Raw genomic sequence first — 144,179 nt, forward strand, 5'->3', positions numbered from 1 at the left:
CTCTCTTGGTCCTTGTTGGGGAAGTGCTGAGCTGTTTTCTGAGGAAATAGATTATTCAGACCAAGCACTGTAGGAAGGGCTGTGATTTAGGATTGCTGAACTACAGCAGGAGCTCTGATCTATGATGTTTTATCCTAGTTCAGTCAGCAGAGTCCAGCCAAAGGAACGTGATAGTTCTTCTCTCCACTGGCATGTAGGAGCAGAGAAGAAATGTTCCTTCTTCTCCACCTGCAAGCAAAAGTGGGATCAGATTGGGGCAAAACTGGCTTCTTCTGTAGCTATCAACAGCACAGTACTTTTGCTGTGGTCCAGCCTGCTTTCATATTTGTGCAGATTAGAGGAAAAAAAGGTTTGAATTTGGTTTTGGATTATAGATGCAAAATTGCAGCAGTCCTATTATGGTGATAGAAGGTGTGTGGTTGTTGTGAGGAAAACTCTCATAAAAACCTCATGCTTAAAAAATGAGGTTTGAAAATCAAACCTCAATCCAGTGTGAGTGGCTGCGTATAATGTAGCTGTAACTTGTTATGAAGAAAAATTAGTACATCGGGTTATTAGCTGATACTAAAACATCTCATATAATTGGACATGTTTCTCTTACATTGCATTTGCTTTGTAATGCATATGAATGAATTCTGGTGTCATCAAAGACCTGACTCAAAATTTACACTGTAAATTGCTGTGCAGTGTAAACACTCTTCCAGCCTGTTTCCTTTGTCGGTAGTTGGTGATGGGTCACAAAATGATATAAAAAAAAAAATTTAGCCATTTGCCTGGCAGTATTAGGCTGCTTTCTGCTCCTTGAAGCTCACTCTTATGGCTGTGGTTTCAGTGGCATTAAATGTGGCTCCTGTGGCCAAAGTAAGGGAAGCAGGAGCAGCAGCAGTGCAGCGGGTTGGTATTGAGGGGCTGGAATGAGAAGAGTAGGAAAAGATGGCGGAGCTGGAAAGAGTCAGGCACAAAGAAGTCGCACTTTGCGATCAGCCTGAGGCAGGTGTCAGCGGTTGTGGTACGGTGGGCAGAAGTGATGGTTTTCTCAAAGAGGGCAGCTTCCAAAAGATGGTTGGAAAAATATTCAGAGGTAAATAGCAGAATCCTGGCCTGCCTTCAGCTACAGACTTACTTGGACCCAAACTTCACAACAGCTGCAGTTGTAATACGGTTTTGCAGATCTAACACTTCCAAGATGTGGAAAATAAAATTCAGGATGAATTTTAAGAACGTAGTAGAAATAACTAGTGTGGCAGATGTAGATTTAGGGTAGTCTGCACATTCTGAAGGATTTGTTTTTAATGTGAAGCATGTACCTTCACACCCCGTAACATGTGCTCTGATTCACTGACAGATTCGTTTTGCACGGTCCCACTGGAATATTGGCACTCATGCCGTCTGTAAACAGACAGTCAAGGTTTGTGTCTGTCGGGGCCATACTTCACGTTATTTACCGCACGGCCTTTGGGGTGGGAAGAAAGGGAATTAATCAAAAGGAGCACACAGTTCTCCCTCCCTCCTTCCCTTTACTTATTTATTTTTGAATTTGAAGGCTTTCTGAATTCTTTATTATTCCCAGAGTTCTTTTTTTTTTTTTTTTCCCCTCTTCCCCCCAAATCTGAAAGCAGCTGAGCTCAGCACTGTAGGGCCAGGGTAGGAGATGAGGAGCCCCTGTGGGCTTCCCCTGGCTGCTGGGCTATAAGGGTGCAGGGGAATCAAAAGGGTGAGGAGCATCTGGGGTCACCCATGGCATGGGGCAGGAGGAGGGAGGGAAGGTGGCACCACACTGGGCTGGTTGCTGACAGGAGAGGTCCATGGCATGGACTTGGGATGGCAGTGGTGATGCTTGCCCTCATGTGTGGGTGCCTTGCACCCATGTGGGGTGTGTGTATTGCTCTGCGGCTGCCTTGTGTCTGTCAGAGTCCCTGAGGACAGAGGCCACGACCCTACGTGAGCCAGTTTGGAAGTCAGAACAAGCCCAGGGAGCAGTGATCCCTCAGCACACGCAGCATGGCAGTCCCTCCTCCTCTCCCTACGTGCCATCCATGATCTCTCCCACGTTCAGTCAGCGGCTCCCCCTACCCCAGCGCCCCGTCCCACCGCCCAGCAGCAGCTCTCTTCCACACCAGGCCAGGCAGTGGCCCTCAGAGAGCCCTCACCTCCTAGCTTTTCCCCAAAAAACCCTGCCCCCCCCTCCCCCGCCGGCGGCGAGGCGAGGCGAGGCGGAGCAGTGCCGGCTTCGGGCGCCGAGCGGCGGTGTTGGCCCGCGGCCGGGCCGGGGAGCAGGCCCCGGCTCCTCGCTGCGTGTGGGGGGTTAATTGCAATTAACACACGGACCGATAAACCTGGGCCGCAATGCAATTACAGCCTCTGCCGCCGGTAGTTACGGATGAAACCGAATTGTGTTCCCTAAATAAGGGCAGGGAATGGAAATGGGCGTTTTAAATCCCCGTGTAAGGACAAGCGCTCCTAAAGCTGCCGCCGGCTGCGTTGCCTGACCCAGCCGTGGCACAAAGCAAGTGTGGGGTTGTGAGAAAAATCACAGTAATGTTCTTCAGAACGGATCTTCTGTGAAGCATCTCCTCCACCTGTCCCTGCCACAGAGCCCTTGGCCCAGTGCACCCCAGCCTCCCTGCTGTCTGTGGCACGGGTTAGGACGAGGTGGCAAGGTCCCAAATCCTGCTGATGGCACAAGTGTAGCGGCACCAATACCAGTCATTTCTAATATTTTTGCTGAAACCCTGGCTTTACGTGTTCTTTTGTGGCGTGAGGATGTTGGCAACTCACTCAGTCCCCTCAGGCCGGCTTTCCTTTCAGGCTCAATGACTGGCACAGAGAGGGGCGTCTACCCTTGGTCTGAGGAGTTAAAGCAAAACAAAGCAAGCAAGGAGCCCGGCTTCATCCTTCGGTGGTTCATTGCAGTGGGTAACTGTTTAAAGCGTGTACCTTGCTTCTTATTTTAAATCACCTGGATTTAGCTCACAGCCACTGCCTGTGATTACATCTTTCCCTGCTAGGCTGAGCCGCCCTTGGCTACCTGGCATTTCTGCCCCCTTGAAGGATCCTAACACACCACAGTGACATGTTTGAGGACTGTTGGCACTGGAGAGGAATGATTGCCTGAAGTTTCAGCCCTTTTTTTTTTTCTTTTGTCTCAAAGAAACAATGTTTGTGCTGTTGGCGCTCCGCATCCCACTGCAAAACCCCGGTCCTGCTCCTGCTGTGAAGATGACAAGCTTCAACCTGTGGCAAATCCATGGGAACGGCGGCTGTGGGGCAGAGCCTCGCACTTTCACACTGGAAAAGCAGCATTTGCGAGAGGAGCGAGGAGCTTTTACCTTGGCTCCGGCCCACAGGCTTTCTTCAGAATATTCCTTTCACATGGAAATTCTTGCCAAGTGAAGATTGCTAGCGCTGACTGGCATGTCAGCCGTGGCAAAAGACACAGGGGTTTTGTATCGTTGGATGTACGTGACACACAGAAAAGGAGAGAGGTTTCGTTTTGTGTTGGCTACCGTAATCGGCCAGCGGCACGCAGGGAGTCTTTGTGGAAGGGGTGGCAGAGAGGGAGTAAGTATAGGAAAAGAAAGCTAGATTTATTAACATTAATTCCAAATAATCAGTTTTCTGCTGAAGGCAGAACCACTAATCTCAAATTTCCCTGCCTCAGAGTCGCTACTTGAGTCCCATGCCTGCTCCACGTAAAGCCCTGGCCAAGAAAGCACACCTGCATTAACTCCACTGCACATAATTTATTGAGCCAGCTTCGCCACAATACTTTTTTTGTTTCCCAACAGAAGTCATTCCTAGCCTGACCATCCTATGCGCTGGTTTTCAGTCAGCCTTACCCAGTGTGGACAAAGCAGATGCTGCCCTGTGGTGTGGCCCTCACCTGTACCTCGGGCTCCTACAGAGATGTATTCCAGCAGAAGACCTGCGCAGAAGAGCAGGAGTGCCTCAGAAGGGCTTCTCCGATACCAGAAAGCTGCTGATTTCCTCTGGGCAGCCAGCATTTGTTTTTCCTATTCTGTCTGCATCTGCAGAACATCTTCTCCACAAACTCTGAGGTGTTCTCCCAGACATAACACATACAGAGCCTCATAGGAAGGGCCAATAGTTACAGCTGCTGTTTGACACAAGATGAGAGCAGAGGAGGGGGATGCCATCAGCCGATGTCGTAGGTCCCTGGGAAAATACAAGGTTTCCAATGCCAGATTCCCAGATGATCGCAGGAAACCAAATCCTTCTGTATCTCATGGAGGAAAGTTAAAAACAAAATGGGTCCCGTCAGTCTCATTGTTGGGGAAGATGCCTTACCTCAAACCCGACAATCAGGCCCTGAGTAGCAAGAGCGTGTAGTAAGAGCACAAGGAAATTCCCACTTAGGTTTCTGCTCTGCCTTCAACACCTCACAGGAGCCCTGAATCTTTTCTTGAAAAAGCCAAGTTATGTATCAAGGGAAGAAATACAATCCATGCTGGCCCTCGTATGTGACCACAGCACACCTGGATGCGTGGAGCTGCTGCAGCGTAATTAAGGGGGAAGCTAGGAGTGACCCACTTCCTTCTGGACCTCCTCAGAGACACTGGGGGTCTGGTATCACCAGCAGAGCTTTATTTCTCTGTGGATTCCTCTAGTCTGTTGTACAGTCACTTCCGTCAGGTTACTGAACTTGAGCTGGTGCAGCAGAGGTTCCTTGTCATTTTACTTGAAAGGCTTTTTGAGAACTTCACTTTTCTAGTTCTTATAAATTTTCAAATGCTTGTTTTAGAACTTATTCATAAGCAATTTATAAACCTCTGATTTTCTCTGATTTTGTGTATGTGTTACTTTCAGATTAATTGGTTCTTATGTTTCCTTGAAATTTCTTTTTTTTTTTTTTTTTAAACTCATACTGAATGCAAAATAAATGTAGCGTTTTTTTTTTTTTTTAATTGTTGGTACTTGTTTTAGAGTTTTTCTTTCTTTCTTGAACAAAAAGTGATTTTTAACCACATCTCTCAATTCTGTAAATATCTGGAAATTGATAGGGAATGAAACATGAACTATTAAATTTGATTGCATTTTAAATGTTTGTCAGGTTTTGGTCTTTGCGACAGGTTCTGTAGTCTCCGTGGGCACTGTGCAACAAGAGAGCTCACCACACCTGACACCACTGTGATAAGAAAAAGGAAACATTAAGGGCGCAGCTCTTTTCTTCTCTTCCCCTAATTCTTTCATTCCCATAGCTCTCTGCTGTCTTCACTTTCAGGCTAACATGCCTTATCCTATTTTCTGTCATTTGTATTTCCTTCCCTCTCTGTTGCTCACCTTGTCATAAGGGTGCAAATATCTCTTTTGCCGTATCTCACTGTTCATTGAGGTATTTAGGCCTCTTCCAGCTGCCTTTTTTTTATTATTATTATTATTATTTTTTAATTGGAACAAGGATGGCTGAGGGTGAAAAGAAGAAAAGAGAAGGTGAGGGAGCAAGCAGGGGGGAAGGTGTGGTATGAAAGGGCAGAATACACATTTTAAAGCTCAGGAGAAGAGGAAGGAAAGAAGCCAGGTGAGAGCCAGGTGAAAGAAGTTTAAGAAACACTAATTAGTTAACACTTGTAAAGGGTCTCTGAGAGTACAAAGCTATAGCTGTATGCTAATCTACTAATTATTATTTTGTGGAGTGTCTTGGTTTATGCAATCATGTATATTAATCGCAGCTGACTTGTCAATAGCAATGAATGATGGGAGCATAATACAAAAATTAAGCAGCAGTTAAGGTCAAGCTCTTTTGTTTTCCTGGAGTAGAAAGCAGTTTTCTCAAGGCTTATTTTGAATTTTTTGGAAGAAGTCCTGTTCAAACGGAGCGAGCTCTTCCCCTGAGTGGCCCCTGGCCCGGCACAGAGAAGGCTGGTGCTGGTGAGTGAGACCCCTGAGGAGGGGTGCTTGGGTTATTTCTGTAGTGTTTTACAGAAATATCTGATGAGAACAACAGAGTAAAGAACAACTGTTGCCTGAACTTCCCAACGACCCTGTCCCATGGTACATGGCTCAGTTTGAATGGTATCAAATCTCATCCCATGTGGTTTCAAGGAACTGAATCTAGATTGGGGGGGAAAGCTTTGTGTGGTAAGATTATTTCTGCAGGGCCTATGTAGCTACCATCACAGATCTTGTGAGCTGGTCCCTTTCCTCTTCTTTCTGCTCATTGGTTTTTCAGGTGTCTAGAGGCTCTAGTAATGGTCAGGGAGAGAGTTAATTATTAGAAAGAGCCTACTTGGTCATTTCAGAGATAGGAAGGCTGTGTAGAACTTGTTTGCAATGAGGAATTGGAGTAAAGGTTTTAAGTTTGGCTTTTTAAGCATGGCTTAGTGAGCTGGTGACACCATCGGATGGAGCTATGAACTTGTTCCTTGCAGAAGTGGTCTTCAGTATCTTGGTGAAAGTTCTTGCCAGGAGGAAGAGGCCTCATGATGAGCAGCTGTGGTGGCTTTGTTCTTCCTCATCTGCAGAAAAAAAGGGTCTGAATGTTGCCTAGTGAAGATGAGCTAAGGTATTCTGAAATTATTAAAAACTACAGAAAGGAAACTTGGTCTTGAAGTGTCACTCAACTCTGATGTGTTCTAAACAAAATAGTGTGTTTATAGTGGTTTGAAATTGAGAGCTCTGAGAGATACTACCTGCTTGTAATGACAGTAAAGGCTGCTCTGGTGCTCTTGAATGCAATAAAATTCTGGGCTTATTAGTTAGAGGCTGCTGAGTTTTCTGCTATTGTAATGATGTTGCTGGGTATGAGGCATTTTTGATTATGTGCTTTGTTTGGAAATAAATATAGCTTCTATTTATGTTAGGGCATTTATACAGCTGCTGACCTTTCTGAAACTTTAATGCCTTTTTATGTATGATCTATGAGAAGTCTATTTGTAGAATCTTGCCTCTTTCTCACTCTCCCTGCTTTCATCTCTTAGTTTTTCTACTTCTTTTGTAGCTTTAAATTATTAGTGGTATTACTCAAGATCAAAACAATCTGCCTTTTAAACAGAAAAAGAACTGGGAAGCACTTGTTGGTGCAAGAGGACAGTGAGAGGAATCAGAGTTGAACCTTGCATGCTAACAGCACAGTTACAAACGACCATGGTCTTCATCTAATGCTTTTCTGCTTAAGGCTGTGACAATAGTGACTGAAATAAACATATTTTTACAATAGATGGAACACAGCTCTTTTTATTTGTGGCTGAAATCCACTTCAGGGTTAGAAGTTGCTCATAAGAGCTTTGAGACCTTATCTCAGCCAGATTCTAGGTTCAATTTTTACTGATATAAATAATATCATGTTAGGAGCCTAGGAAGGTGAGCTTAGTAGTGTGAGGTAGAAATCAGGACAAGGGTGGCATACAAATGGTAACAGGAAAACTGTGTTCTGTTGGTAGCAAATACATATTTAAAGAAAGACATTTATGAGGTTCCCTTGTAGGAGTGCAGCGATATATCTGAGTCTGAAGATGTACTTGAAAGCTGAGTCAGCATAGGGGAAAGTGGTAATTACATGCAACTTCATCAGCACTTCATCAGTAATGTGTGTGCGTGTGTTGGGGGGAGACACCTCGCTACTGTCTGTAGCTTTCTATTAAGACTTTCATCGTACTTGTAAATGTGTGTGATGCTAGCAGCACTGTTTCCTTGTGCCTTTCCAAGGAGCAGTGAAAGGAGAAGTGTGTGTTTGGGATATTGTGGTGGCTGAGGTTCTCTCCCTGCCCCCAAAGAAAACTTACCTCTCTGAGGGAAAATCCTAAATGTGTCAAGGCAAAGCAATGAACCATGGATAACATAGTTTTCAGACTTGCAGTGCTGACGGAAACTTGCAGAGCACTCTCGCCTGTTGGGGGAAAGGGTGGATGATTGACACCATTTCCAGAGAGGAGAGATGGAGAATAAAATATTGCTCTTCGAAAATATCAGATATGGGACTCCTGAATGGCAAGCCTTCTCACTGGGGGAGAGGACTCTTCCCATAGCCTCTGTGAGTCTCCATGTTCACTGGCAAAGATGGGTGTGTGAGGAATAAAGCTGAAAGCCCAAGATAGCCTGACCCTGCTGCAATTCCTGCTCAGCAAATAAAGAGCATCTGTGGAGGAGCATTCACTGATGCCTTGCTAATCTGCCTAGTGAGGCACTGTGGAGATGAACCCCAGCTGTGAGTCTGTAAAAATAAACATAATCTGAACTAAGTGTCTTCATCTTCTTTGATTGTAAAATTTAATTGGTAAGTGTCCAGTGGCTTAGGTTTCTCTGACTGTGATGCAATGGAAATGGTCACTGATGCTATTGTCCTACTGGAGTGGCAATATGGTAAAATGCAAACACCACAGAACTGTGTAATTCTTCTATTATAGAGTGATACAGGGGGGTTAGTAGTAGTATTTCATGTGTTTTGTTCCAGGAGAAAGAATTTGTGATCTGTGTCTTAGCTGGTATTGATGGAAAGGCTCCAAAAGGTCACTAGGTCAGCACTTGTAGTTTTCTTGGCTGATATTTGAGCCCAAGACAGAAGAGGGCTCATTAATTGAAAAATCGCTACTACTGTATTTGTAAGACACTGTTTTCTTCTACCCGCATAGAAAGACAATGTAGGGGGCACTGAGAAAGGTGAGGAGGTGGGGCTGGTGGGAAATAGGGAGCCTTTCTATGCTGATGACCAAACAGGTATGTTAGTGGGAATTAGAGTACAGAGGTTTAACCTAACCAATCTGTTGGATAAACCTGTCAGATGGTCTCGCTGGTGTCACAATGATCTGGCTCATAAGTTACTTGCCCTACATAACATGACCTATATAATAAAAGCTAGACCAACTTAATTATACACACTTGTATATATAATGTGGGAGAACATTTTTTTTTTTTTCATGTTCTGTTTATGTGGAAAACCTGAAGTGTCTCTGTTCTATTAAGATTATTTGGGGGAAGGGAAGAGAGATTGCGATTCTTAGAAGAGCAACTTGAAAGAAAGGAAAAAAAAAAAAGAGTTCAACTTGTATCCACTGTTATAGTAAGTAGACTAGTTTAAGGTCAGATTTAAAGAAATTGCTCTTTGGATGTGTAAGGCTTCACCTTTTGCTTACTGCATCTTCTCTCTTCTTTTCCTAGCTCTTTCCTACAAAGCTGGCAGAATCCTTCCTTGGGTGGCTGGTGCCCAGAGTGGCATTCCTGTCAAGTCCCAAGGCAGGGCACAGTTCCTGGAGCTCAAGCTCCTGACCTTGAGCAGCACCGTCAGGCCCCTCCTAATGGGAGACTTAACTAGGATACCTTAAAGCTTACAAAGGTAGATGGCAGCTATGCACAGAAAAACGTGCAGCTCATTCCCTCTGAGCATCTTCCTACTCCTCTTCAACTGTTTCTTATGAGAGATAAATACAGAGCTAAGAGCAAAATCTGTAGAATTTGATTTTGGAGATATTTTGGATCCTATGCTTGGGAGTAACACCTTTACACTTAGGTTCTTTCTGTGGTCTTCTAAAAACAAACAAACAAACAAAACCCACCAAAAACCTTCTCATCTCCAGCTCAAAGGATACATTTATTAATAAAAATAACCATCCTGATTCATTTCTAAAATGGAAATATGTGTCATCAGAGTTTGTCCTTTTCAAAGTAAGTACTCGTGGTTTTACTGGCTGCTTTACTTCTGTATGATAGTGAAAATATTTAAATACAGTTTAAAAAAATAATTCCTTTTAACTATTTTTTTAATCAGCTCCTTAAAAAATGGGGGGAAGTAAAAAAAAAAAAAAAAAAGCAAAAGGGGAAAATCAATAGACTTCTTGAAATTGCACCATTGTCTTAGTTGGGCTTGATGTCTTAATTGAGGATTTCTTCTCAAGTAAGTATTGAGGTTTCTTTGTCTCATCTTCACAGATGATTCTTCTAAAAGTTTTAAAATTTGCTCTTTGGTGTATGGATTATTCCTCCAACTGTCTCTTTGCTATAAGTCACTGAGGAAAGAAAGCAGATTTATCTTTTTTTTTAATAGCCATTCAACAGCATTAGGACAAAAAAAAAATTAATGGATGCCACAGACAGTTGTATTTATTTTTTTGTTTTCATAGAAAACTGCATTCTGAGGGTATTTCCCCATGAAATACTGGGGGAGGGAGGGACACCCTAAACTAAGTCAGATTTCTGTTGTAGTGTCTGCAAGTGATCCAAGGAGTTGGTCATTTGTCTGTCTGTGCTGCCAACGTACTTGGTCGGCTCAGGCGTGCGCTTTCACTTACTTCAGGTGATCTGCGTGGTCTGCTTTATAACTCATTCTACTTCCTCCACATGGGACAGCAGAAAAGTTGATATCTCAGCACAATTTGGCTAGTGCAGAATAAATAAAATAGCATCAGGAGAGAGACAGAGCCAGCAACTGCTGCTCATGAAGCATTTAGTGGATTACTTGGATTCATTCTTTCAGCTTAACTTTTTTTGCTGAGGGTTTCATGGACTTGGACTTGTTCTACATCCAGCAATAGCAGGACCTATGTGTGGGCTTCCAATAAGGCTCTAAAGCAGCCTGGGCAATATAGCCTCAAGCCTCTTCTAAAAACTTATGGTAAGAGTTAAGGCTGTTTGATTTTATACTAGAATATATATATATTTTATTGGATGTATATTGTTAATACACATTTATGCAATAACTATGAGAATGGGGTTAGAACGACATCTAATTTTGTCCTGAAATTGTTCTCCCCAGATCAGGTGCGTATTTTGTGCTAAGACAACAATTATTACTGAATTTACATGTTGGCAGAACTTTATTTACAGCATGCCACCTGTCCCATGTTTGCCAAAAAAACAAATAGCGCTAGTCACATGTGTGAACCCAATGAATGCTCAGCCAAGACATTTCCAAGGATCAGAGATCTGCCTTAAGTCGACATGAATCCAAAAGATGATGAGATGCTCATAGAACCCAATGAAGGGACAAGATGCACCTTGGACACCTGAGTGTGATATTTAGGTATTATATAGTAGAAGAAAATGATCAAGGTCTAAGCCAGTCACAAGTCACTACTGAGAAGTTAACTGTAAAAATGAGAGTTTATATATGAGTAGGATAAATCTTTATCTTAAGAAACAGGCATCTGGGACTGACATATAGCAGCTAAGAGAAAAATGTCTAGGCAAACTTCAGGAACTGGGAAGTTATTTTAACAACTCATGGTTATGAATGTTCAGCTGCTCCTCAGTAATTTTGTATGATTTTTTACACATTTATTTCCAAATATTTGCTACTGTGTATTGGGTTTACATAGCAAGGTTTTTGTAGTGGGGGGGCTGCAGGGGTGGCATCTGTGACAAGAGCTCAGCAGCTGCCCCATGTTAGATAAGGGCCAGTTTCAGCTGGCTCCAAAGGGACCCATTGCTGGCCAGAGCCAAGGCAGTGAGTGACACTGGTTGGGCCTCTGGGAGAGCAGGCAGAAGGGTGATGGTGGGGAAACCTGCTGTGCAACAGCAGCTGGGAGAATGAGGAGTGAGAAGCAGCCTTGCAACCCCTAAGATCAATGCAGCAGGAGGGCAGGAGGTGCTCCAGGCACACAGCAGCAGTTCCCTGCGACGTGTGGAGAGGCCCCTGGTGGAGCAGGCTGTCCCCCTGCAGCCCATGGGTCCCCCATGGAGCAGATCTCCACGCTGCAGCCCCCCCGTGGGTGGAGGAGCCCCCGGTGGAGCAGGTGGATGTGGCCTGGAGGAGGCTGCGGCCCATGGAGAGCCCCCGCAGGAGCAGGCCCCGGACCGGAGCTGCAGCCCGTGGAGAGGAGCCTACACAGGAGCAGGGGGGGCCTGGGGGGAGCTGCCGCCCACCCGTGGGGGACCTGTGCTGGAGAAGTTTGCTGCTGGGGGATGGATGGATGGATGGACCCCGTGGGACGGAGCTGTGTGGGAGCAGTGCTTGAAGAGCTGCTGCCTGTGGGCAGCCCCCGCCGGCTCAGTTCGGGAAGGACGGCATCCCATGGGAGGGACTCTGCGGGGAGCAGGGGCAGAGAGGGACCATGAAGAAGCGGTGGAGACGAAGTGTCAGGGATGGTGTTTTCATTTTTTTTTTTTTTTTTGTTTCTCCATGCTCTAGCTTATTAGTAATGGGTAATAAATTTCATTCATCTCCCTATGCTGAGTCTGTGTTGATAACTGTTGAGCAATCTCCTTGTCCTTATCTCAGCCCTTGAGCCATTTTCCTTCTATTTTCTCACTCTTTCCGTTTGGGGGGGGAGGGGGGTGAAAGGGCAGCTGTGGCAAAGTTCAGCTGCCCAGCTCAGTAAAAACACCACATGCTGTATGCAACTTTCTTAAACTAATCCTGATATGCCATCTTGTATACTTGACTTTTTTTTTTTTTTTTCCTTGTGGCCATATTGCATAAATAGGCCCTGCATAATTTGCTATCTGCCTTATTCTTCAGACACTAGTCATGCAGTACAACACAAAAGAAAAATGTTAACTCATACTCAGTTTGACAATGAAACAACTTCTTGATCTTAGCACTTAATGCAGCTTCCTTTAAAGTCTTTTATGAAGCTTCCTTTAAAGTGAAAGATTTTTTTTTTTTTTTTTGGGGGGGGGGGGGAGGGGCAGAACAAGCTGGGAGAGAAGACCTTGGAAGTACGACAAAGAACCCCAAAGCCTGTGTGTATCAAATGATAAAAATTAATGAATTAGTAAAAGATACACGTTCTAAGTCAAAGACTTTTTATTGTGCACTGCTGAAGTCACCAGAGCATCATCTAGTGATGGTGGTGCTAGTTGATGTAAGCCAAGTCAGTGTGGACTTAATCATAAAATGGTCATGTTCTTAATGGTTGCAGAATGTTTATTACTGTTTTGCAGAATATGAAAAATAGCCAGGATGTCTTTGGCCATGAATGGTAGCTCATTAAGCGTTGATGTAACTAGCTTAAATTTGGTAGGTTTTGTATGGTACGTTTCAGTCTTTGTTGGCTACACAGGGTTGTGAATCTCTGAGCTTTGTACTTGGAGAACAATAATAGAATTATCGGTAATTCCTATTCAGGATTTGCACAGAGGACCCCAAGCAAACCAGGAATTACTTACAAACACCAGTAACTTAGAAAACACACGCATGAAATAACAATCTCTAAAGCCATAAGTTCCAGAGCATAATACTAAAATAGGGGGTTGCTTAATGGGAAGAAAAAATTAAAATAATAATAAAAAAGTCATTCTTTGCCACAGATTAGATCAGAGGCAAAAGCTGAAGAGGGATCATTATTCTCTCTTCTAAAAGAAGAGAAAATTGAGGGACAGCAGATTTGATCTTATTGAGAAGAAGATTGAAGTGAAAGACAAGGTTGGTTGTTCTCACTTCAGAAGGGTCTGAAAGCTGAAATTGCAAAATCAATTTACTATCGTTACTGTAACAATTAAATTGACATGATGAAAAGATGGAGGAGGAGGAGGATGGATCAGATAATCCACCCCCACAAAATATCTGTGTGTGCAGGTGGCAAGTGTTAGAGCTGCCAAGGGTAGAGCTGCCACGACTGTCTTTACCCTAACATGACAGACAGCTGCCTCCTCCTTTTTCTCCATCCCCTCCCCAGGTCCCTGTTGATAGCAACCACGCTGGCTTCTCTGAACACATACACTCAGCCCGGCAGTGTCTCCTCCTGGGGCAATCTGTGGGTTTTTTTAACCCACTGGTTCTGTTTCTTGGGTGTCCCTCAAACCAGAGTGTTTTCACTGGTTTAGTCTGCCATACTGCTTGTGTTTGTACAATATAATAAGACATCTGCTGCCCACCAGCACTCATCTGCGCCTCGGTGGAGCGCTGCAGTTGACTGCTATCCTATTTATATTAATTGAACATGCCGTATTCTGCATACGCCACTGATTACCCTCATTTATTTCGTCTCCTAAAGACCCAAGGATTTCTGCTGCTCGCCCTTACAGCATTGTTTTACTCATTTGGCTCCAATTAGCCTCAGCTAATGAAAATACATTATACTGAACCTCTTGTTACCCGTTGCTGTTTCTAATGACATAATTTGTGAGTTTTGAGCCTTTTCAAGTAGAGACATTAGGAATTATGTTACAGTTTTTTCAGTGGGGTGGAGAAATATTAATTGCAGGCATCTGGGCTCCTTCCTTTAAAGAAGACTGGTGATTTTTACTTACCTAATAAATGTTGACATAATCAGGGAGCTATCAGCACCATATGTTGGCCTTTTGTGAGATACAGATCTTATCCCTGCCCGGTTGGGTAGGGAAATGCTCCAGTGTTAGCACTGTGTCTTGGTATATTTTTAAAGCATCACTCAGCACGGGCATATTGCTGTGAGAAAGAGATGAAACCTATTTTTAAAAGCAGGTGGGCTGTTTCCCCAGCCATTCAGGTGAGGTTATCCTTAATGATAAACAGATGCCAAAAGCTGCATGTGCAACTGTGCTCATCTAGCAGGGATTTTGCAACCCCCTTTTTGCTGTTCGCTGAGCTCTGCCCTGGGGGCTCATTCAGTGGAAGTGAGGGGAGCTGCGGGGAGCAGCCGGCTGTCTTCTCACTGCGGGTGCTCTCGTCTCCTCTCCATCCCTTCCCCTTTCGGGGACATCATGTGCAAATGTTGGGCCCTATGGATGCTGCCACAATTAATGAGTTTTGAGGGTCAAAGCTGAAGGAGAGGCATGCTTCTGCCCTTTGTGGGGGGATTGACGTGACTCTCTTGCCCAACTGTGCCAAGGAATTACAAAAAGAGTTCTTGTTAATTCAGGGAAATGTATCAAGATTTAAAATAAATTTAATAGATGTGACATGTACTGCCAAAAGGCAACAGGCCATACTTAAGCGTATCTGGCCTGAGCTAGGTTTTGGCAAAATACCCTTTAGCATGGAAGGGTACACAGAGCCTCCTGCCTAGCTCCTTTGTTTACTGACTTCATCTAGGATGGTGAAGTTTCACAAGATATCCCTCCATCTCTCTCTCTTCTTTGGAGAAGATCCTTTGGTCTGCACTCCCTTGCCTCTTCTGAAAGTACTTTGTGGGTCTGCTTTTGACAGCAAGCGCAAGAGACCTGAGGGGAGCCAGGGGATAATGCTGCAGTACCTCAGGGATGTTTTCCTGCTGTCAGTCTTCAAAGCGTGGAGAAAAGAAGGTTGTCTAGGGCATAAGTAGCTGTTAAAGAGGAAGGGCGGATTTAAGTGGAGGCTGTATGGGGAGGAATTATAAACTGTGGCATGATCTGAGCGACTGCCTGGTAGAGTTACACATAGGCGTCTTTGTTTAAGGCAGCAGTTGGCCGCCTGACAAGGACTGGGAGGATCAATTCTTCTCCATTAACCACTCCACTTTGCTTAGCACCACTGCTGCTACAGGCAGGGCCTCTACTGCCACAGAGAAGGATCGGTTTCCCCCAACGTGTGGTGTCCCGTTTCCCCCATTAAATGTGATCAATCAGCCCTCCCGGGCTCTCCACACGTAAGGAAGCTGTGTGGGGTGGCAGTGGTCTGGCCAGCCGAGCACAGGCCCTGTGGCGACATCTTGTCCCTGCCCTGTGGGGCCTGCTGCTGGCATGGCTTGGCGAAAGGGGCTGTGCTCTTGTTGCTACATTTATTTTCAGATTTTCTCCATCTTCTCACTGGATTTGTTGGAATAGGTTTTATGGAACAGAGAGAAGGCTAATGTTTGGTGCTAGACTCCTTTTAAAATTTCAGGGGTGCTCAGAAACAGTAAGATGGGTTGCTTCTGCATGTATTTGGTTTCTGGTTTTGCACCAGCAACATCAAGAATTGTTTAGGAAGCTATTCTCTTCATGTACTCCAAAAGCATGCAAAAAACATATTTACTTAATTTTCTGGTTAATATTCTTTGTTTCTTGGCTGAATGCAACATAGTGGCTGACATGTCAAGAAGACCAGCTGCAGAGCTGGCTTAGAAGAGTTTCTGTACAAGGGTATTCCCTCCCCAGCGAACAGCTAAACCCATTTTTGCATTAACCCCTGGCATTTCCCCCACATGCATCAGAAACCCAGGGAGACATGAGTCTATAATGTCCCTGGAGGTAACAAAACAACAAAATTTCTCAGAGGATGGAGGTCTAGTTAGGAAACAGAATTTAATCCCTTGTATGTGGCATGTGTTGTCTTTTCAAAAAGAACTTCTGAAGAGAATTAGGTGGTGGAAACGTGCAGCATTTCTTCCTAAATAAGCTTTAAGAGGAAGAAGGCTAAACAACAGCTTCACAAAAAATCACGTAATACTATACAGCACTAAATACTATACAGCACTAAAATATTGAGCATAACAACAAACAGCTCATGTCTTCATAAGGTTTTCACTAGGCTGTAGTTACGTCCATTACTGTCCTACACCTGTATCTGGATTGTCAAGCAACTTGCCTTTTGTTAATATTCAGCCAATACACACTCAGTGGAAACTTTGCTTTGCCATTTGTACAGCCTTTCAGATGCTGCCTTGAGTAACCGTGACTTAATGCTTTCCCCAGAGGGGTTGTGCTAAGAAGGTGTCTCAACTGCCCGGCATATTTTCTCCCCAACCCTTGCTGCTGCCCTCAGCTGCTGAGCTTGGCAGGGCCCAAGGAGCTGCCCTGTGCGATCCATCTTGCCTCCTTCATTGGCTGGTGGGAAGCAGCGTACAGGGGATACTCCGACACGTGATGGTACCTGGTGGGCCTGGGTTTGCATTCTGTCACTGCACCTCCCTGGCTTTATTGCGTGTTTAAGCATGTGCTCAGCATGTGTTCCTACACGATGATGTGTGTGTTGTTCTGATGCTGGTCCCAAAGTACCTTTGGACCCCTTGCTCTGATATGTACACTTCTGTTTTCCTGAGAGCGAAGGGAAGAAGTGAAGATACTTATCTGTTCTGGGCAGCAAGATGGGCCACTGGCTTGAGGGGCAACAGAAAATTCCGTTTTCTCTTGTGGCTGGGGTTGTCTCCCAGCAGAGGTGGATTGGAGTCTCCTATCAGAGATCTTGGCAGATTTGAGGGTGGGGAGCTAAGGCAGGAGACCCAGAGCTGTGATGCAGGTTGGGGACAGAGCTGTGGTGGCCAACAGGAGACTCCCTCTCACCACCCTGCACATTGATCCTGCAGCCTCCAGCGTGGTGGAGGGCTCTTGGTGACAAGCCTGGCTTTGCAGCCCCCCACTTAAGGTACTTTTTTTGTTTTTCTGGGTTAGCAGAATACTAAATGATTGAAGAAATGGTAATGAGGGAAAGGAGAAGGTGGTTGAGGTGCCACCGGAGGATGTTTGGCATGTGGAGTGGGGCCAGGAGCCAGAAGGGATTGTTCTCCTCTGCTGGCACTGTGACTCTGAGCACTTGGAGAGAGAAAACCTACTTGAAAAATGACTTTTTAGATGAGAAGTGTCATTTGAGTAAGAAAGCTGTATGTGACTGCTCTCCTCTATGAGAATATGACACTGGCATTATCCTGCAAACACAATTTGGGATGTCCAGAGCTCCACAGCCTAGGTTTTCTTCCTCTTTAAGGAGGGAGACATAGTGCTAGAGTACAATAGAGCAGAAGTTATTGGGCAGCCCTCAGTTACTCTGCACCCTACTTTTAAATAAATCCACTCCACCACAGAGCAGAAGCTGAGTGGGGCAAGAGAGAAAGAGACAGTAGGAGGACAGGCTTACTCATCATTTAATGCATAGTGTTGCATTAATCTTGCAGAGGCATTATCTGAAGAGTTATGTTGTTTGGCTTGAAGTAAAAGAGGCGTGCATGTAAATTCATATTTTGGTGAATTGTCTTTGCTATATTTTGATGTGCTGTCTAAAATGTTACAGCTAGGTTAAATGTGAACTGACTTTGCTGAGAGATGGATCCAGCCTTCTCAAAGCCCACCACTTGTAGGTGTTCTGGGGGAAGACACAAGGTTTTTCTTGGGGAGGTTTGATAGCTCTTTTTGACAACAGAAGGGAATGTCTGAATATGGTGGCTGAAGAAACACTTTTAAAGTTGACATGAATAAAAGACCTAGCCTGCAGTAGCTGCCGTGTACCCAGGAGCCTACATTTTGATGACAGTGTGTCCATAAGTCTAGGCCATGACCTGATGCCTGGGCAATATCCCATACAGCAGCTGGTAATTCTGAGTGCAAATATGACTGTGGCCTCTCTCCTCTTTATTAAAATCCTTTCCATATTAATTAGCCAAACACACATCCAGTGTAACTGGATGGAAATCCAGGAATACAGTGGAGTTCATCTGCTTACTTCAGGCTAAAATATGGCCTAATAGCCTTTACTTGAATGGGGAATGAGTATTGCCAACAAGCTTTATAGCTATTGTCACACGTTTGCCTCCATGATTAGGTGTTGTTACCTCTCCCTGTTTTTAATTGAGGGTCACTCTGTCTGAGTGAACCTTATGTTCTTCAGCGTAAGAAGAAAAAGTTTTTAAGAGTTTATTTTTCAGATGTTTAGTGTCACTGTTCTCACTGGATTGATATTCTTAATGGGATACGCTTGGAATGCTTCCAAATTCTAATTTTGGAAATTGAATTGTTTTAGTGATTAAACAAAGTAACTGAGGGCATCACCCTATTAAATAAGATATTTCATGCATGTGATTAATTGTAATCTCAATATAAATCCTTTTGATTTAGAGATTAATGTTGATTCTTTGCTTTGAATTTACTGTCCATTTGTTTTGTTAATTAAAATTAAAGGTAGAAGACAGATAGCTGAGGAACCTCTTCAGGATGTTGATGTTCACTTTGTTAAATAGAACATTTTTCATTAAGAGACTCAGAAGTAATAGGCTTGGTATAACCATATTAACCCTCAGACAATAGAGGATAGATTGTATGGGTTTTCTATTGCTGGCTAAGCTTTTCATGCTTCAGATCACTCTAAAAATATTGGTAGCTGATATTCTAGCTTGAATGCAGTCTTTTCCAAAATTAAAAGACAGCATTTGAAAAATAGCTTCCTCTTTTTAGAAAGGAAATTTCTCCATCATGCTGCTTGGAGAAATTGTATTTTAAATTATATCATTTTCTCATGTCAAAAGAAAATAGTGTGTGTGTGGGGGGGGAGATAGAAGGAACATGTCCTCTTCCTCAGAACTTACATTTATGTGTCTATCTACACCTGGTCCTGTTCTACATGGATCCAGTATCATATCAAGTTTTATAAGTGCTTATCTTTTTGTTACTAAGCTGTTGACCTAAATCCACTGAAATATGTTAATGCACCCTGTGTGTGTTATCTCTGAGCTTGGATATGGAAGCCAGAAACAGTACACGGGTAATATTAATGGAATGTGTGTGCTTCCACTATACGTCAGGCAATCTGTTACCTCAGTGTACATGCAGTCCTTCATAATACACAAAGAAACCATAGAAAAGATTTGTCTTGCTTATGTGGAGAAAATATAGCGTAGGTATTTTAACGTTATAAGATTTTTAGTGTAAGGATAGTGGTTTTCTGTTTGTGTGAAAACTCGTATTACTGATAAAGATACAAAGCTACTTTGTATTAACGATGTGTGCTGTGATACAACGTGATGATCTTAATTCATCTTAATAAGAATGCAAATTATTGTGACAGCAAGGCATTATTGAAAATCATTTGAGATCAAATAACGACAAGCAATTCCCATATGTCACCACTCTTGTGCCTTATAGTGGCTTAAAGCCGGAACATCTCATGCTTGATTTCTAGAAGGTCTTGAGATAGATTGATAGAAGTGCAAAGATAGAACTTGAAAAAAATATGTAAGCCACCAGAGCGCAATCAAGTGTACTAAAATCGTCCTTGATGGATGTTTGATCTGTTTTTTAGCTGCTTCTTGGTATATTTTTGGTGTTCCCTCCCAATATCCAGTCTGTCTGTCTTATGTTGCAAGAGAAAGCTTGTTTGCCCTTGAGTACGTAGACCACATGCCTTGATAAATCTTTTGCACAAGGCAGCTCTTAGGAGCTCTCTATTCTGCTGTGTTCAGAAATGATGTGGTGTTAAGTTCATTATGAATTGTTGTAAATTGGGAATTGTACAAATCCTGTAGCATAGTAGAAATATGTAGAAATTACCTGGCTGACTTCTATAGCCTCTGGCACTCTCCCTGTGTACCTGCTAGTGACCAGACTGTGCCAAGCCAATTTGCCGTTGTGCGCTTTTGGAGCTGCCTTGCAGCAGCCTTGGTCTCATACCAATGAAGCTGGTGCTTACAGTGGTCAGATCAACGCAGTATTATTTGGGCCAAAATTTAGTCACAACAGCCTATCTTTCTTTTTTTCTTGGCTATTCATGTGAGCAAGTTGCTGCTTTGTGCATATGCCTATAACAAAAGCTAGCAGATCAACTTGAGAAAAAACCTTGACTCTGTTGCCTTTTATTTATTTTTTATTTATTTATTTTTTATTTTTTTGATATTTCTCTGAAGACTACTCATTGCTCTCTGCTCTTGTGTCATGGACCACTTCTATGCTGCCTAATATGACCATGCCCCTTCTCGCCTGCAAATAGAGGACTTGTAATGTTGGGTTGGCATGGGCTGAGCGCCAGTGCATGTCCTGCTGCAGCATCTCCAGCCCCTGGGGAAGGACATCCGCAACAACGAGCTTCTCTAAGCCTGGTCTTAAACATTGGAGCCCAAGGCAAAACCTTTCTGCCTTGGTCCCTAGCCCTGATTTGGCAGAGGAGGGATGTAGTGGGAAGCTGGCAGCAAGACAGGCCGAGGCTTGCCAAGTGTTCTCAGGCGATATCTGTGGCGCTGCTTGGTGCGCTTCCTTCAACAGCATAGTGGCTTCAGTCCTGGGTGACTTGCACTGCAGTTTTATTTGTACCTTTCTGTGTGACACAGGAACAAATGACATAGTTCCTTGAAGAGTATGAGAAGTGGATAATTTCATAATTCTTTATCTAGCATAAAAATAAGGCCCTAATAGTCAATGTATTCAGATCAAATGCACTTTTAAAACAATGAATTTATTCTAGAATGCTTTAATGAAGTAATTTTTCTTTAAAAACAAAAGGGGGAGGGGGGAAGGAAATTTGCTATAAGAATAAAGTGACTGTAGCTATCATTTCAATAACTAGAGTTTACAACTTATTAAATTGTGAATGGTTAAAAATTCTGTTCCATTTCACTTCAGACATTACTCATGCAATGAATATTGTTAAGCATACTTAAAGCATAAACTCAGTCCTTTGCCTTCTAACTACTGTCATGAAAGTATATTTCTCCTATGAAAACTTACTTTGTAGTTGAAAACATGAGTTTATGGGAAAACCCTCCATGAACACAGCTACACGTAACTGTGCCTTCAGTGAGACTCACGATTCAAAGCAACTTCTGCTGCCTCGAACCAGGCTTTCTCATGTGTCCCATATGAATGTAATTTTCTTAAAGATCTGTTCCTGGTTGTAGTTTACCTCCCAGCCCCGTTTTAAACTTTCTTCTTTGTTTTCCAGATGTGCACTATACTGCGTGTTTATGAGGCAAGCAGGGTTTGGGCCCCAGTCCTGAGCGCAGCCAGGAGACCGCCTTGTGTCCTTTTCGGTTGTGCAAACACAGCTGGATGGGAGATGGCAGTTAAACATTTCCTCTCTGTGATTTGGTTTCCCAGAGAAGTCGAAGATAATGATAGGGGAATGCTGTCCTAATTTAGGTTTTATTGGAGCAAACCTACCACATCCTCACCACTACAGAAAGAGATGTGCACTCTTACAGGTCCAAGCAGCATGTAATTTCCTAATTATCCCATATCAATGGAGATCAAGTAGACACTGAGGAACTGCAGAAAAGTACCTGCCTATTTATCCTCTCATATGCCTCATATAGCAGGAAAAGGAGAGAGAGACAGCAAAGATCAGAAGGGAGGCTTTTATCCTATTGTCACAATTAATTTAGGAATGTAACTTGTGCGAAGTGATCCAACTTATTAATGGTTGGACCAAATGAGTTAACCGTGCTGTGCTTCCCTGGCTGATGGGTGCCCCTTCAGCATCAAAAGCGGCTGCTGTCTCCAGCCCCCAGGATGCTCTCTGTCCTGCCTGTTTGTAAGGGTGCTTCTGCCTGCTTTGGAGAGTGCTGCCTGAAGCTTTCAATGTATTTGGGGGGATTTTTTTCCAAGTCTGATAGCTTGAGTAAATCTTAGCCTACCCAGCCCTCAGTCTGCCCTGACTTGTGCTCCTCTCATGTTGGTTACCCCCAGAGACTGAGGACGCTTCCCCTTTAGTTGAAATCTGTGGCACAAAGGAGTAAATGCTATGTATTTTCCCCTTTGGGAAGAAGCTCTTTCCTTTGCCTCTTGTAAGCTGATAAAGTTGTTCTTGCTGTGTTTTGTCCTTTTCTGGTTATCTTCATATCTTGTCTGTAATGCACTTTGATTGATGTTGGTTCTTTTGCATTCCTTGGTCATGTATACTTGTTTTTGACATGTGATTTATGTTTCGGTTTTCAAGTGCCTTAAATAATTTCTGGCTTGGCCTCAGTGGTCTCGCTATGCATTCTGTTCCTGTCTATATTAGAAGAGATGTTGTTTTGCTTAAAACACTCATGTATGTATACACACTTTTTGATTGTTTTAATCTAAAATGTTATTTATTACCCTCATATGTGAAATTCTCCACTGGTACTCCTGTTAGTCAGGACTGGAGCTACAACAGATCCTCTCTAGTATTTCCTCTGCACTTCTTGAAGGGGGGAAACAAAAGGTGATCCCCTTGGGAGGTTATCTCACCAAATTTCAATTTGTCCGCGTGTCACCGTGCTGCTTTACCAACATACCTAGCTGAAGTTCTCTGTCCGGTGCATCAGGGAATGGCGGCTTCCCTTCTGCAGTTTTTTTTAATCTAATCTTTGGTCTACACACAGAAAGGCTACTCAAATGACATCACTCTTCTTTTTCCTCATTTTTCTTTTCTTATGTGTTCCTGATACTTAATGAAATATCCTTCTGCTTTCTTCCTAGAAAATAAATCATGTTGGGCTATACAGAGTTTGTCTGAGAATATTTCTCCTAGTACTGCTTCAAATATTAGAGCCTCTAATGCTTCCCTTCTTTTCCACACTTATAGAGTTACTACATAGACATCTAAATAAGTTTCACGAAGTTTCTCACTGCTTCTGCTTCTGCTAGACTCTATTACAGTTTCTTATCACTTCCCCAGATTTCAGCCCTCTGGGCCAGATCATTGCTTTTTGAACAGAAGAATTTTGTTATCCACTGTTATTCAGCCTGGCTTAAAATCTTTCCCACTTGATAGGCAAGCTGATATTTCCTATCATGCTCTTCTTATCCGTTCAGAAACACTTCTTTGTGGGATAACATCCCCTAGCTGAAGAAGCCAAAGATCCCTTGCTGGTGCCATCTGTACAGCTACGCGTTTGTTTCCGAGAGGCATCTGTCTCTGTCACTAGCAACCCGTGGGCTTCGCGCCTGGGCTTCGCGCCTGGCCTCCACCCAGCCACCATCAGTCGTAGGTGAGGGGGTGACTGGTACCCTCTAGCTCCTCTGCTGTGCACCGGCGGGATATTTGGAAAGAAGGGGGCAGGGTGTGTGTGTGTGTGTAAGGGGGAGAGCTTGCTCCGGGTATGGCTTCAGAGGCTTCTGTTTGGTATTAAAATTTGTAAATAGAGGTGGTTTAATATTAGCACGATGTAATTAGGAAAAGTTTATCAATCAGAACATTAAGTCAGAAAGGAAATTAAACTCTTTTAAACTGCCTTAATGTGGAATTCCTAATCGCGGGAGAGGACAGTGTTTATTCAGACCAGACATCCTTCTTCACACCACTTTTCTTATATAGCGGGGAAAGCAGGCATTTTCAATCAACTAAACAGTATATTTATCTTATGTATACATACTTATATTTTTTCCTTATGTCACTGCTTATTAAACTGCAATCCATCATCATAATTTCTCAATGACTTGTAAATTAACCTTATGCTCTACGTAAATATTCAGTTCTCCATATAGCAATCAGAAGAAAGCCCGGCAAAGCTATGAATAATGCAGCATTTAATGCAAAATATGTGCAGGAGATAATTGGTGAAATGACCTTTCATTTGTGGCTGTAACTTCATGCTCCTGATTGAGTCCTTGCCCCCCCCACCCCAACACACATCTCTTTAATTTTATTGTTTTGAATAATGACATTTCTGAACTGGCAGATATCAGATTTGAAGAAAAGACAGCTTTCAGGCTGGTCTGGGTTATACCCCATAAACATGCTTCTGTTTAGGGTGGAAATGTCTGAGAGAGCTTGTAGTTGTTGAGCCCAGGCCATGAGACATGTCTTTGTGATGGCCCCAGATATGACCATTTTGGAGCAGTGACTTGAACTTCTAAATGTTTTGTTTTGAGTAGGAGCCAATGGTGCTTATTGTGTTTCAGGGGTTACTAAGTGCTGCCGGAGTCTTGGGTTTTCCAGGGCTGACAGTGACATGACTGTAACAAGGAACCACATCCCAAGTCCAAAGGCTCTCGTGCAGGCCTGAAGTACATCTGGAGATGGTTTCCAGCAACTGAAGCTCAGGGATTTAGCTTGTCCAGTGCACCCTTTTTCACAGGAGCCCTCCTGTGCCAGCTGTCGTATCGTGCAAGGGTTCTTGTGAAAGGGGAAGCAGACAGGTCTGTGCTTGGTGCAGAGGTAGAACAGGAGTCAAGGCAAAAGGCCAGGCAACTGTGTCAGAGTTGCCAGGAAGGAAGGAAGGAAGGAGCCACTTCCCCTCATTGGTGAGCTTGGTGCTGTTGGCTGGAGTCACCACATTGAGATCTACCGATTCATGGGACAATTTAATGCTGAAATGCTGGACGAGAGGGAGGGCTATTCCCCATGCCCCTAGTTTTCCAGCAGTGAAGAGGAAACTCTTGCCAAGCACCAGCATCCCTGGGGGTGACTGCACGGGCAGCACTCCTGGGAGCCCAGCCTGCCTGCCAGGGGACAGCCTTGGCTACCCACTGTCGGAGGAGGATGCAGCTTTGCACCACACCTTGCTTATGAATGTTGTGCTGGCAGTAGTCACTGTGCTTAGACAAATGCGAGCCAGCAATGCTTACCGACCAGCTCTAATGAAATGCAAAGAGACCTTTGTGTGAAAGCAACCCCATGAACATCAGCTCAGGAAATGGGGCATCTCATAGGCAATTAGTGTATTCAAATGAACCGAGACTTTGCGTGCCTTTTGTACTTGAGGAGGTGTTTGGATGCCGCAGCTTGGGTAGTCAGAACTTAATTGTTTTGTTTTATTCCTGTTTGAATATATATTAGTGGGAAACATATTTCTGAGCTGCTTGCATTTTTCTTTAATGATGTGGGAAGCTGAACTTTAAATAAAATCTTGGAAATGAATGTCTGAGTACTGAATGCCATAAGAACTCAAAAAAAAAAAAAAAAAGTAGGATGAGAAATGGGCCTAAACTAATTGAAAGCACCTTTTAAAGTGTTTTTTAATCAGCATGTCTGATAACATTATTATTTTTTTTTTGTTAGAATGGAAGGTAAAAGCATACGTTTGTTTACAGCATGTTAATTTTATTTCCAGTCGTACCATTAGACTCCACTATCCTTCCATTATAGTTCTATCATTTTATATATATACCTATATGTTTTTGTTATATTTTTTATATAAAAATAATCTGTGTTGAAGAGACAAATTTCAAGTTTGTGTTTCACAGTGGACAGAGGAGACTAGAAGGCTTCTTTAAAGTAATTTTCTTATTTGTTATATTTTGATCTCTCTTGAACAGTGTGAATGACCATTCACATACCGCAAGCAGCAAAGCATTGATGCCTTGGTGCCAATGAGGGTGTGTGGTGCCACAGAGATATGTGACCTGCCTGTTGAGTCCCTGAAGTGCATTAAATGAGAGTGGAAGGGGATCTTAGCTTATGCTGTTTAAAATACTCTGAAGCTGAGAATTTTTTGTACTTGCTCATGAAACATCGCTCATTGAAGCCATCCATCATCTTCCATGCAACTGTTTGGAGGAGGGGTTCGCTGTCCATGAATTGTGCTAGTACCTAACTAGTTCTAACATATGTGAAACAATGGGATCTAATAGATGGATTTTAAATTTCTAGTGATATTAGTACAGTGTGCTTTCTCCAGGTATGTCCAGGATACTCTTTGGAAAAGTAAGATGGATGAGATTTTAGGGTTTTATGAACAAGGTGAAGTTTTTGGTATTTATCCTTTTGTGAGAAGGGAATCAAAGATTTTCTCCATTGTTCTTACACTTCGTAGGTAGCTAATAAGCTACCAGAAAAAAAAAAAAAAAAAAAAAAACACAAGCAGGTTTGTGCTCCTTTTCAGCCATTTACTACCCATACATTTCTTAGATTTTGTCTGATGTTACTGTGTGCTTTCTCCAGATATGTCCAAAGTGCCCTTTTAGGGAACAGGAATATTGAGATCACGGGGTGTTACTATGAGGAAAAGCAGTACCAGATTTAAAACCACATTTACAGACCTGTTCCCAGATGATATGTTCCTGAAACCATTGCAGTGAATCGTGCCGAAGGTTTATATTTATATTTTACATAAACACTGTAGTGTTTTCTTTGGAGCTTCTAGGACAGCCTACGTCTATGAGCAAGCTGCAGCAGCTTTGTGCTGCTGACTGCCACTGTGCTCCGTGGGTGCCCCAGGGCCCTTTGTGGTGGTGGTGCCCTGCAGTAGATACCAGGCATGTAACTGAGGTTCAAGCTGGCCTTTTCTATATAGTTCTTACCCGTGTACCATTGCGTGTAGGTGAAATCATATATTCCTCCCTTCTCCATGAGAAAGAGATGGGAACCCAAACAGATACAGAAGTAGATGATGAACATAGAACTGGCCACTTGCTCTTCAACGGAATTTTTGTCTACCATTTACCCTAGCCCTTCAAAAAACTTTTTTAAGAAAGAAAAAAGACAACATAGATGTATCTGGGTTTATGCGATTAATTTTCCACTAGTGGTAGCAGGTTGTCCCAAAACACATGAAAGTTCCATACTGCATGTAATTCCCATAAAAACCATAACAACTATGCACAGATTAAAAGCAGGGCAGGAAAAAAAGAAGTAAAAAACCATTAAGAGTCTTTGGAAATTAGCTACGTTTTTTAGATGTAGGCCAACTCATTGAGAACAGACATTTGTGGGGAGGGTGAACATTGAAAAGGCAGGAAAGGGTGGAGGTTCACTGCTGGGAATGCTTTAGAAGGGATTTTCTTTATTCAAGACAGCATTTATTATGCATTTTTTGGAGTCTAGTCAACACTATATAATGAAAATATTTGGGAACGACTTGGGGCTTTTTAAGAGAAGAAACTGCAGAGCTAAATGACATAGGTGAACAGACATGATTCCTGCCTCATGACTGGTGATCGTCTCGTAACCACATTTTCCAGGCGGTGGTGTCTGTGTTGTCTTCTCTCCTGGCCTTCCTTCCTTAGGAAGGTATTTGGGAATAATGTGAAAAGTGTGGCCATTTGTTTAGGATTTCTCAATGTCTATGAATCAAAGTAGCAACCTATGTTGTGGATATTCAGGAATGCTGAACAAATGATTGTTGCACATGTACACATCAACTTAACTGCAAAACAAGTTTTTCAGTGGTGGACAACACTGCTTGATGTAGAGAATACCACATGGGTTAGGCATTGCATCAGGAAATTCAGTAGAGTTACACCCTGCTAAAAGAGCAGGTGACTTATCTGGCTGGCTAGATGGGGGGGAGAGGGGGGATTGGGGGTAGGGAGAAGAAAAAGTAGCATAAAGTTGCTTACATGCATAGCTATCTTGCTAAAGAAAGATTATATGATACCATTCTTTTTTTCTTTCCATTTTGTGTATGCATGTGGATGCCACTTGCTAAAGTGAATAATAGTTTGCTATCATTGCTGCAGTTATTCATGACATTTCTTAAGTAACAAGATGTGTGGCTGGAAAGTATAAGGTTACTGCTATAAAAATGTCATTCTTTATTTAAGAAAAAAATAAGACGATACATTGCTATATGATAATGAAGCACTTTGATTAAAAGCATCTAACAGTCTATGATGTATTGGAGCTAGCTGGAAGACCATTGGAGTGTAATTAATTATTAGCTGTTCTTTATAAGGCTTGGCTGCTCTTCACAGAATTGATTTTGAATGGTGACAAAGAAGCAGGCTCTTGTTTGTGAATGCTACACAATTAAATATATGGATGTTGGCAGGAGCAGGTGGCATGTGATGGGTGGCGGAGTACAAAGCCTTTCACCTGTAGGCACTTTCTTAATCTGAAGCCAGACAAGTTGTTGAGGTGACAAAGTTGTTGCTGATGGACTGGTTAGAGGCCAATGCAGCTTGTATGCAGTGTTTGTGTAGCCATATCTTAAAAATTGTGACTGTGTGTGGTGGAGAAATCTCAGCTTTACCTGGACACGTCCACAAGACGAAAATGTGTTTTCAAGGAGTTTTGCATTGGTTACTATGTCCATCTCCTCTGTTTTGTGATTAAATAGAGGGGTTGGGTTAATGTAGTATATCCACTTTTCTGAGAAATATATGTGCTTTAAATTTAGCTTCTCAGAAAGGAATACTGCTTACATGTATGTCCTGGAAGAGAGTCTTGCAAGAAACGGACTGTCTAAAAAGCTGTTGGATATTGAAAAGGACTTAGAGTATTTAATTTCATTCAAGTGCTTGGTTTAATGAAACTAAAAAGAAATACTAAGAAGCTTTTTTTTTTTCTCCCTAAAAATAATCCAAACAAACCTTCAATTTAAACCGTTTCCAATGAATGCTGCTCTATTCAGCATTCTATGCAGGAAAAAAAAAAGGTGGTAACAGTAAGTAAGTCTGAAAAGATCAGGAAAAGATGAAATGGAATCAAAAATTTTGCATAGATAAAAGAGTTTACAAGAAATTAGAGGTAAAGTAGATGATGTTATGGATGGGGGTTTCTATCCTCATTCAGCTGTGGCTGTTTGGTTAATTTTGACTACCTGTGCTGTCACCTGCTGTTGAGGTCAGCTGATGTGAATGAGCTGATGGCTTCCTTGCCTCCTCTTTCAAATCCTTTTCTTGCACTTCTACTCTAGTTGCATCTAGAGATTATACATATGTGTTCATGCAACCACAAGCAAGGAAAAAAGGATGTTTGCAAGCAGTCTTATTCCAAAATGTACCAATCCTTTGAAGAACATCTCTATTTGTAGAGAAGAAAACCTGTTGTTGATATCCAATCCAAGAGAATGGGAAAAGAGATAAATGTGATCAAGGAGAAAACAGCCTAACACACTGTAGTATCTTATTTCAAATGCAGACAAGAAACTTAACTTGCAACTTATTCTACAGCAGAAGTATTTGTATTATTTCAATCTGAAATCATTTAAAGTTGTCAAATGATTTTCAGATGTTCTTTTGCTGAATGCAATTTGGAGAGCTAAATCTGACCTTAGGTACAGACATATACTGCCACTGAATTCCACTGAAGGCAAAAATAATAGGAAAAAAAAATCAAATAGAAAAAAACACCAAGGCCCCCCACCCACAAAAAAAAAAAAAAAAAAAAAAAAAACACACACACAAAAAACAAAAAACAAAAAACAGACCAACCCTGAAAGCATTTAGTGATAATTTGTAAAGGAAACTGAAAACTTTTTTGAATTTGTGGATTGCAAATTGTATGCCAAATCCATGCTAAGTATATGGATATCCAATGGAGAAAGAGTTCTGAAATGTTGAAATTCTGTGCATGTCCCAGCACTTGCTACTCTTGTTGAGTGCTAAAAGCTGCTTTTACATTATGCTCAGGTCTATATCAAAAGAAGACAATGGTGCAATTAAACTTAAATGTTGTCCTGTTACTTTTGGATGAGAAATTCTGTATTAGAACAGTTTTCTTTAAAAGTAATGCTAACTGAAGCGAGGGAGAAAATGATAGGCATTATTTACCCAGACAGTCCTTTGCACAATGAATAATAACAACCTAGCTAGTGGCTTGCAGTCAGGGTTAAGAATTTTTTCCTTTTTCTGAGAACATCTCTTTGGGGCAGCTGCAAGGGAAAGTGAGCCTGGGGCGAAGGAGCAAAGCAAACGTGGCTGGGAATATTTTTTTTATTAAATATGTGAAGGAATAAAAACCCAAGCAACATTTGCCTGACAGGCTCTGTCCTGCACTGGCTCTGTGAATGCGAGAGCAGGTTTTCAGGGCTCTGTTAACAGCCTGAGTGTAGCTCCATGTGTAGGCTTACTGGATGCAGCAAGGAGTTTCTAGTCTTTCAGCCCAAACCTGGAAGCTCCTGGGCTGTAGATCTTCAACAGAGCATGGTGGTTCCTGAAGGTCCAGCTTCAGGGAGAGATGATGCTGGGAGGTGAGGATTTCTTTCCCTTTCTCTGGATAGGAAAGGGATCTGTGCTTGGAGGGAGGTCTCTTCCTTGGTATTCAGTTGGGAGACAACCAGAATCCAGCCGTGGTAATACTTGACGTCTGTTCTTCCTGAAGTATAGTTTTGTTTTTCAGTCAATGTGGTCCCACTGCCACTTACTACGTAGCTTACTTCATATATGAAAATAATAGTTTGTAAATGACATTTGTGGTTAAATTTTGCTTACATGTCATAAAGAGAAATATCCTATAATTATTATGGTCCCCTAGTAAATTCACTATTATTACCTAGTTATTCTGGCCATATGGATTACACCATATTTAAGGTCCCAGTTCAATAAAAGTACATCTGGTTCCTGTGCTGCAAAAACCTATTAAAGATTGAGGAAACCATGCAAATAGATTTATATGGTCTTTTGTTGGATTTTACAGTGTTTAATTGACCTTTCTATTGAGAGTAACCATGACAAAATCCAAATTCTGGAAGTAGCTACTAGATGCAATAGTCCTGTAGTTACTACAGAGTTAACGTCTGCCGTTCGTTAGTACTCATTTCAAGGGTCTCACATAGTGGAGTCTCCTCCACTTCCTTTGGGAGAATATTCTATGGTCTAATAGATCTCAATGTCAGGAAGTCTTTGACCACAATTTATGTAACTGCATATGTTTCCTATGGATTCCTTCTTCGCCCATGCAAAATATGTCATGGGGCTTCCAAAAAAAAAAAAAAAAAAGACTTAAGTGACACTAGAAATACTTTCAAATGTCTATAAGCCTGGTTTATTAAATGAAGTTGAAAATGAGTCGGTGATGTTTTTGGAGGAGAGATTCTGCAGCTGGAATGAGTAGCAGACCTCTTAAAGTTCTGCTCAGGGAGACAAATTTAACAGGAACAATTTAATAGGTGAAATATTTTGCTTCCTTTCCACTGACAGGCTCTTGGCCAAGCAGACTCTCTATTGCTACCACAGTTTTCTAGTGTTCCTGGGCACTTCAACCAAACTTAAATCGCAAAGCAGGTTTTTCCTGATTTTATTTTAATGTGCAGATCCCCGCCCTACCTTCAGAACTTTTCAAGAAGCACTCAGCGTGGCTAAATTTGTTCTACATATTTTCAGCAAATATAAGGGCTGTTCCTACTTCGGGTCAAGATGCTGAGTTCTTGCCCCCTACCAGAAATGCGTGGGCTTCTGTGAACTCCTGCCAATGCCTGTGAAATTGCGTGTGGTCTCTGCTGTCAGATGTAAAATCCATGCTAGAACCCAGAACTAGCACTTCTCTTTTATAAATGGGAGAAGGCTGATCTTTCTCAGGCTCTCATCTGCTGCCTGGAAGTTTCTTCGAAAAATCGCTGCAACTATATTCCTCAGCTCTTCTCTTCCCCTCCTTCCTCGCAAGTAAATCTTTAATGAGAATCTGGCTGATTCAGTATCTGTTTTTAAAGCAAGGGAGGAAAGGTTTTACTTATTAAGATATTCGGCTAAGATGGTTCTGGATCATTTTCTTGTCAGTATGACAACTTCTTTTTTTAGCTTTGGGCTCTTTCAGCTGGTATTGAAGTGTGAAATGATGAACTCTTTTTATCTGAAAAGATGTTTGAGACTTAATCCCACAAAGTACCAAGATAATGTTAATTTCTGCTAACCAGTTTTAAGGACTGCAAGTTGAAACTTTTTATTGCATTCTTTGCCTTTCTGCAGGAAAAGGAGGGGGAAAAAATTAGGAGGAAACTTGATCTGGTAACACATGCAGAAAGTAAAATTATAATGCATGAATGATACCCTGCACAATACAGCCCAGTTCGTATGCAGATGTATACTGTAAATAGAGGTGGAATAGGAAGAGTTGTCTGTATGACTTTCTTTGGGGCCATCAGTTTCCTTGGGGCTGTTTCCAGGGATGTCAAAGAAGTTGGACATTCAGGAGAGCAAAAAAAAAAAACAACACTGATTTCTTCTCCTGGAAACAGTGTTCAAAAAATTTGCCTCTGGCCTCTGACTCTGCTAGTACCAACACTGTAGTGCCAGTGTATGGAAGGGTATGACACATTTTCTTCTATGTGGCCTGAGAGCACAGAATTATCTGAACTTTTTTTTTTTTTTGGAGGGGGGTGGCATCTGAATATAGACTAGTTTTGCTGTGTTAAGGTACGCTGCAGCTGCTGCTGGCATTGCTGCGAGTGGGAAGGGGGGGGGAAAAGATGAGAGAAGCCGCAGTCAGAAGGAAGATTGGAAGAAAGCAGGAGGGAAAATTGTTATAGGAAATGAGCTTCCTAGGAAGAATGCTAGAGGCGAGGGCTCCAGCAGCCAGGCTGGGTGCCTTGCTGTGAGCCAGGGAAATCAGTGGAGGGGCAAGGAAGATGCTCCCAGCCCGGGCACTGTGCCACTGAGAGCAGCTGCTCGTGCTCCAGCTTCAGCTCTGTGGCTTTCGCAGGGGAGGATGCTGCCAGGGGAGGGGAGCGGGGAGCCTTCGACATATGCCACGCTGCCAGTGTCAGCGCTTCCCACAAGCCGAGTGGCGTTTCGTGGGAACATACGAACATTTGCCTCCCCGTGGTGCCGTGCGGTGGCCGGGGCTTGAGGAAATGACAACAGTTAGTAGAGCTGGCTGGACCAGAAAAACCATCACAACATGTTATTTTGCTAAAATGTGAATGCCTTGCAAAAACAGTGACCTACTTCCTGTCCTCCGGCTCCACAAATATATCTGGAATGAAACTTAGCCTTTCTTTTCAGGGGGTTTGAGGGATTTTGCAAATCAAAAAAACTCCTCACAAGATAAGAGCATAGTATGAGTGAAATAAAATTCCCCATTAAAATGAGCATGTCAAATCTATCTTTGTGGTAGTTTTGTTGTTGTGTTTACATTAAAACTGACAATTTCTTTGAAGCATCCAACTTTCACCAGGGTCTCTCAAGCTCACTTTATATCTACCTTCTGTCTCATGCACGAGAAGTAGAAGGTACCAAAAATGTCTTTTTTGTTTGTTTGTTTTTCTTTACTCTATGTACAATGTAGAGGTATACTTTGCAAAATAAAACAAAAAAAAATCCTTAGGAAGGCAATATGTTTAGGGTCAGAACATCTGTCTTTAATGTAAATTGGACTATCTTCAGGCATTTTCTCATGTGCTGCCTTTGCACGTTTTTGTTCATTATTGTCAGATGAGCTGCCTTTATAGAAAAGACATGATCTATTAACTATTTACGTACACACATCTGTCTTGTACAGAAATCCACTGGCACTGGAAAATCTGTCATAGCTTATAAGTACAGAGGTTCAACAAGCTGCTTCTCTTGTGAACTGAAAATGACTCCCTTACTAAACAGCTTTTTAGGGGATCTTATAAGTAACATAAGCTCGGCTTTGTAACTTAGTCTCCCATAACTTAGTCTCCTGTTTGTGTTCTGCCAGGATGTAGTTGTGGTCTTCCCTCTTTCCTAATGTAAATGTTCTCCCAGATTTAAAAAAAAAAAAAAAAAAAAAGAAGCTACATTTTGTGTTAGCCTGGTTCATCAATTCTAGGTTCAGAAGTCCAGAAACTGTAAGAGGCTCTTACCTTTCTGCTTTTCTGTTGAGTAGGTTTTTAGTCCTACTTTAGTTCATGGTTTTTCTTTTTAAGCGTGTAACCATGTTAAAAAGAAGAAAATCATTTTCAGTCGAGCCCCTGTTTTTGGGGAAGGTCTACCTGGAGCTTTATTAAATTTGGGGTCGACAGCAGTAGGGCGGCTGAAGTGCAGGATCTGAAATCCCATGTTAGGTGGTTTCTAGAGGTACTATGTTTGTCGCTGCATACTTGACATCATTTCACACACAGATACATACCTTCACTGTGCGAGAAATGCCCTGTATGTTGGAGAATAACAATGAGGAGACCAGCCTGGAAGCAGAAAAGGTGTTGCTGACATTCAGAGTAAAAGCAGAAACACCAGCAGCACATCTGTTGGTGAGCTACGTAGAAACATGATGAGGCATTAAGGCAGCCGATCTCCACGTTCAGCTTCCTCCCTCAGAGCCTTGATCCCAGAGCTACTCGCAAAGCCTGCAGGTGGTCATGGAGTCAGGTTCATGGAGTCGAGATCCAGATTCATGCTTGCAGCTTTCTTCATCTTCTAAACCTGCAGATAATAGTTTGCTGCTTTGTTGCATTTCCACGAAACAACACTTTGTTTCTTTCCATATTGCTCTTCCAAGAAAGCATGTAGCTGTGCATTCTGGTCAAAATTATCACTCATGTAAAATCTGTCCATTTCCCCCCCCCCCCCCCCCAAACACACACACACACACACACACCTCCAGGTTATTATTTTTCTTTTCAAAAGCTTTTTATCTTTGCACCCCCTCTTTCTTGAAAGCATGTTCTGGCAAAACACCCTGTTTCCCTTCACTTCTTTGTGACAGGGCTTTAACACAATTTTACTGAAGAAACCTTTAACAGATAAAACATAGGAAGATTTTTTGTAGGTTATGCGGCAAGTTCTTCTCAAGCTATGTTTGTACAACTCTGTTAGACTGGATGGAGGTGGGAGTATTTCTGATGCAGGTACACTGATAGTGGTAGGCTTGACTTGTGAATTACTCCTTAAAGCGTGTCACAATGAAATGAATTAATGTGTAGTTCCAGTTTTGCTTCTCTAGGGCTTCTGAACACAGGCATATCATTTCTGCATACAGATAGACTCCCTTCTGGACTCGTCTTACAACAGCATTTGTGGTACAAATCTGGGTTTCTTGTTCAGAGCAGAGGATTGAGCTTGGCTTTCCAATTCAGAACTCCTGTGTGAATCTCATAGAAATCTGCATTCCAGCATCCTAGGAGAAACCAGCAAAGTCAGCTCTTCAGCATCTTCTCTGGCCTTCTGCCATATTTGATCGTGGGATAGCCCTAGATCTTTGTGTAAATATATGACACTGGTTGGTGCTTATGTTTTGGCTTATGAGATGACAGCTCAGTTTTGGAAAACTGTTCTGAATTGAAATTTAGCACAGAAATTTTCAGCCAGTCCAAATGTGAAAAAAATATGGTCATAAAATATACACTTGCAATACAGTCACTGACATATGGTGCACAATAAGTATACATTTTAAAAAGTAATAATAAATTGACATTTCAAGTGTATTGATAACCCCACTATGGTATGCCGTAATTTTGTAGCCTTGTAGTGGCTACAAGCAAGCCTGGAGTCCAAGCACTTTGCCATGGAGAGCACCCTAAGCTGACACCGTTATCAACTCCTTGCTCCAGCAGAGGAGGTAGATTGCATTCACAGGCTTGCACCAGCCTGCACAGACCCATCTGCAGTCATTCCCAAAATTGCTAGCCCTGATTTCTCATCTTCGATAACCTGTAACTAAAGTTCTGCCAAGAGGAATTTCTCCCCTCTTTGTCTCCAGTTTTCTTCTGCTTGCTGGTTGCTTGAAAGCAAAATTCAGTTAATGATGTATTTATTTCTGTAGCAGGCTATCAATTCACATATATTCTATTCCGTATTAAAAAACAAATATCTGGTAACTAATTATCTGATACACTTTGGAAGGAAGACTACAAATATTTGAAAAATCAATTGAATTTAGGTCTTGTATTCTTTTTTTTTAAATGTGGATTGAATGCAGCTGGCTCTGGCTGTGCTTTTTTGGCTTGCTTTCAGCCTTTAGAATACCATTCTTTAAAGCTGAATAAATATCGAACAAATGAGAGATAATAAAAGTGTTATTTAATATCATATTCCCAGTGGCTTAGGAAAGGTTACAAACCCTGATATCTGGTTAGTGGCCCCAGTGGCTTTCTAGCAAGTTATTTAACTATCCATTTATTCATTTAATTTATTGCAGTTAATGAGAGCTAAAATGCAGCCACAGGATTCAGGTTCCCAGAAAAACAGACATAAATTATGACCAGGTTTAAAGAGCGTGACTTATCAAGCGATCATCCTGGCAAGCACTGGAAGTTTGGTGTCTATGCCACAGATACCGATGGTTATCCATTTCTGCCTTCTTGAATAGAGAATTCTTTCAATCTTTGCTGCTGTTCCACCAGTTTACAGACATCTTCCCTTCCACATGGGAAAAATTTCAAATTGGGCTTTGGAAAGCACATATGAAGAGAAACTGAAAATGCAGTAGTTCTTTGTAAATGGGTGGGATAACTCTGTATCGCATACCTGTTTTCTTTCTGATATAGGTTACAGAATTGTAGACAACTCTATATGGGTTTTGAACAACAGATGACCTAGGTACTTGTTTATTAGCGTATATCAAAGCTAGATCACCAATAAATAGTTTTATATAACATGTTTCTTAAATCTTAATACAACTCCGCCTGCTCTTTGCCAGTTTTTAAGGTCCAGATGGCTCAGTCTTGTGTTTATGTTGGAGGAAAGGACTCTCATTCATCATAATAGTCTTGTAATAATCTTCAGAAATGTTGTATGGTCTTGGGGCTGGCTCCTCTGCGAACTCATAGATGTGCTAATAGGTGTTTGTGAAACAGAGGTCCTTGTGGAGTTGGATCCTCAAAAAGGTGGTTGATTCGATATTTACTTTTTCAAGTCATAGAGGGATGCAAAGGTTTATATAAGATTATGTATAATGAAGTTAGTGGTACAGAATTATGAGAGATTTGATTAAATGAGTGCTCAAGTGTTCAACTCCTTAAAGACTAGCTTAGTCTAGATATATGAAAACAAGCATTCTTAATGTAAGTCATTACAGTTTTGGTAGTGTAACCAAATATATCCATGTTCGTAGCAGTTGTAGAATAAAATGAAAAGTGAAAATTAAACAGGAAAAAATTTACTGCTGTCTCAATCATGCTGAGTTATTGTAGTCATGTAAGAACACTTAGAAAAGCATGAAGTAATATCATAGAAACTTGGCATACTAACTACCTGGCAAGCTAAATGCTGCAGTATTATATAAGTTAATATTTCTTGACACATGGTGACTTTCTAAAGCTTTTAAATTATGTTAGACTTTAATGGGGAATATGCATACTTTTTTTTTTTTTTTTTTTTTTTTTTTTTCTCTCTGCATTCCTGGAAACCCTTTCATGTTATTTGGTGTGGAGCTTACTTGGTTGTGACCTGTCCTATATACTTGTAGCTTAGAAATAGCTTAACCTGAGGCAGTTGCTGGCTCTGTGAAGAGGTTGAATGAGAACCTCTCTGACTTGATATTGTCCATCTGACTTTTCCCTTCTCCCATCTTCCTCCTCGGCATGTGATGAACTTCATTTTATACAGTAGAACATTGTGTGTGTAGCTGTGTGGGCAGCTTGTCTTGTGCACACAAAGGATGGAAGCCAAGGTAACTGGTCATCACAGTTTGCATGTTTGCTTCTGCTCCGTCCTTCAGCCTTTGTTTCTTTTCAGAAGCTGACAAAAGGCAGTGCCATTTCTTCTAGGGCTCCCAAAATGAGCCACATGACAGCACCCAGCAATGCGCCTGGGAGCAGTACGGTGATTCTGCGCAGCAGTTCTTGGTTGGAGAGGTACCGACAGGGGGATTGTGTACTTTGTCCTGAGCTTGACAGAGAAGGATTTTAAAACAGGGGAACCTAAGGGTTGCTGGCATTTAATGTAGCCCCTCCAACTGCTGGTAGTAGTCCCTGCTCTAGAGCAGGTACCCCAGATTCATTTTTTTTTGTTGTTTTTATGTAATACTTTCATGTTGACGTGATTATAGTCCCTTTAAACTCCTAGAATAGCTTTCTAGAGAATGATTAATGCTAGATTTTCATAGAGAAATACAGCTTTGGAGGGAATACAAAAACTGTTTTATGAAGTACAATTAGGTGTTTTTGCTTTTTACCTCCAACTTAAATCTCAGGGTGAGTGATGTGCTCAGACAGAATAGTAACTACAAGTTGTTGTCTCAGTACTGTGCTCTTTAAGCTTGATTTTAGGTGTATGTTATAAAGGTCCCTTGAGCATCCTGATGGCATACCAATAGCCTGAATGTCAAATACAAGATGGTTCCAAGAGAAACAAAACAAAACAAAAAAACCCTCTGCATGTGGTGTAGCTGTGGCCAGGCTAATTACTCTTCTCGATACACCTCAGACTGAGGTGAAGATGTCCACTCACGTGCATCCCTGGTAGCTAGTATGACTGAACAGGGTAAGCCAACAGGGTATAGTAACCCTTCTGGGCATTGAGGGGGAGTAAGGAGAGACTTACCATCTAGCTTTGGGTGGTCTGTTCCAGATGAGACGGGAACCGGTGATCCACTTCTTTCCCTTGCATTAAGTGACTGTGTACTAGAGAGAGAAACAACCAAGACATCCAGATAAGCATAAGATATGAAGCAGACAAGGTAGACAAACACCCAGAGAGCATCCAGATAGCACTTTCTCCCTCTTACTTTCCTGAGAAGTTTCCATTTTGGGGTAAAGGAGGTGAGAAAGTAGCCTTGCCTTTGGAACAAGGACAAATATTTTTCTGCCTTGTACAGTGAAGGGTGTGCTAGATGATGTGCAGCGTATGTTTGCACTGATAAGTGCAAAAGGCAATTTTTGTGTGCAGCTCTGCTTGTAAGGGCCAATGTGCCTGTGGCAGGGTTCTGCAGCTCAAATCCTGCTAGACAAAAAGATAATCCAGGGAGATTAGTTTTAGAGGTTGTTCTGCTGCTTGCTAGGATTTGAGGAGGGAATTGAGGGTTCAGTAAAGTGTGGAGTAAATAAACTGAGTCAAGTCCCCCAATTGTTTCATTATGGTCACCACTTGCTGTCTGGTAGATAAACTCAACTGACTCAACCAACTTAATTGCTGCCTGGGAGGTAGTGTGCTGAGCTTGCTGTAGGAAGTGTCCTGTGGGAAAGTGAGATGAGAGTAACTGCATGCCACAGACACGTTCAAATAATGTGATATAGCCTGTATTTTACTTTGTCTTCTGCTGCCCTACTGGTCATTATAGGTTTCCAATGCTTGCTTTGAATTCTAAATATTGTAGTCTTGCAGATGGATTTGGCTTGGGTCTGTGCTTGGTGCTTTGTGACACCTAATGAAAAACCCCACTACAATAGCTAAATACATATGATAAATTTAAGATAGATCTTGGAAGCTGCTAATAAGTTGTAAATCTTTTTCAGTAGAATATATGTACTTGAGCTACCTTGGTTATGTTCGATTGTAAATATTAAAGCAAATGATTTACATCCATATGAACCCTCTGGCTCCAGTAACAGCGCAGGAAAAGAGCAAAGAGAAAGTTTTTGAGAACAATTTCTGTGTCAGGCTGCATTGTTCAGTAAGTCATAAAATGAGCTGAGCCACACGCAGTTGCTGCTGTGAGGTCTCCATACACTTGTAATACCGGCTTGCTGAACACCCACATCTTACCACCTGTTTTCATTCAAACCAACAAAAAAAAAAAAAAAAAAAAATCAGAACCCCAAAATGCCTTAAACACCCTCCTCTTCTACCTCAGTTATTCTTAATCTGCTGTCTGGAATACTCCCATCAGGAATAAAAGGAGAAGGGATGGGAAAAAAAATTGAGAGATGTTACTTACTATTAATCACCACTGGAAAAATTATGCTGCCCATCTTTCATCTATTGTGGGAATATCAAAAGACAGGCTACCATTTTACCTACTTCTGTTTATATTGCAGACGTGTTCTGCTGGAGATCTTCATAACTTCAGATTTGATTGCATCTTTAGCTAGGCTCTAGTTATTTCAGTAGATAAAATTCATCTTCTCTATTTTCTTATTTGTGACCTGACTCCAATATTGTAAAGATAAGGCTTATTTATTTTATGCTTACTTTTTTATTAATGTTAATTAACTATTTTCTGAAACATAAATAAGATACAATTAGTAATATATTTAACTGTATTATTTTTGAGAACAGGCAGATGATTACCTTCAAAAATAATAACAGATTTTAATCTAAATAAGTATCTAAATTATAGTTGTTGAGTTGTAGAGAAAAACAAATTCAGCTAATCCCTATTTGCATGTGCCAATTAGCTAAGTGTTAATCAATCTCCTATATAAATGAAAATGAGAAGACTCATCTCTCTGGTAAGATAATATTTCTCATTAACAGTAAGTGTAACCTTCTAGTGCTATTGTAGGAGAAAAGATTTATGATTCTCATTCTTATTTAGAAAACAAATAAAACACAGCTATGAAGTCATTTACGAAACCTGTGTCCTCTGAGGACTTAATGTAGTCAGGATCTGTCAGAAGTTATCCTAAAAATCCTCACTTGTCTTTAAAGTGACATTTTTAGTGCGAGGCATACAATGTAGAACAATGAGGCAAACTTAACAAAGCATACTGGAACCCAACATAAACAAAGTGTAGGACTGTTGTAAATTATGGGGGCATACAAAGCAGAATAATTGAGCAACTCAAGTGGCTTGTTGTTGTTATAGTAGTAATTTGTAACTTAAATTGTATTTTCCAAAACAAAAATTTGCACACTTGGATCTTCAAATATTTTGGGTCAAAATATTGACAGCTTGTGAATAATCCAAATGAGTACAGTAACAGTTCAATTAAGTGTGCTGTTGTTCTCCACCTTCTTTCCCCAGTGCTTCCTTACAGTTTTGAACTATATATGTTTGTACAGAGACCATTGCATGGGAAGTATGAGTCTAGTAAGCATGAATCCTTATGAGGGATTGTAGTGGATACAATTTTTATTTATTTATTTATTTATTTATTTATTTTTTCCTGTGGAGAAGCAAGGAACAAACACTTCAGTAGCTTTTCAGACAATGTGTATGTACATGGGGAAAATAATTATATCTACTTTTTTTTTTTTTTTTTTTTTTTTTTTTTTTTGAGAGAAGGCCACATTGGATGGGGCTTTGAGCAACCCGGTTTGCTTGAAGGAGGTGTCCCTGCTCATGGCAGGGGTGTGTGGAATTAGATGATCTTTAAGGTTCCTTCCAACCCAAACCATTCTATGATTCCGTGATTTTCAGAAACCTATAGTTCAGGCTAGTGACCTGTTGTTTTTGTTAAGAAGGAAAGTGGTAGGGAAGTGAATTAACCTGTCCAAGGTAAAAGAGGCAGTCTGTCTCCACCTCAGCATCACAACTCATGTTTTCAGGTTATCAGTCCTGGGTTTGGCTCAGTGGATTGCTTTCCCACCCCACTTGACTGTCCATCTCTTGTGCCTTTTTTAATGATAGACTTGTTATATCATTAGACTAAGAGATGCTTAGCATAAGACATGCCACCTTATTCTGGTTAATCTCTGGATATTCTAGAGACCCCAGCACAAGTGAAACATGGCTGTGTCTGGCAAGCATTAGGATTGTCTGCATATACTGACAGTTGTCTGTATGAATAAACTTGTATTACATCAGGCATCCTATGCTGAAAGCACTACCTGCCTTGTCAAGCCACTTCACTGGAAATATGTCTGCAAACATTTGAGTATCCCCAGGACCACTTATGCAAGTTAGTATGAAAGTATTATTTATCTATCTTCAGTCATCTTCTGCACATTCAGCTTTAGCATGCCTTGTGTGTGATTTATTTTTTATTTTTGGGGGAAAGCAAATTCAACTTTTCAGATGTTGCGTTGTGAAAACAATTGGAAAATGAAACTGCAGACAGGAGACAAAACAATTTTTTCAGGGAGGTGGGGAGTGGTCATGAAGTATTCTAGTGTGAATAGATGGACATACTGGCAAACACTAATGTGCCTGTAAATGTGGAATGGTCTCTAGACAGCTGGGTTGTTAGATACCTTTTTGCACTGAGCTGGCTTAACTCCTGTAATTGTATTGTCTGGAAATGTATTCAGAGTTGAATGAAGGTTAGCTCCAGGTGTTTTTTCCAGGTCTGTTTGCTCGGATGTTGCCTCTGAGGCTGCTCTCAGTGTGGTGCTAGCACTTGCCAGGCATGCAGGGCTTGGGCACAGCCTCAGTGGGCAGCTGGGAGCCAGGATGGGCAAGGTGCTCTCTTGGAGGTACCTGAATCTCCAAGCACTGAGGTAAACTGAAGGCAAAGGTGCAAGTTCCAATGTGAGAACTTTTTTTTTTTTTTCTTTTTGTTGTTGTTACACTTGAACACAACAAATGAGTATTTGGTTAGATGGCACTAAGTAAGCACATGTTCAATGCTAGTGGTAAGCCTCTTAAGTCTCCTTTTGGATGGGTTTTGCTTTCCATATGATGACCAAACCAATCAAAAAAAAAAAATCCCTCAAATATATTCATTTTTAAACCTGCTTTTGGTTACATCAATATAATTATGAAGTGTCTACAAACGTAAGACAGGTGAAAGAGGGTATGATCATTCTCTGTGTCTATTTCAGCATACTGGGAAAATTACAGAATATGATTTTAACTCTACTATGGATGAAGGGTATGCTAACTGACTTCTTATCAAAGCCTTCTAAGCCTGGTTGTGAGTTACCTCTGAAGGTTCACAGCTGTAAGCTGTTGAGTAGCCCCAGAAAGGTCAGGGGGCATCCTCTTGTGTATACAACTATACATGTATGTGCTGAACTAAGACTTTATTCAAAATGCTTCTAAACACTGTTCCTTGAGAGCATGCCAATAAAAGGGACAGTTGGGGAAGCTGTGGGAAGGCCAGAAGGAATTTTTTTTTGCAGTCTTGCGTTGGGTAGAAAGCAGCTGTTTCTGGCTGAACAGCTCTCGTGGGCTCTGTGCGCTCAGCAGCCACTCTCACCTCGGTATTAAAGCTGGGTCGAGTGTATTCTCGCTCACAGTTCACCCTTTACAAGCATTTTGTAAGTGTGCTGGGAAGTAGTGAGAGCTGGTGTTGGGCAAGTTAAAGGCTTTAAGAGTTGCAGTCTAGTTTCGTGCTTAAAACTTTCGGGCCTTCCTGACCTACCTGGGTACTTCTTGGAAGCTGAGCTGCAGAGGGTCTGGCCTGTGCCAGGTTGCCCTTTGCAAGGGACAGATTGTGTCTGTCTGTAGGCAAACCACAGTGCTGTTGAAGCAATGCTGCTAGGAGGGCAGTTGGGCTTCCAGCCGGGGGGTTTGTCTGCAGTAGTGGTGGGTGGGCAGGAGTGCTCAGGTACTGCACCACGGGGAAGGCACTAAACTTGTTTAGTGACCCCATTTGCTGTTTCCAGCCTGAGATATGCATTAAATTGTTCCAGTAAATAAATACATAAAATTACAAAGAGTAGATGACGTGCTTAGAGCATAACACACCATATTTTTCCTATGTTAAGGCACAGAAGCTTTTTCAATAACTGTACTTAACTCCTCAGATCAGACTATGTTCTCGTCAAATTTCTTTTCCATTCTAAAACGTCACAAAATGATGGAGTTTCTATACCAAATAACAGCACAACCATTTCTTCTTCCCTCCTCTTGACCTCCACAAACAATTACAAAAACTTTCAGCAAGAAACCATGAAAGCAACGTTGAAAAATGGTACTCTTTAAGAGACATCAATTTTTCTATTGATATTTTATGGGAAAAGAGGGACTGAACTTGAGCCAAGTTTTAAATTTCTGCAATAAAACACTACCTTTTCCCCTCCTGACCTTCTTTCCTAAAAACAAAAGACCCTACAAAAACTCTATACTATGTTTCATTAGTTCTTGAGCTGGATATTGATCTCACACCAATTTCACCTCAGTCAATTTGACTAAGTTGAACAGAATTGCTCTTGATTGAGAGCAATGGGGAACTAGAGACCAAAGCCATCACCAGTGAGTTAAGTATAATTAGTCATTCTCTTCTCAATGCTCTGCAGTTAGTGTTCAAGTTAATCGGCTACATGGCATGCCTATTATTTTTACTTCCTTCTCCCTTTTTTTTTTCTTCATATTTTAAGATGAGTTAAAGCACTAAAATAATTTCCCCATGTACTTCACAGTAAAGACAAATGTTGCCTTTTTAGCCAGTTCTCTATACCTTGGCATGAAGGGTTCTTAGGAAACTGAAATAAGATATTTTTGAAGTATTAATGTATTTTCTGAATAAAACTACTGCAGCCACTGTTGCCGTGATTGAATCCCAATTAACACCTGATGAAGTAAGTTTTTGAGTTGGTGGTTCTGCTCACAGGAACCTCACAGGTTTACAACCCAGAATTAAATTTCATTACTATACCAAATGAGATGTTGTGTGCAGGTAGCTGATTGCCTAGTGCTCAGTCTGCTGCTTCTGATCAGTCAAGCATTTTTTTGTTTGCTGTTATTAGAAAGGTGAAAATGTGGAGCAGCATTGAGAAGATTTTCAAGTGCTGAACTCTGTGAACATCTTTCCACACTTGCTTGAGACTTGAATTTCTATTAATTATTTTTCTAGAGAGCAAACTGCTTTCAGAAGCATTCGTAAGGTTCCTAAAATAATAGAGGAGAATATGTGTGGAATTTGAACAAGTCTCTACATACAGAGCACTTGGCCACGGTGAAGTGTGATCTATTTCTGAAGTTCATGTAGTGTGTTGGTGATAGAATTGCAAATTAAACCTCACGCTTCCATACTAATGAACAAACACCAACTATTTTCTATGAGCCACTTAAAGCACTGCCTTGGTACCAAAAGCAAACACATGAAAATGCAGCAAGATAGATCTTTTACCATTCCTTTTTAAATTAAAAATCGATAGCCAACTTCATCAACCCCCCAACGCCCTTTTGTGGTCCCTATATTTGACCAGGCCATTCCTTTCACGCTTTTTTTTTTCCCCTTCAACTGTCATCATTCTCACGATCTGTCATGTTTACCTCAGAAATAACTTGACATATAGAGACAACGTGCTATGAAGTCTATGAAAGATGAATTTTTGTAAGGATGCAGCTTTAAACTACTTATTTTCCCCAAATATAGTTTGATATTTTCTGAATTTCTTGCTGTAAATGTGCACTGAAAGGAATGCCTCTGTTTCCTGTCATGTGCTGCAGATCGGTGTCTGCAATGGTTAATTAAGAGCTAATGGGAAGGGAGCTCTGTTTCAAGATGCATTCTTTTTTTTTTTTTTTTTTTTTTTTTTTTTTTTTTTTTTGTGGTTGGCTGGCTTGGATCTGCTGATTAATGGGGAATTAATCCAGAAAAGGACTTCTGTATTAGTTTGTACAACTGCAGGTGCTTTTATGATCAGTTTTGTGGTCTGCCTGGTATTGGTTGTTTCCCTGAATGTTGCTCTAGCTGCGGAAGACCCTACCCGGGGACTTGAAGTGGGAGAAGTCTTTCCTGGAGTTTATCCCACGTGGCTTCAGCTCACAGAGCAGTTGGGTGTAAAGTAACTGCTATGTCTATCTGTTGTCTCATTGCTTTCACTGATGTTGCTTGAGGCGGTACAGTTATTGATGTCTGTTTTTGCAGGATGAGATCTGAAGTTAAGTGAATGATGTGTGGGAGAATGCTGATCAATAAGGTGAAGGCATGGCAGAAAGGAGATGTTATTTAGCTTTGTAACAGCTTGACTTTCAACTACACAAAGGATTTTCTCAGGTGCCAGTGTTGATGCTATGCTGAAGTGTTTTTAGGTTTTTGTTAAATCCAACCAGCTGGAGCTGGAAATTAATGTTTGGTGTGACAGTGAAACTTGTTGGATGTCTCAGTCTTTCAGCAAGCGGGCAACAATTTCTAAACAATAACATCGGGATATGTGTGTGAGAATCCCAGAAATCATTCTTTACAGGATGCTAGCTGCCATCCCAGAGATTTGGTTCCATCAAACACTTCAGAAAGGGACTTTATCTTACTTTTTCTTGAGCTTTTTGTTTCTTTTAAATGCCACGTTTAGGAAGGTAGCACCATGGCTATCATGGGAACATCTAATATTGGGAACAGAAAGTAGTGATATAAAACTATTTACTTTTTTTTTTTTTTTTCTTCACACTGAGGTCCTTCATGCTATTTGAATGTATAATAGCCAGCTTCGTGTGCTGTGGAGAAGAGGGATGAATTTTCAAAACACAGATTTTTTGTAGCATCTGGATAAATTAGAAAAGAATTGTTTGTTTCTTACAGATAGGGAACTATCACATAGGTCACGTACTTGAATTCTTTTCAGTGCTTAATCTCTATTTAAACTCGTGTTTGTGGCGAAGGGCTCTCCTTCAGCTGACCTGTAAGCATACAGACATAAACTGTGGCAGTAACTAGACCCTCAAAAATCTGTTTATGCTCTTGCAACACACTGCTCTGTTTTGTAAACAACCTACATTCTTTAGACATATTATGTCCTGAATTTTACAAACCTCAGTGGACTCATAGGCATTATTTATGTGAAGAACGCATTTTTCCACACTGGGTATAGCCTCTAATTACTTTGTGAAGTTTCCTAGTGATCCTGTTTCACTGGTAGCAGCAGAACTGCTAATACAGAAAGAGTGCTGGACTGTTACAACTTCTGTTGCAGGTCATAGCAAGGTAGTGGATGACACAGCCGCTAATAAACCATTACCTTGACTGTTGTTACAAGGGTGTCTAATGAAAATAGACTTGCATGTACTAATGTGAAGTTATGCCAGACAACGCTGTAAGCTGTGACATGGCATGCAAATGGCTATGGTTGAGGGAAATAACCCACTCCCCTGCCAGAAGGCACTCAGCCTCATGGTGAGGAAAGGAAGAAAACGTGATAGTTCCCATCTTGGGTCATATTGTGTCAAGGCAAATTTTTCATTAGTTCCTCACAAACAATGCGGTTTATTTCTGAATTCTATTGCTATGGTGATTCTACATTACTGTTGCTGCCACCTCACATCCATATGGGCAAATGGGCTCCGTGGATACATTTTATACATCTATGTTTAAAGAAAAAAATCTGCAGTTGTTTAATACATCTCACAATACCAAAACAAATTTTGGCTTATATGTTTTTTAAGACAAAGAAAGCATTAAAGAAGTTTCATGAAATTAAGTTAATAAACATCTTATACTAAACATTTGTGAAAGCTTACCAATCCCAGGCTTTCACTCATGATCCAGCCCTATGCCTTCATTAAAATAATGACCATTCAGAATTGGTGATATAAAATAGGTAGAATTGGTGATCTCTTTTTATTTACCTTTAGAATCTTAATGTTGAGAGTGTACCTGAATTAAATTTTGAAGCTCTTCTTTTAAACACAGATAGCTAGAAATATAATAAATATAACAAGCACCTGATTTTATGTTCTCAAGAGCTATGAATTTTAGAAAAACACTTGTCCTGAGGTCATGTGTCAGTAGTAATAGATTTATAACCAAAAACTGTTTTTCTGTTGCTTATGCATGGTGAATTTCCCCTGTATTTTCAGGGGGAAGATGCAAGATGGCTGCATTTCTGTTGAGTCAAATCTTTCATTTGGATGTTGCCATACACAGGTCAAAATGCCTTATACACATCTAACCAGAAACATGATCCTAGTAGGAAACAATAGCATGACAAGGTTTTCTATTGCCTTGACTTGGATTTCGGGTTTAAAATGTGTAAGGTGGAAAATAGATCAGTTTGTTCCATTTTTTTTTTTCTCCATGCATGTCATGCATACCATACTGACTGCTGTGCTTAAAAGATAACCTGAAAACAGAATGCATTCATTGCTGTTAGAGCATGCCAGCTTGTTGGGGACAGCACCCAGCAGTCATATGCTATTCTGGTTAAACGTATTGGCTCATCTATTTTGCATATAACCCCTATTTCTGGTCTAGATATGATGTATGAATCTTAAGTCTGTTAAATAAAGCTGCTGGTTGCTGTATCAATGCCAATTTTGTGCCCCTGAATATACAGGCAGAAAGGAACTATTGCTGTCATTTGAGTGAAATGATGATTTTAAAAATAATCTTTTGGTAATCAGAGAGAGAGATCATGAAGCCTTAATATTTGCAATTACTGTCTAATTCAGCAGCTAAATATTCATGCAAGACTCATTGGGATACCTTCAAAACTCTTTAAAAAGGCCAAAAAAAACCCCACAAACAAACAAAAACATATTTCTACTACAAGAACTTGATCCAGCAGTGATTTTCTATATTAGGATGCCATCCTTGTACCAGTATCCAGCAAATCTTTTATATACATAGGCTGAACAGCATGAGACAGCTTTTATCCAAGAGGAGTGCTAATTGTCAATTTGAGAGAAATGTTAAGTATATCCTCCATTTTTCTTCTATTGTTCTACTTCTGATGTAAAAACATGGGGAGGGATAGAGGAGGAAGGAGGAACCCACAGTTAGCAAACTCGTCACTGCTGGTGTGTCTGTCATGAATTAGATCAATGAAAATTAAGTCACTCCTACAACAATAATTTCCTTGCTTAATTTCCTTATCTAGCATGAGGGTGTCTTCTCCCCTGCCAGCATTAAGAGCAGTAAATGAATTGTGCTCACTATTCAAGGCAATGTTACAGAGGTCCTTATATTCTAAGAATTAAACTGTGATATTTTTCTTTCCTCTTCAGCTTTCCGAGCCTGAGAGGTTCACATGAGCTCTGTGAGAAGAAAAGAACACCAGTTGTGATTCTGTGGCTCTTTTGGTGCAGTTTGCATTTTTGAGAGGCTTCTTCATAATTTTTTTCATATTCTTTGCTCATGCTGCAAACAGTGTTTTGCAAGGATCACTGATAATTTTGCCAAGTCCCTGCCCTCCCCAGACCTTTGTGGGATAGCAGGGATGCCTAGCAGTTGTGCCCCTTTGCTGATATACTAGTAATGGGAGATAAAAGGGGATACTTCATGCTCTGACTCCCCTGCTGAGCAGTGCTAGGACAACATACGTTGTCTACATTGCTGTGACAGCCTTTCTTCTGTAGTCACTGCTTTCCATTTGATGGAATGACAGTAACATCTTGGGGCTGGAATTCTGTTTTTAAGATAACATCAGCTCAGTGGGTAGTCTCTTTTCTTTTTGAAATCTTATGATAATATGTGGGCATACGGCTTTTTCCTTTAGTATACATCAACAAGGGGACAATGTTACATGAATCGCTAAGGCACTGTGATTGCTCCTAAGCAATAAATAAACTGCATATGACTTCACCCCAAATTTTACTTATCCTCTCCAAGATTTTCTTAAGGTCTTAATAGCTTAAAAAAAAATTCTTATAATAAAGTCACATAATTCAGGAGGGTAACTCTTTGCTGCACAAGTTTTCCACACCTGGGAACTTGTGCCACTTGTCATGTGAGCACATCCTGTAACCATGATGGTCAGAATGCAGGAAAAAAACCCACAGTGTTTCACCCCAAAATGTAACATCTACACCTTCAAAATGTAGCTGGTATTGGTTTGCAAGGGCTGGTTGGTAGCTTGGCATCAAATATTTTCTTCCAACCTACTGAAAACTGCAAAGACTATGATTAAGCGCTGACATTTCTGTTCCTCAATTACTGTTTTCTTCTAAGCTATCTCAGTGTGGTTACCTCAATGTTATTTGGTTATGCTGACCTATAGGGCTTTCTTAACCTTTTTGTAAACTCAACTGCCAATCACTAGACTGGATATAATTACTGTTTGGTGCTGGAATAGACCTTTTCTCCAACTTCGAAGGCTGAAGGATAGCCTCAGGTATTTAGTTAACTGACTGAACTTTTTTTAATTGGTACAAACTGTCTATAATAATTTCACTTTGTCTACTATGCAACAGCTTTGCTATTTTAAGTTTTTACACATGTGATTACATCCATTGATACATAATATCAAGGTATGGACATCAAAGCAGAGTAAGATTCTGAGACATCCCTAGAGGCTGTCAGGCCAGTGTTTTATAGTAATTCATAACTTGGTATCAATTCATTTAAAGTTTATATGATGCATTGTCCAATTTAATGCTTAAAATTGGATTCCTTTGTGTTCTTTTTAAATGCCACTGAAGCATTCATTTCACCTGACCAGTTCATATTAAAAACGTATGAAGGACTTCTCTATTAATTGTGGAGTTGCACGATAAAACTGATAAAAGAAAAAGTCATCAAGATTTTTGTATGAGATAAAAAAACATTGCAACACTCACTTCTTTAAATAATGTATTTGCTTAAATAGCAACAAATTTATTTCAGTTCTATGGCGTTCTGTCTCAAAAATAAATGATGGTAAACATTTGATGAATTCCAAAGTACAGAATCAAGTAAGCTTACAAATTAGCAACTTCTCCCAACTGAATAAAGAAATGCAGAGATGCAACAGGTCTTTGTTAAAAATAAAAGGAAGACAGCAAAACTGAGAGTCTCGTTTTCATGTGGAGAGACCAATTTAGTGACAATAGGCTATTATGGTTACTTTACTTTTGTTATGTCAAATGATTTATCCTTATAATACAACCACAATAAATAGGACCCATTGGTCTAATAAGAGAGACCATAATATTTAGTTGGACTTATCGGCTTAGATGTGCAAGACATTTTTTTGATGTATCTGATTTGAATACCAATTCAATAATTTTTAGAAAGCTTATTCTGCTTTTTTGAACAATTAAGCTGTTATTAGAGAGAACAGATTCATATGACTCTGGTGATCAGAAATGACCTAATCCATAGAAATGCCTGAGTTATGCATCTCTTCAGAAAATGCATCATTCCTCTCTGGAGGAAGGATGCGCTTATGGCTGGATTAATAAGCATATGGCTTGTGGCTTATGGGATTGGATGTTGATTTAATTCACAACTCATTCACAGGCAAATTCTAATATTGTGTAAGCCTCTTAAACAATCAGTATTCTCATTTCCTTTTCTTTCTGTAAGATGGTGTTGTGCACTCTCCCCTCTTCCTTCATCTTTGTTGCCTTTTTACTCTCCAGTTCTGCAACTGATCTTGTTTACTTTTTGCCTCTCCCCTTCTGAAGTCAGACTGGTTCAGTTGGGCTCCTGTAATGGAGTGAAATCTGTGTGGAAAGAGTCATGGGAAGGCATATCAATATTCCAGTCTAACATTGTAATTGCTGTTCTTTGTGTAGTAACTTGAATAACTTATATTTCTTCTCTTTGAGGGCAGTCATCCTGTGGCTGAGGTGATGCTTCTAAGTGTCCAAAATCTTTAGAGTTCCTACATAGCCAAAAGTATTGCGATGGGTCAACAAGAAAGTGTATTCCTGGCTTCAAAATTGACTGTTCCTATAGATTAACTCATCGATTGCAGGTCCCTGCAGCATGTGGCAAATCTATAGTAGTACTCTCACAAAAAGAGTTCTTTTATATTCAACACATCTGAAAACTTAGCTTTTGGAAACAGCTTAAAAAGGGCAGGACTACGTGGTTTACACAGGATCTAAGAGCAGACAGAGTAAACCTTAACTGCCAGAGTTGTTGGGTGAACATTTAGTTTCTCAAGGTTAGCTGTCACTTTCATGTGGATTAAGATATTTATATATTGTGTATACTTGTATTAATATAGTGCAATATCATGTACACACACACAGATGTTTAGCACACAGCCTTTTTGTTCCAAGTAGATAACGACGACTTTTGTGGAAGCTGTTGTTGCTAGCTGACTGACTTTCCCATTATCCCTTAAGAAGCAGTGGAACAGTTTCAGGTGCTGAATTACCTTAGGAAGTAGCACATGAACTTAAAGAGGATTAAAGCCTCCATTGGAAGGGACAGTTATGCAGTTCTTGAAAACACTTGGAGGAAAAAAAATTCAAAACGCAAACCCTATGACTTATAACCCACACTAAAACTCCTGCGTGACTTCTATCAAACTAATATTTGTCAGCAAATGCTTTCTTTGGTTTGATATTTTGGCTAGACTTGTGCAGTCAGGTTCATATAAATGTTTTAATACATTGATCCACTTACAACTGTAAATTTCATACAGTGCCTGAACTGTGAAGCAACTTGACATGAGTAGGCTACTTTTTTATTATGCGCATTATGGAACTGCACTTACATGGAAAATTTATGGACTTGTAGTTTCACCCTAGTTCTACACCTGTATAGCTTTTTTTTTTTTTTTTTTCTTGCCTTCAATAGATGTAACAAAAAATGAAATAAATCTAAAAGGATGTAACCAAATAGAATGAAAGCAAGACTTAAGAAATAAAAGCATTAGTACAGGAAATAGAAGAAACGAATAAATAAGGTTATGGAAATGGTCTCTGTGCTGATGATAGACTAGAGAACTTAAACTATAGCAGGAATGGATGGTTACAGGAACTAAGAATGCTTTTAATCTGCTAACCTCTAGATCACTGGCTCTGCTTCACCTTTGGCTGTAATAGTAGAAAGTATTTAATGGATGACTAATGAGGTGCTGGCTGTACCAGCCAATTCTTTATAGGGGGGAAGGGTTTTGTGACTACAGCCACTGCATTTGGGCCTCCAGAAAATACCCAAGAAATAGTTTCTCTCTCTTGCTCCTTTTTTTAATTTTTATGGGCCTGTGAGTATTCCTGGAGCAATACAGACTGATTTGCTTTCTCACCTATTACTATCCGTCTATGGAACAAGAACTCAGCCAGTTTTACTGTGATCCCAAAGATGACACACAGGTTGAAGCAAGGCAGCAATCTGTCTGCCAGTTGAGCTGGGAACTGAGGGTGTAAAAGGTGCACGCAGGGGCAGTGGTGTCACTGGGGCTGCGTTGCAGACCTGCAGCATGCCAGTGAGGTGGGTGGGATGGGCTTTGGTGGTATGAACTGCATTTGGGCAGCAGCCTAGTATCTACAAGACACATCCCAAATGACAAGATGGGTCTGCAGCCAGGCCTGCCAGGCACAGACCTACCTACTGCATAGCTTAGGCGAGCACCTGGGCCAAGAGCTGGAGCTTAAAGGCAGATCTGAGTTGAATGGGCATAGGGTGTCTGGGTGGTGGTCCTGAGCCAGGGCTGTTAAGGCTTATCGGCTTCTTAATGCTCCTCACCAACATACTGAACTTTTTAGGCCTTCTCCAACTGTACTGCAGAACAGCACAGGCATCACAGAAGGTCAGTGGGAAGTCCAGCATCCACCCTTTTCTCTTAAGTGTTAATAGAAACACTAAAATCCAGTGATTGACACTAGGAGCACTGTATAGGCACTTAGAGTGACTTCAAGCAGTCCCACGGTCCAGCAGGTCTGTGGTTGCTGCGTGCCCCATATACAGTGATACTTTGCTGCCACAGGCCCCTTGCATCAACTGCGTGTCTCCTTCACAATTCAGGATGAGATCTTCTTGGTAGAAAAGGATAGGATTTATTTTTTTTCACCTGCTTTTTATATTCTTCTCTCCATGCTCTTTTCCCCGCCAGGTCCCTCATGCTTGAGTGGAGCTCTTCCTAGTAATTCACAAAGCTACTTCATTATTGTCCTTTGAAAACGTCTTTATAACTCCTACAATACTGTGATACTTGACAGTTGTTAGGTAGCACTTTGAAAGCAATTCTGATGAAGTGCTGAAAGCATGGTCTGTCACGCTGACCAGTATTGCCTGTCATCCAGTCATGTATCCAGCCCTCTGACAGATGGACACGGTCATTCCTGAGCAGCTCTGCGTGCTCATACCATACATCACCACGCTCAGTCACATCATCACAAACACCCGTAACCATTTTTGCCACCTCATAATTGAGCTTTCAGTGTGTTTTGTTGGTGTGCCGAGGCTTTTTGGCCAAACGCCACATCTTTCTTGGCAGTATCACTGACCAGACAAAGCACACGTTGGGCCATGAGTACCCATACATATTTTTCCTTTTGTAGCCATTCTGAGGTTGTTTTTCTCCCGAATGAACAATGAGGATGTTGGGTGACTGCCTGTTGTTTTTTGTCAGTGTAGCAGAAGGATGAATACCTCTGAATGAAGCTATGCCTGGGAAGCCTATGCACTGAATCTGGCCTTGCCACTGGTCTTTTGCCCTCCCAACTGGTCCCCTGTGGGCTACCAGGTGGCCACGCGGGGACACCATGCAGATGCACTGAGTGGTGCCTGCAGCAAAAAGGAAGTGGAGGGCATAGGGCAATGCAGCTAGCTCAGGGTGACATGAGAAACACCATGTCTGAATGGTCTGACTAATGGTCTGAAGCTGTGCCCTGGCCAGTTAAGTGTGTTCACCTGATCTTAGTCCACACCTGTGTGAAGGCAGAAGCTATCAACTTGAATGTCTTCAATTTAAAGGAGCGCATGCCTAGGGCATTGGAATGAGTATGAATTTATGAGATTTTTTTTTTTTTTTTATACTGCCACTTCAAATTTTAGCAAGATACTGTCTCTTGCTGTGCACAAAGGTCAGTAGAGCCAGCCACCTGCAATGCTCTGGTGCTGTGGGATGGGCAGCATGAATTACTTCAGCAAACTTCTTCCTCTCTGGTTAGTATGAGGAATCCTTGTTCCTTGTGAGGAAAAGGGGACATCAGTGGACTACAACTCCAACAGATGCATCCAGTGAAAAATAACAGTGCAAACCCACTTCTCTGTAATCCCCAAAGGGGAGTTGAGCAACTCCCCTTCAGGACTGGCAGATAAGAGGAAGCATTCCCAGCATTTTCTCCAGAGCACTTAGATGAATTCCAAAAACTTTCCCCAGTCTGGCTTGTTGTAAACTTTGTCTCTGGTACAAAGCCTCCTTCCAGCAGATGTTTAAACTGGATGAATATTTGCTTTTGTTCTTTGAGGCTGCATTGGCTGCAGGAGGTGGCAATACTTGTTCTGTGCCCCCAGAGAAGGAGGCAGATGTTCCCCAAAGCTGGCCGGGAGGCAGATTAAGCAGGGCACCTGAAACAGGGCTCCAGCTGTGGGGAGTTCAGGAGTGCTAGTGTACCTCTCTGGCTGCCACTCTCTGTGTTCAGATCTGGGGGAAAAAGGCTTGTGTAATCTAGAAGCCCACTCCTGTAAGGCTCTGGAGAACTACCTGGTTCAGAGTGGAGGGCACAGTGAGCAAAAGTGCAGCTAGCTCCCCAGGCCTGGGGGCATAGGCTGCTTTTTCAGCAAAGCAGAAGAGCAGAGTTGAGGGAAGGTCGGAGAGGTCTTTGGAGGTGGAACAGTATATGTAGTCTTGGGCCTAGGGAAACGAGCTGCAGCTCAGGATTTCTTGCACAGTTCTGTGTGGCAGGCCAGGCATTATGGGTGGGCTTTTCCCAAAGGAAAGCACACCCATCTCAGAAATAATCCTATTTCCAGAGTCTGGCCAGTTTCTGCACAGGCCACCAGAGGCCAGTGTTAGTTGTCCCATCTCTGAGCGTATATGTCTGTCTATTTTGTATTTCTATAGTGCCTTAGAATGAAGGAGTCCTGGTTTGTAGTTGTACATTATGATAAAATAAACAAGATGCATAGCAATCCAGTCCCGGTCCTCTGTTTTCCAAGATTGTGAGAGACTTTGGTGTGATCTATCATTCCTGTAAGCTCAGATCAGAAGAAACAGTGCTCAGAAAAACTTTAAATGTTGTATATAAAATTCAGAACTCAAGAATATGAAGTAGCAATAGAAATGGCTTTCTCTAAGGTATATTGTGTATCTGCCTAATGCATGCTTTTCTCTGTGAGCAGTGATCTTTCTCCCTTGATCCTTAGTATTCCCTGTTGTATGTGATAAGAGGTATTAAACATAAGTAAGCATGATATAACTTTTTTCCATTTTAAGAAGTCTAATTGCTTCCTGATAATTTGACTCCAAGTGAACTAAAAAAAGCTCCCAGATTTTGGAGACATAGATGTGAAAGCATGAAAGGACCACTTTCAACTATTTTGATCTGTCTTGATGTAAAAGGCATTTGGATTTAATATATTTTTCTGACCAAGCCCCATGAGGGATGGCTGAAGTACAGCACCTCTTTTAGGAAGGAAGTTCAGTCTTGCAGTCCTGATTTAAAAACTTCTACTGGAGGGGATTTTTATTTTTATTTTTATTTTTATTTTTTACCTCTCTTGAATCACGTTATAATTTCTGATTTTATTCTTATTTTCAAAATATAGGAAAACTTGACTTTTCTTTCATACGTTTTCAAGAGCATGTTATTTGTCCTTTTCCTTCTCCACCACTGAAAGCATTTTGTGATCTTTCCTTCTTCCCAATGTTCTCTCCCGATGTTGGGGCTAGTTTGCAAGGGTTGTGAAAGCAATTGGATCAGGGCAACATCTCAGTATTAGAGCTCTATTTAGGACATATTACGAAGTCATACTCATAATCAAATGACCAAGTGAAGGAACTTAGGTTTTCTGTTTGTAAGTGGGCTCTGCAGCCTGTCTCTTGCTCCTGTCCTGTGTGCTGTAGTCCCTTCCTAGGGGTACATGCAGGTCTTTCCCCAGAACCTGGCCAGGACGAAGGCAGAGCAGGGAGGTATTTCAACAAGTCAAATGCAGCTGTGGGATTTCACCTCAGATCTATGCAAGTGTCGTTTCATTCCTTAGCCCTTCCTGGGCCAGGCCCTGTGTATCAATCTTATAAACATAGTCCTGCCCTGTTGTCCCAGCTGAGTCCTGCATTAACTGGAAAAAAATAAACAACAGCACCCAAACCCCATGCGTACAAAAAGAAAGTAGAAAGTTAGATATAAAGAGCAGAAATTTCCAGAAAATTGACGTTCATCTTAGAGTAATTCATTGCTCGTATTCATTACATTAAAGATATTGATGTCATCACTAAGATCACCTTCAGTCTATGCATCATGCTTCCTTAGCACATTGACAGGGAAACCTAATTGACCAGACATTAGAGTAAGGCATTAAACGTGGAAGAAAGAGGAACTCTATTGTATGTGGCATGATTCACAAGGTCTCCTTGCCAATCATTAATCTGTGGCATGTCTGCGATAATACATCCATAATTAAATATGGAAGGGATGCGTTAGTGCCAAAACGGAGTTGCTCCTGGGCAAGCTAAGAACCAAAAGTATTAGCATTACAATTCTGCTTACTTCTTTTACTATTTAAATACCCATCTCAGGGGAAGTATATTTTGCAGGTACCTTGACAAATCTCATTCTAAAATGTATTCACCTTGTATATAACCATTTGGGTCCTCAGTTTCAGGAATATAAATGCTGTTTTTCTCACTTTTGATCTGTAGGAGATTAAAAGGTTTTGTGTTGAGCATTTCTGCAAAACTCAGTCATGTTAGTGAGTTGAACATGAGGATACCAGGACTCATAATGAATTTTAATCAGTGTTTTATATCTTCTTTTTTTCCTAAAAAATTTGAAAGTTTTCTTATCATGTCTCCTCAAGGTTCAGTCACAGATTTTTTTAGTGATGAAATCTGAGCAGATGGTGATGGATTGCCAAAGGGTCTCTGTCCTACACCTTCCACTTCTCTTGTCATTGTCATATATGATTGCAAACGGGCCGTTTTTACTTAGCCAAATCAGTGTCTATATTTGGGCAGACAAATGTTTCTGTGCTAGTTCTTTTTTTTTCTTCTTTCCCTCCTAAATTTATAAAAAAAAATTTTGACAGTACATCATATATAGTTAGAAAAAAAAAAAAAAAAAGAAAAGCGGGGAGGGGGACAAAAAAATTCCAAACAATTCCTTAAACAAAAAAGCCAAACCCTCAAAGAACAAACCCAAAAGCAAAAACTTGCAAGCAACCTGCACTCATTAACTGAGCACAATAGTCTATCTGAAGGTAACTGTAAATGAAGCAGAACTAAAGCTTGTTTCAACGTGTATAGCAAGCTACACGTCAACTCGGTTGGGAAAATGTAATTTCTCATTTCAGTTTCTCAAGGAATAGTTTTTTTTTTATTAATTATTCTTCCATGTTTTGTCTCCATCTATATAAATCCTTCCAAATTGTTTTGCTGTGCATGCAAATGACTACTGTGAGGTTTTCTTGGTGGGCAAGAAAAGGAGACAGAGAGGAATATTGTACTGTTTTCCTCTAGAGCACAACAAAGCTGCAGATGGCAAGGCACAAATTCTCTGGCATCAGTTAATAGCTGGTTAAATGATGGTCTTGGTTAGGGAACCAAGTGTTTCAAAACTATGTATTTAATAAAAATTGCTTGACCCAAATGAAGTGCATTAATACCCAAACCAAATAGGGAAATTCAGTTTTCTAGAGAAACTGAACTGCAGCAACTGATTTTCTTTATAGAGAGACAGAAATCAAAACTCATTTGCTGGGTCTTATTTGCTTAGCTGTCTTCCTTGGGAGAAAAATCTTCATCTTTTGCACGTTAGAGCCAAAGAAAACATAAAGTGAAACTTGGCAGTTGTGCGAGTGCCAACCCAGCAAGGCAGGGGAGTAAGTCCAAGATTCCCTATGCAGGGGAGGGAGGCTGGAGCCTCCCTGGGCAGTGACGAGAGGCAAAAAGCCCCCAGAAAATCCTTTTTCTCAGCACTGTGCACCGACCTGAAGGCTTCCCCTGACTGACAAGTTGCTCTCTTCCAACTGCCATCAAATTTCTATTACACTCGAGATGTCCTAGCTCATTTTCTGTAGCCTGCCTGCTTGAGAGAGCGTGCTTGCGCTAGTGTGAGCTGTCTGAGCCTGACAAGCCTCTTTCCCTGCAGCTTAGAGAGGGAAGGGGGTACATTAGCATACAGTTGCTCTTTGTGTATGGAAAAACATAATAATCCTTTCTCAGACCCAGCACTGCTCAAACGTTGAGACTGAGGGGTTTCTTCTGTCATTTATTTGCCTGAATAATTGCTATTACTAATAATGGAAATAACATACTAGGTGACTAGGTTACCACGCTGATCATAGGAGATTTGTGCAAACTGTTCCTATGGCTCATTTAGTTTGCAAGATTTCACACTCTGCGAGTCTTCTCACACTCGGTAGGAACTGGCACAGCTCTGCAAAGGCATATTACAGGCAAGAAGCAATGATGCAGGCGCATGAATTGGGCATATCTCCTTTAGACAGGGGCCCAGCCTTTCAGGGAGCTGGAGCTGACGTTTGTATAGACGTTTGAATTCGGGCCAGCAGAATTTCACCTGATTTCTTTACTTTCTGCTCAATGTTGTTGTTTTTAAAGCTGTATTATGAACATTTATCAATGCAGGCTGAATTGTCTGTTTAGAAAAACTGGCCTTCAAGTATACATTGACAAGAATATGCTTTGAAGCTTCTTTTCACAAAGACATTTTCCTTAATAGTCATTCTTTTTGTAACAAATCCAGAATGTTAAAGCATTTTGGAGCTGTCCAGCTGATGAAAGCATTCCCTTTGTCTAATTATTTTTTAGATTGGGACGGAAATGTTTTCTTTTAAAAGCAAATGTACACACATCATCTAGGCTATTTGACTGTCCATCTGCTCTTTTCAGATCCTGCAAATATTTATATAAATCTTCATGCTTTCCTGTTCACTGCAAGATTTTACTGTTTTGCTAATCCTGACTACATCTCTTTCACCCTCTTAAATCTTCCAGTTCAGCATGCAAAAACATAAATGGGGAAGGCAAACACTGCACATTTCAGATAGATTTGTGTTTTGTTTTCACTCAAGCAAAAGAAAATCATTGGTTAATGTTTATTAGTTCTAAATAGAAACTGCTCAGAGAGATTTGAGTCGAAAGGCTCAGTTAAACCTTTTCCTTTTATTTCTGTATTATATTAACTGTAGGATATGACAGAAGTATGCTGGCGGCAGATCAACTATCTTTCACTAAATGAGAATTGTTCACTGTAGTATTCAGGCTCTTCCACAATGAGCTGTCATCAGAGTATTTTGATGGCAGGGTGTGAGTCAGGTTCCTGAAATGAGCATGGTGGAATGGACTGTGCTCCCTCCCTTGCAGTTAGGGTGCCTTGTTCTCTTCATTTTTAATCATATGAAGTACCCCAGTGCTTTGAGCAGGCATTTACAGTAGCGTTAAAAGCAAATACACTACTTTTTTAATCTCTTCCACAAAGGATCCCTTTAGACTGCCTTCATATCCGTTTCTGCTCCCTTAACTCATTAAGTCATATGAATACTGTTCTTAAAACCTGAGATCTTATCTTGCTCCCAGGGTGGTGGAGGGGTGAGAGAGGTGCAAACAGGATCACTTTATGAAATCCTCTTTAAAAAATGGACTTTTTTATTTTTAATAAGAGGAAATCTTTAGGATGTTGAGTACAAGTGAGCCTTATGAAACTATATTCAAAAGAATTTGAAGTGAGTTGGAACACATCAGGCAGTGATTGTAGTGTAAACATCCATGCTCTTATGCGGGTTTATCAAGAATAGCACTTGATGTTTTTATGTAGAAACAGTCAGTATAACTTCTAAATAAATGCCCATTTAAATTTAAGATAGGACTTACATCACATCTGCTATGAGTAATTAGTGGTTGTTAATGCATCTGGTGCCTCTTGACAGACAGACTACAGAGTTTTTGCTCTACTGCTGGTTAGAGACTAGCACTCTGGGTAGGTGAAGCCTGTGTCAGGAGCGAGTATCAACTTCAGTAAGATCGTGTGATCAAGTGGGTGAGAAAGCAGAGCAGAAGGCAAGCTCCTTGGTCACCTTCCAGATAAGTACTGCAGCTGAGACAGGAACAGTGACTTAACTGTTTGCTTTCCCCTTGCTACCTGTAAAATGGGTGCCAGCATCAGTAAAGCCGCTATGTGATGACTGGTGGTATTATGAATAATGTGTGGAGGGAATTATATGCCTTGATTTGATAATGGAAACCTGTCCAGTAATACTTTTCCTAAACTCAAGTTTAGACCTAGGAGAATGGGTTAAAATGGACAGAGTAATATACTACTGGGAATTGAAGTGGACAGGGACCCTGGCTGAAACTGGTTCAAAGTGATATTTTCTTCTGTCTGGATGGGACCTTGAGCAGTTCTTTTGGTGATTTCACAGTGCCACAACAGAACAGCTAAACTCTAGTTACTGGCCCAGAAAAAAATCACCAAACGTGAGCTGTCCCAGTGAGATCCCACACAGAAGTGCTTGCCCCTCCTCAGATTTGCAGAGCAACCTTTGTGCACACCGCTGTTGCTTCTGTTCTGTCCTGTGCTGATTTGCAAAGCCACATATGACCCATTGAGTGTGGATGACCTTGGCACATGCCAAAGGTAAGCTCCTAGTGGGGTAGCTTTCATTCCTCTTCTCTCACATCAGAAATATGCTTTATTACTACCAGCTACGTCCTGTAAGTTCCTGAGAAAAATCTCAATGGTTTCCCATTTACAAACATTACAATGTACTCCATGCTTTCTGTTGCTCTTTAAGGGCTGGAGGTGCTCTGTCCTACCCGACATACTTGCTAAACCTGCAAGCCAGAAATGGTCATGCATTAGGTGAGCCAGGTGACTCAGCACACATTCTCACCCCACAAGATGCACAAACACACTTATAGTAAGGCTAGTCTGCAACTGAAATGAGGATTAAGTGAATTTGCAGCAAAAGTGAGATCATTCAAGCTTATGAACATGCATGTAAACTGCTATTGAGGCTCAGCAGGGGCTTTGAGCCTTTGCTGTGTGTTAGAGCTGTAAGTGAGGGTGTGTGAGGGTGGTACAGGAAAGCTGGAGCCCAGCTGGGCTTAAGCTGGAAATCCCACTCTGACCTGGCTGCTAAGAGAAGAGAAGAACATATACTTAGATTGAACTTGGAATATGTTACCATTATTGGAGTAAAGTTCTGTTGGGTAGCACTTTTCTTTTTTGGAATTAAAAAAAACAACTTTCAGATTTGAGTTTTTGTGATTTCCTTTTTGTTATAGCTGTCGTAGTATGTGGGAAATGGGAAAATGAATACTTTCCCTGCTGTTACCTGTTTTAAGGGAGTGCTCCAGAGTCTTTGCAGCTTATAAAATGGGAGAGAATGTTCAGTGTTGGCCGATTATTCAATGTCAGTCACATTTTTACACATTCATAATTGCCTTGTAAAGTATTAATATAATTTACCTAGAATACCAAGCCTTTTCTATCCCCATTCCTCTGTATGAGTTAAAAAAAGACAAATAGAAAACTCCCCAGTTCTTGAACCTTGCCTTATCACTTCAATTCCCCATGCCATAATTAATATTTGCTCAGTGGTTTTTTGCTTTATTGCACTTTCTGGAAATATTTTAAGTTCCATTATCTATATTTTCAGAAATATTGATACTTTTAATTTAATGTTTTGAATAATTTTATGTTAACAGACAAATGCATGATTTTATTGTGGTTAGCATGACTGCGTGCCTTACCCAGTGCTCATAATAACAGAGGTCCTGTAAGGGGAACATATGTAACTGGACCAATTTCTTAATTTGCAGCAATGTTTGGAACAGCAGAAGAAAAACAAATACCATAGTGTAGCAGATAACTGCCTGTAGATTCCTGTTTGTTTTAAGCATTTAGGGTCTGCTGTGTTACTTTTATGGAAACAGGGAGCTGGTTGTGACATGATGTGACAGACTGCTGCTGAATTCAAAAGCATACGACAAGGTAAGCAAGTGGAGGACTGATCTGTTGTACTTCAGTTGTGCTACAGCTAACAAGTGTTCCTAGAGCTTTCCCTAGAGAAGGCTGTTTTTTTTCTATGAGGTGCCATTGTTTTAATCGTTGAAAGCACCTCCGTATTTTACCAAACACTATAGATGTCTTATATTTCAAGTGTATATGTACAGGTTTTCTGGGCTTCGTTTGGTTCTGGAAAAGCATGGTGGCAAAGAATGCTATTGTACATAGGGTATAGGTATACCAGTGGCAGTTAAGTGCTCTTAGACTTTTCTCATCTTGAGAGATAAGAAATGATTTAGCTTTGGAAGCTGTAATAAATCCTGGACTACTTCTGCACATATCAATCTTAATTTTTCCAGCTATTCCAAACTCCTCCCCTCACCCCACCCCCGAATCCCCAACCCAAAACTTTACATCAAACTCTCTCTTGTTTTGTGCAGGAATCTCAAAACCAGACACAAACACCAACGTGCACATAAGTACACACCAGATTTTGCAAGTTAAGAAAGAAACGTGGATGGCTTTTAAACCAGTCTCATGGTTTCAAACAGTTCTTTCTAAAGGCAGTGTTGTAGAGGAGCAGTTTTCCTCTTCTGAGCAGTTGCTAGTGGAAGCAAAGTTTGGTTGTATCAATTAGCTGATGGGATTCTTTCAAGCTGCCCTTTTATTAGTAGGTCAGTCATTTTGCTTTCAAAGCCCAATTATGAAAAAGATGTGTAAATATTTTTCTGTTTTGCTTTTTATTGCTTTTCTGCAATAAACATGGGGAGAACAGGAAAACTTCTGTGAGAGTGAATGAAGCTGATGAAAAGGGTATCCATCCTAATGCTCTGATGAGATCACGTTGATGTAACAGTGAAAGGAACAGAAAGGTTTCCATTCTATTTAAAGGAAAAATCAAAGAGGAAATAAAGTATCACAATAAATATATGTTTTACAATATTCTGTAAAATAGTCTTTAATGTTCCTGAACTTAAGGTTCTTTCATTTCACCGGTTCTTTTGCATTTTGCATGGTACTGTAGCTGAAAAACATTCTTTTGTTAATGTAACCTCAATGCTGAAGTAAACCGTGCCACAAAGCCCTCAGTTTTCCTGTAGCTCAGGCAACAAACCCAGAACACACTAGCACTGATTTACCATGGTTCTAATCAGCATTTCGCACATGGAAAACTCACCATGTGTTTCAGAACCCTTTGACACTCATCTCTTTCTAATACAAGTGCCTGTTTCTCCCTCTGCTGGTTTCAGAATAAACGCCTTGTCAAAAAAAGAATTAGATTTTGACAGCTTTTTTCCTATGGTTAATTGAGGTGATAGATACACTTGACATTTATCTCAGCGCAGAAAAGAAGATTAAGACATATTTTTCTACATGCATTCTCTGTATTAGAGGAGGTCACTTTCCAGGGTCTTTTTAATATGCCTGTGCAATTAATAGTGGTGATAATTCCGCTCCATATCACAGTGTCTTTAAAGTTCTCTTTCAAATTGACAGATAAAACTCTCTCTTCTGTATATAGGGCTTGAATTAGACTAATCTTTTTCAAGTTTGCCCTCCAGGCCTTCCCTCTCACAGTCCTGAAAATTAATACTGTCTGAAAAATACAAAAGATAGCATGCTAACTCACTTAGTTCAAAGAAAATGGAAAAAAAGTCATATTTCAGACTCCTTTAATTATTCCCACTAAATTTTTGAGGGCATCCCCCTAAATTGTTACTTTTACAGTAATGCGATTTGAATTTTCCACTTATAAAGCGCCCGCTCATGTTGCGCAGCAGTTTCTGTTCCTTGTTGTAACGCTGAGTGACTCTTCTCATTTTCGTATGAGTTACAAGATGAATGTGAAGTTTAGATGGCCTGGCTTATGTAACACAGTTATATAACAATAATTTCCAAAGACAAATTAATTAATGCATTTCTGAGGAGTGCTGATTAATTCATACAGTTAAACCCTCTTAAGCAGAGTTATTAAAAGATCAAAGCCCACATATCACCCTTCCATATACACAAAATGGTGCAAGTATTCAAAGTCTGCATTTCATACACACCTAGTTTGGGGTTAAGAACTGCTAGACATGCTTCTTAAGCAATGTTATTATTTTAAGCTTGGTATTTAGCAGAAACATATTATGCAGTTGTAGAATGTTTTTCAAATATATGTTTTTTTTCTAGGTCTGTTGGCATTTTATATCTTCATTAATTACTTGGTTTAAACATCAATATATTTTGTTTTCACTCATCTTCTATTTTCCTGTTCCATGAATCGTTTTCTGTATGCTAATAAATTCAGTGAGCATACTAGGTGGGCTCTTCCTTCCAAATGCATTGCCTTTGGACATCAGTTGACTATACAGCTAGATCAAGCAAAGTAAAATCTTTAATGCTGGGTCGTATAGTGTAAATATGGTAATGCTCTTGAAGACACGAATGCATGTACCTTGTAGAAGTTATATAAACCCCATGTATTCTGAGGATTTTCCTCACAAAATTCTTGCAAAGTCTTGAGATGATTAGTGATACTCATGATGAAGTAAGAGGGAAATGGTTGGAGAATGAAAAAATCAGTATGGATATTCTGTCACCTCATTTTTTTAATTGTATTTTTAGAAAAAAAAGGATAATTTATCTTCACTGAATATTTATAATTGTTGACTCAGACCAGGAATTTGGCAAAGAGTTTCAGTGTGTGTTTGGTTGGTCCCTACTGAGAAAAACAGATGTGTGAAAGGGCTTTTCATGTGAAAAGTATTCAAGTATTTATGAAAGGATTTTTTGCTTTACATTTTTGGTTGAGACCTGTTTTGCTCTGCGTTTTGATTCTGTCAGCAATCCTATGCATATACAAAATGCCGCCTGCAAAACAGTCCAGGCTAGCAAGCTGAGGTCCTCAGATTCTTCCTCCCAAACACAGCTGTTCTCTTTTTGAGATCTACACAAAATACTTTTTGATAAGCAGTTCCTGACTAACTTGATGTCTTCAGACTCTTACTTCTCAATAAGTATGCTTGCATGAATTTTAGTTTAATCTAGCAATTACGTTTCGTTTTTTTCTCTCTCTATATTTTTTAGTAAGTAATATTAAAACCTAGAGTCAAGAAATGTATTTGCATTCCAATTGTAACTCCTCTTAATCTGTGTTTCCAGCAGATGCTCATCCATTTCACACTCGTGAAGAAATTAACAGGACTTTGACACATAGCTGCTCGCTGCTGTTTCCATGGAAACTGAACTTTGATTTAAGGGTTAATATATGAACAACAAGTGTATATATACATGTGTGTTGTGGAAAACTATTTGTATCTTCTGTGGAGTTAAACTGGCAAAACTGGCAGAGCTGTTATGAATCCTGACTAGGGACAAGTCAGTGGCAAACCTCAGATCTCTCCATTCAAGGTTTTGTCTGCTGCCGGACTCTGTTGTAATCTGAAACAAAAAATCTAGCATTAAAACTAAGGTTTTACACGTGGAGTGTTTTTTTGTTTGTTTGTTTTGTTTTGTTTTTTAAGTATTATTTTCTTCATAAGATTAGCATTTTGTAATCAACACAAAATGAATTATTAATATTTTCTTTATTTTTTCTGCAGAAAAATGTGTTTAGTATAGGTATCTATCTTGTCTATTTGAGTTATTTTTTTGCATCTGGGTTTCTGTAGTACTGAAAATATCTGGGATTGTCTTTCCCAGGATGTCAAATGAAGGAGCTAATTGACTAAGAAAGACTGGGGACATGTATTAGTTGTACCAGACCTGAGATACAGCGGATGTTTCTGTAAAGTGTTGACTTGCCAATGCACCTAAACATAGGAATAGGAATAAAATAGGAATTTTTCCCTGTCTTAAATATGTTCTCACAGAGGTGCAAAACAACGTCGCTTATTGGCTCGGCTCTGGTCAGCAGTGGGGTTCTTACCAAACATAGGGCAGCTTCTAGATCCTTCTCACAGAAACCACCCCCATGGCTCCCTGCTACCAAAACCTTGCCATGTAATCCCACTATACCCAAGAAGAGTACTATGGTACTAAGACCCCTTTACAGTCTGATAAACTGTCAAACCATTCACTGTGGTTTTTAAGTGTCTAGCAGGTCTCCTCTCTCACCCTAGAATATCTAGACAAAGTTCTGTAGTTACTCACAACAAAAAGCTTTTCTTATGGCTTTCTTGCTTGCGTAGTATGCTAGTTTATTTCTGGATTTTATTTAGATTTTGGGAACATGAGAAAGGTGATGTGCTACTGAACTGAGGTGTGGGGTTTTGTTTTGTTTTAATCTGTGATCTGTTTTTACCACTTCAGCAAGCTAACTAAAACACGGGAATGAGACAATCCCGTGTCCTATCCTAATGACAAGAGTCCTGAAATACTTTGAGGTCAAACTCAATTTGTATTTGACAAAACTAAGAAAGAAATATGCATTTTAGGAAGTTTGCCTTTACTGTATTTACTCTAAGTGATTTAGTAGCCTACCAGTTCACTTAGGCCTTTGACCAAACAACTCCCCCCAAAACAAACAAACAAAACAACAACAACAACAAAAAATACCTTTTGTCGGCATGCATTATCCCTAATAGTTCATTATCTTCTGAGACAGCCATTTATCTGTGCCCTAGCAATCTCCAACTTTTATGAATGTTGTATTCTCTGGTCAGTTTGAATGCATGCATCAGATTAATATTAAGAAATATGGGTAGCTAATGTACAGAGATCTATGTATGTTTATGGCTGTTCTCAAATCTCAAGTCTGAGAAAAACTTAAAATAGAATAAAAAATGTATGCTTTTCAATGTTTAAGCACAATATTTCTCTGCAATTAGTGCATGTCCAGTTGGTCTGAATTCTTCCAGCCAAAGGGCTTTACCTCATTACTAGATCTTTCCCTCATGGTTTTTCTCCTGCTGTCAGACAAAAAGATACCTCCCTACTTTGTCTTGCTCCTACTCTGTAAGCAGTGCTGGGAATAGTCTTCATGTTGTTAGTTCGCTGTGGGATTGGTCTACTATATCAATGTAAGAGACAAGCGCTTGCACTCAATGATTTAGCTTTAGAGGTTCTGATTATAGTTCATGGCTTGCCTCCAAGAAAGGCAGTTGCTTATTCTGATGCATTTGAAAGCTAAAAAGAGAGATGCCATGTTTTTCAAAGGGAAGCCAAATTTCAAGTATCTTAGAATAGGTAAATATCTGTCTCTGAAAACTCTGGAGAAGCTGAAATTCTCAAAATTTACCATCAAGCACTAGCTCCTGTGGTTACAGATGTGAGATGACCATTTTTAATTATGAAAGTCTTAGGCCATAGAGGAGGAGAGTGTAAAACCATAATGAAAAGAGAACTTGATGTCCTTTATTTTCCCTTTAAATAAATAAAATTTTATATACATTAACATGAAGTATTATAGTCATAACCTGGAAATGTCCATCTCAGAGGTCATTTTAAGTATTTGATAACTTGTCTTAGAACCATTCTGGATGTAACTTCAAAATTATCTGGTAAAGGATGTCTGGTATCAAGGATCCAAAAATACCTCTAGTGTCACAATCGCATAAGTAGAAGCTAAAGTTGAAGGCATTCAAAGGTATTTTTTTTTCTTTGTGATCAAATCATGGAACTCTTCAATAACGATTTTATGCCTTTCATTATTTTATGCACCTCTATGCCTTAATAATCAAGAAATGTGGTTTTGCAGTTCAAGCAATGTGTTTAAGAATATACAAAATTTGTCAATTTCCTCAATGAAAATGTGTTATCGCCATCCATGGTTTTCTGAATACAAGCATAAACTGTGTTTGTATTTGATACACATGTAGGGAAGAATTATCATACAACACGTCAAAACCACAATTACAAACCCTTCTACTGAATTACTGCACATGCCTTTGCCCAAGTCATTTCATTGCCTTGTTTCTCAATTTATGTTCAAAACTGGGGTAATACTTCTTGCAAGAGATGTAACAAGTTACAGTATTTTTATATTCCAAGACAGAAAAGACTGTGTAAGAGTAAGGTATTACACATTCTCTCAAATCCAAGTGCCTGTAACATCTCTGTGGCACTCTGAAAACATTAATCAATTCCTTGCAATACCTGTAAGAAGCATCTTTAACTTGATAAATGGTAAAACAGATGACAATAAAAGTAATTTTATTTCAGCTCCTTTTGGAATAAAATAGCCCTGACATTGAAGGTGTCATATTTCTTTACATGGGATTTAAAAATACCTAACAGATATTAAGAGATGCTGGTACCGTTTATTTTCTTGGTTATATTTAAAATCCGGATGCTTCTGTTTTTGGCCAAATGGGAGTCCTTCCACTCAAATTAGTCTACATGCCATTGCGTGTGTCCCTGGGCATCCAGCCACCTCTGCAGGGTGTCATGGAAGGAACAGCTGCCTCAGTTGGACCTCATTGGAGAGAGTTAAGACTTCTTGGTGGAGAAGAGGAAACTAAATTTCCTGTATTGCAGATGAGGACGAGATTACGTAGTGTTTTGTTATTTTCCTTATGATGACAAGCATAATTGTGTGGCTCAGAGTGCCCAGTTCAATGTAGCATTTCAGGGTAGTCAGAATTGACACTGTGGCTGCCTGTCCCCAGCACCTGTGCTGCCCACCTGCCTGAGGCAGCACCACTGGCATGGAGGAATGGCTTTTCTTCCTTAGAAAATCTGTGTGAGAATGGTTGGGTGTAAGCTATCATGTGGTGCTTAGTTCTAGTAAGTTGACATAGCAATCAAACAATGTAGAAGGTGGGGCTTTCTAGCTGATGCTTTTCTGGAATGCATTATCAGAGAAGGGAGTGAAAAAACAGATGAAAGAAAAAGCTTTTCTAACCACCATCCTCCTCCAGTCCCTTCAGAAATCTGGAGGATGTATGTTTGTTTGAGATGAGAAATCCTGTTTTGGCAAAATGTTGGCTGAGGTCTCCCTATTAGTCTGTCGTCATGAAGAAACAGATGTTAAGATCTCAACCTGGCAGATGTTCATCTATCCATTAAAATTCCTTCTGTTGGAATAATAAGGAATGAATGCATAGGGTGAAGTTTTAACCATCCAGTGCTGGTTAAAGTGGTAAGCAGTAGATGGAGATGACATGTTCCATCTTTGATGTGGACACATGCTCACAAAGATGTTGTCTGCTTACTTTTTACCTTGTAGTTTATTTGCTGAGGGGAATAACAGACCAAAAGTTTTTATTTACTACTCAGTTCAGGAAATAGTTTTATAACTGCACAGTTTTGCAAAGAGTTTTGACTTAAAATGCTGTTTGTTGTTCAAAATGAATTGAAATCGAAGGCTTAAACATAACCAGAAATGAAGTGTTACAGATCAAGTAAAGTATGTCATTCTGAGTGAATTTTTTTGTTACTGTTGAATTTGGCTCATCAGTGGAAAAATAATTATTTACATAGCTGTACTTGGGAGTATTTCAGGAGAGCATAAAATCTCAGTGAACTTTACACAAAGAAGTTCAGGTCCCTTAAATGAAAGATGCTAAAATTGTGGCCCATACCTCCTTAAGGACTTTGTTGGATTCTAGTCAAGAATCTGTTCATCATAGTTATAGTTGTCATAATTCTGGATGCCCTATTCACACCATCAAAAGCTGCTTGAAAAGTTTGACACTAGAAGTTGTACTTCCAAAATAAACTGAAATTCTTTTCTGCCATCTTGGGGAGTTTTTTTCAGTGTGCTCTGAGATGAATTCCTAATTAAAATAAGCTCATTTTTCCAATCAGGGCAAGACTGACAAATCTTGCATTTAGGCTTGGTGTCAATCTTTCCAGATGAAAATCTAGTTTATTGAGCGCCTTGTCTGTAAGTACTTTCTGATCTCTGCTTTTGTCATTAGGCTGATATTAGTCTGCTTCCTTCATTTGTCAGAGATGTATGTAATTTCTAGAGAGTTTCAAAAATACCAAGCTGACAATAGAAATGATATTATCTTGTGTAGTATAGAAATAATCAAAGGATGTTATAACATGTTCTGCAGTCATTGCTTATCTTACAAGCAGATCATTACAAATGCTTCTGTTTTAACCAAGCTACTGCTTCCATTTATCCATGTGTAAAAGATTCAGGCATAACAGTATTTTAAAACAAGGTTTAATCTTCAGCTGAGTGTTCAAACCTTCATACATATCCAGGCTTTTGCTCAATTCATGGGTGATGGTTCAATCCGTTGTATTGCCTAGGAACAGGCAGTGTTGGCCATTGGGATGTCTGTTCCTACTTAGGCTACATCTGTCAACAGAGATGTGTGGCCAAAAATGTGGCCTGGGCTAGTTAAAAAGACTGTTGCGAAGTGTGGCAAGGTGTTGTGAAATTGATGTTCTTAGCCCCAGGATGTTAACCCTGGGAGGATGCTGCATGGTTGGAATTGTTCTGCGCCCAATTGCATCCTCAGAGATGCATGAGGAAAAGTCCTTTACCCTACCTCCCTGATGCCTGAAGTCAGCCTTTTCATTATCTACTTATAAACTGGTAACCTCAATTTATTTCTGTATTTAGAAAAGCATAAACAGCGGTAGTGCACTTTTCATTCAGAAGTGGTAGTTGATAAATTTTGTATGTGTGCTTTAACACTTGGCACCACAGTACCATTTTTCTTGTTGATAAAGGCATGGTGGCATTTAATGTAATGGAAGTCATAAAGTCATTATTGAAAAGCTCCATAATTTGATCAGAGAGAGAATCAGTTTTGAATGCTCACTGGAGAGCCTGGGCTCATACCACACAATTATTTTAGGGCACTTAGTTTACGAGATGACAATATATTTTCTTCAGTCACAGACAGGCTTACTTCAGGTTTTATTTGTAGGATCATGTACTGCATTGCGTGATTGTTAGTCTCCAACTATAACATGTATTTTATCAGACAGACAAGTTTTGAAATCAGTTATAGAATTAACACCACTGATCAATAACTAAACATAGCTGGATTTTTGTAAGGCATGAAGGCAATATTGTGACTTAATTTGATTTCCCGATGAAACTTAGCAATGAAACTTCACCTAGGAATTCCTACATTAATGCTCTTAATTTGTGGCTAAACAAGATCATATGTTTCAGGAATTTCTACAGCTGTCTTAGTGGTGGCTGTGGTCAGGTTTAGCGATCAACATGAGCTCATGGTTTGTAGAATAAATCCTGCATTGCATATCTTTCATTTTTCTTATTACTGAAAGTGAGTACAGATTGATACCAGACAGAATTATACAGGCTTTCCCAGAGTCTTCTCTGCCAGCTTTCTGATGAAAGCCTAGTTCATCTTTGCAGTATATGCCTGTCCCCTGACTCTTTATTCCTTTAGGAGTTTCAGGGGTGTTTCTAAACATGTGTCCAGGGTCCTGAAGGACCACAGCCTGCATGGGCTCTAAACTGCTGGTGCTGGGAGGAACGTAAGCCATTCATTTTGTTTAGATGCTTATGACCAAAGTGACAAATTTTTTGTTCTCCTCAATATTGCCTAAAACTTTCCTGCTTTTCTGTGGCTTTTAGCACCTTGGTTATCTCTGTGTTTTCTTGTGTGCTTTGTGCTACTTTATCAGAGCTGACCAGAAGAAGAAGACATGGCAAGTTTCTTTTCTGTCAGAAAAAAATAGAGTTAGCATGGATTTGGTGAATTTACTCAGCCACAGGGGCAACTACTATTGCAAGTGTGGCCAGATTATTGAAACTATCTGACTTCTGCACCTTCAACAGTTTGAAGACAAGAGGTTGGGGGTGAAAAATTAGAATCACCTCTTTTAACTATGAATTATAGCATTTAAAAATGACATTGGGAAAATCATCAGGACCCAGAGGGTCTAGGCCTGACTGTCACTTCCCCTGATCCTGTCCATGGCCCTGGCCAGGTGAGGCTAGGCCTGGCCCATCTGTGGGCTGATGTCTTAGCCTGTCCCCAGGGATGTGTGTGATGCCTGGGGCAGGGGATGCCCACAGTACCTTCAGGACTGTCCCCAGTACCCTCAATCCTGCTGTGCTCCCTGGCTGGGGAAGTGGGATGGACCCTGGCTGCTGGACCCTGACATGAAACCCTGGGGAGCTGTAACCACCATTGCTCCTGAGCTCCAGGGAGCCCCCAGCCCTTGCAGTGCCCAGGCAGAAATCAGGAGTATGGTGTCTTGCTGCCTAAGTGTGTGAAAGGGAAAGCAATAAACCCAGTAATTTGCCTAACTACAGGAAAATGTTGTTTAAGGGCTTTGAATAATGTCAGACAGATATAGAGGAAGCAAGGCAAGGGCCACTGGTCATGCGATGAAGCAGGCCACACAGGAAGTTGTAGTATGGTATAAATGGCTGTTTCAGCCTGAGAGCAAGGGCAATCTTCATCCATCTTTATTTTTATATATCAGTATTCTATGTATATTGGCAGAACCTTTGTGTGGTCTGCTGCAGGTCATTTCATGCAGGCTGTGCTGGCTGGGTGGCATGGTGTGGAGCACAGCCATCTCAAGCCCATAGCCTTAAAGGCAGAGGTCGTGCCTTAGGGGCTGAGTGGCTCCACAGGTCAATGCCAGCTCACGTTTCCAAGATTGTGGCCTTATTTGCTGCTTTTACCTTGAATCACTATTCCGTAGTGCTGTCTTTTAGTGTTAATCATTCATTCTGGCTAGCCTGTGTAGCTATAATCTTTGTAAATATTTCAGAACTATGCTTTATTGCTTTACATATATTGAGTGTGGCAATGGCAAAGCAGAAGAAGAACCTGGCTTCTTCAGAGCAGATGTATCAGCCCAAATAACCGATTTCAAAAATCATACTGAAAATAAAAAAAAAAAAATGAAGTTGCCTTTTTTTTTCTTATTTTTTATTTTTAGTGTTTAAAGCAGTTAATATTGGATAGGATATACTTTCATGTGTTGTTTATGGCTAATGTTTATCCTTACTTAGAAAACAGGAATTGATCTAAATTCTCTGCAGTTAAGTGCACGTGTAAAATACAGCTACAATAGTCCGGACCCAGAAGCCTCTCAGTGGTACATGGTGGGGAGGGTGAGAGATAACGGGCAAAGTTGAAACAGAAGCAGTTCACAATGGATCTAAGAAACTTTTTTCCCATGAGAACAGTGAGGCAAATGGAGTGCAGCTCCAGCATTGGAGGGTTTCAAGACCTGGCTAGATCAAGCCCTGGGCAACCTGGTCTGATACTGTGGCAAACCCTTCTATAAGCAATAGCTTAGACTTAAAGACTTCTTTTCTGAGGTCCCTTCCAACACTAGTTATGCTATTATCACAAATCAAGGTAATTACTGTGATGCTAGATTGCTCCATCCTTATCCTATAACAAGATGAATTCATTGTTAAAAAAATAAGTTGCTGATTTACTGTACGTTAGTTTCCTACCTCATCATTTCATAGCTTTTTCTCTAGTAAATATACAGGAGTGCTATGGACAAAGTACTGTAAGACATGCTGTAAACTGACTTCCAACTTCTTCAAATGCCGTCTTGTACAGGAGGCTACTCAAGTGATTTTCTTATTTAGAGTGGAAAAGAGAAAACAAAAACAAGGAAATGACAAACCAAAACTGTCTTTTCCTACCAATCTGAGAAATTCAGAGAAACCTCTGGGGAATTATATACTTTTTTTTTTTTTTTTTTCTTCTCACATTCTTATAATCTGAAACAAGTGAAACAATCCTACACAAATGTCTTTTTTTAAGTAACATCTGGGGTGCGAAAGAAGTCATCTGCAGAAGTGGTTTCTTCTCTTTTGTTTGCTCTCCTCATGTTGTTTCCAGAAATGGAAAGGAGCTGTGCTGTGCATAAGCATGGGTTCATAGCTACATAAAGTTTCTTGTTTTATCAGAATACTTACTGGAGTTTGTCTGTGATATCTCCATAGCCTGGGGAAGAAGGAATGATGCTTTTTTTTTTTTTCTCTTTCTTTGGCTTTACGTCAGCCACTGCCCTATCAAGGGACACTGTAGGATATTAAAGAAAAATTATTTGAGAAAACATTTTTGAGGACACTGTTTTGTTTCTTTTGTCCCTTAGTTTTTCTGGTTTATCTTTTTTTTTTTTTTTTTTTTTTTTTGGGGGGAGGGGGAAGGAGAAGGGGTTATGCTGGTGGTGGTTATCCATTCTCCCAGACCTCTTTCCAAAAAGGCCTGGAATCAAAGTTAGAAAACTCAGTTTCCTAACTCAGTTGCAGTTGAAACTCAGATTGGAAGACAGTGGAAAATACATTTAAGCTTAAAATCAAATTAGAACTTAAAATTAACATTGGCTCTTTACTTAGTACTTGTAAAGAAAACATGTTTTTCAGAGATACTGCAAGTGTTAAAGTGCTTCAGGGCATACTTACTTGCTGGTGTCAATGCCCGTGGTAAAGATGCACTGAGAACTTCTGGAAAGAATCATCTTGGGAAACTTATCTGAGTTTTAATGAATATTCTGTATTTGGAACACCTTGGCTATCTTACACTTCTCTGAAAATTTGCTGAAAATTCATGTTTATCTTTTCTTCTTGAAAAGTATTTTCATAAAGCAGAACTTAAAATTAAGCTATCTGTGGAAAGCGGTCTGGATCTTATGCTTTCTACTCTATTGAAACGTATAAAATCCACCAAGCAGTTTGTTAATCTACTCAGTGTCAGGAAACATCTTCTCAGGATCTGTTCTTTGGCCTTAACAAATCCTGTAACTCAAATCCTCTTCAGAAAGATCAAGCTTTTCCCAAGGAGGAGAAAGAGAATTGACTTCCTCCAGGCTTATCTGTTCTCTTTCATTGAGACTGTCATTTTGGGATGGTAGAATGTCCCTTTATGAATTATCCATCTTCTCAAGGTTTTTTCCCCAAAAGACCTAGCAAGAGAGTCACACAGAACTATATTGAAACTCAAAGCTTAAAGTTATGTTAACAGAAAGCAAAACAATCTTGGCAAAATATTTTCATTTATATGAGGTCTGGAAGACTATTGAATTGAGTAATGGCCTCCCTGTGATTGTTTTCTTCTTAGAAACTAATCCGTGTTTACTTATACTTTCTCTTAATTGGGAGGCTGAATCTAACTTCTGTGGTGCATTAAGTTATGTAATTAAGGTTTGATTAAAGCTTTGGTTTCAGTGTAGGATTCAGCCTGAAGAAACCTAGTCTTCTAATAAATTCATTGCATTTCTCTCTAATTTTTTCTCTACCCCTCCCCTCCCTCCCCCTATTTTTCTATCCTCCTAGGACTGCATTGAATTAAAAATCCAGGGTGTAACTTTGTGGATATTTGAGACTGAGATGTCTGAGACTTCCTGTTAAAGCATATTATCCCCGACTCCTGTTACTGTAGTTGTAGAAACAGATGAGCAAGTGGGTCATATGGAAAATGGATTAAGTGTCTAGTGAGGCTTGTTAATGACTATGCAAACAGTCAAAACTAGCTGTAAAGGGACAGAAATATATTTATTACAAAGACTGAGTAAGGAATTTGTGCAGCATAAGTGTTTCAGACATGGAGGTAGGTCAGTTCCTTCTGGCAGACTCCAATTTTTTGGCAGAAACCTTACCAGATTGCCCTGGAATTTTTCACCCAAGACCAACCACCCATAAAAAGCAGAAAATTCCAAGCCCTGCAAGTTTGTGCTGTTCTCCATTTTTCTTAAGTCCCGAGCTGATGAAGAGACAGTAAAAGAACGTTTAAAAAAAAATAAAATAGGAGGATGGCCTCAAATTTTTGAAATTTAACTAACATTAAGACTGAAAGAAGATTAAGATTTAAATAACAACAGAAAGCAAATGGTGGTCTTACAGAGATAGATACTCTCTTAGAACTTAAACTAAAACTACATGAAAGTTGAAGAGCTAGGCCAAAAGAAAGCAAAAACAAACAGCCAAACAAAACCAACAGGAACAACAGGAAAATATTGTGAATACTCAGTTTCTCAGGGGATTTTGGATTGACTGGGTTTGGACCTCTCTTTGCTGAAGGCTGTTTTATTTCCTCAAGCAATAACTGTAGTTTGCATACATGCAAGACTGGTAACTTCCACGAGAAATGAAATGCAGCTAACTGAAAGCTGTATGTGTGGAATAGTTTAATAGTTTAGAATACCTAAAGGCATCATTTTCTGCATTTTAAAAGTGATCTTTTCTCCATATATTTATGGTTAAATACAGTTTCCAAGGGTTTAGGCTCTGTTGGGTCAATAGAGAGGACTTACAGGCTACACTAAGGTATGTCTAGATATCGCTGATGAATTTTAAGTTGGTTGAATGGTATCCCGACATGAATCATGACAGCACCTGTAATGGTAATCTTCCATCAAAATACAGAGAGTGTCACAATGGCTGCTGTAGAGGTAACTGAGTGCACCATTAGAGCCATGCATAAAAATCACTCGACTGTGACAGGAAATTATGTAAGTTTTACACAGGTTGACCCATAACTAAAATGAGACACTTGAGTTGGAAGAGATGTTATCTGTATCCCTTAACTCCCCTTTTGATTGCAAAAGGCAGCAACCACTGATATCATGCAGCATCAAAATGTCCTGTTAGGTGGGAAGTAATACCTGAAAATTTAAAAACATCTTGGTGTTGCATGTTTTGAATTTCAGCTGGGTATTATTTGAAAATGCTGATATTAATGTTGACTTCAGGAGATACATTTCTGTCAGCTAACAGATGGAAGACAAAAGCAGCCGCCTACTTATAACTAATTGCCTTGGTCAGGTGTTGCATGTGCTGAAAATTGGACTACGTATAAGTCAGCATTTGACCTTGAAGGCTGCATAATGAGTTTTCAGTCATTTTTTTTTTTTCTTACCTGCAGAAACAGTTTCCATATAAGAGAAAAAGTTTAAATATATATTTTTTAATATATATAAAAATGCTGAGGTACGTCCTCTCAAGGCACTTATTGATGTATCTGTACTTGAGGTCTTCAAAATAACCCAGGTTGATTTTTAAGTTCTATAGGATGACATCAGTTAAGATGTTGGAGAGAAGTATTAATTGGTGAAATACTACTTTTTTTTTTTCTATGACAACATCCAAAAATTTCTTGTGAGACTAAAAATTTGAACATTATGATTTCATTCTTCCTGAATGCCTGTATAAACTGCAGCATGGGTAATATGCTATCCATTGAGGCATATAGGAATGTATTAAATAGAAGTTACGGGGGAGTATTAAATAGAAATATTTTTTGGTCATAATTTTAGTTTGTGGTTCAAGGCAAAATGAAAAAATACAAAGTAACTACACTAATTAGTATCAAAGAGACAATTTAAATTATGAACTCTGACTGCTAATATGAAGAACATATTGTGTTGATTCAGACCCTAAGGAAAGGAAACAAGTTAATGCTCTACCCTCAAGTATTGCCCTTTCTGTTTCTTAAAACTGCTGGAAAATAGTTTTTTTGTTTGTTTGTTTGTTTGTTTGTTTGTTTTTTCTCAGAGGAAAATGTACTTTGAATACTTTTAAAATTTAAAATATTTGTAATATTGAAAAAAAAAAGTTGCATGTTAACTTGTTTGAAGGTTTCTATTTCCTTTTAATGAGTCTAATGATCTTAGGATTTGTCTTCAATGGAAGTGAATTGATACTTAGTTATTGTGCCTGAAATTACATCAGACTCTCTTCTCATTGTCACATCTTGGTTAAATAAAATGTTGTATGCTTTTAGAATTATAAATTCCTCCTGAGTCTCAGTGTTGGACGTTTTTGTAAATCTTAGGTCAGGCTTATTACTAATATTTCAGTTGAAAAGCAATAATAGTAACTGAATAAACCTGAGAAAATTAAGGGTCTTGTTCACTGAAAATCAAAGATGTACAGACATTTTTTTTTAGGGACTCATTTTTACTTTTAAAAATAGTTTTTCCTTATGACTATATTTTCTCTTCAATTTTTGCCTTTTAATTCTAATAAATTACTCTGTTAATATAAATAGATCTAGAAAGGGATGTGAATTGCTTTTTTGTAAGGACAAAAATGACTGTTGAAACGTTTTTTTCCATAGTGCTACACTGATTTTAATGCTTTATAAATTAGAAATGAGACTTTTTTTTCTACACTGTCTCTGTACATACATACGTAACGCATCTCATTTCAGTAATAATCTTAAGTAACTAACTGCATAAAGATGTTTTTTTTTCTTCATTGAAAAATCTTTTCAGAAGTGTGGCATTCCTGAAAACTGTCTCATTTATGTGAAGATCCAAGTGTTTTTAAAAAGGAAAATGGTTTTGCCAAAATATATTCAACCAGCTCTACTACCAAGAAGAAACTCAGTGTTTCAAGAAAATGGATATGCTTCTTGGTGATATATTGTAACACTGAGCTATTGATGTAGTCTGAAGCATGTGGGTATTTTTGAAATAAGCACGTTATACATAAAAATCGAGCCGTGCTTTATACCTGTATTTCTTCTGGGTATTTAGCAAGGATTGTACATAGCTGTCATTTCACTGTATTACTACAAAAATTATCATACAACAGTTTGATTTATGACAGTGTTTATAGTGCATGCACTTGCATATCCTGCAGAAAATCAATGTAATCATGTCATGAGACCGCATCATAATAGATTTCCTAGCTTACTAGTGTTTGATATCACAGCCTATTTTTTACATGGTATAGGATTTCTTTTTTCTCCCCCTATGCTATGGAAAGAGAGAAGCAGGGAAGGGAAGCACTGCTAACCAGTAGACTTATGACTTTATGTCAACTGTGGGAAGGAAGCAAGCTATTTTGATTTATAAAAGACAGGTGTGAGCTTCAATCATTTGAATTTACCTGACAGGCTGTTGAAATTAATGCTTATATAAAACATTTCAGGCTGTTGAAGTTAATGTTTTTATTAAAAACTGTTGAATATGATGCCTTTTTTTTTATGGCTAAAATGTTATTTAAAAAGACAAGAAGTCAAATTCAGCCTTTGATTTCAGAAAGCAATTTGCTTACATCTGAATTTGAACATGCATTTGAATTTGTGGGTAGACAGATTTCAGTTTTCTCTTCTTTCACTAGCATAAATGGGAATTGTTTGCCATATTGCCAATTAATGCTTCTCAGATACACTTCCTAATGTAATAATTTTGCATATAACCCATATAAACTACATTTTGGACAGCCGCTTTTTATGTGCAATTACTCTGTGGAGGGAAGCAAAAAGGCAGGAAAGCTGATAAATATCCTGCATCCAAGGAACCGTTCTTTGCTGGAGTATCTCAAGCACAACCTTCCTTTTCGAGTGCCATCTAGAGGAGGCCCTTCTCTTCCAGTCTCCTGCTTAAAAGTGCAGGAAACACCCACAAGATGGAAAGGTTTTCTCCCAAACCTCTGTCGGGCTTGCTGCGCTGCTCCCAGCCCTGGGATTTGAGCTGCCGCCTTGTTAGCGGGAGCGCTCCCTTCTGTTTTGATGTTTTGGTGGTTTCGTGATTGCTACCAATTTCCTGCAGCCAAAACATAAATTTGTCATAACTCTAAGCCTGTGAAAACTAATTGAAATAAATCAGCCGTGACCACTTAGGGCCAATTGTGACGGTTAGAAAAGGGGTAATGGAACATCATAATTAGTTGCTGTTTCACGGTGCTCACCTGAAATTTTTGCACAGATTGGGGCACACTGGATTGCTTAAGTAAGTATTTGCACGCAAACTAGTGATATTTGATCCACCTCAGTGTCAAGTGCTTCCATAACTTTAAAAATTAAAGAAGCGGAGAGTCTCAAGTGGGTTCCAGTTGGCAGTTTGATTCAGATTTTATTATCAGCAATGGCTCTATAATAAGCATGAACTGTCCTCTCAGATTAGCTATGCTTCAGCAGCTACCCGCTCTGCATCTCCCTCCTCCCCTGCCTTTTGCTGAAAATGGAAGAGGCCATCTGCAGGCTTTAGCTTGCTATTCAAGCTGGCTGCTAGGATTCTGGATGAAACAAGGCAATATATGTGCTTCCCTTCCCACAGGATGATCTTTCTTTCAGGCCTGAAAAAATCCTTCGCTGCCCTCCTGCCCTCTGCTTTCTCCTTTGAGCGCCCTCCATGCTCTTAAACATACAGATTGCATAATGGCAAATGTGGCCCTAGGTAGACAAACATGAAATTTAGCCTAATGATCGAGCTTTTCAGTTGCAAACCAGTGAGATTTATCTCCTCCATAAATAGCAGAATGACTTGTAATGATAAAGCTTTTTAGGTATCAACAAAATCCTTAGGCAGCTGCACATACTTGTTTTGCTGGAATTATACTTGGTACGTTGCTTCATCTGCTTTACAATTTAGCAGCTTGCAACTACTTTGATAAACATGAGCTGTATAAAAACTGTAAGTACAAGAACTGAAAAAGCATTTTCTTTGTTTTGGTACTTTCTATAATACTTGGAGATTCATTACTGTAAGGAGTAATCTCCAGCGATCTCTCTTTGGTGAAGCTTGTTATTAACGGCCTCTCACTATGGGCATTATGAACTTGTTACATGCTCAGCAAGTAGGCAAAAATTCTGGAAGGAAGTGAGCTTAAGAGGAGATGGACAGGAGCATCAACAATGCCTTCCTTCTGACAGAAGGGAGATTTTTAAGTTCCCTGAAGCCAAAATCCCTGAGTCACTGTGTCGCAGAAGAGGACACTGAAGTTGCTGAAGCAATGAACTCCCTCCAAATTGCTTAAAACAATACATGTGTCAAGGAAAAGCATTTTGAAATGACTTGATCCATTACAAAGCAAATGGGAAAATCTGATCTGAGGCGATATCTAGGCATAGAATGTATGCTATCGCTTGCAGTTAAGCGTAACTTGTATTAGGAATTGTGGCAAAAAGGTGTGTTGCCACGTGCAGGAGGATGTACTTCAGCTCAGGTGAGGGATCCTAGGGATCATGAAAATCATTATTTTCATGTGGGTACAGTACAAGGGGGAACTCTCTCCTGTGAATCTTGATGCCAATGGTGAAAGCAAAGTTGTAAACTTTCAATTTTCTGTAGCTCTGACATTGGTGTCTATAGAGAGAAAGATGGAGTGTAAATATGTAAATTCTTTCGTTGCATGTTTTTTGTAGGAATCTTTTTGTTTTGTTTTCTTTTAAGTACTTAATATAAAGGTTCTGTAACCCGTTTTTGGATTTGTACAGTTTATTTGCAGTAAACAAGTTGCGTTAAGAGAAAAACAAAATATAAACTATTTATACTGAATTTAGAAAAACTGCAAGCTGATGTTAGATATCGTTCAAGAATAAAGCATGTTAAACAGAAAAGTGTACAGTTTTAAAAGAATGCATATAGTCTGTGGGCTACATGGAGCTAATTGAACAGACCAAGCATAGAGCTATAATTTGGAGGAGACTAGAATGCTTAAAACCTAGGATTGTAAGTTCTGGCTTTTAGCATCCAGGGATCTTAAAACCTACTTAGCTATCAACTGTGTAAAAGTCAGGCCTTGGCAAAAGGCTCACCAAAAATATGCAGTAAATGTGAAAATTGGAGGAAAAATGAAAAAGACAATCTTTAAAATATTACATAGTTTTCTAAATATTTATCTATAAACACAGAGTTTCTCCTGCTTCTTTCACTGAGGGAAAAAACATCTCTGGAAAGTAGGGTTGATATTTGTTTTGCTTGGAGATGCCAAAGCAGAAACACTTGGAGTTAAGGGATGAATGAAAAGTATATTAAATGCATAAAAAAAAAAAGCCAGAAAACAAAGTAAAATGCCCTGGAAGTTGATATATTGCTTATGTATATGAGGCTGTTCAAAGAATGAAAAGTCAGGAGACCTGTAATATGTTGTGAAAGCTCTGTACTTGGCTTGATGCAATTATTGGTATTCTAAAATGTATTTGCTTTCAGGATACCCCGTGCAGCATGCTGAAGAACCATTAGTCATTTATCACACTAATACTCTACTGCGACTTAGTTCACAGGGCTTCTGGACTCGAATGGAACAGACTGGATGCTCATATAAATCCTGTGCCATTCATTTTGATTTCGTTCCTGAAGCCCTTATTTTATTTTTATTAAAAATACATGACTAGGAAAGCTGATGTTTTATCCTTGGAACTACAACCAGATGCTTTGTTTAATTTCCAAATTAGGCAGTATTTCTTTTTTGTTATGTTGTGAGTGCTAATGGTCTTTAAGTGTGGGGGTTTATTTGGAAAGGCAAGGCGGGCAAGGCAAATAATGTAGAGTGCCATGCCTGTCTTGCTGAACTCTCCCTGGTTTACTGCATTATTAAATATTGCATAAATTATTCAATGTCCTTTATATCAAACAAATATTTTTTTGCAAGCAGTACTGTGTGAACAAATGGGTATTAAGTAAAACCCCTAGACAGAAATGAAATAGTGTTTTTTGGTGTTTCTTTTTTGTTTCTTGTAAAGAGCAAGCTTCTCCCCCCCCTCTCTCCCCCCCCCTCCTCACCACTCCTCCCGCTTTTTTTTTTTTTATAATCACTCAGACACTGGAAAGAAAAAATGGTAACAATTATGTGTACTATTCTCTTTTTTTGTGTGATATTGAAACACTCCCATTGCGAGCAGGCCAGCGTCTGGAACTTCACATTACATTTTGGGGAAAGGCAAGTGCAGTGTGTTGGGTCTGGGCTCACCCTGGCAGGTGAGGCATTGAGATTTTTGGAGTTCTGGCAGCAGCAACCCATGAGCATGAGCGTGGCCTCTTTAGCAGGTCAAAGCATGGCCATGCAACCTGCTGCAGAGAAGAGGCTTGCTAAGAGACAGATAATGGCACAGAAAACATAACCATACCTACAGATTCGGTCCAAAGCATCTTAGGGCCAGAGACCATGTTTTCATTTTATTTTTGAATCTCTTTGTGTCAGGCACGCAGCTCCATCATCCTCGGGCACCTCAGGAACTTTCCTCATGTGAGCAGTCACATTAGATCCCGAAGATGACACTCCTGTTTGCATGCACAAAAATACAGGCTGCATCAGGCCACCCAGCAGAGACTGTTACTGCTGGAGAGGCTCTTGAAATAGGGTTGCTTGTGGAGGAGGGGAAGGAAAAAGAAGGCATAGTAAGGAATAAAAATGTAAAATGTTTTTAATGTGCACAGAGGTGGCTGGAGAGAATTTTTTTTTTTGTTTCCCCCACCCCTTCTTTTTTTTTTTTTTTTTTTTTTTTTTCCCCAAACAAAGGGAATGCTCCCTGTATGAGGGCTTGTTCTGAATATTGCGTGGTCAGATTAGCCATGCTGCTCTGAGCAGTTTAAGGAGGTCTGGGAACTTGGTGGCGTGTTCCTCTGCCTCCCCTGTCGCCCTCCCCACCCACAGCAGCAGCGAGGGGACGAAGGAAATAGCAGGGAAATAAGGAGCCAGGGATGGACAATGGCCCCCAGGTCTAGAAGTAGGAATTTTGAGTGTGCTGTGGAGTTTTGTGCATCATTCCATTTAAAATAACTGGAAACAAGTAAGAGGAGTTGCGCTGGGGAGCGAGGGGTCAGGGAGCAGGGAGACTCCAGGCTTCATTAATGAATTTTGTTCTTCATTACTTCAGGTTGTCACAAACGGAGGGGTCGGGAGAGGGGATTCAAGCGCCTGATCTGCGGAGAGCTGGAAAGGAAGCGAAGGTTCATTACACCGCTCTTATTGTTGCTTATATTTTCTTTCCAAAGATGTCGGGCTTAGAAGGGTCAAACTTATGACTTTTGTGGAAAATGGTTTATAGTTTCACTGTTTGATACAAAGTGGATCTGATTTTTATATTACTTCATTTTGGGACAGAATTGGTTTAAGCACATCCCTGTTCTTGTGTGCATGTATTCATTTTGCTACGGGTTTCCTTGGAGAAGATGACTGACTTCGGGTTGTTTTTAGCATCTGCAAACATACGGGGTAGATTTTGTTATTTGGCCTCAGCCTGCCCTACACCACATGCAATATTATGAAAACCTTTTGTAGCAGCATCTATATTAGTTGTGCTCGAAGGTGAAAATGAAGTGGTATTGACACATTAGAGGCTGCGCTAGCATCCACACTTCCTCCAGTTGCATCTTATTAAAGTAAATACTAGATCACCACATACTATTTGATTTCTGAGGAAGAAGCTTGCTGTAGTTGCTGTTATCAACAAAGCCATGCTGTACAAAGGAAAGTGTTTATAATTATTTACTGTGCTGTGGCAGCATCCACAGTGTAGGAGCAGGAAGGGGCATCCTCTCTGGTTTGTCGTATAAATAGAGGAAATCGTAGCCTTGACTCCTGGCAAGTTTAGAGCCTTAAAGCTTGTGTTTTTATTTATTTATTTATTTATTTTTATTTCACTCTTTTGCTTTAATCCTACATCATGCATACACACAGAAATCAGCCACATGCATTTTTGTCTTTGCAAAAACATTAGTGCTTGTATTGCATCAGCCAGTTAAGTTTAAAATTGCTTACTAAAGTCATCTATTCTGTGATATGAGGGATGAAATAATATGGAACAATATGAAAGGGAGCATAACAGAGGAATCAGAGACAGGTTTTTAAAACAGACACACAACAAATTGCTTCTGCTTAGAAACTTAATGGAGTTCAATTTTCATGGACATTGTTCAACAAGCAGGAAAACCAAATCATTTGTTTTAGACCACTAATTAGATGTTGTGGACTGCCTCTGTGTAAAACTTATTTTCAGAGATGGATTTTGTTTTTACCTGTTTCACTGATCTGAAGTCACTGTTGGTGTAGTCCTAAACTTCCATGCTTTCCTAGTGATCTCCAGGGGAACTCGTTCAATTTCTACAGGGAAGAGGGCTAAATTAAAAACCCATACAAAAGAGCAGCACAGGAGATATATATATATATATAATAATTATTATTATTTTTAAATCGAGAAATGCAAATTTTCTCGACACTTGGTATTGCAGGTCATTGTAATCCTTTCTTTCGTACTTTCTTTCATTTTTTTTTTTTTTTTTTTATTATTATTATTATTATTTTTACTATAAGAAATATGAAAGCAATGAGTTTTTTCTTTTGTGGATTAACTATCACAATTGGTTTACCATTTTCTCATATGTGAAGCTTATTCCAAAGAATAGGCTGTTCTAGAGCATGTGCTTTAGAATATATAGTTAGGAAGTGTTATAAAATTTCTTGTGTTTAGTATTTTATCATTATTGAGAAATGCTGCAGAGACTCGTTGTTCTCATCTCAAATTTCACTAAATACCTTCTTCAAATGGGAAGCCCTACTTTATGGGTTTCCTTTTCAAATGGACCATATTAAAATTCCTTAACAACACCTTACATTTCAAAACCTTTTCTCTCTTTCTGTACGTAAAATTTGTGCACTTGATAGGCTTTCCTTGTATCTCATTAGAGAGTACAGAAACTCAGTGTTGGATTGTTTTGCCTCTGTTTTAAAAAGGGATGCATTCTAAATGAGATCGTAGTGCAAATCTGTGTTTTTGTGTTACATGCACATGCACACATGCAAAAGGCAAGGAGGGGGGAGGAAAGGAGGACTCCTGAAATTATAATCTGCCAATGAAGAATCTTGCCCTCCAAATGTTGTGTGGCTTGACCTAACGGATGTTTTGTGGCTTGTGTGTATTCAGAATCACATTCAACGATTTTATATATGAAGACCAGTAATTGCATTTCTGGCAGACAGCTTCAATTGATATTCAACTTGTAACTTTAAAAACAAAACAAAACAAAACACCTCCTAGCAGCATTTTTAAAAGCATTCGTAGAGAGTTCCAAAAATCCTCTATATGCCAGCATTTTATTAGGCTGTAAATATTGTTGGATTCTAGGTTGCAAGTTGTGTTTTGGGAGTAGCCCCACGTGCACATGGAGAATATTTTGCTAAATTATGTGCTTTGAAAATAAGTCTTTTTAATAGGGGAATAAAATGCATTAGTAGTTTGAGACAGCAGTCCGAAGGTTTTTATTGTTTTGTGCAATGGGAAGAAAACATGGAAAAATGCATTAGAAATTAATTTGCTTTTATTATATATCACTTTTAGTTTAATAAATTTTACCTTTCCTTATTGATATTTATTATTGATTTTATAATCTTTATTTTACCAAAAGAAGTTTAACAGCATGTTTTCATTTATAGAAATTAAGTGCGCTTTAGGTTTGCCTCAAAGACCAATGGGAATAAGGAATTATCTTCAGGAATTTGTTATAATTACATTATATCCACATGAGCACCAAAAGAATTTAGCATGATTAATGCTATTATAAGGCATATGAGGGTCAGGAACAATAGTTTGCTCCTGTTCTAAAGAGAATTAAGTACTAGCACAAGACGCAACTCAAAAACTTAAAGTAGCTTTTTTTTTTTTTTTTTTTTTTTATAGCCAGGAAAACAGAAACAGTGGTTGTTTTATTAACTACTTATGCAGCTGCACAATGAGAAGCTTAATAATAACTACTGACAGTTTTGATTTAGTTGTGTTGTAGATGAAAACTGACAAGTGGAATAAACTTGCAGAGAATTATAGAGCAGGTTTTCTTCTCTTTTTATTAGTTCACATTAATTGAAGTGACTCAAAATTTATACTTTACACTTCATAGCAGAACTTATCTATTGCTTCTGCACAAAATAATTCTCCTTATGTTTAAAATAATCTCTTTTTAGTGATATGTAGTTATCTAAGACAAGACATGTGAATCTTTTGCTCATTGAGATGCTAAAAAAGAGAAAAATGGATTTCAGTATTATTTCTGCCATGTAAACTACTGTCGATCAACCTTGCATGCCACGTCATCCTCTGCTGTTGGATATAGTGACACATCCTCTGACTTTATCCTGGTGCTATCAAAGGTGCAATAAAATGCATTACAGCCTATTCTGGATGGTTTTGTGTGCAAATTTAGGGATGATTAATACTAAAACAAAATCTGGTATTAGAAACAAACAAGAACAACAAAACAAAAACACGATGAAAAAATACCAACCACCTATCAATCTCATGGAAATGATGTATAGCAAAGCTAATGCGATGCAAGATGCAGCTATGTTTAAGGAAATGTGAAGAAAGCAGCAATTTTCCTTGTAAGCTTCCAGCTCTAGCCCTAGATTTCACTCCTTTGAGAAAGATTGTTGTCGTGTTGTTGTTTTTTTCTCTCCCACCCATCTCTGGTGGCCATATATAAAGAATAGTAGCCTGAAGGGAAACAATAGATGGCAGTTTGACTTGAAAGAACTATTGTCTCATATTTTGATATTTATTCAAGAGATCTGTTGCTTTCATAAGTGCATCATTGGTGTTTCTATAACTATGTAAATCTATATACAGTTCTTGGTGGCACAGAGTTCTTTTTTTTTTTCTCAAAAGGTTATGGAAAACATGGAAAAAGGACATTAGGAGCAGAGGGGGACAAAGAAGGTCTTGGATAAGAAATATTTTCTCTATTTTCTTATAAGTGCTATATTGAAGCATGTGCAGTCGTTCATGGTAAAAATACACGTTCTGTGTGTATTACTGTTATCACCTGCAGACATTTGGGAATCCCAAACTAGGTCATACCTTTAGATGAGCTGACAAGTTTTGAGCCTGAATGGCAGGCTCGCAGCACAGATGAGGTTTGATGGGACCTCTGGAGGTCGCCAGGACCAACCCCCTGCTCAAGCAGGGGTGGCTAGATCAGGCTGCCCAGGACCGTGAAATGAACCTGAAGTTCTGATTTGTCTATTAGCTGTTCAGCCTCTTGAATTTAAACTTGTTGTTTTTCCCATTGCAATGTCATATTAAACAAACAAAAATAACAACAAAAACCCCTCCTTTTTTAAAAGTGAAGGTTAAATATCTGGCATAACTCCCCGGTCCAAAGACTGTGCAAACCTCTCTGCTTTTCAAAAGGAACATGGGAGAGGCATTTGACATGGGTGTCCGGGGACAGTGAGAAGGGATTGGTACCCAGGGCTCTGTGCATCAGTGCTCAACCAGCACACTGTCATGTTTTTTGCTTGCTTCCCAAGAGTTTAATCAGAAGAAAGATGGCTTTTAGATGGGTTATCATTGCTTAGCACATCACCTGCACACACAAGCATACTTGTGCTTCTGCTGGCAGGAGTCAGGAAGAATATGTTATATCTATTAGTAGGTGCTCTAAGAGGGTATGTGGTGAGATTGCTATTGAAATTGTGCAGGAGACTGCCAATTTCAGTATATTTGAAACTGGTTTAGAGCAGTGTGTGGAACTGCGTGTTTACATGAGTTTGGTAATACTGTTTCCCACTCTATGCTTTTTGCACAATACATCACCCCCTAACAATATGCTAGGCACAGTGGTGAGGTTTATTTGTAAGTATAGAATTTATTTCTCTGCTCTCAGTGCAGGTAACTCAGCCTTCAATAGCTCAGTAAATGAGTTCTGCCTGGTAGTTTAAAAAACATTGGTTTAATATAGAAGAACTAAATAGTGATTATTTTCTCTTTTCTGTCTCGAAATCTGTCATAATGATCATGCTTGCAAATAGATGAGATGTCCATGCACCTCTCGACCTTTGTAACTTGACTGGTCATTAGAGGAATATGGAAAGGGACAGCTTCCTCGCATTGCTACTTCAAAGTGACCACAAATTATATCTTAAGGTTGCCTTTTTTTTTTTTTTTTTTTTTTTTTTTTTCCCCCAAGAGCTAAATAAAATCTCAATTTTATTTATTTATTTTTTCCTGCTTGTAAAATAGTAACTTGCAGTTGCTTGAGGTTGGGGCTGAGGGGGATCCAATGTCTTCTGCTTCCACACCTCCAATTCAGATAACGCATGCATTTACCTAACGTGCTTCTGCGTGCGTAAGGCTCCTGCATATTTAAAGGCTGGGTATTCAGGGATTATCTGTCGTGCTTTTTCTTTTTGTTTTAATCACGCAAGGAGAGGCTACCAGTCCACATAACGAGAGCAGAAGGGTGGGGCTTTTTTCCTGTTGTATTTTTTTCCCTTCCCAAAAGCTTTACTACTGCCACATGTTCTGTCTGTTACTGCATTTGGGGGAAGGAAAAGTTAGCAGTCTGAGTTGTGAATTTATAAATCATGTGTCTGTAGAATACTTGCTTGTTAACACGCACAAGGCATTTAGCTTAAAGGGATAATATTCCTTTTCAGTCGGTTCTCAGCAGTGAGGCAGGAAGTCTTGAAGGAAGGCATGTGAAAGTCAGAACACTGCCGTGAACAACTGCCAGTAGCAGGGAAAGAAAATATTAAAACTATAACTAACATTCAAGGAAAACATAATTACAAAGTGCCTTATGAGGCACAAGTAGATTAAAATTTCATGTTTGTATATCACAAAATTGAAAATCACATTTATTTTTCTAGGAAAGCTAGAGAAAAAAAATAAGAATAACAATAGTAAATAACGTCACTTAATTAGCTCTTAATTGTACAGCAAAATTCTTGTTGTGTTTTTTAAATTAGATTTCAAAAAAGATTCAAACTGTTGTAAACTTAATTAAAAACTTGAGTATTTTGTTTAGTAATCTTGGTCCCTCCCAAACCCCACACCCCCAAGATTAGTAGCAGGTATATTGGTAAAATAAGTAAATAAGAAATCAGCCTGGTGTATCAGAGAAAAGGATGTTTTTGATACACAGTTTAATTAAGCCCCAAGTTGGATAATAGGAGGTTCCATGTTGTCATGTCTCTCTGACTCTTGTTTTCAATCTAAATAACCTTAATTGTTGTTTTCAAATGAATTTAACTAATTTTACAAAGGTGTCTTGGTCTTTCTCTCCTTAATGTTAAATCCTTAATACAGTTTTAAGTACGATCAGCATTAAAGGCAGTTAGTAGTAATTACTGTATATGTACTTTGATTTAGAAAAATCAGAGGTTCAGGGATTGGTATCACACTACTAGTATTCTTTGTTGCAAATGATTTGCAGATGAGGTTAATTGAGCCATCTTACTCTATGGCTTTTATTCTGACATGTAGGTCACAAATTGAATCATAAACCATACAGTAATAATCAGCACATACCCTTTAAAGACTATCCCTGATGAAATTCAGTATGAAATAAACAGTTACATTTCTCAAAGCCTGCTCTGAATTAGTATCTATAGCACAGCACAGCATATATTTTTACAAAAAAAAAAAAACACCACCACCACCACCAACAAAAAACTGAGTATAAATACACACACTTTGTTATATTAATGGATATGACAATTTGCAGTAATTGTATAAAGAGGATTAACCATTTTTATTCGATGTTTAATTTTTAGCAAATTTCTCGAATCAATAAATCAGAAAATTTTCTTCAAGGTAATTGTTTGGCATGGCAAAATTACAAAACCATACAGAAATTAACTGGAGAGACTTTAATGTGGATCTTCTGCTTTGCAGTGCCACAGAATTAGCTTTCCTTGATTCAGTAGGAAAAAAAAACAAACAGACAAACAAAAAACCATAACAGTATGCGTCCCAAAGTCCTAGTACTTATAGCAAACAGTCCTTAATGCAATGGAAAACAATAGAAGTGAAACCAGTTTTGATAGTTTCTCATCTGAAACTACTTTTAATGCCTCTCTCCCTGCATTGCACCCACCATGAAAATTTGAATTATATACTTGTGGCTTAAAAACTTGAGACATATATGTCTTACAATCATTCCACTTTCTAAATATGTTTTACTTCAGAAATACTTGGGGGTGTGCTCACAATATTCAAGCTATGTGGCAAGATACAAATCAAATTATGGAATGTTTAGACTTGCAAAGATTTGAGGAGGAAAATATATATTGCCTAGCACAAATTATCTCATTTATTAAATTATATTGAATAGAATATACAAAGTAGAAGTTGAATCTCTTTCAGTTGAGTGCTGAAAGAAGCCAATACAAAGTACCATTACTCTATGATCTTGTCCTAATGTCTCTGTTACTTAAAACATTAAGTGCTGTGCAATTTGAACATACGGGACACATGAACAACCATCAGAATTTAAATAAATTAGGTTTCTAGACAGTACATCCAAAACACAGAAGGTGTATTCTCTCATTTATTGACATATTTTCATCACAATAGAATTAGGATCTTTGTTGTTCAGCTTTCACACTTTTGCACATCAGTTCAGATATATAAGAAATATGTAAATAAGAAATATGAAGCTTCACTAAATATTCCAGAAAATATCTTTGGAGAAAAGAGCCTTTTTTCACTGTGTTATTTTTGAAAAAATAACAAGTCCTCGAATTTGCAGTAAAAATACAGTATATTATTGCATTGTGCTTTTTTTTTTTTTTTTTTTTTTTTTTTTTTTTAAGTGTAAGGTCAGGAATAAAAAACAATGGATGGCACATTCCAGTATAAAAGCATGAAATGTGTGGCTGTGTAACAGAAAGAATGTTGGCTAATCAGTCATTCTGCATTTAAATATGGTTTTAAACAAGATTAGGAATCCAGACTATGCAAGAGATTTTCAAGTCCAGGGGTCAGAAAACATGTTAATGAGATAAGCTTTTGTGAATACTTCCTATTACCTGCATTAGAAATTCATTTCTTCTTAAAGAAATCCTTCAACCACAGTACTTTTGGCCATGTTTTTTGACCTGTTAATGCCTAAATTATATCAGACTACCTGTTAATTTAGAAATAATCTGTCTCTTGAGGAATAATCGGATCCTTTCCCCTATGGAGGGCCTTAAATATAAAACTTGATATTTTTTGTGGGACTGTGATGTCTTCGTAATGCACATGAATATGTGGAAAAGAGAGAGCCTTATTATTTTTGTCTTGCTTGTTTCATATGAAGGGATAATAATAATAAAAAAGTAGTCGTGTCTTATTAACCAGATTGTCAATACTAGCTATACTGAAAGGGTATTTTGATCTTGTGACCTTTACTCGGAGTTGCTTTGGATATTTCTCTTCTCAGGAAGGAGCATGGGTCTGGACTGTAGAGAGGATTATTACAGGTGGATCTGCTGTGTCCGAGGGATACACAGAATATGCTTCTTCCCATTCTCTAGCCATTCCTAAAGGTGAAACCTGGATTCTCATTTTGTCAAACCAAAAGGGATATGAGTTTACAATTCTTAGAGATAAAACACTGATCAAATTTCTCTGATGAAAATTCTGATTAAGTTTTAGGTTTTATGGAAGTGTGTATATTTTGTAGACAAATAGGAATGTTTTTAGCATGCTCATCATCCTGAACGTTATTAAACAATGTTTCCTATTTTAACTAGATGTCATTTCATTTGAAATTTTAAAAAATCTTTTTAAATTGATGATTATTTCGCTTCATCTTAAAAACTTGAATTATCATTTTGAAACAGCGTACTTGTATCTTAAATCAACTCCTTTTTTTTTTTTTTTTTTTTTTTTTAACGAGTGTGAGTATGCCCTGTTAATTGTAGTGTGCTTGTATAGGATGTCCTACCTTGTGGCACAAAAGTAGGTCTGTTAACCATAATAAAATGACTTGTAGTGCTAAAAATGTTTGGTAATCACTATAGGATGGATAGCCAAGTACTTTCTTTCAGTCTGGCTTGTTCAAGAGAAACTGAGTTGTCTCTGTCATGACGATCACAGAAGAAAAAAAATGTCAGTTTTCTGCTTTTACTTTTACTGAAAATTAGATGCTTGTTTTATTTACGCATTGCTATACACCATTATAAACTCCCCCCCAGTAAAGTGTTCTGTGAAAATTCCTGCTTCAGTTCAAGACAAAAATGCTTGTAAAAATCGTTTCCACTAGTGTGGAATATTTTTCTTAATCAGCTTGGATGTAGTGTGGTTAAAAATCAGACCAAAGGAGAGGTCTGACAGGACAGTATATCACATTCTGGATAAACTCATTCAGAAAGGTAAACATGTAGGGAAAAGTAATTACTCCAGGAAATGTATAGCTACTGCTAATCAGACTTTATTACACATAATGTAAAGAGATGTTATTGATGTGTTTGTTTGTTTGTTTTTCCTTGACAAGGAGGAAATTTTCCAAATGTTTTCCAAAGCCACTTTCCCTCCCCTCAGCTTTGTCTCAGGAATGAGATGTCACTCATAGCTGTGTCTGCACCAATTGTGCTTTTATGAGTAATTAAATAATTAACAATGTTGACATCTGAATTATCTTTGCTTGCCATCTCAGTTAACCCCTTACTGAGACCTCTGGGAAAATTATACTTCTCAGAGCCAACACTTCAGACTTGGGCAGACATTTCTGCTTCAATTCTGTGGTTTCATGCTCATGTTTTCTTTCCCGCTGTTACACCTGGAGATTTAGGAGTTGATTCTGCAATGTATTTAGCACTTTGATGCAATGCAGCAAGATACTTCAGTAGCAAAGTCAATGAGACTGTTTGTGCACTTGAAGTGAAATATGTCCTTAAGCAAATTACTAATTGGAGCAGCTTTCTTACTGACTTTTTGTTTGTTTCTTCCTAAGTGAAATCGGTTCAATTTTTCACAAGAAACAGTGCATGTTAAAGATATACAATATTTATTTGACTCTAGTTTATACCAAAAAGTTTAGTATTTTTTTTTTTTAGTATTTTTTTTGACAAAAAGAAGTCAGTGTGTTCATATTAAACTGCAGCAAGGACAGCATCTTGTTGTATATTTCAATGGGTCCTCTTTCATACTGTCCTTGGGTTACCAAAATACAGCCTGGGAATCAAGTGATGGTCATGTGTCAGATCACTTTTTTTTTTTTTTTTTTTTTTTACATCATCTTAACTGATGAAAGTGATGTATTCTCTATTGTTTCAATACACCTTAAATAAAAGTGTTGTGATCAGGCTAAATCAGAGCTTGTACCTCAATGGGGGCTTAAAGAAGAAAAATCCTTCCCTTGGCTTCCACTAGCCATTTATCTCAACTGTGCAGGCTATTATCAGGAAATAAACTCAGATCCAATTAGCTTTATCACTTAATTAGAGGCATATTTTTGGATTTATGCTTTACTGACCTTAGTGCTATGGAAATGAAAATATTCAACTTCTGAAGAAACTCTGGAAGTCTGCACGTCTCCGTTGATTAAATTGTGCTGTTTGATGCCAGTCAACCAGTTGTTCATATGATTCTACAAACAGTAATCTGATAAATGTGTTCAGGTAGGTACTTTACTCAGCTCTAGGAATTCATTCACTGCACGTCTTTCTCATGCAGACAGACATCCCCAGCACCATCACCTTTTGAAAGGTAAGAAAAAGTTGTGACAAACATTGAAATAGATCATTTGAAGAAAGAGCGTATGAAACCATGAGGATCCTTGGAGAGCCTTCTCTCTGTTTGGAGAGAGCAAATAACTGTGCTACTGGTTTTGGTTTTGTTTTAAGAATAATTGTTTTTTTAGTTGTGAGGTTTAGAAGGGGTTGTTAGCATTTTGTTCTGCTTCTTAAAAGGTCAGAAGGTCAGAAGAAGTGAGCATAAAAAGATACCTAGAATTCAGCTGGGGTCTTAATACTATAAGAGGTGGCATGCTAGGTTATTACAGTTTTGCTGGGTTATTTAAATCTATCTGTATACTCATCATCTTTTCTTGATGTGGTATGATTAATGTTTTAGTTTTTAGTTAAAGTGATTGCTAAAGCTTTTTTTTTTTGTCCTTTTTTTATTTAATAAAAATAAAAAAGTGGAGGTAGATAAAAGGAGTAAAAAAAAAAAAAAAAAAAGAAAAAAAAGGCTATGCACAATTCTTCACTTACAATCTGCTTTTTGAGATATCCATCCATAATTACCCTGGAATCATGGATGTACTCCAGGGCAGATTAGCATCTGCTAGTGAGAGTTTAGGAGAATTAACCCTGTCATGATTGATTATAGAATGGTCTCTCAAAATCAATCAAAGTTGACCGACATTTTTTTTGTTGTTGTTGGAGCAGTGATTTAAGCATGGGTTGAAAGCCAGCAATGCCTGGCTTTTAGTCCAGGCTTTCATGCTCTTCAGGCTTGACCTATTGCTCTTTCCTGTTGTACTTCTTTTCTTCTTCTTGGCATAGGAATGGCACTACTTACCTTTCCTGACATGTGTTGCTATGGTCAATTAAGATTTGTAACCACTCAGAAATCTTTTGCTGAAAGGATATGAGGAATCAAAACTGCTGCTTTTTTCAGCCTTGAATGTACAAACTCTCTTTCTCCTCTTTTCAACATTGTGTTATAATTAACATTTCCCTGAGAATTGTTTTCATCTTTTAGACTTAAAAAGCTCAGAGCCTTGGTTTCAGCACTCTGACTGGATATTATGTTAGTCTTTGAGAAGTTAACTTCAAATGTAATTTTTTTTGTTGAATGCAATGGAAGAAAAGCTGTGTTGCTACATATTCTGTGTATTTTAAAAGAATATATTACACAGCAAGAAGAAGTATTTTTCTTAGTTAAGTTAAATTAGGGGCTAATAAGAGAAGGGCTGTGTCAGGTAACTTGCAATTTGCTCCTGTTACATCCTCTTCTTGTATTTTGCCAAAAAAAAATACTATTAAGCATGGATGATTTCAGCTCCTTTTTAGTTTCTAATAGGCCTTTTGCCAGGGGATATGTCATTATTTGCAATTTTACCCTGATTATTACAGGGTATTACATTCATTATTTGGGACTTCAGAATGATTCTCTGTTCTATCATTCATACATTGCCCATCCCCAGAGGGGTCAGTCCTTTATGCTATGGAAGCAGGAGCTGTCTTTTTGTAGTTGTTACTGAGGACACTTCAGGTGAAGGTTGACAACTAAGCGTTGCATGCAAACGTGTGAGTGAAGAAGGTGTTACAGGAGGGAGGGAGGGAATATCAAGCAGGGGTGTATAATTCACTGAGCAATTACAAGCCCTCCGTGAGGGCTGAAAGATGAGTCAACACTGTGTGCTATTTTCCCCAGCCTTTGAAAGGAGCACCTGTGAGCCCTGGCACCACTTCTGACCAGGTCATGTTTGTCTGGCTGCTACACCATCCATCTTGGAGTTATTTAATCCAGTTTAAAAAAGGAAGTGAAGTGTTTTAGCTGATTTCCTAAGGAAATGAGGTTTAAGCAGTCATTCCACATGCCAAATTTGACAGAACTTTGTGCAGATCAACATCTGATCAGAAGGGACTAAATGAATGTCCACACCAGGCAAAAGCACGGGAGTTGCCATCAGGATGATCAGTATGTGGAGGGCTGGAGAAATAGCAACAAGTACTGTTCTTAGCCAAGTCTGCCAGTAAGCCAAAAATTTTAGGCAAAAGTCAGGAGAGCTAAGAGTATTGAAGTTGTGAAGGGACATACAGGAGAGAGCTTGAATTATAGCAATTACGGGAAGAATGGGATGAGGCACAGAAGCATAAGGGTACTCTAGGAAATATAGAAAGAATCTAAAGCTATTGTGTTGGGAATGATGTAGAAGACCTGAGACAGAAATCTGCTAGTTTTCCATTGTTCTACTAATTCTGAACCAATGTGCTTTTCTCTCATGAGACATTGACTCACTTTTTTTTTTTTTTCCACAATATTAGGCAATAATGTACCAACATTTATAGGTAAAATAAGAGGAAGAGTTTCTTCTCAGTGATACTATGGCCAGTTACTAGCAGGAGCATGGGTTCACAGTACTTGAGGTTAGTTTCCAAGTTAGAGCAGCACCTGATGCAAACATCCTCCATATCTGGAAAACTTAAACTGCAATTTCAGATCTGCCCATCTTAATTGTGCACCTGATCCCTTTTCTCCAAAGCACCATCTGCTACAGTACCAGCATGTTGTACGCCTCACGGCATTTCAGAAAGAAGAGGAATTTGGCATGAGGTGGTGAGAGGAGATTGGAAAAGAATGCAGGAATGCATAGGGGACCACATACAAGTCATGTATGATGAAGTACAGAGCCCTGGTGATAGAGGTGATGTAAAGGACAAGCAAGTCAGCACTTCAAGTAGCAGAAATGGTCGACATGAGATAGGTAAAATAAAGATGAGTATTTCTTGGATGGAGTGGGAGACAGAGAACACTGACAATGGAGAAGGGCCTGAATGAGTAATTGAAATGCACTGCTGAACATGGAGAAACAGCCGGGGAGCAAGCTGGGGACTTCTGTTGCTCTGTTTTCTTGTGGGGTGACAGAAACAAATTTATTCAAGTCATTCAAGTCAGAGAACACGTTTAAGTGCCTTTTGAATATTTTCCGTTAATGACTCTCCTGGCAGTCCTTCAAAATCCATAAGCTTGTTAGTTTAAAGAGCTCTTTTTTTTTTTTTTTTTTTTTATTAACACACTCTCCTTAATCACTTTCTGTTGTTCTCCTTCATAAAGTAAAGCACAAAAAAAAAAAAAGACACGAATAAAAAAAATGACATGAATAAAAAATCCTTGGTCTCTCTAAAGAGAAGAGGATTTGCCAACTACAGAGGTGGTATATTAATTTGAAATATGAACTCTCAGCTGCATGGCAGTACTGACCATCCTGATAGGACCATTCTACTACACATATTTCTCCAGTTCTGGAAAAATGACAATTATTCCTTTCAACTTTGTGCATTTTAAATGCACAGCACTTTAAGCCATAAAAGCAAGACAGCCTTTTAAGATAGGATGTATTGCTAAATACAAAAGAATGAATAAACTAGAGGTGAAGTCCATGTGCAACCTATTAAATTATCCATGATTTAGACTATGTTCTCAAGTTTTACACACCAAAATGTCTAACCTTAGACATGCAACGTAATCAGCAGGTCCCCAAACGTGTAATAATGTTCTTCATAGGGTTCTTCTTCTTGTTTGCACAGCTGCCAGATGGTGTATGGCATATCCCATTTCACCACATTATTATTATTTCTGTCTAAAGGTTGGTGAGTGCTACAAGCCGGATGGGATATTTCACACTCAAAGCTCGTCTGTGGATTGTATCTGTATATTAACAAAGACTGAATCTTCGCAAAGTCCCAGGCTGTGCAAGAAGCTCTTGTTCATGAAAAATGTAACTTCTTTGGAGCAGATGATCTTAATGCCTGTCCATAAAACTGCTAATGAGCTTAAGCCAGTGCCTACCTTTCTCTTCCTTGTGTTCATTCTAACAAACTCCTTTTAATCAAGCTTCCTTTTTTTTTTTTTTTTTTTTTCTCTCCCCCCAGTAGAAACACAGTGGTCATAGGCATTTTAAGCTTACTCTTGACCCTTCCATCTCTTCATGCTATTCACTTTTTCCTTGACCTCTGAATTCCTTAAATGACCTCTCCATGACTACTGTCTGTAGCTCTTTCCCATCATCTTGACCTTGTATTTTCTCCTCAGTCTTTTCTTATATGCTTCTCTGAAAGTGCCCTGTCTGCCACTTCTTCCAGCATGCTTCTTCAGTGCATGTTTTGCGGGTGGGCTCTTCATCTTAGCCAAATCTATCTCCAAGCCTTTCTGCTAGAGATCAGTTTTCACCCTTTGAGACCCATTCCTCGGATGTCGTCTTTGACATAAACTTCATTCTTGACCACGTCTTGTTCCTAGGAACCCCTGTCTATATTCTGACATTTTTTTCTTTGGTCTTGATTTGCTACTCTTAAGCTTGGCTTGTATGAAATGCTGTTGTTAATATAATGCCACTGGCACATCACACTGGTTACATTAACTCAGTGTCTTCTTTCTATCAAGGGTTCTCCCCTGCAGCCGCTAGCATGGGCATGTTTCCTAAAATAAGTCTTTTTTATGTCCTATGTACTTGGAGACACATACAGCAGTAAAAGTGCACTGGATCACAGACTTGAGCCATGTAGCTAAATTTGCAGTCTGCTTTTCCTAGGAATAGGAAGAGAATGAATGAGTTGTGTTGTGAAAATCAGCGTACAGATGTCTATGTTGTAGCTGTTTTTTTATGATCTTAGGGAATTCACTTTGCATCTCTACACATTTTGTCATTCCCCTGAATAGTTGAGAGAACTGTAATTATCAGTACTAAGCTCAATTGTGCTCTATAAGTTGCTTCCACAAAACAGTCATAACCATGACAGAAAATCCTAAAAGAAGGAATAAGCAATATTTACAGCTTTTTGTAGATGATTTTCACAGTCTTTCCCTCGTGTGTGTGTGTGCCCACTCCTGCTTTCATAGTCAGAAGCATTCTTGGCAAAGGTAATTTCTGAGTGAAGAGAATACCCCAGCTGTTTGTTTATTTTTGGCTTTTGTCACCAGGGAGTCAAAAGTTGGACTCCAGAATAAAACAATCAATTGCACAGAATTTAGCCAATTCTAATGGGAAAGGAAGACAGCGTCTATTAAAATACCTATTCAGTAGACAGTATTTTGGAGGGGGAAAAAAAAGTTTTCATAATGTACATTTCTGTTTTTGTATGATCAATGTTACTGTTTGTCCACCAGCTAAAAACAGCTCTTCCAAAGAGTTAGAAAATAACAAGATGTCTTAGCCCGGACAACCATCTTTCCCATAAGAAAAGAAAAGAGACAAAAAATAGATTCAGTATTAGAATGGGCTGAGGCTCATCTGTCAGCATATAAGGCTGATTTCACCCATCTTCAATTTCTTATACAGATGCATGTCACTATGAAGTTAAGAGCATCTTACTTCATCTGCTTCTTGTCATCAGATTGCAATAATTCTTCAAAGACAAGTATCTCATTTGCATGCCATAGAATGAAAGAGCACATGACTCCTTGCAAAACAAGTGATAATTCTTTTTAACAGCATATATACCGACATATACGCAATGAAATGAGACCACTCTTTAGTACACTTTTTTTGTAGTTTTAGAGTTTGGGCTCATTTTTCATCTGGTGTCAATTCTATTCACTTCAAAGTCATTCCAGCAATTCCCATGGGATTAGCTTTTAACTTCACATGTTGCGTCCTCTTTTGTGTTTATACAAGTGACAGAACTGTACAGTTTCTGCCTCATACTATGTGGTAGAATTTAGTAATCAAATAATCAGAAGTGTGGACTTTTCCCATCTTCCATCTTTTTCCATCTACATTCAATGAATTCAGTAAGTATTCCCAAATTTTTAGTTAACTGGGACAAATTATTTAAGTATTGTTCCTTCATCTGAACCAAAATTAATTTTTCTAAAAAGCTCAATTTAAATTTGGAGGGAAATAGATGGCTTTGCATCAAGCAAAAACTTTTGTTTGCAGTATGGTTCATAGAATCATAGAATCATAGAATATCCTGAGTTGGAAGGTTGTTTCCTTAGCTGTTTAGGTGCAGATGTGTGTGTTCACTTCAGGCACTTTGTGAGTTGTAGTGATCTTGGGCAAGGCTAGGAGATAATTTAATGTGTACAACAGAAGATGACATTAAGTAATGCAGCAAATACTGGAGGGGGAAAAAAAAGTAAATAAAAAAATAGCAGAAGCAAAAGTCTTTGGTTTTGTTTGTTTATTCCTTGGTCATAAGTTAGTACCAAATCTGCTAATGCCACCGTGCTGGACACATCCATTTCCAGCCAGCTTCAACATACCAACCTCAGGATGCAGCCAAGCCCACCAGCCAAGCTGGTGACACCTCTCGGAAAATTCGCTAAGACAGTGCAACGTTTTGCCTGGGAGTAAGGGAAAAAGGAAAATATAAGAAAAACAAAAAACTTACAAACACCAGATTCAGAAAAGAAGGATGGGGAGGAGATGCTGCAGTCTGTGGAGAGTAACTAAATTGTCCTCTTGAGGAGGGGGCTTGAGAGAGTGACTGGATGGGTGTCTGTCAGACAGCCAAGGTCAGCCCATCACAGCTGGAAAAGACAGGTTGGTTCTGCTTTGCCTCTTTTCCTTTGGTATCACCGAATTGTCAAGTTGTATACGCAGTAGAAACAAAAGAGGTACATACCAATAGTGATTGAGCTACCTGGATCTCATATGCTGTGAATTTAAACTAAAATAAATCTTGACCTCTGGATTATGCCAAAAAAAATAAGCAAGCACAAATTAAAAGCACAAATTATCCCCAAGTACCATTTTGGCTTATCTTGTACTGCATTAGTAGTAAAATGCACAGTCAAAACAGACACAAATTGATTCATATTGTGTTTTATTTCCCCCCAGTCAATAAGACTTGTATTCATTAAAGAAATATTACGTTAGCTTTCAGATATTTTACAGCAAACCTATATCTTCTGGGTCAGTATCCAAGCTTTAATTTAAGATCAGAGGAAGAAAAGAAGTTTTATGTTGATGGATCTTTAAAAGGGACGTCCACCTGAACCCTGTTCAAGAGAAAAATTCATAGACTTAAGTGTGTTATTGATCATTTTTGCATCACAGGAAAAACTTGGAACTTGTCTTGGACCCTTAGAGTGTGGGCAGTGTACGGTTGTAAGGCCAGGAATGTCATTTGTCTAGCACTTTTGATTTTAATTGTTTTTTTTGTTTGTTTTTTTTTTTTTTTTTTTTTTTTTTCCTTGCAGTTGAATTGTAACTCCTAATTCAGATGCTTGCAGTTATAGCTCTATACAGATCGAAGCCATATTTGCAATTACTTTTTTCTGCTTGTATACTTTCTAGTTAATGTTTGTTTCGGTTAGAAAATGCTCTGTTAATAAATCAAAGCTCCCTATTGGAATGTGGGGTTCCTGGGGATGTTCTGATAGCTGTCCAGGAGGAGGGAACCTACAAGCAAGATTTTATGGGTGGAACCTTCAAGCAAAATTTTAGGAGTAGGATCAGAAACACTATCACCAGGTATTGGAAAATGTCTGATTTAACAGAATAGCAATACTTAGCAGTGTTATTATTTATTTATTTAGTTAGTTAAAATATTGTGAAAAATTTACAGGGCACTGATCATTGTAAAAAGAAAAAGAACTTATCTTGACCATGGATGTTACTCTGGAGAAGATTGGAAAGGTGGTAGATAATTTTGAGTATGATCATATGTATGTGTGGCTATCACATTACTTGTAAAAATGGAGTACTGAAGTTTATTTTTTATTTCAACTTATTATTTATCTCACTTGTGCCTGAATATAATTTGATAATTTTGACTATTTGTTTCTGGGCTAATGTTGTGATGAAGATATTAGTCTATTTTTGATTTTTTTTTTCTTTAAATAGAAGATATTTCTTCAGAAATACAGATCTTTGGAAGAGTCATACTCTGTGATTTTAAGGGTTCTCAACCCAAACTTCATTAATTTGTACTCAGAAGACAGTGTGTCAGAACCACTTTTTCAACAATTACTATCAGAAAGCACTACAACTAGATGAAGAGATGTAAAAAGTAACACTTACGTGTGAGTTGATTCTTTGTACAAGAAAAGAGAATTGTTTTCTTTGTGATATGGAATTTTGTTAACATGGTTGCCATATACCATTTCATGTAGTAAAGATCTCAAAAAGTATTTTCTCTTTTCAGTATGACTGTGAAAGTAATTGCATATGCACTCCATGTACTGAATGTGGTTAATTTAATGGAGGCAAAACAAAACCAACCAAAAAAATAACCAAACAGATAAAGACTGTTTCATAAAGTACTTCACCTATGAAGACTATACTTTCCTCATTATTAACTAATAGGACATTCAGCTGGTGTCTTCGTACCAGAGTCACACAATCAAATTAATACCTTTTAGATTTGAAAGAACAGGAAAAATCAGTTTCAGAACTTTTCTGATAACTTGTTTTTATTGGCAAATCTGTGGAGGAATCGTTAAGTGAGGCAGGACATGTGAATGTTGAGCAGTTGGGAGACAATGGGCTGGTGAAGCACCGTACTCAACTCACATGAGCCTTGCCACGTATGCAGCTGGCTGAGAGCCAATCAGGCTCAAGGGCACGATGCCCTTGGGCGATCGGGAAAGTCCCTAAGGTGGGACAGGTAGCCAAAAGAAGGAGGACCAGACTGAAAAGCCCGGGAAGTGTCAGCCAGTCCTGAGCTTAGTTTCTGCAATATGTGTGAGTTGATTATGTTCGAACTAGATAAAAGACGACTGAGCTATCCATTAAAGTTGAAGTTCACTGTTCACTCATATTGATGTGCTGGGTCTTCCTTCCGTCGGCAACAAATTGGCGCCCGAACAGGGACAAGTCTGAACAGGATTTGGACACTGCTGGCAGTGATCCAGAGCCACGGTTGGACGGAATAAAGGAGAAGCCGGTCCTGCAACGCAGCCCAGGAGGTGTAAAGGACAAGAACCCCTGCACCCGCGCCGGGAAGGTGAAAAGGACGTGGAGTCCCCCGCACCCGGGAGTGGATCCCGCCGGTCGCGCGTCGCCGAGATCTGCAGGTCGGAAGGTGAAAGGGAGTCCCCGCACCCGGGATGAGCCTATTTAGGGTCCCGCCGGAAAAGCGCCGCCGAGGTCTTTGCAAAGGCTGCAACCGACGTATATAAAGGTATGAAAAGATAAGCGGCGTATTATTTGCTCAAATGCTTTTTAGAAAAGCGGAGCATTTTAGATACAGATTATCAATAAAGTGTGTAACCAGCAGAGAGACTGCAAGGACTGGGGTGATGAGCCCCTGAAGGAATGCAACATAAATGAATGTGACTGTCCAGCTGGGTTTGAGTTTGTAGACAAGAGAAACTGTGGAGATTTTGATAAATGTCAAAACCCTGGTATCTGTAGTCAAATATGTATCAACCTGAAAGGTGGCTACAAATGTGAACGTAGCCGTGGATATCAGATGATTCCTGCTACAGGAACCTGGAAAAGGCCATACCGGTACAAAAACACAAATAACACCTGTGATTACAATGACGCTGCTAAGCAGGGTTTAGGGGTTCATAGCATGGAGATGATGAGGAACCACCCGCGACACGTCATTACATTAAGTCTGAAAATGATAATAAATGTATTATGAGAGTACTGTACCGAGATACGAAAACGGGACAATGGCTGGGGCCTGCTGATGTGATTTATATGGGGCGAGGTTATGTGTGTATCTCTTCCCCTACAGGGCCAACCTGGGTTCCTAGTCGATGTGTTAAACCAGCCATTGAAGAAAAGTCATCAAGTACGAATAACAGCAACCATGGCTGATCTAACGGCACAAGGGATTTTGGTTGCATTATCTTTGACAATGACGGTTGGACGTAATAGTGCCATCCTAAGCAAAATCGATCCTCAAACCAATATGTGGGTCACTTGGGCAAATCAAACCGGACAAAGTTCATTTTGCCTATTCCTCGCTTCTGCGTCTGATCCTTTTGTTGATGAGTTGATTATGTTTGAAATGGTTAAGGGATCATACGCAAAAAATTGTAGTACAAGATAGTTGGTTTGAAGGTTGGTTTACATCTGTTTTTGGGAACATGGGTGGATGGCTTTTTCTTCGTCAAAGAAGAACTTCGTTTTCTACTTATATTGATTATAGTTGCTGCAAAATAAAAACGGGGGAATTGTGGAGGAATCATTAAGTGAGGCAGGACATGTGAATGTTGAGCAGTTGGGAGACAATGGGCTGGTGAAGCACCGTACTCAACTCACATGAGCCTTGCCACGTATGCAGCTGGCTGAGAGCCAATCAGGCTCAAGGACACGATGCCCTTGGGCGATCGGGAAAGTCCCTAAGGTGGGACAGGTAGCCAAAAGAAGGAGGACCAGACTGAAAAGCCCGGGAAGTGTCAGCCAGTCCTGAGCTTAGTTTCTGCAATATGTATGGGTTGATTATGTTCGAACTAGATAAAAGACGACTGAGCTATCCATTAAAGTTGAAGTTCACTGTTCACTCATATTGATGTGCTGGGTCTTCCTTCCGTCGGCAACACAAATCCTAATCAGTATCTTTCACATGTAGGTTCAAATGTGAATTACATCATTAATGGGCTGGTTACGGTTACTGAAACTAAGTTTGAAACTGTTCTTTCACTTTCTGGGAGTATTCAAAATGTCAATATTTTGAAACAGGTTGAAACAAACTTTAAAAAGATTTTAAAAACAACAAACAAAGTCTTTTAATGACTAATAAGTGACACAGATACAATTTTCCCTAAACTTATTGCTCCTTCAGTGAAATCAGAGATTTGTGACTGCAAATGAAATTCAGAGAGAGAATTTGTTTTACTGAAAAACTGCACAACTGACCTAGCCAGTGCATTTTTTTTAAGGTAAGAAAATGTTACTAGTCAGAGAAAGATGTATTTACTTTGAAAGATGTATTTAATTTGAAAGATTATTTAAGAGTTGAAAAATAATTTCTAAAATTTGTCTTTGATTTCCATATCAGAAATGGTTATAAATGGTACAGGAAATACAAACAATACCATTTGTGACATAAGCATGTTTTTACACCTTGTAGTTATTGAGAACTGTTACAGTGAAGTACAGATCTAAGCCTAAAGGATAAGCACTATAGAAACTGGTAAAAATGAATCAAGACAAAAACCATAAAATGTCCTTTTTTTTTCATTTGACATTTGGATATCAAAGACATGGTACTTCTGCTGTGCCTTGAATAGTACAGAAGAAGGAAGCAGAGCTCTAGCCTGTTTTGTTGGACAAGGTAGTATTCACTGATCAGAAATAACATATTTTCTTCCTGTCTTCAGGATTATGATATTTCAGAGAACCATGGCCAACATGTGTCTGAAAATTATTAATTCCTGAAGACAGAGAACTCAACATAATCTTAGCTGTGAATAAGTAACAATACTACTTCAATTCTCCCCTTCTGGGTACAGTTTGGGTGGGATTCTTTTTTCCCCTCCTCTTTTTCTATGTTTATAACACTGCTTACATAAACGAAGTCAGTTTAGGTGTGTGTCTATATATATATATATATATAGACACACACATATATATATAATATCTATCTATCTATCTAATATATATAATATACCGAAACTGACTATATCTATCTATCTATCTATCTTTTTTTCTCTAATATGTATTGTGTTTTCTACTCTCAGTAATTTAAATAGCCATTTTCCTGCCTGGTTGAAGAAAGAGTTCGAAGTTCCAGGGGATGGTAGCGTGTGTTTCAGTGCATGTTATTGTGTTTTTTTAAATATGACCCTTGACGTCTTACTAGAAGAAACTTCTGTCTTCATCTGAGAACCTCCTGAGAACTTGTTTATTGCTCTTTATGCTTTGACTGTTAGGGAAATGATACTTTTTACTTCTTGGAGACACTGCTTCATGAGCACTACTTCTGTGAGCATTGCTCTTTCTCTCTTCTTTCTCTCTTCCAGGGAAATAAGACTTAAAACAAACTAAAACAAAACTGACTATGTACAAGTCAGTTAACATTTCTTAAAAACAGTCTCTCTGAAATGGATACTCTGCCAAAAGAGAAGAGAAACTACACTGTAATTCCCTCACCACACAGTATGCATAATGGTAGTCAATGACCAGTTTCTTGGTTATTATTATGAACTGCTGTTTTTTCCAAGTGTGTTATGTAGCCTTAGCGGCCAAACAGTCAGTGTTGGCATTTATTGTGATCTTATTTTCTGTTTCTTTCTAGGAAAATTCTGGTTAAATTGAGGATGAATTGTCTGAAGCAAATCACCACTCCCTTTTAGAAGCATATGAAGTCTGTAAATTTACTGTTCTACAACTTGAAATCTTTGCCTGATTATTTGGTGAGAATACAGAGCGCAATTGCCTGATTTCACCTACTGATTCTTCACTGACCTTTTGACTTTCTTACTGTTGGGGGACACAAATTTTGTGATCCCGTCTTCATGCTGTTTCTTTTTGTCATTATCTATGATTCATCTTCCCTATGACTTGTCAAACTTGAGTTATTTTTAATCCCGTGCTGGGCCTCCCTAAAGGCATTATATCATATCTCTTGACACTGCACATGATCTCGCAGTCCCTATTGTCCTACCCTCTTCAGATTCCCTGTATTTCTTTGCTACCACTGATGTGATGCCAACTATTATTTCTCTTTCATAATAAATCTGCAGACTTGGACAACCTACAGCCATTGTCATTTTTCCAAACAATTTGTATGAACACGTTAAACAGAATCAGTCGCAGTAACAAATCCTTCAGGGCCTCAGTTGTTATCTTCTCATTTGCAGTAGATTGTTCTGGGACACAATTTTATGGCAAAATATGGTTTGGCTGGTTTACTTTAACCTCTCACTTCATTAGTCAGAGTAATATCTGGAAAAAGGTTGCAGCTCTTCTCACTGTTTTGATTAACCATTTATGCACCTTTCAAATGTAGATGTGTTTGAAAACAAAATATTGTTGTGCTGGGTTGTTTTTTTTTTTTTTTTTTTTTTATTTTAATTATTTTTTATCTATATTCAGAATGTTTTATGAGTATTCAAAATTTTTTTTATCTCTCAGAATACTGCTGTGTTTACTCAAGAAGTATAATGTTTACAACGCTTTCTTCTGCTCAGAATAACATCTTTTGCTCACTGGTGTTGCTATCAATTCTGACCTGTGGTATCTAAGTGAAAGAAGACTGAAGCCTGTTTGCATTAGTCCCAGAATTGAAGTGAATCTGGAATTAAGCCTTTTTTTTTTTTTTTTTTTTTTTTTTTCCTTGATAACATAATAGTTAAACTCTTGCCACTAAAAATTACAAGTATTTTGGCAATGATACTAAAAGTAATCTTCATAAACCCCAGGAATTCAGAATGTAATCTCATCCTTAATGGAATCAAAGTAGTTAAAAACAAAATACAGGAAACTTGCAGTTTAAACAAGCAACAATAATTTTGTCATGTCATGACTTTTCAATCCTTCTTCTGTGTAAATTACTGTTTTCAGGATGTACAAGATTATATGCAAGTGGTAGATAGCGATGCTGACCTTTTTGCATGAGTTTCAGAAGTCACTTTCAGTGACACTAAGTATCTGTTTCAATCACTTGGAAAACAGAAAATAGAACTTAAAAATATAAGCTAATGTGGCACTTTCAGTCTACACCCAGAAATCTGTATTTATTAATAATGTTTTTTTTTTTTTTTTTTTAAATCTAAAGGTAGAGTTGTAAATACCCGATTTCAGTAGGAATGACTGTTTAGACAACTGTGAAATGTATATGCAGTTCAATGGATTTTGTATGGCTATGAAGAAAGCCAAAGCATCTAAGTACCCACATTTTTCCTTGTGATCTCTACAAGACTAGATAGAGATTAAATGGATATAATAGAGTTGTGTATTTTTATTTTTTAGTTTCAGGAAAGTAAATTAAATTTCTCTTAATTGTGGAATAATTGTGAAATTTAAACTTGTGAAAAAGCATGCTGAAGATAATAAGGATGTTAGTTTTGAAATCTGTGTATTGGTTATTCACAGTTATAAAAAGCCATTTCTTTGGGATGTGCATAAATTAGTTCTCTGATTTCTCATTTCATCTGACATTGACCACACAAGGTATTATCCATGCCTGATTCTCAACAGTTTCTGATGTTTTTTTGACTACAAGCTGTTCTTCAGAGCCTGAAAAGGCCTGAGACAAAATTTCTTCTCTTGTTAATGACTAGATGGATGTTAGCCCCTGAGAGGGACAGTTCAGGAGAAAAAGGGCACTGCATGACGATATATCCAGCCCAAGGCACAGGCTCAGCTCCACTAGGTTCTAGTCAGGTCTCCTCAACTGGAAACGCTCAAACTGGTTATCAAATTGCCAAAACCTCCAGCTCCTTTATTTATTTATTTTCTATTTTGATTTAGTTTTGTTTTGCTTTTGTTTATTTCCAGTGAGCCAGGGGAACTATTTCTGCAACCTTTGGCCTTTAAGAGGGAAAGGTAAGAGGTGAGGCAGGAAGTGAAAGGTTGGACATGTACATGCATGAATACATTTACTTATCTCTCTGAATTAACTGAGTTAAGAAAAGGAACGCGAGAGTTTAAATACTTCCTATACTAGTGAAATACATTCGTGTAAACTTGTCAGTGATAGCTGAACAAATTAACAAATAGATTTCTGGCAACAGGGTAAACAATAAGCACTAATAAGTTTCTTTCCTACTGGCAAGGGGCTTCTGGGCAGAATATAATAGTAATTTTTTCTTTTTCTTTTTAGTGTTCCTAAGTCATGTGAATTTATAGATGAGTACATCCATACAGTTTATGGTTCTCATGCCCTGCCAGTAGTATGTTATGAGACTTGCAACTTGATAGATAGTCAGCTGGATATATCTGCTCCTTATTTGCACTCTTTTGGAAAGATTGTTTAATTTTATTCTCTACCTTTCTTAGTTTAGATTTGATAAGTACTCAGCATTAAAATCATATAAATGATGTAAATGTTTATAAGAGTTCTGAAAACTAAAATGTCTGATCTCATCTTGCTTCACTTTTTTCAAAAAGTAAACAGGACATAATGTTTTATTATTATCTTTTGTTCCAAAAGTTCAATTGTCCATTTAGCTGCAAAATCACTTTTGTTTGACAATGTTGTACAAATATATTGAATGGTGGAGATACCAAAATATGTAAAACAAAAGCTTTAAAGTTTTGTCCAATTATTTCAGTGTATACCACATTAAGAAATGTCTAATTTTTGTAGCTTTGAAAGGTGACTTAATATTAAGCATGAGCTACTGTACATGGAAGTGAGAGAACCACTTTTTCTTTCTTCTATCGAATGACCACTTCAAAGTTGAAACTCTTGCATTTGTGTGTGCTCATAGATTTTGGCCACAACCAAAAAAGAGGCCTAAGGAGTATATGTACTACATAATAACTGATGAAGTTTTTGGGAAAAGAACAATGTCTTAAATCTCATTTTTTTGTGAAATTGTAATCTCAATCCTTTATTGTGAGAAATGACGGATTATATGGTTTGCTCTTTACAAAATAGAGGGCAGGACTATTTCAAAAAACTGAGTAGCAGACAAAAAATTCCAGAAAAGGAAAAATGAAATATATCTTGATATTAGTCAATTTATTGAATTTGGCACCAGAGAGTAAGAAAAAAAGAAAAAGAAAATTAGATGTAAAGCATTGAAAAAACAAAAAACACTCAGAAGTCTTTAAAAGCACACAGAGCTTTCAGCTTAAAAAATATGTAATATATCCTTCAGGTTGTATATAATGGCAAAATACATTGCCTGGGTCTACTACTATCAGTAGGTAAGACTACCTATTTTGAAATCTACTTTTACTTCAACAGATTTCCTAATGTACACTGGTTATGTTGTTCTGCATTAAAATACAAGTGGTATTCCCTTCCAGCAGTCTGCATTTATTCCTGTGTTTGCAAGGTAGATACAGTTTTGGAATGTAAACTGACTATATCTTTATTCTATGTAAAGAACATTAGAGGAAATTCACTGATTAGCAACTGATTTTATCATGTTTTGCAACCAGGGGACTCTGGAAGAAAAGCTTGAGGACAAAAGTAACAAATAACAGACTATGACAAAAGCTTTTAGATATTCATCTGCCTTTCAGTCAGTATGTGCTCTGTCATCATCGTCTTCCTACACTGAAGATACCTTTCATCTCTGATTTTTTTATTTCAACCCTAATGAAAATGGAACAAACGGTTGAAGGTTTTAAGTAATATTTTTAAAGAATTGTTTTAAGTCAAAATTGAGTTTAATGAAAGGAGAAGAGAGATTTTGAAATGAGCAATTGAAATACGATGAAATTTGACATAATTGGTTAGTAAGAGGTGAAAAGTTCACCTTTTCAATCTTAATTATGTTTTCTAGTAGTCATTCTACTTAAAAGAAAAATAAAGCTAGTAAGAGACATTTCATAGCATGGGACAATAGGTATCATGATGATAGGAAAAAATAGTCAAACAGAACAAGAGCAGGAATGGAAGTACTATTGTGGTTTACAATTGTTGGATGAACTTTAAAAGAGGACACGTTATTCCTAGATTATAAGTGTTCATGACAAAAATGTACATTTTCCATATGGACACATATATTTAATATCAAAGACTTATTTTCTTCCCAGTTCTCAGATATTTTTTTAAATTGTTCAGTCGTATTTTATTTTTTAAATTGGATGTGTTTGACAGTATCTCCTGAGTGTGTGTTTTTTTTTGTTTTTGTTTTTTTTTTTTTCCAGAAGTGTGTGTGAAATCTAGCTCTAATGGAGATTTTCCTGTTGATTCAATATAATTTAAATATAAAAATACCTAGGTTGCATGATGCCATATGATCCAGAAGAACTTAATCTAATTAATCTCTCTTTAAAGCCAGAGACAGTTTGCTACACAGATAAAAATGTTAGGCAATATAGACAGAGTAGTAGAGAGTTGTTCAGAAATACAGACGTTTTCATGGTATTTGGTTGTTCTGTACCCACTTTCTCACTGTTTTCCAAATATTCTGAGGAGACCCTAACAGCAGGTGACCACTGGACTTGTGAATTTCAGTGGAATCAGACTTTGTGGAAGAATGTAGAACCAAGCAGAAATATAAGCAAAAGGGAAACTGTTGTTCGATTTTGGGATAGTTATTATTTCCGATTTTTGTTTTGCCTAGGGGCTTTACTATTCATTAGCAGTCACTCTGGAGCAAAATGTGAATGCCTTGGAAAAGTCTGTTGAAATTCAGCTGGACAGTCTGTTTGGAGGTCTCAGCTTTGCTTTTCCTTGTCTTAGTAGACCTGACATCTTGACAGCCCTGAGGGCTTTTGAAGAGAGACAAGGTAGTAACAAAAGAGGCCTAGCATATACATCCCCACTAAGCTTCTCTCTGGCCAGTATGAGTGGCTTGCCAGGGAACGTAAGACATAAAAATGGCTAGCGGAGCAAGTCTTCAGATGAAAGAATAATGGAGTGTAACATTAGGGGAACATCTTCAGAAATACAGAGCTCCTGCCTTGCTAAAACGTGTGCTATCAGTAATGAAGGAGTACCATGGTAGAGTGGAAACACAGTATGACGTCTTTGCTCTCTGCCTAGGGTCACAAAAGAAATCTGAAGAAACTCTTCTCCTCAAGCACTGCTGAATTTTATTTACTTGTAATCTCTTTCCTGGCTCCTAGGCTGATACTGGTTGCTCCTCCTGATTGGGCTTTCCTTCGTTTCTGTAGTTAATATTTTGATGAAACCTAGAGCAAACATGTAACGCGTGTAATTGCACAGAAGAGGATGAGAGTGATTTTGCCAGCACTGCACTTCTTGAGTGCTTTTTTCTCAGGTGAGCGCTATGCTTGGACAACTATTGTTGCTTCTAGCTCTGTTCCAGTTTCTAACTCTTTCTATTTCAAATGCTGGATTTCCTATATAACAGGTCTATTGCTCTGTCCAAGGTTCCTCACTCAACTTGCTTGAAACACACATTTTCCCTCTTCACCATCCTTTGAAGTATACCCTTTTAATGTGAAAAGGCTGCTTCTAGGGGGATACTTAATTGCCTTTCAATTTTCACTCTTTTTTTCTAAAAAAGGGTAGCTATCCCTTTGATTTTGCTGCCTTTGGACTCTTCAAGAGGCTCTGAGTAAGAACATTTGAAATGATGTATTGACATTTCAGATGGATCGCTGACAGCCTTTCATGGCTGCTGTTGCCAAGATGTGATTTTACATAGCAGGCTTCATACAGTTGCTTTGTAAAAACTGAACTATTTGTGAGGCATTCTCCTAATATTTCATATTTTAAGCAAAAATAAGTATGCAGGGAGAAGTAACTAAAGCTAACGTACATGCACTGAGGTTAAAAATGGTGGGACTGAAGTTGAAGATGGATGTTTGGTATGTGGAAAACATCCTGGTGGCACAGAAATAGTTTAGCAGAGCAGATCCCTGCTCCTTCCTGCTCTGCACTCAGGTGTCCCCAGGCTGTGTGGTACCATTACTCCGACTTCTAGCATTTAGGAAGTACCCTGTGTAATTGGCTGAGCTGTTTTCCATCTGTTTCTGAGCTGAGATGATTTTGGCCAGGAAAAGGTGTAGTATAATTTTTTCTCTTCCTTATACAAGCAACCCCACGTGCCACTTGTCCAGAGCTTGTTATTTGGTCTACACTTTCTATAGTGACAGGGCTTTCATGTCCTTTGGTGCAGACAAACTGCTTATGTGAGAAGTTAGTATTGCTTTTCCTGTGGAAATTGTCTGAAGATAGCAGCAATTTTCAAGTAGTGGAGATAGAAAAGCCACTTATTTTGCTAATTTCTGCTGCTTGTTCTGCAGGAATATATACATATATACATATTCACATATGTTGGTATATCTGCATCACCATATTATTTTAAGCAAGCATTAATGCTAAATAGGTGTTTTAAATTTTGTGTTACGGGAAGCTTGCAAAACAACAACAGAGCAGAAGTAGAAAACCTGGAATATCAGCTCTGTTGTTCGTCTCAGACTAAGTGTTTTCTGAGAATGGTTCCCTGAGGGCAGAAAAGAGGACAGATTGACTTCATCAGAATGATTTTTTTTGACTGGGTGTTGTCAGCAGGTCTCCACATGTAACACATTAATGTCCAGAAAAGATGGGTTGAGACTGAACATTTTCTTTGTGGGAATGGTCATAAAACAGTCTCAAGGACTGGAAAAGATTGGACAACATTTATGTGCTCAAAATAATGACTGTTTTAGGGAATGGCTTTGGTTATTCCAAGAGGAGCAAGTACAAGGGACGATGAGTTTGTGTGCAGTCTGAACTCCTGGTGCAGTTCAGTTGCCATACTGAAGACTTCGGTCATTGTTCTGAGGAAGGGAATGTGATGCATATGATTCCTGCAGGCTGCTGGGTCATGGTGCTAGGTTGTTCTGCCTGGTACAGCTGCTTTACTCAGCAATAACACATGCTAACTGGAAGAGGCACAGCCCTCTTCTAGTGCTGGTTTCACTTTCCTATGTCTTACTAGAGTATCATCTGTTTTCAAAGAAAATTTTTTCTTCCTGAGCACATAGATGGAAATAAATGCAGAAGTAAGCCAAAGGGAGACAATCTTCTTATCTTACGTCATGGTAAAGACCCAATGAAAAAAAAATAAAATCCTGTGGTGCTTTCCCTACAGCAAAGTGAAGAAATTTTCAAATGTTGAGTTAAACAGATATTCCAATGTATGCAATGAAATAAAAAATACTGAGGGAATGAGTTATTCTGTCTCCCATTATGATTATAAATAGTGAGGATGAAGCCTGAGCATCTCATTTTGAAAATGATGTTCTGTGCCCCAAGTGCAATCTCTACTGTTTAGATTATGATACCTATCTTGGAGAGCTGCTTCGAACTCTGGTATGAAGTAACATTGAATATTCAGGTCCAAATATAATGATTCTACTCTTTGTAAACATAAATGGCAAACTGCAATGCTAAAAAAAAATAATAAAATAATAAAAAATATATTTTTATTCTTTCTCTATGCATGTATCTGCATATAGGTGTATATTTTTATTAAAATTAAAAATATGCAAATTGGATATTTTCCATAGCATACGTTTGTGGTAAATATATTTGTACATTTTTTCAAGTTAACAAAATATTTTCCAGTTTACAGAATTTATTCTTTATGCCTTACCCAGCTGAAACTCAACTTTATCGTGTATTCACCAAATCGGGTTTCATATTTTAAAATACTCCATTTATTTTTTTCTGTAAAGTGTTAATAATATGCTAATGACAGTGTTATCTATATATTCAGGGTCAGACAAGGACCATGTTCCAGTTCAAATATCACTTTTTATTGGAGGAGAGAGTGTTTTCTTTTTTCTTTGTAGATTTTTTGACAAGGGAAAGAATATAGTTCTGTAATGACATTTATTTGTTTTTATTGTAGTGTTCATTTTTCATTTCTTTTTTATACATGCATGTGCCAGGAAGAGCTAACTGTTTTCATTTTGGTCTTTATTGTATTAATTAGTGAGTCCACACTAACCCTAAAAGTAGCATGTGAATACTTTTTCCAGAAGGATTCAAACCAAATCTCTATATTTTTGTGGGCAGGTTTGTGAATTGACGAAGTCCTATGCTCTTCTTGAAAAAAGCCAAGGTAGCCAACCCAGAATACTGGACCAAGCTCTCCTGACTTTTGGAATATTTAAAGTAGTGATTTAGATTTTCTTTTTCAACTTACTTCTTCAAAGAATATCTCTCTCAGATAACAGAGTGGTCCAAACTGGATTGGTTTAAGTAATCTTTCTAAGGCTATCTTGGATTTTACACTTATTTCTTAAATTGACTTATCCAAATTGGAGAATGGAGAGTCCACATCATTTTTTACCATTAGCATAGTTGATTACAACCTCCTCAGGGTTTCATGCAATAGATCCTCTTGGGGCATCTAGTCGTGTCAAAGCAGATGTCAGGACTACTTTTTCAGGAGGATTAAGTCACCTGGTATTCAGTAAGTGCTAGATTCTTTTGATATGGGAAACAAGAATGCTGACTGTGAATTTTCACTGGGGTACCTGCAATTTGTTTTGTTGTTTGTAGCACGTAAGACATGGAATGTCAGCTTTTTCTGTAGTTACTTTTGTGTTTGTCTGTTTAATGTTAATATGACTTTGGATTTTGTTCATGATGCACACTTTGAGCAGCTGGCCAAAATTACTCATCATTAAGTGATTTTAAAACCTTCTGTTAGAGGAGGGTGGTTGGAGTAAAGGCAAACTGACCATTTTAAGTTTTATGTGAATATATATATATATATATATATATATATATCAACTCCATCTTCTCAGTGACTGTGACTCTACCTATCTTTTGTTTGTAGTGAACTTGTGCTAAATGTTGATCACACAAGCTATAGGCTGCTGTCTATATCCCTCAACAGAGGCTCACTTCCTTTTGTATAAATTTTTACTCTGTGGTTGTTTTTTCTAGGAAGTGATACAGAGGCAATTCATCTTCTTCATGTAAAGGATACAATAGTCTAATACATTTTCCTTGTGCAGGATACTATTCTTATTGTGCTACCTACAGAACACAAGAGGTGCCGTTTTGATACGAGTTCTTTATACCTGGGTACATATATTAAGTGCTTCAGTTTCCATTCATTTCCAAATGAATGGAAGTTTTTCCCATGTGGCATCAAAAAACTCTGGAAAGTTGTATGCAGTTGGAGGGTCCAATTAAAGAAGAAAAACACCTTAGACTTACTATGGTTAAAAAAAAGAATGCAACAAATATATGTGAAGAGAAGTATGTTGAAAACCTTTACCACCTATGATGAAACTGAGACAACACGTTGATAATGAGCATGTAAATGGGAAAGCAGAGATTACACTGGTGAATGCACCAGCAATTGCTGTTGCAAAGTCTTCTTATTTAAAAATAATAAAAATTTTTTAAAAAAATGCAAAAGGTTTGGGAAGGTATCTTTTCACACACTTTTCCAAAATCAAATATAGAACATTGTGATGGAAGGTTGAAAGTACTTCAGAAGTGTAACAACTGGGTAATGTAGTCTGGCATCATCAGACAATAAATTGGAGTAAACATATAGGACCATGCTGGACACAAAAATGAATGACAGTGTAGGTTGTAGATACTGGTTTAGGTAATAGCTGCTTGCTACTGCCCAGGTCCTGCATTTAGTTATCTTCAGGGTTTCAGGGTGCTGGAGAGTACCCAGTGAAATGACCAACCCTCATATTACAGGGTTCTTTTTTTTTTCTTTTCTAGTGCAAAATCCCACTCCATCAAAAAATTAAGCTGTTAAAAGGCCCTTGTCTGCTGTACATAATATGCATCTGACAGGTGAGGAAGAAATCAGTAATGGAGAAATGCATTGTGGTTCTTTTTGGTATTAGCTGTGTTTATGCAACCACATTCTCAGCCTCTCCCTTTTCTCCTGCTACCACAAGCTGATGAACACACCAGCTGGAATCAAGCAGATCACTCAGGATCAGTGGGTACTGGAAATGGGCACTGCTCCATGGAGCATGTCACCAGGCAGAGGCACCTCCATCCCTTGTCAGGGCATCCTCCTCCTCACCCCCAAGGGGCAGAGGCAGGATGGGAGCAGGGATCCGTCTTGGAGAGGATGCAATGAGGAACTGTGGTGAAGACTGGGAACAGGAGGGGACTGTTTCAGTGTCAGGTTGTATTTATGGGGCTTTTTATTATTGTTATTATTATTTGTTTATGCTTACATTTCTCATGGAATAACTGTTTTGGTTTTTAATGATATGTGAGGAGTGCTGCCAAAAATGGAAAACATTCATTTGAATTTTTAATGAAGTTGATTGTACCTCTTTTCCATTTAATTTCCATGAATATTCTACAGAATATAAAGTGAATATTCACTGGAGCAATAAATGTTATGCTAATTCTGTGGGACAAAAGTGGGAAGGGAGTTTTGAATTCATAATTGTGAGTATTCACAATGATAACCTGCTTTACACAGTACTCATCAAAAATCATGCTGCTTTTGCATTGAAGTCAGAGATTGTGTGTGTTTCTAGACTTCAGGGCATGTACACAGCTTCTGCACAATTAGTACATGAGCAATGAACCTAAAAATATACCAAGCAATAATGTGCCTTTCTGATGTTACAAATTCTAGAAGAAAAAAAAAAAAAATCTGATTGCTAAAACCAAAATGCACAGTGAGCTGTCTTGATTGTATGAAAGTTTTCATTATTTTTGAATTAATCTTATTCAGTGGAAAAATATTAGGAACTGAAATTTATTGATAGATTTTTGTTTTACTAGCAAAATATTTATTATTCACGCTTTAGTTCTTCTAACCATTACAGCTGTGGAATAGTAATTTCTTTCACCAGTAAGTCCAGCTTGAGGCCCATCATACAGCGGAAAACAAAGAGAAAAGGTAAAGGAACACAGTGGAAAAGGATGAAAGAAATATCTTCATATATAATAAGCTTCATATGCTTAATACTCAGACCTAACAGATTTAGGACAATGTTCCCGACCAAGTTAATACAAATTCAAATTAAGATTTTCTGAATATGTGTAATTATTGAGAGTATTTTTTATAAAATATATAATGATATCACTTTATTTACTCTACATTTTTGTATATAATCTTCATCCAACTGGATCTGTTTGTGTAGAACTGTTTTCCCTAGTTTTGTCCATCATTTTCCAGTTCTCCTCCTGCCTAGGTAGCCATTTATCTCTGATAACTCTCACAGAGAGATCGCTGTCTCTCTTAACTATTTGAGCTGTCTTATTGACTTGCATAATGTTATTTAAATGGTAAGGAATAACGTTGAGAAGGCTTACTCTTTGTAAGCTCATGCTGATTTTTGCTGCTGCTTTGGATATTATGCTGGTGTGGCTTTTATTTATTTATTTATGATTTTTCAGTCCTTTGAGCAAGGGGAGGTTTTTCCATAAAATCTGTAACATGGAGCATGACAAAAAGTTTTGTGAGTTTGATTCTGCAAGTTTGTCTCTCTGGTGTTTTCCTGCTACCACTGGATTTTCAATAAGTCAGCTAGACCTATTTGCATAATGCTGTTAACAAACAGGGGTTTTATATCAGAAAACAAACTATTATCTCATAAATGACTGTTTTCTAATATGTTCTTTTTTTTTTTTTCCTATCTTTTATTTTTATAACTAAACAAAATTTTAATAATGGTAAATTTCAGTGAATCTTCAGTGACTGTTTTAAAGCTATTTTCTCTCTTAAGACATTTAGCAAAGCTTTCCCTGTGAGGCTTTTTCTGCCTAGGAGGCCTCCACAGTGTATGCAGGTATTCAGATACTTTTGCATGTGATGATCTGGGTGCTTTTAAATTTAAATGAATATTGTCTTTAATTTAATTTAGCTTAAGTCTCTTACAAGTATCATAATTTAAAATGAATAGGCCCTCTGAAATCTGTGACAAGCATCCAGAGAGGATCATTTGAGAATCTATTACGTGTATCTATTTAAATGCATTCTTTGTGATATTGAAATTTGTTCCCTTGTAGAAAGAATAAAGTGTAATATTTACAGGCTGTAAGTTTTTATTTTATTGTCAATAAAATCCCAATATATAGCCTATGATAACAGATTAACATATTGAAACTTGAGTACCAAAACAGCTTGATTGTCCTTTTTCTTCCCTTCCAATAAAAATGAAAAAAAAAAAAAAAAGTAATTATTTTGTGTATATAGTTAAGTTGATTTAGCACTTAATTTTATTTGATATGTGTATGTGGCTGGAGGGCAATAATAAGGCACAGTTGATTGATACACTCCTTTCACCTTTGGAGACCTCAGTTTAGTCCTGGCATAGGTCACACAAAATTAGTTTCGATAGGCATTTTATACTCTTTAGTGCACGTTTGTCCACATCATAAAGCTATCAACCAGCATGATGCAGTTAACAGTCAATGCTGTGGACGAGCTGGTGACCAGACAGGATTTTGAAAGGCAATTTGTGTCCCTTAGCAGAATTGTGATAGGGTGGAGCCAAGCTCTTTTCTTCTGAATTTCTGGATCTCACTGGTCACCGAGTTTCTTCATTTTCATGGACAGCAAATGTAGATACTTGAAATGAATGGCTTTCCCAGGTTGCTTTCCTGAAACTTCTTATACAAGTTTTAAGGACCCAAGAGCAGTTCTAGAATGGGCAGTTCAATGCAGTCAGGAAACATCCATTTGAAACCATCTCTTGTTGTTTGTGTGATCTTTAAAGTTATGGTTGCAAAACAAATCCAATCCTAATATGAGCGGATGTTCTCAGAGGCCATGCTATTTTGTATTTCAGTGCTACATTTGCTCCCTTGGACAACCAGGTGACCCCGTCCAAGGTTAAGCATGAATCCCCGAGGAAGAGCTATGCACTATGCTCCACAACAGGAGCAACGCCTCTCTGTGACTTGAGTGAAGGTAAGAGCTTTATTATTTCACACGCTCTGTGCATGGGTTCACCACATACACCCCTCTCTTTCTCATAAACTCACTGCATGCTGAGCAGCAAAAAGGAAAAGTTAAGTGGAAACCAATAGGGATCTGTGTGCAAGAGGCACTTGTGCCACTTACACATGCAGGTGCAATAGTCTCATCAACTGCGGTACCTCTGCTTCACACCATGCCTCCTTGCATAAGGTTTTCAGGTTTAGTTCTTGGCCTTTTATTTAGCTTTTCAAGGTATGCCTGTGTTTTTGACATGATTCTGTTGTAATCATAGGAAGCAACATTGATGGATAGAAGAGGAGGAGAAAGCGAGATGCTCATCGAGCCCAGCTGATGCATATAGGTTCATTTATATCTTGTCCATAAACATACGAAGTACTAGAAGAGACCCCTGGGAAGCCAGTGACACTAATGGAAAAGTTAAGTGTGAGACTGTACAGCTGGACTTAGATGCCTTTTATTCAGAGTTGTTATTAGTTTAGACAAAGCAATCTAGAGCTGTCAGGGCTGCAACCTCTGTACTCACCTCTGTAAATTTTCATGGATTCTATCACCTTAATAACAGGAATTAAAATCTGGTTGTTTGTCTTAGAGGTGAGTCTCAATGTACTAGGTTAACTTATGATTTGAATGGAAACTATTCATTGCTGTCCTCTAATAAGTTCCCTCTTTACTTTTTTAACATCTTATCTTCTTGAAGCGGTACAAGTTGAAATATAACCAGCCAAATATATCCAGTTGACTAATAGTCATTGGTCCCATTGTCTAACTGGACTGTGTATGGCCATCAGAGGAAACAATATGAACTCCAAATAATTACTGATTTTAGATATTTTAAAGAAAGGTCAGTGCTAGCAGTGGTGAATTTTTGTTCTCCTGTCTAGTTACAGTTGCATACCAGCTGTACAATGTGATAGTTGCAACAGTTTTCTTTTAAAAGAAAGCATCCTTCACCTTGATGAGAATTGCAACCAGAAAAGGCCATTCTGATTCAGCGGTCCCAACTGTCACCTCCCTGACCTCACAAAATAGACTTTTCAGCTTTTGTATATCACCTCCTGCCTTCTCTGTACCCTCTGTGCTCTCATCACATCCTCCTTCACAGTGACATTTGATTCTCTGAGCTGGATTCTGACAGAGAAATCTCATGTTAGCCTCTCTTCTTGTGAGAGTGACAAAACCTTTGTGATAGCTAAGCTTCCTTATTTGAAATTTGAAATAGTCTAGTATATACATGCTTTATGTGCGTGTGTGATTTTGCACCTCTTCGATAGGGCAGAATGCAGCTTAAGAACCATGGCATCTGTTTCATGATAATTTAAAACTCTGCTGTGGAGAAGCAAAAGTGATTTCATGTAACATTAAACAACAGCTATGTCTCTTTATCTAAGGAAACATAACTCATTCTATGATTGTGTCCCTAATTAGTAACACTTTACAAGTCTTAACCTTTCAACAGAGAGCTTGGTTCAGCTTCATCTGTACAGAACTGCCCCTCTCATGTAGCTGTGCATAATAAAAACAATTTAAAACACATTAAAATATTAAAAAGCAAGCAAGCAAACAAAAACACTTAAAAGCTTAGACCTAGACTTTTCCACATTTATTCATGTTGAGTAGTAATTTGCTCTGATAATAGACCCAGCGAGACCATAGTGAGATACTTTGCACTGCAAGTAAGGGAGGCAGAACATTGCTTAATAAATAAGCAGTTGTGTCCTGACGCTTTGTTCTTTTCTGGCTCAATGGTGTTCGTGTCCAGTGCATGATTTCTTCCTAGGACCTGCCTAGTTCCAACAGCCTTTTTCTGTCACCTTACATGTTCAGATGTTATTTGGCTTATTTTCTCTGATCATTTCTCATAACCTGAAGGAAGTAGTAGACGTTAAAGACACATCTACAGTTTAATGGTTTAATGCAGTCTGATGTCACTGTCTAGAAAGACTTAAAATTTGTTTATTTTCCATCTGCCAGTGTAGGCATGCTTATTTTTGTAACAGATTTCTGGCATAGAAGAACTGAGTCCTTGCAAGTTGTGTGAAATCAACTCACCGATGCCTTGATCGCCCATATATTTGGGGAAACTTCCAACTTGTAGAAGAATTGGTCAGACTTGTACAGTCCTTTACTCAGACCCTTTTGCTTCTCTTACCCTTAAAACTGGCCCAAAAAAGCAGTGAGACATAAGTTTGTTTGTTTGTTTTTCTAATGTAAAACTAAGCCTTTCACATGAGTGGTTAAATTGCCAAGACCATATGTCGCAAGGCCCTAGTTTCCTCCTTCAGATGATGAAAGTCTCCTCTGCCAAAATAATTTTAAAATGTAATGAATTCTTACACAGTTAAATGTATTAAATTACAGTTTCTATCTAGTTCAGAAGGGAAAAGATGCAGTGAGACTCCAAAATAGTGTTTTGTCCCTGAGGTGGTCCTATGTTCAGAGGAAGAACAGCTTGGAATGCAGCTCCTGTTCCTCCACACAAGCTAGAGAATTTATCCAGGGATTTCTATGGGCCCACATCTCTCCTTATTCCAAACTGAATTGCTCCCTTTGCATCCATGATACAAACCAAGTGATGAGAGCTTTACAGCTTATACTAAGAGAACTGCAATTGGTAGTACCTTAAATCTACCTTGGGTACCTTTATATATTCCCTTACGTCCACTCAGCCTCATGCAGGAAATAATGACGTTCAGTTTTAGTCAGAGAAGAAACGAAGGTAAGCCCTTATACTGGCTAACATACATTTGGTTACTTTCCTTAATATGATGAAGAAATAGTTTCCACCTGGAAGATTTTAGGCTTTAATGAAAATTTCTTTTTCATTAGACAGAGGTTAAACTGTTCTACCAGCAGAATTTAAAAGATAATTTGTCTATACTTTCTCTTTTTTTTGGGGAAGCCAATAATGTTAGTTGCTCATTTATGTACAGGATAATATTGCAATATGCATGTTGTTATGCAGTTCGCTACCATCTGCTATGAGACTCTTTGCAGTGGAGGTGCCAACGCTATCCCAAGGCAGAAGGTAATATTTAATCTCCCAACAAATTGTCATAACCTCTGTGCTAACCATGGTGCGTGTTCACTATCTACCTAATCAAATTCTTGCTATATATCACACTTATGCTGTGCAACATGTACCTCAGGTCTTGGGTTTAGGGGAATATATTTTCTTAAGATCAGAAAACAAAGAAGGAGCTTGACTGAAAGAGTACATCCTTGCCAAAGTTACACAATACCCAACTAGATTGATTCTCTAGTTAGTGAAGTTTGTGGTCTGCTTCTGATCTGGCCTGGGGTAGCAGTGAGTTTGGTAGGTGGTTATGAAAGGATTGTCTTGAGTTTGCTGTTGTACGAGCTGTTATGTGTTACTCCCTTCAATAACACTTACAGAGCTGATTATTCAAGGTGAATATAGGATAGGCATCATTTGAGTGAGTTGCATTGTTTTAATTCAAGAGTAACAACACCATATTCAAGGGAGTTTTATTTCTGCAAAAAGCATGCAAACACACTGTGATCCACGTAAGAACGAGTATATGTAAACAAAGCTGTTTTCTCTTGGCATGCTTTCCAAAAACCTGAATTAATAGAGAAATCAGGTATGCAATACCAGAAGTGAGCATCCAACCAAACAAGCCCTTACTCAGGAGTGTCTTCATGCACAGGTATACAGTATATACCGCAGATAATAATTTCATAAGATTTTTTTTCCCAACAGTCCTTTTCTATAATATTTACAAAGGTGAATGTTGTTCTCTTTGGTCTAATAAATATGAATATTTATCTTCAGCTTCCCCCTTTTTATTCCTAAAGAAATAATACATTCTTTCAGTAATTTATTTTATTTCAGCTGCTTAATAACTGAAATGATGTTAAACCTCCACATGTATTTTTTTGAAACTTTAACAGAAGAGATTAATGTAACTACACACCCTCCAAACTTCTACAGTTATTGTGAAAGCAACATTAAACAAGAAATCACTGGCAATACATTACATCAGGAATGGAATTTTTTGGGGTAGGCGGGTGTGTGGAGCAGGGATTGTGTAGAGAAAATAGGAAAGTACTTTTACAGAGCTGCCATTTCAGCAAAATCAGCTAAATTCCCTTCTATATTGTATACTACCACAGGCCCTACTATTGAACACACTCATTTTTATGCATTTGTATATTAAAGTTTTATTTTTTGCTTTTACATGTAGACCTTATGCTTTTGTAAGTGTGTTTTCCATTAGCTATCATGCATAACATTTATACTACATTTTAGATGTCAGAGATCATACCAAACTCATTTCTGTTAAAAGCCACCAATTCAGTTCCTCCTCCCTGCTACTTGACCCAGGCTCCTTTTGAACAAGTCAGCTGTAAGGGAAACAGATAATGGCGGTAATCTGGGTGTCGTAGTTCTCCTTATGTATGGCCATTGTAATACAGATATAGCAGACCAACAATGACTCATCAGTAACACTAAGCCTGCAATTTTGCTGTGTTTGCAATTTCAGAGAAGAAAAGCAGATCACAATTACATGTATTAAACTTTCAGATGATGCTGAAATTATGATGTACATCATTTATATTATCAGTCAACCTATAGGGAGAGAACATCAGGCCTTTAAGTGGCCCAGGTGCACATTTCTTATAATCTAATCAGCACAAAGCACCCTCATTTCACCAGAGAACTCTAATTCACGTTGTGAAAACCACACCGTGCCCTCTGTCCTCCCCCCACCACAGTCTGTAAATTACAGCTAACAGTTCATAACTGTTACCTGCATTTAATTTAGTGCCCTTTGCAGTGAGTTCAGCCAGCTTCACTACAAGCCAGTAATGCTATAAAGAATGCCATGAATTATCTTCATGGAGATAATGGATAGCGAAAAGAAACTGCTTAAAAATATATATATATATATGAAAAACAAACAAACAAAAAAAACACCACCAACAAAAAACAATAAAACACAACTAATAATTGGGTGTAGGCAAATGCTCCATGTGGGAAATGTGTTCACATATGATTCTCCAAGAACTTTGTCCCTCAGCTCAGAGAAGATGCATTGGTGGTGGGAGAGAGCTAGCTACCTGTCTGCCTTCCTCTTTGCTTCTTATTCTCCTTTTGTTCCCATATCTTCTTTCCCTGCTCTTTCACAGGCCAGGGATTAGGCTGATAGGAGAAACTGAACTCTCCTCTTGGCTAGATCCCACCAGCATCATCAAATTTGGAAACCTGGGAGGAGAGGGTAGGGGATAATTTGGGTTGACAACGAAGAGAGTGGGAAGTATTTGCTAGGCATAAAAATGGGAGGCAGCGCTGGGAGGAGGTTTGGGATTTTTTTTCTTTGTTTGTTAGTTCTTCTTGAAATTAGGCTATCAATGCAGACATGTGCTAATTGCTCTTGTCAGTAGATGATCCCTAAGAGGGGTGCTAGGATGGGGCAGAGGACTGCAAGGAGCCATCCATCTGAGCCTCGGCTCTGTCTTCCCCCAAATGTCCTGTGGGCTGCATCACCCCAGAAAGGTCCTGGTGACTATGTGCTCTTAGAGCTGGATGTCACCTTCTTTGTGTTACTCTTGTATTACTCAAAAAGCATAATGAGTAAAGCTGGGGCTGCTAGTTTGAAACCTGTCTGAGGAGGATTTAGATGGTCAGTTTTCATTAAAAAATGTTGGGAAAACAGGTACCAAAATCCTGGCCTTTATACCATAAATCTACCTTCACTAGACAAAAGCAAGAGAGAGAAAAGAAAGATAAATGCCTCTTTAGTTGACTGAAACTAGATGATTACATGTCAGGTTCAAGGAATTTATTATTTTCTGTATGTCTTCTCAGTTTTGCCTACTCCAAAGAAGGGTGGCAATGGGGAGAAAAAAAAATCACCCAGAAAGTGTTATGGTTGCCTTTTTTTTTTCTTTTTTAATTACATTCTTCTTTCTATTTAATTCAATTTAATTTTAAAAATATAGTTTTTTAAAAAATAGTGAACCAGTAATAATAATAATCAATTTATTGTGCTGTTCTAGTGAAAGTTGTTTCTGGGTATAGGAACTGTCAGACTTCATGCAGCTTAGTATAAGAAAATAGATGTGTATGAGAAATAGCCTTGTTTCATCACCAAAGGAATAGTTTAATATTTTAAGGGTGGGGAAAGTAAAGTTAATCAAACCTTAATCTCTGCTTAAAAAAAAAAAAAGTCTCTAGCCACTTTACTTGTATCCATAATTCACAAGAAATGACCACAACTGATGAGTATAAAAATACCAGAACTGAAGAAAACCATTAGCAACGGCTCCTCCAATTAATGACTGGTTTTATGTCTCTCTTTAAGGAGGTGCTGATGAAGACAAATTTTCTGTGTTAGAGAGTATCAACATGCCTTATTTCTGATATAAGAGATATGATATCATATCTCTTATCATGATATATGATACTCTTTCTTTTGGTACTGGAGGTAACTAAAGTAGGTTTTAAGGAAAACAGTTTGTTCTAAACCTTAATGATTCTTGATATCTCTGATCATCTAAACACTTCTAAATTGAAAAGGCATAGAGCTTCTTTGGAAGTCCTAAGACAACATTCATATTGGTTAGTTTAAATTGGCGTTCTTGCAGAGAGCATGGGACCTTCAGGTAGGCACTATAAATCTAAACTAAATGGCACTGTTTACCAGTATTAATAAAAGTTCAAATGTGATGATAGGGAAGTGTCTGATAGTTACATGTGATGTTACAAGCGTATATAGCTACATTTGTTCTAGTGATTATTGCATTGCCCATGATGTTCTGAAGTACTTAAGTAGTTTGTAGTTTCAGTCCCAACCTACTTATACAATTTTCAGTTTGTTTTATACATTTGTTAGTGTTATCACTGCTAAAGATTAGCAGGGCTCATAGCTCATCTTGGGCATACTTGTTCTTTGAGTTTCACAGTTAATGCTAGAATAAACTAGTCCAGATTGTCTTTCCAAAGAGGACCTAAAGTTTGTTTAAAAAATAACATTGTTATGCAGCCTTGCTTTGCCGGTAACACACCTTGCTTCTATATAAGCCTCCTGACTTGGATTTGTATACATTGCAGATGGAAAAGGAATCACCGGATAAGGAGTCTCCTGTTGCCTGTGTTAGCACATCTTCAGGTTGTATTATGCATCTCAGATAAAGGTAGTCCTGATGTCTTTTCTTTAATTTGCAGAAATTTTTGATGGTGTAGAGGTTACCCATATTTAAACTTAATACAGAATGACATAGTTGTGTGTTTTTCCTTTGTATGTTTGTTTTTTATTTATTTTAAATCCCTCTGTAGTGGGAAGTCTATTGCTGTAATAGCAGTGGTAGCCAGTATTTTACAACTTAAACTCTGCCAAGGACTGTCCAATATAGTTTGTTATATTGAGTGTTGAGGTGGGAGGTATGGAGCAACAATTTGGGGTTGCATATTCACAAATTTAGATCAGAACATAGAGTAAATTACTGGGAACCCCGTCATGATGGGAGTTTCTTACAAAAGCTTTTTATAGATCTGTAAATAAGGCTGAATGCCTCTTAGTGTAATAATGATGCACAGCTCTGCAAATTAGACTAGGTATGTCACAGCAGCTGAATACTATATGTTGTACAGGTTATAGATTTTGCTCAGTATTTATAGAAAGTGAATTGTATTGTCTGATATTTTTTTATGAGTGGTAAATGCTTAGATTTTCAAAAGGGTAAATGCTTAGAATTTCAAGTGAAAGAGAGCTGCCAGTGCCGTAGAAAGATGGAAGCTTACTTTTCAGAAAACTTACAGTTTTCTTGTAGTTTCTTTACTGAAACACTTCCGCTTACTTATTTTAGAAGGACCACACATTCCCCCAGACAATTTCTTGGCTTTCCTGTTCTTGTCAATGCCAGATACTAGTGCCAGTGATTTTTCTCCTGCCTATTGTGGTTACAGTATTTCTTCTATAGAAATTGTCTGGAGGCCACAGACTAATTTTACTAAAGTCAGTAGATGGGAATTATATGGCATTGACTCTTGGGCTCTCTCCGTCTGTTTCAGATTATAATTATTGACCTAGAGGTGAAAGGCTCTATATCCCATTACCAATTCCCTGAGTCATACAGTTCCTTATAACAGTGCTTTAAAAATATGATGCAGGATGCTAGTATTCAATAGTGTCTGTACTAATAGCGCTTGCTCAAATTTGTTGGCAAAGATACCTTCCAGGTTTTGGTTTTTGAACAACATATAAATGTCAGTGTGAACTGCACTCGTGAACTTCTGGTGCAATTGTGAAATCCAGATGCATCTAAACTTTTCACTGAAGACAAATATTTTAAACAAGAGTCAGAGACAAGATCTAGGTTTGGTTTAAAATTCCGGCATGCTATTATTCACAGTAATATTCACTGGATATTGTAAAAGCCTTGAATTCAGGAAATCCCCTGGTATCATATTTTTCTATTTTGAACACCACTGTAGCCCTTTTCAGTTATGATTGGGTCTTAGCACATTTTCTCATTACTGCTAGCTTAAAAGTTACACATCTTTGCATTTCAGTTACCATAGTTTAAAGTGCACATGTGACTAGAGAAGAACTGAGATAAAATGAGGGCAACACTTGTCTCTCCGGAATGCAGGTGGAAATTGGCACCATAACCAAACATTATGTATGTTGGTTTGGTAGTTTTTCTCCTCCCCCCCCCCCCTTTTTTTTACTTCCCTTAAGTGCACCTTTACTTTAAGCGTCAGATATTGGCTCCTGTCTCCTACGTATTATCCTCTGACTAGTTTTTGTTTACCTCTTACAACACAAAATAATTTGCTCAACATCTCAAAAATTATTGCCAATTTCCTGTAGTCTTACATAAGCAGTCCATTGAAGACAGTCAAAACACCAGACTGTAGTATGGGAGAACTTGTCTTCTCGCTTCAATATAATTTGATCCCTATGGTGTGACTTATTTTTTCCTTACTTATTATAGAATTCCTCCACTTAAATCAAAAGTGCCTCATCCTCAGAAATTTTGTGTCAAGTCTATTTGAAACATATATCTAAAATTTACTTACATAAATCTCAGATAACCTTCTGTAGAATTATTCTTATATGAGAATACAGAAAGTACAGTTTACTAAGTACTGTAATTTAAAGCGGACAACTTCTCATTCATGTTGAACTTTTTTTAATAATAATTATATTATGAAAAGCAAACTGACTCCTGACACACTTCAGCTGTTGAACCGTTTTCCTGTGCTTCAAAGCCATGTGTGTTTTGTTTTAGATATAAAACTTGTAAGTTAGCACCATTTCTCAGGCCTCTATGAACAAGTCATTTCCCATACGATCATGTGGCTGAACTGTTATTTATTGTTGTTTTTCTTATTTGTGTGCTGACAAAACTGTTGCTGATTGGCAATACCACAAAGAAATAGCTTTCTGACATTATCCTTAATATTTGCCTTACAATGAATTATACACTTTTAAAAGTGATTTGAAGCACTGGAAAAAATATGTGAAGATGCATAAAATCTTTAAGCAAGCTCCTGTTGAGCTATGTATTTAGCATATCTATGTTCAATAGTAAGAAACAAAACACTGATAAGAAAGGAAAAATAAATCTCAGTTTCTTAAAAAGGAATGAGTTCAAATACAAACAGGAAAATGTGGTCTGTTTTTCCCAGCACTTCAAATATATGAACTTACAAGATGTGTCTGAGTGTATTTTCATACTTCTCTGATAGCTGCACGTATGGGAATGAAATGGCAATTTACATTTTTGTATCTTTTTATGTATTACTACAAAAACATATATAAGTTGCACAGATGTTGACTGAAGTGGATTAAGTTTTAGTGGGTATGTCAGTGATAAAATTGCTTAAGTGAAGAAGAAGTCAAGATTTGGAGAAGGGAGGAGTTGCAGATGCTGTAACAAAGGTAGCAAAAAAAGATTAATGTGCAAACAGTGAAATAGGAAAACACAGGTTATAAAAAGTAAGAGTTTAAAAGAAATCTAAAGAAAGGGACAATATGGTACACTGAATCAGATGATTCACAGCAGCATTACTTACAGTATCAGAGACAAAATCCTAGGAATAGGAAAAGAAGTGTTATATGTCTACTTCTATTTTGAAATATAGCAACAAAACAAAAGTAAAAGAAAAAGCAGCTTAGCTTTTCTTTGAAAATCAGCATCAAGGAATATTTATACTTTTAATTGTACCCCAATGCAGGAAACAGAATACTTATGTTTAAGTATGTTTTATCCCCCTGTCCTTGTAGGCACTTTGAAGCTTGTGAGTAGAAAGAAGACAAAATATTTAGAAAAAAAAAAATAATCAGAAACTCAGTTAAGAATGCGTGAGGGTACCAAGTGAGACGTCTGTTGCCAAATGAGAAATGACAAAGATATAAGTAATCTGAACCCTCCGTAGGTTTTGTTGTCATTAGCCATGTTAACTGGAAAGTGGAGCAGTCTGGAAAGAAACAGGCAGATTAAATATAGCTAAGTCTGTCACATTTCCATCTGCTTTTATGTATCTTAAACACAAAAGAGCCACCTGCTAATCAGAAGTGACACATCTCATTTATCAATGCAATTAGTCTTTTTTAGTTAATCATCTTAATTAGTTTTGAAATCTTTAAACATACAGGAAAACAGAAAAAGATCAAAAGATAAGAGTACTACAAATGAAAGTAGTAAAGATATGATGAGTAATCAAATGAGTTCAGGGCAAAATTATGAAAACTGCTGCATAAACAAAATTATGCTAAAAATAATAATTAAAAACCAGCCACCTTCTTCTCCCCTCATCTAAACAAAACATAAGATAAAATGGAAGAGGGAGACAAACAGTAAAAATAGTCTCCCCTGCACCTCAGTATCTTTCTTGCCTCTAAAAATACCACAGTATAAACACAGGCTGAGAAAAGACAATCAAAACAAGCCCAGTTTCACCATATTTCAGTGTGCTGCTTAATTGCACAGACCTTCACATATTCTTCAGCTGCTTCTTTTTAGTCTACTTGTTTGGCTTCTTCATTTATTTTCATATCAAAGAAATACATAGCTATGTATTCATATAAAAATTAGATACCATATAGAGAACTGAGCACTGCCATCAGAGACAATGACAAGTGTGTTTCTAGGTCTTTTCAAGTCTTTTGTCCATTTTTCTGTTTGTTTTTGTTGATTCAGCTTTAAACAAATGAATCCATGGGATCTGTACAAAGTAAAAATCTTGTGGTTCTGTGAAAATTTTCACTGATGAGCAGAGCCCATAGATGATTTTCAGGCTGCATTTAGAAGTGTAGCCTTTTGGTAGGTACAGGATGGGATTTATTTGTCAGCACTGATTTCAGACTGCTGCTCCTGTCCCCCAACACCCAGCTTTCATCTGGCACAGGAGATTCACCTGAGCTGCCCATCATTCAGAGACAGATGCGCCCCAAACTGCCCACCCTGAGAGCTAGTGGATCTGGCAGGTCTCTGTTTTGTCCTTGACCTCCCTCGACAGCAGGAAACCAATGGCTTATGAAAGAGAGCAAACAGGTAGTCTGCAAGACATTTCTGAAGTGTCAGGGAATGATAGAAAGATTGGCTTTTGTTCTTTTAACAGGAAACAGACTTTTGGGATAAAGATGAGGAAGACTGAGTTTTAATTAAAATTCTCTCAGCTTATCTTCTCACTCAAGGGAACATGATTTTTCAACCATTAAAAGCAACTGGAGCATTGCAGTCCTTTTTCTGGAAGGAAAAATAGGTCCTAATAGAGTTAGGTTTACACCGTGCAATTTAGAAATATGCAAATGTACTTCACTTGCTTTGCATCTGTTACAGTATTGTGCCCTGGATACCCTGTCTTTCCACTTGAACCTTCTTTCAACAGTGGGCTGCACAGGATTGCTAGCCCTGGGGGTGCGCACACAGCCAATTTTGCCAAAATACCCTGGATAACAGAGGATGTGAGTGTAAGCTGTGTGTGTGTGTGTTTGTGTAACAACCAACACCTGTCATGCTAGAGAAGATGACCGTCAGCTGGATGAAACAGGAACCATGGAAATATAAGGAAACTTTGGAGAAAGGAATTCACTGGAAGAGGCTGAACACCTGGGGGTGGGGGTCAGAGGGCCATTGACAGGCCTAGAGGCTGGGACACAACTGTAGCTTCTTGGGGTAAGCATAGAAGGTTTTGGGATGCTTGTGGGTGTGTGCTAATATTTTATGTGTCTAGACTTGTGATTCACCTGATGCATCACGGATGTTAATCCTGAAGGTATAGTTAACAGTCTGGTGGTTATTTACCAGATGTTAATAAATTGATGAACTGGTTTGATTTGAACAAAATTATTTTTTCCCCTGTGATGCTAGTGAACAGCATGATCAGAAAGTTGTGAGTGAATGGGAAATGAGAAGTCTGAACTGTAGAGAACATTTTCTTCTACAATCTTTGACTGTGGTGGGGCTCAGAGATGATATAGCTCCTCCGTGTATTTTTGCCTTAAATAGTATGTGGCTTGTAATGATGTTGCTATTTATTTGCTTCACACTTATAAGAAAAATAATATTTTAGGGTCTCTATCACAATACAGATTGATATTTTTCTCCCTCTGTATTATATGGATTATATAATATGTGAAAGGAGGGGAGGGAAGGGAAGAGAGGTACATATCCACATAAATCTAACCTTTACTTCAATTACTAAAGGAAAAGAAAAAGAAAAAATGAGCAGGTGTTTGAAAAACCCTGTCATATAAGATATCCACTTTGTTTGTAAAGCAAGAATATTGAAGTGAATCCACAATTGCTGGTTTCCTCAAGAAACAGTAACACTGACCTTCCTGTAATCCTTTTGACCTACTATCTTAAGGCTGCTTATAAACAGAAATAGAAACCACATGCTGTCAGCCAGAGCATCCTTAATTTCTCACCCTGAATAAAATAAAGTTCAATCCTTTGTGAAAATAGCTCATAATTTTTCTCATTTCTTATAGCTAAAAAGGAGCACAATGGGAAGCGACACTGAAAAATCACAGGTGGGTAAAAGTTGTGGCAACACCTTTTAGAGTTGAAAAATGTTCATTCAGAGGAAAAATCATTGTACTTTTATGTTTTGTTTTGTGTCTGTATGTTTACACGCACCCCTACAAACAGCTTCTCACCTATTTGCAAGTGGACAATTTCCCCAGCAGGTAATTCCTGAAGGAGTCTGACGCAAATTACTGAACAACAGTTGATCTCATTCATGGTGACACTTGATACAGCCGATGTTTTTCTTCTTGCTCCCCGGTGTGCCAGAGAGGCTGCTGGTGGTGAACATGGGGTGAAGCATGCCTGCATTTGGGGATGGAGAAGCAGAGAAGTTTTAGTGCGCGTGGGGGTATCCAGTTCATTACTTGGTCATCCCAATGTATCCTGTGATGCTTCACTGAGCTGTGCATGGGAACTGGATTTCTTTAGAGGGAAAATAAGCTGCTCCAGGTGTCTGCAGGAGAGGAGAGCATGTGTGTCCAAACCAACAACTCTTTTTCAGCCAGCTCTGAGCCATGTGAAAAATTGTTTAGTCAGGGGACCAGACTAACTGTAGGCCAAAACAAAACCCACCATACTGCCTCTAGTGTAGCTATGAGGATCTCAGAGCCACTTATTTCAACAAAATAATCCTTTCCTTTTATGCTAATTTACATGTTAATGGAGATAGAACCCAAAGTAAATTACTGTTTGTGGAACTCGATATCCTCATAAACAACTTCTAGTCATGTAGTTAAAAAGTGATGTAAAAAATGGGATTGATAAAACAGCAAAACAATTTTTAAAGAAGTCTTTGTTGCTTTGGATGTCTGAAAAGTATTATCCATGTTAAAAAAAATAAATCAGAATTCAAGTTGCATGTACTCATAAATACTCCATTAGAAGGGCTAATTGCCCTAAACCTCTGGAAGATAACCTGATTCCAGCTAACAAAAAATAACAGAAGTTGTAAATGTTAATTTTAAAAAACTATTTTGTGTATTTCAGCAGTTTCTTAATGCTTCAGTCCTTTAGCTAGCCACAGTTGCCCCTGTACCTTGGGTTATCATCATGCATTATGCTAAGGAAGCATTGACTACGTAAAAGAATGGGTTACACAAACATCTCTCAGGACTGGGTTGGGTATTAATGATCCTGCAGCAGGGTTGGGGGATGCACTAAATCACTGTTATTGATCCTTTGGGGTTCTATTTTTTCATATGATTCTGTATCTTCTTGTTAGTGATTCCTGATAAGATATTGTTTGGTATGGTATATATCGAGTCATTGGATGACGGATTGCCATCCCAGATATCAAGCAATTCGGGTGATGGATTTTTGTCCCAATGACAAGTTAGGACCAATTGCTCTAGCGGTCAAAGCAACTTGATTGTGCAGCCTTAGTTCAGAACAAAATAGAGTTAACAAGAAACCTTCTGTTCCCCTGAAGTTCCTCATTTGCCCCCGAGTTCCTCATTTGTAGTAAATATATGTGCCTGGATAATTCATTTCTTACCATGAGAATATTTCACTGTTAAAAAACAGTAAAGAAAATTAGATATGGCTGATAAATATATATTTGTAAGTTACTTCGAGTCCTGTAGACATTAAAATGATCAGTCATTTCTTTTTCAGGGACATGATGTGACACAAAATGGCAGCTGATCAAAAATTCTATTGCTGGTAGAAATGATTTCGGCTTTGAGGATGAGTTGTATATAGAAATGCACTTCAGCTCTGGTCTCTCCTGAAAGAAAAGTAAAATCAGTTAATTATATTCAGAGATGCTTATGCCACAGATGCTCAGTGTTTCAGATGCTCAAGCCACACAGAGAAGATTCGGGTGCAGGCTTGTGTCTGTGTGTGCTGGTCCCACTGGAGACTCAGGACTGGATCTTCCATACCACAAGGTGAAGATCCACTGCATAGTGCTTCCATCTGCTCACGTGTTGACCTTTCCCACTTCTTATATCTTTTCATTAGATCAGAGGCTAACTGTGTAACCCGTGCACCTTAATGGGCTAGATTAAAAGCCTTGCTCTGTTTGCACATTTGTTTGTATGACATGGAAGGCTGTCACTAAGAAATACTAAGACAACTACTAATACTAAGAAATGGCCTAAGAAAAATCTTCTGGAAGATCCTGGTTAGTGTATTCTGGCAAAAGATCTTGAATATAGACAATTTCCTTATTAGACCACAAACTGTAGTGAATTTTTGAACCAAAGAATGTAATTGCATCACCTGTATTTGTGCTTTAAATTTGTGAAATGCCATCAGTTTGGGGAACAAATCTCTACCAAGGTCATTTTATTTGCTGCATAACTTACATTTGTTCGCTTACATCAAGAGGACCCTGCAGTGCACAGTGGTACTTCGAGATGACAATTATTCTGATTTGGAATTTTGTGTACAATAATTAAACAGTCAGGCACCAGCAGACATGTGTTGCCCTGAGATAACATGCTCCTTGGAAGTATCATGAGGCAGAAGGTGAAATTAGTGCCTCCAATGACCTGGGAAATGCATTATCTCACCACTGCACAGGCTTGAGGGTGTATTGTTACTGTATACCAACTATTAGTGTTATTAGTTGCATCATGATTGATTGCACCATGTAAAACATATGTTTAAAACATGTTTGCCCTTGTGCATCATGTGGTAATGATGTCTGACTCTGAAGAACAGATATATCAGGTGTGAGTTGATAGGTGCATGCATTTTTTTTTTTTTTCCACTGGGATCTCCAAGGCTGGCAAAAGTTATCTTGAAAGAGACCTTAGCATCACAGTCCCACAGCTTCAGCAAAACCAACATCCGTGATGCGTGATAGGGAGTACCCATGTGATCAGCTGAAGTGGAGCATCCACCGCCATTATGTTATAATTATGCTACGCATATATTATGAATATATTAATGTGTCCATGTGTTTGCATGCACAGACTGACTTTCAGAGTGTCTGCTTTTAATCCGCAATTAAATTTGTCTCCCTCCTGTGCTGTCCCCTGCTTCATTTTCTAGGTGAGTGATGGAAGCTCTTTCCAGCCCCGTGCAGCCTGGCAGTACCCGGGATGTGGGTCGGTCAGCCGCTTGATGCAGCTGTGGCAGACAAAGGCCTTTGTGCTGCTTGCTCCTTCTCACAGTTCCGCAGTGAGAGGCAGCATCAGAGAGAGGAGAAAGTGTATCTTGAATCTGAGCTACTCAGGAAATCAAAGGAGGCGGATTAAAACAAGAGCAGTGATTGATTCCTGTAGGAGATCGCTTTCCTGTTCTTTTTGATATAATGAACAGGATAATCAAAGCAAGGTTAGAAATGTCCCGTACCTTTTCTCCGAGGATTTTTGTGATGTCAGTTCACAAGGTAGTACAGTAATTGAACACAAATGTGATAATGATTTTAAAGTTTTTTTTTTTTTTTTTTTTTTTTTAAACTTAGGGTAATTTACACTTAGCTGTTCTGGCAAGGTACCTGTCTTATGAGTCATCAGGCTTGTGGTTAAGCATGTTAAACTATGCTATACCTGCAGCTGCTGCTTTCTGTGCATCTTAGTGCCGTGTAGTCTTACTAAAAGTAGTCATGGTGCCTACATAAGGACTTGATTTTAAAGATAGGGTGGGATGTTGCTTTTTTAAGTTCAAGTCCAATAATGAAGAAAAAATAGGTTTCATGCTAAGAGAGGAGAGCATTTGATGGAAGGCAGCTGCTGTGGAAAGAGACACCAGGTTTGCTTGGGCTGTAAGGTAGCAGCCTACTGACTCACAGTAATTTCTCTTTTCTTTCAAAGATGACCTGGTGGTTCCTCAGCAAGTATTTCCAGAAGGCCATCAATGAGCAGCTACCCCTGTCCTGGCCACGTGCTGTGGCCAAACGTGTTTGCAGTCAGTAAAGGTGAGGTGGGTCATCCCTGGGCTTCCCTGGCTGCTCCATATCAGGGCCACCCTTTGTATACCTGCCTCTGTGTGCAACTGGGGGTGGCCCACAAGCCACCTCCTGGTGCATTTGCTGCCATAATATCCCCAGGGAATTCCACAGAAATGTTTCCTGGGATGACATTAATGCGGTGATCTTGGGTCCCCCTGCCAGCTCTCATCAGAGCTGGTACCACGTGAAAGCCCAAGTAGTGCTTTACTGTGAAGAGGACCGTTATGTCCTTTACTGGCAATACCTGCCATATAAGTGAAACATGCTACTCTAATGTGCTTTAGACAAGTTGATTTTTTTTCCTTTTTTTTTTCTTTCTTTTTTTTTTTTTTTTTTTTTTTCCCTCCTTACAATGAGGTTAAGGTGGCAGTGTAGGATCTCAGCTAATTCTGTGCTGGCTTTCTTTGCACTTCAGTTGAATCCACATGGGATGGTGATATTCAGCTCTGCATTACTGCTATTTCTCACTTTAATGACCCTGGTAAATTTTTAATGATTGCCATCACTGTCAGAAGGGCACAAAGGGCCCTCGTCTGTCTTGATGCAACCTCAGAAAATACACTTACAGATGTCAATTAAAATAATGGCATTGGTGGTAGGTCACATATTTTTATGAGTACCTACCTTTTCTTGCAAAAAGCAACATAAAAATTGCACTCATAATCACTATATCCACTTCAAAAAAAAAAAAAAAAAGTAAATGTAGATGTCTTAGGTTTTGTTTTGATTAAGCAGGGCAGCACATTCCAGACAAAATGAATCGGGACAGGCGCTTCATAGAAATGGGCCTGATCATTTCAGTAAGCCAGAGTATCTAAGATATAAGATGTTATTTTAAATTAGGTATTCTGAAGTGTGAAATTTTCATCCTGTAATAGTTGCTTGAAAGTCTCTGTTGGAGAAATTCATTTAACATTAGAACCAAGATTTTTCCACCACTTAAACATTGTTTCATCATGAGTGATTTCTCTACCACAGCATAGCCTTTAAGACATAATTCTCTCAAATTATGGGGTACGTTAGCAGCCCTGTGAGCCAGGAACTGGATGTACAGATCCCCTGTTTTCATTAATAGCAGCAGTTGCATGCCTAATTCACTGAGCAGCACGGAGAAAATGTAGCCCCGTGGGTCAGTGTCAATGGATTCAATGAGGTCTTCACCCTCTAAAAATGTCATTAGTGGGAGTAATAGCTGTCTGTGGGCCCCAGAGCTCACTCCATCTGCAGCAAGCTGGCTCTCTGGAGAGCAGAAGTCTAACCCAGAGGTGCTCAAGCTCAACTGGGGAAGTCCCATCAATCATTGATTGTTGGCCAGCCATTTGGGGCCTTAAGAAGCCTGAAATACCTTTTGGAGAGCTAAGCCTAAAATGAGACTCACTTAGGTGAACAGGGTTGGAGTGAAGTTTACCACCCTTCTCCCTCATCTTACTTCTTCTGTATCACCAGCTGACCTGAATGTACGGGTAGATCCTGACCCAACACCAACCCATCTCAAAACTAGATTTTCATGCGAAGCCAACCTAGGTCTTGAGCATGTTTGGTTTAGAAGAGGGGGTGCAGGGTGGTTCAGCATTCATCAGCAGGTGCCCCCATATAGCCTTTCATGCCTCGTTCAGTTGAAAAGCTGAGGCTCAGTTGACAGGTTGTGGACTCTAGTCAAGGATTAAAGAGGTTTGCATGGTTAAGTTTAAGGCAGGGACCTGGTGGCACTTCTGCCTAGAGGTGGTGGAGTGTACGGCAAAAGATAGTCCATTTCCTGAATCAAAATTGGAATTGGATATTTTTTCTTATTGTAACATATTCATGTTAAGATCTAAATTTTTCTAGAAGAGGAAATGAGTGATCCACAGAAAATTATTTTTGTAGAAAATTTAAGATACCATGGCTACAAATATGGTTGGATAAGAACCCACCTTCTTGTGCTGATCTTCAGAACAAAGAAAACTCAAGAATATTTTTGCTGTATGTAGCAGTTAGTATTTTAAGTTATACAATGTCCTGAATGTGGGATTGAGGAAGACTAGATGACCTGGGGAAACTTTGTGTAATCTTAATTGTATTAAAAAAATAATTAAAAATTTTAAGCATTAATATTGGGAACTGTAGGTCATTATTTTATTTATAAAGCATGTATTCCTGACAGATTTTTATTACGTTCTAGTGTTTGTATAACTTTGTAGTATCTTTTGATTTTTTTTCTTTATTTTTTCTTTATTTTTTTTTTCCTGTAATTATTTTCCACTTCTAAGTCATTTGATCTATGTTTTCTCTTAAACCTCTGCCTCTTTGTATAGATTGCTAGAAAGGAGTTCAATTACAATTTCGTCTCTGATATGGATATTTCTTTAGTGAGGATTGTACAAAGACATCTTCCTCAGGATTCATTTCAAACAGGGTTTCACATGTAAAATTAATAACCATTTAAAAAACAGCCAACCAACCAAAAAAAAAAACAAAAACAAAAACCAACCACCCTGATCTGAGTAGTCCAAGATGTGCTTCATTTCAGCTTTCTTCAATACATGCTTGATATAGTAATGTAAACAGCAAATGCTTCATGTTTTTCACTACTATATAGATTTGAGTGGTGCCACGTCTATCAATTCTATATTTGTGAATTTTACATATGTCTCTCTAAGAAATACAGTAGCTTTTTGAAAAATGTAGGATGGTACCAGATTCAGTTGTCACTTTAGGATTTAACATTGCTTTTTACATATGCATTTTTTTGTTTAGGTTTTCTGTCTGTATTTATTTTATGTTTGTCTCCTATAGATAAGTATAACATAGAACTTTACAGTCTTAATTAGAGTAGTATTGTGGGAATACCTATGGATATAAATTTACACATTTGAATATAAACTGTACAATAAACCCTTAGTTAAAATTTTCACTTAAGGTGTTTTAAGCCTCATTGTCAGTTATGAATTATAGAGAGACTATTCACCCTACACTTACAGCACTTACTTTGATTGCCGAGTTCTGTGAGAATTTGAGTAATGATATTAATTAGTTTGGGTTATACATTTTATTAAATATAGTTTTCAAGCAATATAATTCTTGAAATCTGAAAGATGTGTATTAACCTACTTGGAGTTTATTCTAAAGTCAAAGCTATAGTTTTCTCTCTCTCTCTCTTTTTTTTTTTTTTTGGTGTATATATGTATTTAAATATCATATTTTCTATACATTCTACATTGTAGTGTTTTCCTATGAGGGAGGTGTGGCTTTGCAGAGAGATCTTGACAGATTATAGAGCCAGGCAATCACCAATTATATGAAGTTTAATAAGAGCGAGTGCTGGATTCTGCACCTGGGATGGGGCAACCCTGTCTTTATGTACAGACTGGGGAATGAGAGACTGGAGAGCAGCCCCACAAAAAGGGATCCGGGGTTCTAGTCAGCAGCAAGTCAAATATGAACCAGCAGTGTGCCCTGGTGGCCAGGAGGGCCAGCCTTACCTTGGGGTGCATCAGGCATGACATTACTAGCTGGAAGGGATTGTCCTGCTCTGCTCTGCACTGGTGTGGCCTCACCTCAAGCACCATCTGCAGTTTGGGGCACCACAATATAAGCAGGACGTAAAGTTATTAGACAATGTCCAAAGAAGGGCTATGTGGAACCTTCCCCATATGACTTCTGAAAAAAGACTAGGTAAGAATACCTTTCCTTGAAGAAGGCTTATCTCTGCAGTATCCAGAACCATTAGGCATAGTCTTCTGACCTAGAAAGGACAATCTTACTGCTAACCTGTTTTCAAGCAATTTGCACCTGTGTCAGTAGGAGGATTGAATAGAAAACAAAACACCATCTCTTTCTAGGCTTTGAATGGCAACTGGTGATGGGAGCTAATCTCCACTTGCATTTTGTGGGAATGGGAATCGTCGTGCTTCCCAGAAATGTTCACCTTTTTTTCACAATATCGAGTGCAAATCTGAAAACCAGTATATGCTAAATGGTTGCCTGGTGTGAGGGAAAGGATGCTTTAATACAAACTAGATTAAGGAAGAATGAAATGGCATTTGCAAACTGAAGGCTAAATCATGGACTCCCAGCTGCCTGGTTAGTAAGAAATCCTGCAGACCCAGGGAAATCTGTGAGTCCTGGGGAAGGACTTGTATTCCACAGCTTCTGTCAGACAGCCATCTCCTGAGGTACTATTTCATTTTTGTGCTTCTGCTATAAGTTATATTTAGTTATGGATTTTAGTTGCATAGTTAAAAAGCCTAGGCATTTATAGAAACATTTAGGGTTATATAATTGAATTCTGAACTTACTAACAAGGTGTGATGCTGTCTCTAGTTTCTGCTTGATGGAGACAGTGCACCTGAACAGCTATGCATGTAATAAATTAGAGAAGAGAAAAGAGCTTCTATATAACTTTTCAGATATATTTGCAAATTATATTTAAGGGATAACTTACAACACAAAACAAAATAAAAAACACGAGGTTGAGACAACCGACAGATTTGTATATGCACATTAGCAAACGTTGGCACCTATCCTGACTAATTTATTATTTCTCCTTTGACAGCCTTCAAAAGTTCTTGGTTCCAGAATTTTCTTGAAGATATGTATATTTCAAAGTAGAGGTAAACCTTTACATGCAGGCTTCTCACTCATTTCTTTATTTCAGAAAACACATCATGTTGAATTTTGTAGTAATTTTGAATTATATAGTTCATGTTTTTAGTCTACATCCCTGTATTTATTATTCATGTTGTAGAACTTGTGTAAGAATTTGATGAAAACATTTCACCATCATTTTTTCATGTCTTTCTAAAATTTATTTTGAGCTGAAAGCATGAAAGACATCAGATTACTAGTACTTGATGCCATAATTCAGCCGCATATTAAATCAAAACAGCCATCAGAAGAAACAATCTTACTCTGCTTCCTCTTCTGTTCCAACTAAAGTGCTTATGACACTGGGTGGTGATTGTTCTTCTGTTCTTGCTTTGGTTTGTCTACAAAACACACAAACATAGAGCCTTCAAACAAGCATGTGGATAGTAAAGTGTGTTGTTTTTCTTTTTTTTTCTTCTCCTCCGGTTACAGTTTACCATGAATTACAGACAGAAAAGCTCTACTGTTGTAACTTGACATATGGAGATTAAGTCTGGTGAATGAATGAACACCTTTTTCAGATTGCCATTGCCTTTCCCAACAACCAAAATCTCATTACATATACCAGTCTTTGGACATTTATTGCAAGTGTCTTTAGTGAAGCTTAGTTTTTATTTGTAGTTCCCAGAAATAAATGGGAATATTTAACTATTTATACAGACTGATCTTAAAGGTATTTCAAGCTGAAAGTTAAACAACAATAATAACAACAAAAAATGAAGTAGTATGTTTGAGATCTGCTGGAGTTGTAAGTCATGAAGCTCTGATTTCTACGGAGATCAGCTGTAAGAGATCAGCTCCAGGGTGCACACTGCTTCGAGGGGTGACCCTCAGATTTTTACCAACTAACTTGCTGTTATAGGTGGCTAGGACACCAGTGAAACCCTTCACCTCTTGTGTTTCTCTTTCTTTTAGGTAATGCTGGAGGCCTTAAACTGAGACAGGGCACTGTGTCAGCCTTTCTGGACTAAAACTCTGCTGTGTAAAGGCCTGTCTTTACGGGAGACCAGACTGATCCATTCTTGTCTTGTGTAGTGGTCTTAGAGGGGTGAGCATTTATTACAGCTGCCATTTTGTTAATTTACAGGTACATTGATTCTTCTTGTAATCTTAGTAATTTTCTCTCACAAGATTATTGTTTTATGTATGATTATGTGACACGTCCACCCCCCATCCCCCAACACACACACCTTTTCTTTCCGAGTCTGGAGACTTGCTAATTGTTTGGTCCTTATGAATATGTAAGAAGCCTTTTCTTCCTTATCATCACCTTACCAGCATCCCATACCAAATGAGCGTAGACCTCAGGCACGTGTTTTGCATGAAAGCAATACTAATGTTATTCAGGTTTTCTTGGACAATGGGGTCCTGCAGGATCATGACATTTTGCAAAGAAGATGCTCCATGCATAGCATTCCTCAGTTTGTAAGTGTCATTACAAAACTGTTTCAGGTGTTTGACATCTTCAGTGTTTGGGGTTGAAAAAATATGGATAGCTATACTTAGAATAGTGAATGTGAAGAAAATAACAGATGGCACTGAATTCTTTACATGCAGACAGTGTTTTACTGGTTACCGTCCACCGTGTTTTACAGGTTATATGTAGTCTTCATTCCTATGTTATCATTTTGGGGCTGATGAAATGATGACAGAAAACATCTGGTGTGTGTCCATCACCTTGGTTTTGTTTCTCATCTGTGCCATAAGAACCAACTATGAAAACACCTTAATTTCTGCAGATATGAGAAAGATGAGTTCCACTGACTGTATAGGTAGAAATAAGTCAAATATAAGTGTTTAAGTTGATGCAGCATATTCCAGCTTGGTGGATAAAGTAGACTGTACTGGCCTAAGGTTTCTATCTTAATGCAAGACTGAGATCAGATTTCCTCTTGTGGAACCCATTCTGTTGGTGTTCAAGATTACTGCTGCTAGACTGCTCTTATTGCTTGTCTTGCAGCATCGCTACTGGCCTAACAGATCTTGTGAATGGTATCAAGTTCAAATGAGTCTAAAGTCTAGAAGCATTTGAATGAATGGTTTGTCTCACTGTCTTTCTGCTGTTTCTTAAATTTTTGCAACGATTTTCTGTTAAACTTATTAAGATAGGCTACACATTTGATAGCATAACAGGTCATCTCCTTTACATTGGCATACAGATGTTCTTATTTTATGCGATGGCATCAAGTTCTTGTTTTTCTTGCATAGGTGAGTAGATGAAGATTCTAACTCCCTCACATATGTTCCCTTGAGTTTTTATTGAAATTACTTTAATTGATTTAACTCATTCAGTGCTTTAATATTTGCCTACTAATAATTTTTATTATATCAGTAGACTGACACCATAATCTTTTCCATAACTCTGCAAGCCTCCAAGAGTTTGGATGTAGCTATACACACGTTGCTACCAAAGACACTTCAAAATGCTATCTTTTTTACTATTTTATCATTTTGATCATCCGCCAGGAGTGTTTGATAGGATAAGATTTTTTTTCAGTGTAATATCAAAATTACTAAGTAGATGATATGTGCTTATTTCAGAGATAAAATTTTGAGAACTTTCTACTCTTTTAGTATTAGACATGCAGCGCAACTGCAGATATGGACAATTTGTATTGCAGACCTTATAGCACTGTTGGAGAAATGTGAGCCAACAATAATTCGTCTTTGTCACCTGATCATAGGCAATGGATGCAGATTTTGCTGGTAAGAA

General features: G+C 38.8%; 2 long non-coding RNA genes across 4 annotated transcripts; both read left to right on the forward strand.

Moving 5' to 3' along the window:
• Window positions 1-5,172: 5,172 nt before the first annotated feature.
• LOC106016523 (uncharacterized) lies at window positions 5,173-120,522 on the forward strand. Of its 3 annotated transcripts, none has more exons than XR_011803864.1 (5): window positions 5,173-5,889; window positions 106,695-106,812; window positions 116,739-116,813; window positions 119,783-119,904; window positions 120,206-120,522. It is a non-coding gene; the product is annotated as an uncharacterized lncRNA (long non-coding RNA). The 3 variants fall into 3 exon arrangements; XR_011803865.1 differs by lacking the exon at window positions 106,695-106,812 and adding an exon at window positions 112,151-112,305; XR_002401250.4 differs by lacking the exons at window positions 106,695-106,812; window positions 116,739-116,813 and having other exon boundaries at window positions 5,187-5,889.
• A 14,046-nt stretch (window positions 120,523-134,568) lies between these two features.
• On the forward strand, window positions 134,569-144,147 carry LOC119714411 (uncharacterized). The gene is made up of 4 exons (XR_005261604.2): window positions 134,569-134,828; window positions 136,704-136,807; window positions 141,375-141,432; window positions 142,382-144,147. It is a non-coding gene; the product is annotated as an uncharacterized lncRNA (long non-coding RNA).
• Window positions 144,148-144,179: the final 32 nt, after the last annotated feature.

Source organism: Anas platyrhynchos, chromosome 1, assembly GCF_047663525.1.
Source record: "Anas platyrhynchos isolate ZD024472 breed Pekin duck chromosome 1, IASCAAS_PekinDuck_T2T, whole genome shotgun sequence".
Lineage (NCBI taxonomy): Eukaryota > Metazoa > Chordata > Aves > Anseriformes > Anatidae > Anas > Anas platyrhynchos.